Source organism: Coloeus monedula (assembly GCF_965178545.1).
Source record: "Coloeus monedula genome assembly, chromosome: 8".
Taxonomy (NCBI): Eukaryota; Metazoa; Chordata; class Aves; order Passeriformes; family Corvidae; genus Coloeus; species Coloeus monedula.
Genome location: NC_138788.1, coordinates 597,851 through 735,690, shown reverse-complemented (window position 1 = coordinate 735,690; position 137,840 = coordinate 597,851). Strand labels below are relative to the sequence as shown.

Here is a 137,840-nt window from a genome sequence, read left to right as displayed (position 1 = left end):
AATCCTCAGGGGAGTCCTGCAGGTTTGGAGGCCCTGCACTTAGCAGCAGGTTTCTGGCAGCAATGAGGGCCCGTCAGGATGTGGAGAGGGGAGTGGGTTTATTGGTGAGGCTCAAGGCTGGGTAGGGAGGGGCAAATTCCCCCAGGAAGCCCCAGGGGTAGCTCCCACCCCTCATGTCACGGCCTGGGCACATCTCCCTTCAGCTGTGGTAGATGTGGTCACGGTCCTCCTCTGGCCCGTTCTGCACCTCCAGGGACAGCATCCGAGGTGGCCTGTAGGTGTCAGCCTCCCTGGCATCATCCTGGGGGTGGTAGAGGTGGTCACGATCCTCCTCGGGGCCATTCTGCACCTCCAGGGACAGCATCCAGAATGGCACACGGGCATTTGCCTCCCTGGCATCATCTTGGGGGTGGTGGAGGTGGTCACGATCCTCTTCTGGTCCTGCCTGGACTTGGGGTGGGCCCCTCTGAGCCCAGGCACTGCTGGAGAAGACCTTTATACCTGGGTCGCCCTCCTCCAGTGTCCCAATGGCTCCTACACCCAGGATGCTGGAAGAGGGGAGCAAAATCAGCAAGGAAAGGTTGCCAAATACCACCCAGGATTCCCCAGGGGAATCCCACCCCACCGGAGTGCAGGGACCCTGGGGAGATTCCCCACACCGCAGGAAGCAGCAGTTGGGATTTCAGGGAGCAAAGGAGCTAATTTAACTATTTGTTCCACAGAAGGGATAGAGAAATCAGCTGGAGTTTGATGCCCAAGGATTTTGGATAATTTGAGGGAAGGGGAGAGGAGATGGAGCTGGGAGCCCCTTAATTTTGGGGGGCACAAAGCAACAAGGGGAATTCATTCCCCCCTGAAACACTTCCCATTTTGGGGTGCTGCTTTATTGGTTTTTACGAGCCAGATGCGAGTGCCTCTTACATTTCCTCAGCCAAATCCTGCTCCGTGGCCAGGTCCTTCCACCTGGAGCTGCTTAGAGCCTGTGGGGAGACAAGGGGTGCTGCTGGTCACACTTGGGTCCCCTCATCAGAGGGGGCAGCAGGAGGGCAGGTTGAGGAGGGGGGCTCACCTGGCTGCTGCCGGGGGCCAGCAGGAGGAGGGCAGTGCCCAGCAGGATGGTGGTGCTGCAGAGCCCCATGGCCCTCGGGCTGGAGAAGACATGGCAGAGACATGGTGGCACAATGAGCCATTCCTGTGCCCACAGCTCGTCCCTGACCCCCAGCACGCACCCTGCCCACCGCTCGCACCCACCAGAGCTGGCAGGGACCTACCTGTCCATGGCTGCCTCTTGCCACACCTGCCCCGCACTTTGCCCGGCCCCGTGGCAGCCCGGCCCACGCGTCCCTGGTGGCACTGGGTGGATCCAGGTCCCGGTATGACCCATCCCATGTGTCCCTCGGGCCCGGGGTGGATGCAGGTCCTGCTGCTCAGGGTGATGGCACATTGCCGTGCACCCATGGGTTCCCCAGGGCAGGCAGGTCGGTGTCCTGCTGACCCACAGCCTCGGGAAAGGGGATGCGCTCCTGACACCGCTCCCCAAAAGCTCCAGCAGCTTCTGCGAGGGTGGGGAGTCCCAGATGTCGCAGAAAAGGTGGAGCTGCTCCCTCTTGCCTGGGCAGGGGCTGCACTCTGCCTTCTCTGCTGTCTCATTCCTGCTGTGGGGTCAAGGCGCTCCTGGCTCAACTGTGACCCTTCCCTTTGTTCTCCTCCACGCCTGGCATCGTGGGATCCACATGGATGCCTTCACCTCTCCTGCAACAGGAGTGACACGGGTGATCTGGGGACTTTCAGTGCCCCCACTACTTCCCAATACACTGTTTTTCCCCTGGAGATCTGGAGGCCTGTGTGAACCCAAAGCCTCTCCCTGTCGTATGTCATAGGTTACCCTCTTTCTGTGTGTGGATCATGGCAGAGTGTGTTAAGAAAAAGGGCAAATTCAAGTTTTGACTTGAAATAAGGATTTTTGACAGCCACTGGCCATCTGGGAGATACTTTGTTGCCCATGGAGTCTGGGAAAAGCTGGTGGCCCAGAAGAGAGCCAGTCAGGGGCCCTGAGGCTGTAACTGTAACTTCAATTTGTTTCCCAGTTGCAAGGGCAGGCACTCAGGGACCCTGGACTCTGGGGAAAGGGAATTCCCAGGTCACAACTCGTGGACCTGAACACATAAGGGAGAGGAGACTGACTGCTGCCTGACCTTTGTACCATCACATGCCAAAGCCTGCAGGCATCTCCAGCACCATGGAGCCGCTTCCTATTCCCAGGTATGCCAGTGCAGGGAAAAAGCCTCATCAGGGGCTTTAGTGTTGGGAAGTGATTTTTAGACCCCACTGAGAGATGACTCTGGGCAGATGTGGGATCCTGGCTGCGGGGGTTGCCTGCTGGAGACAGCACTCTCCAGAGCCCACGGAGCAGGGATTAGGGCTGGACAAGCTGGCTGAGTTTTAAACAGAGCGAAGCTTTTTAAAACTCACCGGGAAATCTCCTACATCTCCGTAAACATCATTCCCTGCTCCCATTTGCAAGGATTTTTCAAAGTCCCTTTGATCCTCTATTCCTCACAGAGAGGGGGAAGGGAAAATCTGCAATTATAGGTCCTAAGCTTCTTGGATGAACATTGTTCCAGAAACCTCTTTTTTTCTTCTTGTGCACAATTTTTGAGTGTCAGGGTTCACCAGGACCCCAAGGCCAGTGGCTCAGTGCTTCCAGTTTTTCCCAGGAGGATGAGATTACAAAGGAAGGGAAAGGCAACAGGGAGAACAACCTCCATCCCCACCTGATTCGGGCAGCATTTGCAGCAAAGGGAGGGAGGTTCATTCTGCACATCTGACTCTGCCTGGGCTTCAAAACAGCACTTAAATTCTCTGCAGAGCAATTCCGTAAAAATTCCTTTTATTTTTTCACCTGGTTGGAAGTCACTTTATTTTACCCCCTGTGGGAATGCTCCTGGCCCAGACAAACCTTTCAGAGCAGGTGCCAGGGTGCAGAGGGGACTTCAGCGAGATGGAGAAAGCCAGAACTAAGGACCAATGGGTTTTTTTCCCCCCATTTTCTTTTCTCAAGTGACTCCAGCTTCCATACAGTCATGTTGTCATCTCATAACTTCTTGAATCTATTTTTTTCCCCAAGAGGCAAAAAATAAAACACCCAATCCTGTGCAGTCTCAGCTGCAGGACAGTCTCCTTAACACTTCACCACCCATTCTGGGTTCCCCTTCCTAAAATCTTGAGGATTCTTAACTCAGCTGGTACCGGTTCTGTTTGACATCAGGAACCCAAATGCTGGCATGCCCAAATGCTGGCAGAGCTTTAAGTGGTTTGGGTGGTTTATTCCATGGAGTGGGAAGTATCCCTGGTGGCACTGGCTCCACGCCTGCTCATCTTGCACAAATCTGCTGCACTGACCTTCAGACTTTCTTCCTTGGTCCTTTAAATCCTCGGGTGGCACCTTGTCCAAAGCAAATTGTGGATGGGATCCTGGAAAGGGAGACAGGCTTTAATCCATGTTAACAGCCCACCCCTCACAGGCTCACTGGGATGCTTTATGCTCTGTGTGGCAGTTTAATCTCCCAGAGTTTAAGCTTCCAGAGGAAAGAGCAAGGTATGGGAGGAGCAGGACCTGTAAATCACCAAATAATTTCAGAAATAGGTGAAATACTGGTTGGATTTCCTGTGTATTCTGCACATTCCCATTCTGGAGGCCTCTCCCCTCTTTACAACCAGGTGTTAAGTGTTACCAAATGCACCACTTGGGCAGTTGCAGTGGTTGATTATGAGGAGCAGGAGAGCAGAAGCAGCATCCTGCAACGCTCTGGGAAGAGATCATGTGGGCAGACAAACACAGCTTCCACGGCATACCCATGTTCTGCCCTTCCTTACACTTTGCTCTTTCAAAAATGGCTTTGGAAGCACACACGGGATTCCTGGCTGCTTTGTCTTCAGCACAGGAACGCCCCAAGTGATGCTGCACTGGGCACTGCACAGGGCTGATCAGATGGAGCGGTCCCAGCCCCTTGTGCCCGTGGAGGCCAAGGTACAGACCTGGATTTGTAGAGCCGTTTCTCTGGCAGCGAGGGGCCAGGGCTGGCTGCAGGCTGAGAGATCCCCATGTTCTCCTCAGGCCCTGTTTCCATGGGATTCACTTGGAATTGCTCTGCCATCTCCACGCTCACATCCATGGGCACGCTGGTGCCCTGCTCTGCAGGAGAGCTCGTGTGCTTGGAGCCACTGCAGAGACAAAATTTTACATCCTGGCTCAGCAGCTGCCAGGTGAGCCCAGAGCCAAGGAAATCAAAGGTACTTCATGAGGAAACAAGTCCAACTGGGATGGATTCCTTCCCAATATCCCATCTATCCCTGCTCTCTGGCACTGGGAAGCCATTCCCCCTTGTCCTGGCACTCCGTCCCTTGTAAAGAGTCTCTTCCATCCTTCTTGTCGGCCCCTTCAGGCACTGGAAGGCCACAGCTGGGTGACCCCAGAGCTTCTCTTCTCCAGGCTGAACAATCCAAATTCCCTCATGCTTTCCTTGCAGGATAGGAGGAAAGTTCTGCAGTTACCTTTTCACCTTCTTGGGCCTGTCGAAGCGAAAGTCAGCAGGATAAAGGTGCACGGTCACCAAGTGATCCTTCCTGTCCTTGCTGCTCTTGAACTTCTCCGTGCAGCCTTCCACCAGACACTGGTACTGAAAGGCAGGGAGGAGAAAGAAAAAAAGACATCACTGGAAAACACAAGTGCACACCAACCACGAGGCAAGGGCTGGGCATGGCAGCTCACCATATTTTGCTTCTCGGCCATTATCTGGAAGAGGGAGTCGTGCCACTCCAAGATGTGGATATCCAAGAGATTCCCTGAGGGAAAGGAGCGCTTGCAGAAGGAGCAGACATTCCTGTGCAGGGTGTTGTAGTGGTGCTCGTAGCTCTCCAGCGTGTCAAACACCTGGCTGCACCCGGAGATGTGGCAGCTGAACTCAGACACCCTGTGGGGAAATCAGAACATCCACGCCTTAAGCTAAATTAGAGCCTTAATTTCAGCTGCAAATGTCCCCTCCAGATGACTTTATCACAGAATCCCAGGATGGTTTGGGTTGGATGGGACCACAAAGCTCATCTGATTCCAACCCCTTGCCATGGGCAGGGACACCTTTCACTAGACCCACACCTGCAGCCACAGTACTTGTGGCATTTTTTTTGTGACTAATACTTAAAATTAAATGCCAGGTGCAATGGAATGAAGATCATTATGGTGCTGGCAATTGGAAACTTACTTGCCATCAGAAACTTATTGGCCATTATGGCTTCAGGATCATCTAGATCATCCTGTTAAATGGTGCTTTGAAGAAGAATAAACAAGCGGCAAGGTAATAAATCAGCTGTTTGACCTAAAAGTTGCAGTTGTGGATGACAACACTGTGCCAATGCTTTTTTAAGTGGCATCCATAGGTGAACCTCACACAACACTCAAAAGTACTTCCTGGATTTTAAACACAAGAGCAAGACCAAGATCCTCCCCCAGGCAGAGCCCTCCCGGTTGGAGCTGTGGCAGCTGCAGCAGCCCAGAGACGCTGAGGCTGCCCCATCCCTGGCAGTGTCCAAGGCCAGGTCGGACGGGGCTTGGAGCAACCTGGGATAGCAGAAGATGTCCCTGCCCATGGCAGGGGGGTGGAATGACATGATCTTTAAGGACCCTTCCAACCCAAACCATTCCTCGATTCCATGACAGACGGACTCAGAGCTCGCCCGCAGCTATGGCGACGAGACTGCCTCACTTACTTGGGTCTCTCGGCCACCTCCTCGAGGCTGGTGAGGACGCCCTGCAGGTAGAGGTGCCTGTGCACGTCCCCATCCTAGAGAGGAGCAGAGAGCGGCTGTGGGCGGGCGGGCAGGGCTGCATAACACAGCGCAAACCCTTCTGCTCCGGGGGAAGCCGCGCTGGGAGCGGCCCCCACACAGCCCCGCGGGGCTCGCCGGGCGCGGGGCCGCCTCACCTCGAAGAGCGGGTGTTGGGGGCCGAGGCGGAGGCGGCGGGGGGCGAAGGTGAAGGGCGGCGTGGGCTGAGGGCGCTGGGGGCGGTGCTGGGACGGGGGATCCTGAGGGGGATCCTGAGGGAGCCCCTCACGGAGCAGGAGCTGAAGCCGCGGCGGCAGCGGCAGCATCGCGCGGGAGCGGGGGCAGTGCGCATGCGCGGGGGCGCGCGGCCGGGTTAGCGCTCCGGGCGGTGCGCATGCGCAGCGCGCGCTTCCCGCCGGCAGCGGCAGCGGCAGCGGCACTTCCGGGCGGGCAGGTAGGGATGGGATGGGATGGGATGGGATGGGATGGGATGGGATGGGATGGGATGGGATGGGAAATGGAGCGGGACGTGGTGAAGCGAGAAGGGACGGAATTAAGCGGGACAGGACGGGACAGTGCGGAGAGGGACGGGATAGGGCGGGACGGGGCGGAGCAGGGCGCGGCTGAGGAGCTGCCCGGCCCCGCGGGTCGCTCCGAGGGAGCCGTCGCCGGTGCCCGGGGGCCGTCCCGGGGATGGGGATCCCCCCGCGCCCACGGGACGGGCTGTCCAGCTGAGCCAGCCCAGCTCCCGCAGCTTTTCCTCAGTCCCTACACCCCTGACCCCCAGGCACTTCAGCAGCCCACGGGAAATCCCAGTAGGATCAGGGTCCCAAGTGGTTGGGGAACCTGGGCCTTTAAAGATATTTAAGCTTGGACTGGACTAAGCCATGCAGAGCCTGTTCTAATATCAGTAAGTTTTGAGTGGAGAGCTGGACCAAGGCTTGCAGGGATCCATGCTCTAGGCAAAACAAAAGTGTGTTCGTGTGCTTGATACGTGGATCTGGATTGTGTCTGCTTGATACGATCTGTGCAGGGTGTCACATTAAACTCCTTTCTTGCTTCCACGATTCCTGACTCGGGGTCTTACTTCTGATTTACAGAATCACACACTATTCTGAGTTGGAAGGGACCCACGGGGAGCATCGAGTCCAACTCCTAAGTGAATGGCCCGTTCCGGGACTGACCCCACAACCTGGCTGTTTTTAGCACCAGGCTCTGACCAGCTGAGCTCATCCCCGGGTTTTGTGTCAGTATTAAAGTTATTTAAACACTCTGCAGGATTGGAGTGAAGTTAGCAAAGTGGGCAGTGGAATAGGAAAACTCCTAAACTTGGGGAAAACTGCTTTCCAGTGACTTCAGAAGCAGCAGCAGGGTCAGCCTGTCAGGACACAAACCAGGGCTTCCTGCGTTCTTTCCAAGGTGGAGAAATCTCCCTGGCGGGGATGTCCTCCCTCGGAGCAGCAGGATAACCCCTCGTTGCCGTGTCCCCAGGGCTGGTGGCCCGAGCTGGGAGCATGAGCGAGTTCCGCATCCACCACGACGTGAACGAGCTGCTGAGCCTGCTGCGGGTGCACGGCGGGGAGGGCGCCGAGGTCTACATCGAGCTGCTGCAGAAGAACCGCACGCCCTACGTCACCACCACCGTGTCTGCACACAGCGCCAAGGTTTGTTCCCGGCTGTTCTGGGAATAACATCCCGTCCTGTTGGTGCCGGTGGAGTAAAACAAAAGGGAAGAGGAAGGGGTGATCGGATCTGGAGTCGCCGTGCTGGCTGTGGGGTGGGCGGCCTGGGAGGGAAAAGGTGGGATCCTTGAGTGTTGGTGGGAGAAGAGGACTGTTAGGACTGGGGTGGGGGCAAGTTCAAAGCAGGAGGTTATTTTGTGGGATATTGGGAAGGAATTGTTCCCTGGCAGGGTGGGCAGGCCTTGGCACAGGGTGCCCAGAGCAGCTGGGGCTGCCCCTGGATCCCTGGCAGTGTCCAAGGCCAGGCTGCACATTGGGGCTTGGAGCCACCTGGGATGGTGGAAGGTGTCCCTGCCCATGGCAGGGGGTGGAACAAGATCACCTTGAAGGTTCCTTCCCACCCAAACCATTCTGTGATTCCATGATGAAATGAAAATTGTATAAAATGCAATTCCATGAGTAGCACCTGATTTTTTCTTCTGAATACCACCCAAATATTAGGGATTAAAGCCTGGCACTCATGACCAGACATACTGTTTTGGCCATAAAAGTGCTTTTTATTTTCATTTTTAAAAGCAATCCACTTAAGAGTCAAGCTCTAAGTGCTAGGAAGTTTCTAACTCTGTCTGAACTTCACATCTTTGTAGCCTGAGCTGCACGCTTGCTCTAATTCCATTTAATTTTAATTGTAACTCCATGTAATATTAATGTGGTGTTTTACAGGTGAAAATAGCAGAGTTTTCTCGAACTCCTGAAGATTTTTTAAAGAAGTACGATGAGCTGAAGTCTAAAAACACCAGACATCTGGATTCTTTAGTTTATCTGCTGTCCAAACTCACCGAAGACAAAGAGGTTGGTTCCTCCTTTAGAACTGCATGTTGAAGAGTAGCAACAGTGCAATGGTTTCAAGCACAGCTGATGGTAAAGTTCAGTGAAATCTGTAGAATAATCAACAGATAACCAGTTGTAGCTTTTCCTGAGTTATTAAAGCCCCACTGAGAGTTATGCTCCTCTTGATGTGATTCACTAAGACACGGAAAACTGGGACAGAGAGATCTGTGGTTAGATTCAGCACAACCAGGGCACGTTTATGTGTTTTTTGCTTTAGATTGTGCTGCCCAGCATTCACAAAATCTCTTCTTCTTTTTGTCTATGTACAGACACTCCACTACCTGCAACAAAATGCTAAAGAAAGGGCAGAACTCGCAGCAAATGCAGCCACCAGCAGCAGCACGAATTTTTCCATCCCCACATCCACTTCCAAGATGTCTCTGCAGGAGCTGGAGGAGCTGCGCAAGCAGCTGGGCAGTGTCACAGCCAACTCCAGTGCACAGCAGGTACAAAGCCCTTCCCAAGCTCTGGGCACTAAATCTTCCCTTTTTGTTAGTCAGATTATATTAAATCTGGGTGCTGTTCTTAGAAAAAGTGCCCTTTTTCTATTCCAGTCAGTTAAGGTTAAATTCTTTGAGGTTATTCTAAGGTTAAATTCTTCCCTGTGAGGTCCTGGCACAGGGTGCCCAGAGCAGCTGGGGCTGCCCCTGGATCCCTGGAAATGTCCAAGGCCAGGTTGGACACTGGGGCTTGGAGCAGCCTGGGACAGTGGGAGGTGTCCCTGCCTGTGGCAGGGGTGGAATGAGATGAGCTCAAAATCCCTTCCAAACCAAACCATTCTGTGATTCTGAGGTTGAGTCAAGTTTAGGCCTTGACAGCTCTAACTGCTGGGGGCTAATGGAATTTCATTTCCCCTTTCAGCTTTAAGCTGTGCTGACATTCCTTGTCTGCCTGTGGCAGTGCTTGCCCAGGAGCTCAGCAGCCTTGTGATGTGTTCCCATCCTTCCTGGGAGCTCTGCTCCTGGATAATGGGCTGCAGCCCCTCACCTCATCCTTCGTCAAGTGAACACAGCCATTCCCCCTACTCAGCTATTTCAGCTCCTGAAATACATCCTGCAAAGCAATCCCAAAGACAGAAAGGAAAAGGAAAACCAGCTGGAGACACAGGCTTAGAAAACAGTTCAGCATTTTGTTAGCAGCAGTAGGTTGTGAGGTCAGAGTGCAAAAGGGCAATTTACTACTTAAACCCCAAATTCTGTTGCCTGTAATTGTTTGTGTAAAAACACTGTACTGTGGTGGCTTGGCCTGGCAAACAGGACAGGGAGGGGAAAAATTTGGTGGAAAACTCATGGGTCAAGATAAGGACATTTTGGCTGCAGAAGGCAAGGGGCAGCAGTGTGTGGAGAGTTCTTTGGACAGAGGGGAATGAGGAGAAGATGCTCAGGGGTCCACAGTGCCTTCTGATGTCTGGTCAGCAAAATTTAATAGGGGACAAACCTCAGTTCACTTGAGGCCCTTGATGGCAAGAGGGGTGGACCTCCCATGTCGCGTGCTTTGGGACACCTCACGGGTCTCTGGGCTTGAAGGGCCCTACGTGAATGTGGTGATGGAGAACTCAAATCCTAAACAAAGGGTCCAACCCCCTCACCCTGTCAGCAGTGCTGAGACCAGCCCTGTCCCACATATGCTGAAATACTGCACAGACACTGGGCCTGACTCATCCAGATCCTTCACAGATGATCTGAGTCAAGTGGGTGATTTAGATCATGATGGGAAGATGAATTTCCAGTGAGATAACTGATCTTCTTACCAGGATTTATGTGTGAACTTGCTAAAAGAGGAAAGACCTGGAAGTGCCGCTCTCTGGGATGTGCAATTCACAACCAGAGGGTTTGAAATGGCATCACAAGCCAAGATTTGTGCTTTCCTGCTGCTCCATTTGTACTTTCTTCAGACTTCAAGAGGTGAAACTGTGTTTAAGAGGGCTTCATGGGCTGGGGCTCGGGGCTGTTCAGTCAGTAAGGGCTGGGACAGGAGGGCATTCCTGGGAAGTGTTAGCTCTGCTCAGCCTCTGACACAGATCTTCTGTCTGTGAGGATCACAAGTGGAGTTGGAGGTGTTCATGGGCCTCAGAGACCAGCCTTTCCTCTCCCTCGAGGGATGTTGGCGCTGCCACTGCTCAAGATGTCAGATGGAGGTTCATCAGCATGACAGTGGCAAAGTGCCACCCTGTGCCAGGGCTGTTCAGGTGCCACCTGAGGGCCGTGCTTTCAGCCCTGGGAGTTTTCTCCAGGCTGTTGCTGAAGCCTGTAATGACAGTGACCCAAATTTCGAGTTGCAGAGAGGTGATTCGTGCCCCTGAGACACGTGCTTTGTCACCCGTGCCCCAAGTGCTGTGCCATCTGCCCTGGGATTGCTTGGCACTGTCAGAGAGATCATTCAGTGATTGGAGTTACTGCTTGGACCAGCTTTGGTCCAGGATTCATCGAGGGGGGGAAAGTTCCGTGTTCCCTTTCAGGTCAAATGTTGACTTTTTTGATCTCTGCCAGTTAACAAAGTCACACTAGAGCTGGTTGAACTACAACAGAAGTGCCCTGCCTCTTGTCGTAGAATAAAATCAGAGAGTCATCAAGTCCAGCCTTGGATTGAGTATCACCATGCCCACTAAACCATGTCCCCAGCTGCCATTTCTGCTCATGTTTTGAGCACTTCCAGAGGTGGTAACACCACCATTTCCCTGGGAAGCTTCTTCCAGTGCTTAACCATTCTCTCAGTGAAGAAATTTTTCCTCCCTGCCATTTGGGAAGACCTACTGGTGGGTGCCCTTCTCCTGGCTGCCCTTCTCCCAAGCAGAACATGTTCATACAGCCAGCTGAGGTTTGCAGTTTCGTGTGGGGTTTGGCCATCCTTTGAATTGCTGGCAGCTTGCTTGATGCTTCCTATTTCTCCATCTGAGAGTCCCAGTTCTGGTGGGGGAGCAGAGGAAATCGAGGTCCTTTTAGCAGATCGCCCACACATGATGTAAATAAGAAAGTAAAATGAGCCTGTGCATATCCCTTTTCACACACACACATCTGTGGAGTTTCAGAAATGGCCTTCACCAGCGCTGTGTTTGTGCACAGGGGCTCCAAATGTTCATGTAGGTTGTGCATCTCACAAGCCTCCCCAGCTGATGACTGATCTTGCACTCCATTTATTTTAGTGTCAGAGCTGGGGGTGGAAAGTCTTTCAGTCTTCAAGAGCTCGCTTCCTTCGCCAACTCCCACTCAGAGCAAAAAACTCCATCATTCTCCAGCTCTCTGTGGGTGGATTTGTCTGGGTTGCATTTGGCATTGAGTTCAGAGGCGTTCAGTGCCCCTGGAATAGGATGTTTGTGCTTCTGGAAGGAGTTTGCTGCTTTCATGTGGTGCTCTCTCCAAACCAGCAACCACTGCCTGGTGGTTGTGCATGTCCCCATTCTGCTCCCCTTCGTGTGCCCCAGCACCCAGACCAGTGTGGAGGGATGCAGAAAGGCATTATTTGATGTACCCCCACGTAAAAAGGCCAAACGTATTAAAAAAAGATGCATTTTTTGCAGCAGTGGGGCAAACAGACTAGGTGGTACAGGGAAATTAAACCCCACACCATGCTGCTGAAATACCAGCTATTCCACTTTCTGTTCTCAAGTCCATCGATGGGTTTGCAGTCGATTTCTCCTTGAAATTAAACATTTCTTGGACTTCTGAAAGTCTCCTGTTTTTTTCCTTTCTTTCCCTCTCTCGCTTTTTCCAACAGCCTCTTGAGCTTACACGAAAAATCCTCCGGGATAGGCAGAACAAGAAGAATTCTGGCCAGCCCATTCCAGTATTCCCATCCTGGGTGTATGAGAGACCTGCACTTATTGGGGATTTCTTAATTGGCACCAGTCTAAGCACTGACACAACAGTACCCATAGGTATGTGAAACACAGGGAAAATTGCATTAATTTGTAGTGTTTTGTTCTCATTCAGAAATGCTGTTCAGGTGTTCCCACTCAGCAAAACTTGGCTCTTGGCACTTTTTTTCTTTGTGACTGTATTTGAGCTGTTTTCTGGGTATTTGAATATGTTGGTGGTGAGGAGGTTGGGGAAATTGTTGGAACTAGCTGGGCCCTTTTGGGTGGAAGGATCAGCAGCAGGGGCTGTGGCCGATGTTCTCTTGGCCGCAGGTGTTGGGTGTCTGCTCCTGTGTGCTGGATTGGGGTGTAAATGAGCAAAGGGTTCTGTTCTCCAGGACAGCGAGGTGGGACACTGAAACAGGTGGATGATGGCACGCTGTGGCCTTTTTCTGTCTCCTCTCTGGAAACAGGCACTTTGCCGTTGGCCTCGCAGGAGTCCGTGATTGTGGAGGACTTGCTGTACGTTCTCATCGGTGTGGATGGAAGGTACATCACAGCACAGGCCCTCGTGGGCAGGCAGAACCGAGCCTTTTCACTCGATCCAAACCTGGACTTGTCCATCAAGGAGCTGGTGACCAGGATTCTTCCTGTGGCAGCAAGTTACTCTGCTGTCACCAGGTACCGAGCTGGCTTTGGTCAGGGGAGGAGGCTCTGCTGTGAGAAGAGAGAACCTGCCAATGTGCAGGTGTTAACTTCTGTGCTTAATTCAAACTGTGAGGCTATAAAAGGAGTGACAATTTATTTGGGTCAGTTTTAGCTACGTTTCCTTTGCTGAGTTTTTCCTCTGTGCTGCCAGTTCACTTTTACATTCACACACCTTTGTTTTTTCCAGTCTTGGCCTTGGTAACTTCAGGTAAAACGCAGTTAGGATATATCTGCCTGTTCTGCCCTCTCTTCCCACTCTGCTGTGAATTTCTCCATGCTTCCTGCTTTTTGCTCCCCTCTGGGCATCCAGGACTGAGAGAACCTTCGTGTGCTGTCTCTCACTTTCTACATGGTGGTTTTGCTAATGATTTTAGTTCCTTTGCAGTTGGGGAGGAAACATCGTCCCACAGCTTTCCCTAGTAGGAAATGTGGGATGGGAAACAGGGAGAGGGACCGGTGTGCTTTCCAGGGACCTACTGGTGTGCCTGCACAGTGTCCTGAAGGCAAAAATTCCTGTAAATTAGACAAGTTGCCTTGCCTGAAAGAGTTTCCATTTTGCTTTTTACAGGTTTATAGAGGAGAAGTCTTCCTTCGAGTATGGACAGGTAAATCATGCTCTGGCTGCTGCCATGCGGACTCTAATCAAGGAATACATGATATTAATTACCCAGCTGGAGCATCTTCAGAGGCAGGGGCTCCTGTCCCTGCAGAAACTGTGGTTTTACATCCAGCCCACAATGAGGACCCTGGAGATTCTGGCTTCCCTGGGTAAATTTCCAAAACACAGTCGTTACATTTTGACAGCTTGTGAGAACTGTGCAGGGTAGCCAGCCAGGCAGGGCGTGTCTCATTTTGATTTTCTGTTTTATTGAAGAAGAAAGCCCGGGGGAATTGTGAGGGCACTGCACTTCTTCTGGAGAACAGCATTCAGTCTCTAGGGCTGGATGTGCCTCTGGAGCTGTCAGGAGGCACCTCTGTGCCCTTTGCCCTCACAGCCCTTGCCCTTCCCATCAGTTGTATCCACCAGTGCTGCCTCTCCTCAGCTCCTTCCCAAACTCCTCTCCAGCTCTGTGTGGATGTATAACCAGAAGGAATCCTGGGAAGCTCCTAGTCCAGCCCCTTGCTTACAGCTACAGCAGGTTGCCCAGGGGGCCACATCCAGTCTGGGGACCCTTTGAGGTTTTGTTTCAGGACTTTTGAGGATGTGAATGTCTTATATCGGTATTTTTAAATTCCAGCTACTTCTGTGGATAAGGGTGAGTGCATGGGAGGATCAACCCTGAGCTTGCTCCATGACAAGACTTTCAATTACACGGGGGACAGCCAGGCCCAGGAGCTGTGCCTGTATTTAACCAAGGCAGCCAGCGTGCCTTACTTTGAAATCCTGGAAAAGTGGATCTATAGAGGCATCATTAATGATCCATACAGGTAAAGAACAGTTAAGCAATGAAAATGAATTGCAAAACTTCAGAAATACTGATCTGCTCTGTCAAGTCTGCATTGCCTGGGGGCCTGAAACAGCCCTCCCAGAAGTGTTTTGGCTTTTGTAGAGTCATTTGAAGCATTCTGCTGTATTTGATAGTTTATGCAGCATTTCTATTTCCCACATTTTCAGCATCCTAAGGCAGGGACAAAGCTGAAGATAAAATATCTGAAATCAATGCCTTTGTGCTGGTGGGAAGGTGGACAAAGGCCAGTTTCCTCACCCCTGCACTGACAAACAGATAATGTTTAGCCTTGGTTTATGAACCCTGCAAAACTGCGTTCCTCATTGCAGATCACCAGAGACACTGCGTAGTGCTTCTCCTCTTGCTTCACATACAGACTAATTTCAGTTCTTGCTTGGATGTGTCCTCATGAGACCTTCTGTCTGATAGATCGCATTACCAGTTTGCAGGTCAAAAAAAGTAATGCTCATTGTACCACTCCCTGCCCCTAAACATCTGCTTTAACTGTTCAGTGAGTTCATGGTGGAGGAGCACGAGCTGCAGAAGGAGAAGATTCAGGAGGACTATAATGACAAGTACTGGGACCAGAGATACACTGTTGTTCAGCAACAGATTCCCTCCTTCCTGCAGAAAATGGCTGACAAAATCCTAAGCACAGGTGGGTGCTTCTGGTGTGAGGGGAACTTTGAGACAAGCATTGCCATCCCTTGTGCAAAGAGAAAGGAGATGTCACTGTGCCTTGCCACTTTACGGGGTTGTCCTACTGAATCGGGAGCAACAGGAGAGTCAGATGTGAAAAAAACCCCAAATCCCATAAATCCAATAACACGTGGGAAGGAGCAGCAAGGGCAGCTGTCTGTCTCACTGCTGTTCTGTGGGTAGGTTTTCTAGCTGGATGGAGCTGGGCAGCTGAGGTTTGACCATCTGAGTGTTAATTTGGGGGGTTAAATGAATCGTTCAACCTCTCGTCCTTGTACAAAACCCTCCAAAAGTGATGTGTGGAGCAGATCTGCAGTGCTTCAGGCCACCCGCAGAGATGTTCTGTCACCACTGGGAAGCAAAACTATTCCTGAATCTCCTTAAATGTGATACCAGGTGCCTAATTTAAAATTCTGTATCATCTTTTGAAAGGTGCCTCAATCCTTTCCAGCTTTCAGCACAACGTAGTGTAAACATTTCTCATCATGCCTTCCACTTGAAGGGAGTGGTGTGGAAGTTTCCCTGTTGGCTGTACAGCAGGTATGAATATGGATCATTCTCTTTATTTTCAGGGAAATACTTAAATGTTGTGCGGGAATGTGGGCGAGATGTCACCTGCCCTGTGGCCAAAGAGGTCATCTACACTTTAAAAGAGAGAGCCTATGTGGAACAAATAGAAAAAGCATATAACTATGCCAGCAAAGTTCTTCTGGACTTCCTGATGGAGGAGAAAGAGCTGGTGGCTCACCTAAGGTTTGATTTATTTTACTTAATGCATGATAAATAGATTGGTTCTGCTAAGGAACATACATTTTTGAAGTTAGCTCTGTTCTCTTGGGATATTACCAAGGTGTTCTTTCTATTTCCATTTAGAAAGGTTGACCTAAAAAATAAGATTCGGGGTTTTTTCCCTGAAGGGGGAGAAAAGTCTAAAATGATAGAAATGTTGAGTGGGAAAGATGTCTGGGGGTCTCTGGTCCAACTTCCTTGGAAGGCTGTTGCTAAAACTAGGTCAGGGCTTTGTCTAGCCCAGTCAGATCAGGAGTCTGCAGCCACACTGTGTTAGGGCTGTGCTGCTCCTCTTTTTGCTCCAAAGGCTGCAGTTACCACGTGTGATCTCTGGGCAGGCACTTGGGGAATCCTCAGGCTCACCTCGGGCTCCTTCCAAGCTCTGTTCCCTCTGCAGGTAACTCCCTGGTGCCAGGTGAAGATAAAGGTTTATGTATCCTGTTGCAGCAGAAGTCTGCTGGACTTACAAAAATCAGCACAGATGTTTGTTCAGTGAGAGGAGTCCAGGATTCTGCTCAGAACTGGCTGCTACCCCGGGCTGGGAGTTGTTCAGGACAGCAGCAGGAGCCTGCACCCCACACACCTAAGGGGGTTTTTTTTTTTGCATTTTTCTAGGCAAAAAAAAGGACAGCAGCAGCCCTGATCTGACTGCACAGAAGCGTCCTGACTGAAGGGGTAGGGAGGAGGAGACATCCATAAAAGACTAGTCCAAACCGGTTATTTATGGCTGTCTGCTCTCCAGGAGGAGAAACATTTTGTGATCAAACCCCACAGGCTCATTGAGTTGATTGCCTTTGTTCCTTCAGGTTTTGATATGGATTAACCTGGGCTTTAAGGAAAGTAATCAATTGTCCCTTCGTTTTCTTGGGCAGGTCTATAAAACACTATTTCCTGATGGATCAAGGGGACTTCTTTGTTCACTTCATGGATCTGACGGAGGAGGAACTTAAGAAGCCTGTAGATGACATCGTAACGACGAGGCTGGAGGCTCTGCTGGAATTAGCCCTGAGAATGAGCACAGCCAACACTGATCCTTTCAAGGATGATTTAAAGGTGAGAATGGGTGGAAGCAGAAGATAATTGACTTTGAGCAGAAGGCCTGCCATGGTTTGGGGAGATCTGTGTGCTGGAGAGAATGTGCTGCTTCCTAGGTTGCTCTGATGACTGGAGGCTGACTCTGACCATGGGCACCTTGCCTGTTGTTCCACAGTAGCTGTGGGTATCCTGTGGGTTCATTTCTTTCTTGCTCTTCCTTCACAGATCGACTTGATGCCCCATGACCTCATCACGCAGCTCCTGAGAGTATTGGCCATAGAAACAAAGCAGGAGAAGGCCATCATCAGTGCAGACCCCACAGAGCTTACCCTCAGCGGCCTGGAGGCCTTTTCCTTCGACTACATTGTGAAGTGGCCTCTGTCCCTCATCATCAACAGGTGAGGCGTCAGTCCACTGAAGGAAAAACAGGCAGGTACTCTCACAAGAGGTTTTCCATGCAAAAATCAAACATTCCTCAGACCTGGAGAGCAGAAAAAAATGCACTTGCTGAGGTTGCAGACTCAGAGGACACGGGCTGTTGCTACTCTAACAGGCTATTTTGCATTTAACTGCCTTGTGAGGGACTGAATGGTTCATTTTTCTGCAGGCATTTGCCTCTTGTTTCCCTGGAGAAACACTGCTGTGAGCCGCAAGCAAATGGGACAAGCAGCACTGCATGAACAGAGGGGCAGATTTCAAATTGCTAAATGCCAGCAATTAATTCCTCCCTTAATTTCCCTCTAAAAACTCCGTTGAATCGGTGAGACTTTCCTAACGACGCGATGCTTTGGGAATTTTGTCTCTTCCTTCCCAACAGAGCGTGTTAGCTCTGCTGGTAGCTATGGAAGTGAAAATAGGATTTGGTAAGGTTTCCTGAACTGTATCGACTGGAGCTCTGCAGACACCTACGCCGAAGTGTCTGAGCACAGACCTGAATCCAGTCCCAGAGCTATAAATAAGCAGCCCCATCTGCTTGTGGCAGTGCATTGCTGGTGGGGTAATGCTGCCTGTAGCTTGGTGACAGCTTTTTCTCCCCTTTTTTGGAAAATCTTGGTAAATTCTTGGGCAAATTCTAAAATCCTGGTGAATTCTTGGGTGACCATCACAGCCTTAGTGCAGTGGGTACAAGACCACAGGCTTTGACCTCCAGCCCTTGTGTGAGTGACCCCTGCACAGAGCTCGAGGGAATTAAGGGGGCTGGTGATGCACCCACTGGCAGGAAGTACGGAGGAGGGTCTCCTTGGAGAGGAATTCTTTGGGATGGTTGCAAATGTGACTCTCCTGCCTCAGTTCAGCGCAGATCTGCGTGCGTCTGAAGGCGGGGGGAACATATTGTGTAAAGTCTCTTTACCTCTGAGCAGCCTCAGCCTTCACAGCTTAGTCTGTCAATCAGAACAGGCCTTCATCTGGATGGGCTTCTCCTTTCTTTCCAGGAAAGCACTGACAAGGTACCAGATGCTTTTCAGACACATGTTCTACTGCAAGCACGTGGAAAGGCAGCTGTGCAACGTTTGGATCAGCAATAAGACAGCCAAGCAGTTCTCCCTGCATTCAGCTAAGTGGTACAGCCTTTTTTTTTTTTTTTTCTTTCAGTTTTGGGTCTCCTCCTTGCTAGTCAGATACCTCATGACATGGCTCAGACAATACTGAGGTGGAAAAGATCCTTAAAAATGTCTTACAGGCTCAGGGAGGTCAATTTGTAACATTTTAGGTTTGCTTGTAAAGTTGCTTTAATGTTTAATATAAAAATTTTTGTTTTATATAAGCAAATATTTAAAGTCTATGACAGGTTCAAAACTCTGACTCTACGGATGGAGGGAAAGCAATGGAAAATAATCAGAGTTGGTTTGCAGTGACTTTCCAATCCCTCTCACACTGCAGCAAGGAATTTGCTAGGACAGAAATATTTAGCTCTGCTTGGCTGTGCAAGCCTGGTGATAGTTCTCCGTGGCATTTGCTAGCTCTGAGCTGTGTGGGTGTGATTTCTCCCCTAGGTTTGCTGGTGCTTTCACACTGCGGCAGCGGATGCTGAATTTTGTGCAGAATATCCAGTATTATATGATGTTTGAAGTGATGGAGCCAACATGGCACATTCTGGAGAAGAACCTGAAGCTGGTGAGTGAAGTTGGAATGAAAGTCTTAACAAATGTAATATAGCCGAAAAAACCACCCATTTCCAGTGGCTGCAGGTGTCTGTTGATTTTGTGGGAGGCATTTAAATATCTGGGAGCTGCTGTTCCTGCCACGTTGCAGAGTGCTGCTGTTCTGCATCACCTTTCTGCCTGATTAGCCCTACATCCCTTTCCTGTGCTGCATCCCCCTGTCTCTGCCCAGCTCACACCCTGTTATGTAAAGGCTGGTTCTGCTCAACGTTCCTGTACACAGGAGAAAGAGAGCTGTGGAAAAGGAAGGTGGATGCAGAGTGCAAAGGCCATAAACCAGTCCAGGCACCTCCAGCTGAATCCTTGGCTGATTTACACTGCTCTTAGAAGTGGAGTCTGTGCTCTTCCTTCCATGCAACTGCCAAGGACTGACATGCTGGGAATGTTTGGTGTAAAGCATGGCCTTCCTTATTATTATTATTATTATTACTGTTATTACTATTATTCCCTCTGGTAGTCACCCTGCAATCAGACAGTTCTGGGTCGCACATCTTTTCCTCTTACAGCCTGAAAAACATTCATCTGAGGTACCAAACAGCCCATCACCCCTGCAATCAGCTCTTGGCAGCTGTCTGATGACCTTTGTGGATCTTCAGTGTCAGCTGATCCTACCTTAGTTCTTACTGTGCCCTGAGGAGTTGTTTTGGGGTCAGCTAACCAACATTTTTTGATGCCCTGTCATCCTTTTTTCTGGAGAATTCACAGGAGGGAGCAGGTCTAGCATTGTGAGCATCTCTGCATGTTCTTGGCAAGAACTTCTGAATGAGAAGAGTTTATATGTCAAGCTCCTGGGTAATCTGGGAGTTGTACTTCCTTCTTAATTCTGTTGCAAGTTTAGGTTTGCAAAATATAATGCTCAGTTTACTTTACTTGCATGGAGGCAGTTGCTGAAGTTATCCTGTCCCTGTTTTTCCCTTTCATTTGTATTTTAGGAGGGAAAAGGATGATCCTCACTGGTTTCATGTAATGCCTTATGGTGCATTTGATTTGTCACACTTCTCTCTTGTGCATTTTCACTTGAAGATAAGGCGCTCTCTTCCTAAAATTATAACTGGGATCTTCATCTTCACAACATCATTGTCTTCATCAACACAACTTCATCATCATCCTCATGGCATTAGAAAGCTGCATTTATCCCTGTTCTGCAGTAGCTTGAAGGGATATGGGAGGGGTTTCCTGCACGGGTCCTGCTGGAGCAGTGTGGATGCCATGGCAGTTTTAGTCCTGTGGTTCTTTCCTAGGCTTGACTTGGGTTCCGAGCTTCAGCACGTCCTGTAAGTGTACAGAGTGAGAGGGAGTTCGAATCTGTCGTTTAAAACTCAAGACTGGAGCAGCCTCTTGAAGTAGCAGAGATGAACAAAAAATCCTTACAGAATCCTTGCAACACTGCATGTCCCAGTTCCTTAATGGCTCCTAATGTCCCAGTTCCTTATTGGCTCCTAAAGCATATTTCTGAACAACTGTATGTTTTGATGATAAGTTTATTGACATTTAAGATTCTTTGATTTGTTTTTTCTCTTTTCTTCTTGTTTTCGCTGACTTTACTGAGCTTGTGAAGGTGGGAGTGGCCATGGCAAGCAGATTTGAAAACAAAGGAAATGCAAATTCATGAAGCAGAGAACTCCATCCTTTCCAGGGGAGGGTTTGGGTGACTAAAGCAAGCACGATTTGTGAGGATGTGATGTCAGGTTTGAAGCCTGTGGGGGGCAGTTGAAGGCAGTAATGCAGATGCAGTCTCCATCTCAGGATGTTTCTGGGAGGTACATGAGGAGTTTCTTGCTCTGAGGGGTCCCTGTCAGAGGCAGGGGGCTGGGACAGAGCTTTGGGGCGGAGCAGCACAGCTGCCCTGGTTTGGTTTGTCATTGTCACAGGCATCCAACATCGATGATGTCCTGAGCCACCACACGAGCTTCCTGGACAACTGCCTCAAGGACTGCATGCTCACCAACCCGGAGCTGCTCAAGATCTTCTCCAAGCTGATGTCTGTGTGTGTCATGTTCACCAACTGCATGCAGGTGTGTGCAGCCTCCCCGTGCCACTGCCAGCCCCTTTGCCAGCCCCACATGGACGAGCCTCTGTCCCCTCTGTCAGCAGCTTTAGGGCTTGACTGCGCACATCCTCTCCCAAATGGTTTCTGTGGCTTCTTACTCTGCAAAATCCTCCTTTTTCCCTGTTGAGATCAGGTTCATGTGGACCAAATTCCCTCTCTTGAAGTTGTAGTGCTCTGTAGAGACACTCTCTTGAGGGTGAGGTGATGGGCACATTCCAGGCAGCATCAGGGAGCCCACAGCAGTGGGTTTAGGGAGATGTGTTTGTCAACAGGGTGAATTCAGTCTCAGAGTTAGCTGTCCTGGGAGTTGGGGTGGGCAGAACGGGGCCTCGTGCTTTGCCACAATGGCAAGAACGGGCTGTGACCGTGTCCCCAACGCTGTGCCCCTGCCAGAGGTTCACACAGAGCATGAAGCTGGACAGTGAGATGGAGAGGCTCACCCTGGAGCATGGCACCATGCTGGGCCCGCCCACGGACGAGGAGCGTGCTGAGGAGGCTGCCAAGAAGAAGCTGACCAACAAGGTGGGACACGGGGACAGCTGGGCCTGGCTGGCACTCTGGCCAGGGTGGCCACTTGTAGATAGCCCTTCCTGGTTTCTGGTGCCCCTCTGGCCCCAAAAGCACGGACTTTGTGGAATTGTGGGCTGCTGGAGTTCTCAAAGTCTGCTTTGAAGACCCTGTCTCCCACAGCAGCACCTGCACTGGGTTTTGGGTTTCCACTTGTGTGTTCAGCTGTGCAGAGCCACATCCAGGCTTTCTGCAACGCCAACACTTTCCCATTCCGAGAGCTCTGGCTCTGTGTAGCCCATGGCTTTCATACCTGGGGGATCTGTCTTGTCCGTGTTTCTCTGTCTAGATGCACGTGGGATTTGCTCCGTGGTTAGCAGATCCTCCTGTCCCTCTGGAAGCCCCTCTGGCACACAGCTGCATCACCACTGCAGTCACAGTGCTCCAGAGGTCACAGCCTGTCTTAGGCAACACACGTCCTCTGCCTTTTCCTCCTGCTTGAAAATGAGCAGTGGCAGCACGTATTTGTGGAGAACTCAGCTGGGATCTGCTCTGGGCGTCTCCCAGGCTGGGCACAGCAGGGCTTTTAACTACCAAGGACTTTGAAAGATGGATTTCAGAGGCTGGGCAACTGGGAAGTTTTGTGACAGAATTTCTGGGCAGCTTAGGGAATGGGGGGAATACTTGCAGCCCCTTGGCAAGTGCAGATCAGCAAACACATGGGGCCACTCTGCCTTTGTCTTGGCAGCTTTTAGCAGAGCATGCTGACAGCCTGCACCTCACATCTGGCTTTGAAGCCACCATCAACAAGTTTGACAGCAATTTCTCCACACATCTGCTGGACCTGCTGGACAAACTGAGCGTGTACAGCACCAATGACTGCGAGCACAGCATGCTCAACATCATCTACAGGTGAGCCAGGCCTTTTCTGGCTGTTACTGCCCCTCCCGTGGGTCCCAGATTCAGCTCAGGAACTGCTGATGATCACTGAGAAATGTGTGTTTTTAGGAGCTCTCAGCAGCCTGGGATAGTGGAAGGTGTCCCTGCCCATGGCACAGGGTTGGACTGAGATGGGCCTTGAGGTCCCCTCCAGCCCAGACCATTCTGTCATTAGACACTGCTTTGCATTTCAACCCATGGCTCTAGGAAAACCCCAAAACACTTTCCTTTGAATTATGTGACATTTGCCCATTAATATTGTCAATGTAGCGTGAGTTTTCCTGGGGATTGTCTCACTGTGGAGACAGTGAATAAACCCATTTCCAAATACAGCGTAGGTATTCCAAGATGAGAAAATCACGCAAAGGTTTGATCACGAAGTGTCTATTTTAAGTTCCCATATTGGATTTATTTAAATAAGCAGCTTCTTGGAAATCAAAATTCCTTCAGAAACGTGTAAAAGTCAGGTGCACAGGATAGGAGAGAGAGAGGAGATGGAAGTTTTGCTGCTGGGTTTATATCCTCTGTGTTGCTTTTTCAGTAAAAATAACCCCTGGAAGTTCTGTTCCCTGTCCATCTGCACTGGATATCTTTTATGGCTGGCTGATAACCCTCCCAGCTCTGTTGAGACGTGCTACACCTGAAAGCAGAGAGAGGGGAAATGTTTCACAAATGTTTCTTAAGGAGTTTGTTGTCCCCTCCTGGTGCCTTTTCTGACACCATCTGACGGGGCTGTCAGGACTCCTGGTGCTTTGCAAACTCTGTTAGGTGAGGTATTCCCATTGGAGACTGCACTTCCAGCTGTCCTTTTCTTCTGGGAACTTCTTGTGCAGCTACTGCCACATGTTTGCACAGCCCCTGAGTCCCTGAAATGGGAATGTCGGTGAGGAACCCTTCTCCACAGCCCTTAGAACTCCGGTTTGCTCCATCTCTGAAGTGACCAGAGTCAGAGGTCTCCTCCTCATCTTGAAAATTCTCTGAAAACCTGGTTTTATGGCTGTGAGTGCAGGCCCCAGCTGTACAACTGATTGCTGTTCCTTTCAGGACTAACCAGGACAGCCAAGTCTATACAGAACCTTTTAGGAAAGGCTGGTGTGACTTCTCAACATTTTATGCCACCCTTCATCTGCCTGGGCATCCCAGGCAGGATCCATCTGTAGGAAAAGGCTGGCAGGATTAAGCTCTCGCTCTTCCCTGGCTGCCACCACTCCTGGGTGTCACAGGAGCATCCAGACTCAGGATAGATTCAGGGAGTGGGGCCACAAGCAGTTGAGTCCCTCAGGCAGGAGCATTTACTGCTCCTCATTGCTCCAGCTCTGCCTTCTTTACCCAGCACTTATATTTTTACCACCTTCAGTACCAGTTCTGACAGAGGGGCTTGTTCATGGTGCTCCAGCCAGGAGACCTTGATGGCAGCTCACTCCATGATCCCAGGGCACACAGGGCATGGCCGACACAGTGCTGAAGACCAAACTTGGTCTTGTCATGGTGTGAAGGTCTCACACGTGCCAGGACAGCGGGACAAGCTGGTGCTGCAGCCACAGCCTGGCCGTGCGTCCTGCCCACGGTGCCACGGCCAGGAGCTGTCCATCAGTGTCACAGCCCACACTGGGGCGTCAGCTGGGGCCAGCAGGTGACTCCTGAGCTGTGAGACCTCTGCAGCTGGCTCTTCCAAATATAGAGAGGTTGGGTTTTGCAACCAGCACTTCCTGCCTCAGGGGAAAGGAGAAGTGTGATGATGCAGTGCTTCTGTCCATGGCTCATGCTGAGGACAGTGACCTCAGCTGCAGCCACAGGCTCAGAGGAGGGCCCGGGTCCTTTGTCCTCCCTTATTTCCATGCCCCAGTCCTTATGCCATCTGGACTGTCATCACTGTCAGGTCCCCCCCCTAGTTTGGACTCTGGTACCACTTGAGTCCTTCACCAAGACATTGCTGGACCTTTCCTGTCAACCCAGATGTTTCCATTTCCTTAGCAGAAACCCTGGATGTTAACAGCCCCTGGGACCTGCCTGTCCAATCCCATAAGTCTGCTCAGGGGTGATTTAAAGGGTGGGAGCCCCACGGTGAATGCCCAGAGGTGACATTTAGCTCCCATTCAGTTGGCTCAAGGCCTGGGCTCTATGGCAACAGGAACCCGAGAAGCAGAGTGGAGGCAGTTGCCATCTGAAATAACGTATTTGACAGAGAGAGTTTATAAGGAAGAGTTTATAAGACATATCACTCTTTTCTTCCAATTTATAACCTTTTTATAACAACAGGAATCATCAACACGTCAGATAAATAGCAAAATGGCCCTTTTATTCACATTGTGCTACTTGCTCATCATTTATTTGATCCTGGTTTATTCATTTTGTAGTACTGAGTAACTGAGGCACAAGCATTTTATTTGTGGCACCAAACAATAGGAGATGGAGATCCAGAGGGTTTCCTTCAGAGCTCACAGGTGACAGATCTCTGTTGTGCCCAAGTCCTGCTCAGGTATGTCGTAGAATAGAATCAGAGAATGTCCTGAGCTGGAAGGGTCCCACAGGGATCACCCAGTCCCAGCCTGGCCCTGCCCAGACCCCCCAACAATCCCAGCCTGGGCATCCCTGGCAGCGCTGTCCAAACGCTCCTGGAGCTCTGGCAGCCTCGGGGCCGTGCCCATTCCCTGGGGAGCCTGGGCAGTGCCCAGCACCCTCTGGGGGAAGCACCTTTCCCTGATCTCCAGCCTGAGCCTGCCCTGGCCCAGCTCCAGCCACTCTTGGGAGTGCTGACAGAGGGTTGGCAACTGCAGGAACTCTTCAGTCACTCCTTCACATCCCAGGAGTGAAAAGCAGAAGTACAGCAGGGCGAGGCTTTGTCAGAAGGGTTAGTTAAGTCCACATCGTTAGTAATCTATACATCAGTGTGGTTATCAGGCATCCTTCCTTTACCAGCCTGGAGGAAACTGAGCTCAGAGTAGGTCACCAGGACATGTGAAGTGATGCAACCCCCACTGAATCCAGCCACAAAGCAAGAAACTGCCATATAAGCACATGCTGAGGAAGCACCACACAAATTGTGAAGAAATGGTTATCACAGATCACTTAAACCTAAAAGCGGTTGAAAGGGAAGCCAAGCAAAATCTGCAACTCACTGAGCTGGGAAAGAAGCAGCTTTAGAAATGGAACAGGTCCTCAAAGCAACGAGTCCTGGCCTTGTGTTTGAATCAAAAGTTGGTCAACACTCTCAGCTCAGTGTCAGGTTTCCCTGGTACAACTCCTAGAGGACGAAAGCAATGTAAAGCTTTTCAACCAGGAGAGAGCAACAGATAAATTCCATCTGTCGAGGCTCTGTTTTCTGCAGGCACCAAAAAATGTCAAGGAACAATTTGTTGCCATTTGTGTGAGGTTGTTAAGCAACATGAAACTCAAATATTGTGCCCATTCAGTTGGTACTGGAGCAGCCTAATTTGAGAAAGGGAGAGAGTAACTTCGGTGTGATTCACGGGCTCGCGTTGGCTGCTCAGTGAGCCAGGGCACACGAGTGCACGAGTCAGGGCTGCTTTGGGATCTGCCACGGGAAGGTCACAGCCGGCTTGGGGCTGGGTGGCACCATTTTGGATTATCAGGGAGGTGGGATTGTGGTATCCCTGGTGCTGCCTGCTTCGGAGAGGCTTTTCCAGGTATCACTTGTGTTTGTGGCTGGGCATCTTCCCACCAGTTGCTCGTGTTGGTGAATTGTGGATCCGTGGGAAGCATCCCGGTGTTAGCCAGCAGGTGGTGGGGATGGATATGCCAGTGTTGTGTGGTTCTGTGAGGATTTCATGTGGCAGTCAGTACCAGAGTTCAGTGCTGGTGAACTCTGGGCAGAAGGAGTGCTGGGGACTGCGGACACTGAGGAGCCCTTGTGCACACAGGACGCCTCTGTGTGGGCTGGAGAAGAGCTGTGACCATTTGGTCCTTCCCAATGTATCTGGGACATGTTCCTGGCAGATTTCCCTGTGAAAGGTGGCATTGTGAAGGGCCTGTCGAGGCACGAGTAGGAAAAGGTGCCACCAACACCCGTGGCACAGCACAGACGTCCCATGCCGGGCCAGAGCTCGCTGGGGGTGTCCTGGGAGAGGCTCCTGCTCACGCCTGCCCCGCCTCGGGTGTGTTTTGTCCCTCAGGCTGGACTTCAACGGGTTCTACACGGAGCGCCTGGAGCACATGTCGGCCGAGCGCAGCCAGAAGGCCCCGCCGCCGCTGCCCCGCCTGGCCGTGCCTGCCCAGTGACCGCCAGCCCTGCCCAGCCAGCCCACAGCCCGCAGACAAGCCCTGAGGGCTGGCCAGAGACACAGGGGAACGTTCGCTCTCCCGAGGTGTTTGTAATCTTTTGGGGTTTTGTTGGCGCTTGTTTGTTTGTTTTTACTGTTGTACGATGACGTGTTTGTGTGCTGTAAAATAAATTAAATAACACCAACAACAAAAATCAGGGTTATTTTGTCTGTTAACAGAACTCGGGGTGCAAATTATTGTGCAAATTATTGCCCCATCCCTGGAAGTGCCCAAGGCCAGGTTGGATGGGGCTTGGAGCAACCTAGGATAGAGGAAGGTGTCCCTTGATCTTTAAGTTCCTTTCCAACCCCAAGCCCACAGCAGAGGAGTTCCTGGGAATCTTACAGAGTTCTAAACGTTGCCTGAGGCAGTTTGAGAGCAGGTGGGTAGAGGGAGGAGGAGAAATGTCTCCCGGGGACAAGGGGAAACCAAGACACATGCCAGGGACACAGAGGCCTTGGGTTGGGGGCAGGAGTTGGGATGTGTGAGTGAGGGCTGTGGGCACAGGGCTGAGTGCTCCTGTCCTTCCTCCCTCCTCCTTCACACGGAGCTCATGGGAGGGCGGAGCCAGGGTCTCTATGCTCCAGGGCTTAACGCTGGTCCTCCAGCTTGGCAGAGGGACGGAGACCCCAGGAGAGGGTGGGGACTGCCAGCAAGCATCCAGTCCCGCTAGAAGTCATGGAGAGTTCATTTTTTAAATCAACAGCAAACTTCTAAGCACCCGTGGATGACTAATCCCAAGTCCCTTTCACACCCGCATGTCCGTGTCCATTTCCTGGTTGGCCCTGGCCTGGAACACCCAGAAATATAAACCTGCCCTGCTTATCTCCCCTGATAGCCCAGCCCCAGTGCTTCCTGTGGCAGTCCAGCCACCCCAGTGTCCCGAGTGCCCCTGCAGAGCCCCTGGGCATGTCCCACGAGGCCATGGACCCACCTTCTGCCCCTTGGACTCCCCCCTAGGCCATACACACAGTCCCCAATGCCACTCGGGCCGGCCCCCCACCCCAGTGTCCTGTGGACAGCCTCCAATGCCCCACTGATCCAGTCCCCCAACGCCCCACGGACCCTCCCCAAAGCCTCAGACACCCATGATACCCCACAGACCCCTCCCAGATGCCCATGGACAGTCCCCAGTGCCCCACAGATCATCCCCTGATGCCACATGGATCCTCTCCAATACCCCATGGATCCCCGTGCTGTCCCACAGACCCTTCCCCCGGGCCCCACGGACCCCTGTGATGTCCCACGCCGCCCCCACAGATGCCCCGTGGCCTCTCCCCAGTACCCCAGTACCCATCCAGGTGCCCCGTGGGCAGTTTCCAATGCCCCCTGCCCCTCCCCACGGACCCTCCCCTGATGCCACGTGGCCCCTCCCTAATGCCCCACGGACCGTCCAGGTGCCCCGCACCACCCCTCCTCAAATGCCCCGCGGACAGTGCCCCGCGGACACGCTCCAATGCCCCGTGGATCCTCCCCACGCTCCACAGACCCTCCCGGTGCCCCTGTACCCTCCTCAGTTCCCCACGGACCCCCGTGGTGGCCCGGGGGCCGTCCCCATTTCCCTACGGATATTCCCCGATGGCAGCGGACCCTCCTCAGTGCGCCACTGGACCCCCCGGCGCCCCGTGGGCTCTCCCCAGTTCCCCACGGCCCCCACCCCGATCCCCGCGATGCCCCGTGTCCCCCCAGCGCCCAGAGCCCCCCGGCACCCCCGTTCCCCGCCGTGGGCGGCCCGTCCCGCCGCGCTCCGCCCCGTCCCGTCCGCGGGGTGGGTGAGTCACGGCGGGCGGGGGCTGCCGGCGGCGCGGCGAGCGGGGGCACGGCGGGACCTCCGAGCCATGGCCCCGCCGCTCCTGCTGCCGCTGCCGCTGCCGCTGCTGCTGCTGCTGCTGCTGCCGGCCCGCGGTGAGCCTGGGGTCCCGGGGGGGCGGCGGCAGCCACGGGACGGGGCGGGCGGGGAGTTTGGGGGGCGTGCGGCGGGACCCCGGCGCGGGGCAGGGATGGAGGCACCGGGATGCAGGCGCCGCGGGATGGGGATGCTTTGCTTTTCCCCCGCGGCTCTCGGGGGGAAGTCCCGGGGTCCCGGGGGCACCTCTGTCCTCGCTCCGAGGGGGGGGACGATGGAGAAGGGACGCCCGGGGCCAGGCTCGCTCCCACGGGGATGCTCCCGGTACCCCGCCGGGCCGTGCGGGCACCTCGGGAAGGCGAGAGGCGGGTCGCCACCGTCACTCGGGCCAGCCGGGGGTCGCCCGTCACTCGGGCGGCGAGGTCGCCCGTGACTCATCTGGCTCCCAGCCGCGGGCGAGGGCCGTGGGCACCCCCAGACCGAGCACCCAGCCCCGTCCGAACCCGGCTTTTGGGACTCCCGGGAAAAGCAGAGGGTTTATGGCAGAAATTCTCCGTTCCGACATCCATGGAAGGCTGGGAGGGGGCTGAGCCACCCAGGCACCAGCCGCTCTCCCAAACAGCCCCCACAGCCGCCAGACGCCGAGTCACACGCGGTGGCATCACCATGGGGAGCTGGAAAACCTCCCTCTGTACTGCTGCACCGGGGACTCGGCGGGGGTTTCCAGCCCCAGAGGGACTTGCTCGCTCACAGGTGACACTGAGAGCTCTGTGGAGCTGGGGGGCTGCAGCTCCCTGGAGCCCGTCAGGGAGCAGCGTTCCCAGCAGGGCTTCCAGGACTTGCCCTTGGGGCTCATCCCTGCACCTTCATGTTGGCTGCTCCCATTTCCCCGGCTTCAGACCCGAGGGAGCGGCGCGAAGCTGTGTGGGACGGGAAGGGAGGGTTTAGGGTGGGGATCAGGGAAAGGTTCTTCCCCCAGAGGCTGCTGGGCACTGCCCAGGCTCCCCAGGGAATGGGCACGGCCCCGAGGCTGCCAGAGCTCCAGGAGCGTTTGGACAGCGCTGCCAGGGATGCCCAGGCTGAAGTTGTTGGGGCGTCTGGGCAGGGCCAGGGGCTGGATCCATGATCCCTGTGGGACCCTTCCAGCTCAGGGTATTCCAAGACTCGATTGTTCCTGGGCATCTGTCTCAAAGCCCTTTGGCTTTCCCCAGGCTCCGCTGCTGGGCGGCAGGAGCAGCTCCCCCACGTCGAGAGGTACGAGACGGTGCTGCCGCGGGAGCTGCCGGTGCCCCGGGGGAAGAGGGACCTCTCTGCGCCTCCGGTGAGTCACAGCTGGGCACAGCCGCCCTCGCTGCCTTCCAGGGAATCTGCCCGGGGGGTTGCAATCAGCAGGGATCTTGTCCCACCACCACCATCAGAGCTGCACCCCTTGACCAACAATTTGGCCAGACCCGCTCAGCCGTGCACCGAAAGAATGGCGTGCTGCCCATTTCCTTGCCTTGCTTTCATCCCAGAGGATGGAGATGTTGAAGCAGTTGATCAGATCAGCTTTTCTGGGCTGTTTGGGGTCTAATTAGGACCTGCAAACAGTGGGGTACACTCTTGGAGGGAGGGGCTGCTTTCTCCAGTGCTTTCTTTGGAGACACGACCCAGCGGTGCCACCTCTTACAGACTGGAGTGATCTTGTGACATCTGGTCTTTCCTCAAGGAGGGGTTTGTGAAGCCTCGTGGAGCTGTAAGCACTTTTCTTGCTGTGTTTGCTGAAGTTGGGGTATTTTTGTCCTTTGGGACAGAGAAATAAGAATCAGAAAGTTGCAGAAATCCACATGAAAGGAAGCCAGTGCTGTTTTTCTTGGGAAACCTGGCAATTTGGGGGAAGGAGTGGGGTTTGAGTCAGGAGTTTGGAGTGCTTGATGTTGACATCCGTAGGTTGCCTTGACCTCAAAGATACTTTCCTCATTGCCTTACAGTGAAACTCAGCCAGGTTTTTTTTGATTCCTTTTCTAGACCCAAAAAGCGCCGATTTTAGCGCCTGGAGGGATGGAAGGACAGGGGACACGTATTCCCTAGTGCCATGCAGCACGTTCCTCTGTGATTCAAACCCTTCCTGATAAGCTAGCTTCAAAAACACTCCCCGAAAGCATCTGTTTTCCCTGCTCTAGAAACCTAAACTTGTCCACGAGATAAACATTCCCCAGGCTATTTAGAGACGCCATCTGTGCCGGGTGTGCGCCAGGCGGCTCCGCACCGATCCCCCCGGAAAGGGGAGCTCACCCACCTCGGGATCCCTCTGGAGACAACATCTGCCATGAGCTGTGCGCCCTGGGGCTGTCTGATGGGTGGCACCTGGATTTGGTCTTGGCTTGGGTGGTCCTTGGACATCTCAAACCTGCCTTGCTGAGGGTAGGAAGTCTCCTGCCTTCCAAGCCCTTTTATTTTTTCCTCTTGGAGAGAGGTTAGATTTGCTCTCTTGGTCTTCTGGGTGGGGAAGAAGTTCTCGGCAAGGCCCTCTGAGACAGAGATGGGTGTTCTCCATGCTGGCTCCTCCTGTAGCTGGGATGGGCTTGGGCCACCAGGAGCTGGTTCTGGGGTCGGAGTGACTGGGACACCTGGGGTTGGTCGAGCAGAGCCGCCAGCCAGGTGAGGGTTGAAGCAGACCAGCTACACCCTGGCTTTGCTCAAACCCAAAAGTTCATCCCTGCAGACAGGGTGGAGCCCCGGGTCCTGCAGTGCAGGATCTCCTGGGTGCCAGCCTTCCCACCAGCACAGCAGGGAGCGTGGCAAACCTGGCTTCTGCATGGAAAGGGATTGGGAAAAGTGAGGCCCAGCCCTACTGCGAGGCCTGTTGCCTCTTCCCGCCCAGGGAAGAAACACCCTGTGCTGGGGTGGGACGGGACATCCCGTCCCCATCCTCTGCAGGCTCTCTGGGTCTCTTACTGGGACCAGCTGGAAGAAACCCCTCCTCTCCCTGTGCTCTGGCTGTGGCTCTGCTGTGCTGGCTCAGCACGGTCACGGGGCTCGCAGGGCTGCTCCCAAAGCCTTCCCATCTGGAGCCCTTGCACAGCCCATGCTAATGCAGAAGGGGGTGATTCACAGAAGATCTGTCAGGACTTTTTTATTTTAAACTTGCCCTGCGGTCATCTCCAAGAGAGGCTCCCTGACCCAGCACCCCCTTCCAAGTGCTTTCCTGCCATTCCTTGAGACCTCTTCTGGCCTCGGCCTTGCCAACAATAACAAAGGATGGCTTTGTTGGCGGACACGGGTCGGGACGGGCGGGAGACGCTGTTCATAAGAGAAGAATTTTCCAGGGACCCGTGAGCGCGCTGGCACGCCGGCCTGGAACTGCAAACCAGGGAGAATCGGGGGCAGCTGAGTGACAGGCAAACCCTCTCACCTGGCCCCGCTGGCGCTGAGTCAGCAGGGCTTTCTGCTCAGCCTGGCTCCTGCGGGGCGCAGATCATCTCCCCGGGAATGCTGAGCCATGGTATGACAGCCGGTGCTGTCATGCTCCCCAGGGAGAGGCAGCACACCTCATCCCTGAGGAATGCTGGCCCCATGGGAAAGGTTTGCTTTGCCTTTGGCTCAGCTCTCTCCACACCTGGGTTCTGCAAGGGCTGAGGATGTGCCCCCAGAAGAGGTGGATGTGCCCTCAGGAGAGGTGGATGTGCCCTCAGGAGATGTCTCAGGTCCCTTGTGCCAAGGGCACAGCCTGACACGGGACCATCAGTGTCTCCCAGTGACCCCAGTGGGATGGGGCCTCTGGAGGTGGAGATCACAAGATACCCCAGAGGGAAACACTTTTCCTGTAGGAACATCTCCATCCTCAGGGTTTGGGGCTCAGCTGGCTGAGCCACAGCCACCGTGACTCCCTCCCACCAGCAAAGGGGATCTGGGACACAGTGACACTAAAATCTGCTCTGAGAGGCTGCAGAGAGCCAAGGGAAGGTTGTTCCCTAAATGTGAGGTGGCGTTAGATCAGTCAGGGAGGGGGAAGTCTCTGCTGATAAGAGCCATAGGGATCTTTGTGGTTCGGCTGATGAGTAAGTGCTGAACTCAGGCCCCAGAAAAGGAGCTCTGTGACTGATGAGTAGGAAACCTCAGTCCCTGGCACGGCCATCTGCAGCCATGTGTCAGACACGGGAAACCAGACTTTGCTGACTCTGTCTCCTTGCGGGTGACCTGTTCTTCATCTCAGGATGTGCCGGGGATTTGCGTTATTGCCCACATGCTTTCTTCCTTCTCTTCTGATTTCCTGTGTCTGCTGGATGCCCCCAGGGCGAGCAGCCAGGCTCCCGGTCCCGCAGCGGGGCACAAGCAGACCTCGTCCCCTCTCTGGGCGGGACAGGGGCCTCTCTGGGGCAGCTCTCGCTCCTGCTGACGGTGGTTCTCTGATGGCACCTCTCTTCCATGCAGAGCACCTACCCGGGCCACGTCGTCTACAGCGTCCGTGCTGAAGGCAGGGAATACCTCCTGTGGCTGGAGAAGAACAGGTGAGTGCAGCTGGGCACCGTGGGGTGGCCAGGGTTGGGTTTGCATCCCACCTTTGCCGTGAGCAATCCTTCTCCAAGGCCTGGTGTCACTGCACTGGTGACCTAAGCCTCAGCCCAGAGCACTTTGTTCCCTCCTTGCCAAACCCGCCTTGGGGGGGTTACAGTCCCCACAGTCCCCAAAGTGGGGTCGCTGCTGACGCCCCGTCCCACCTGCAGGGCCCTGCTGGGGCAGCACTACACCGAGACTCACTACTCGGCCGATGGCTCAGAGATCACGAAGAAGCCGGACACCCAGGTACGGGCAGGCTCGGGGGGAGCAGCTTTCCCACCCCTGTGGGGGCCCTCCACGCCGGTGCAGCCCCCACACCTCTGCCCTCTCTCTCGGCAGGACCACTGCTTCTACCAGGGCCGTGTGCGGGGGCACCCCGGCTCTGCAGCGAGCATCAGCACCTGCGGCGGGCTCAGGTAGGACCCCGGCTCCCTGGAGCCCTGCTCCAGGCTGGGAACAGCATCCAGCCTCGGCACATGCCCCGGTGAGCCGGAGTGACCGAGCGCCGGTGACCGGGTGTGACCGAGCCCCAGTGACCGGGTGTGACCAAGCCCCGGCCGTGCTGATGGAGTGAGAGCTCAGCTTTCCCCTGCGGAAAGGAAGATGACATCCCTCTTCCTGCTGGAGGTGCTGACCCTGGCTGGGTGCCCGGCAGGAAAGGCACACGGCACTTTTGGGGGGCTGACTCACGGCAGTGGGGTGAGAGTGGAGCCCTGACACCACAGGAGCTCCGGGCAGGAGTGCCCTCGCTGGATCCATCCTGAACGGCTCAGCTGCTGAACGCCGGGATGTTCCTTCCTGCTGCCTGAAGCACCGGACACTCCCTGTGCCGTGGGTGCCGTGCCACAGCTGCCCCCTCCCAGCCCAGCAGCCGGCTGGGCAGCTGTATTTTTATAGAATCCCAGAATGGTTTGGACTGGAAGGGACCTTTAAGACCTTAAAGCCTTAAAGACACCTTCCGCTAGACCAGGGTGCTCCAACCTGGCCTTGGACACTTCCAGGGGTGGGGCACATATCGCTTTCGGGCGTGTGTGTAGGGTCTGTCCGCGTCCTGCCCGCCTCCCCAGAATGACGCCTGCCCCTCTCTCTCCGCAGCGGGTTTTTCCGGGTGAATGGGACCACCTTCCTGCTGGAGCCGCTGGAGGGGGCCGTGGCCGGCCGGCACGCCGTGTACCGAGCAGCTCACCTGCGGGGCAAGCGCGGCACCTGCCGGGAGCCCGGGGCCACCCTGGAGTACGACCGCGAGCCCAAAATCCCTGCGGCCATGAAGCTCTACCGCTGGGTAGGGATCGCACGCCCGCTCCTCCCTGAGCCGGGGCGTTCCGTGCCTCCTGGCCGTGCCCCTCTCCCGCCAGTTGTTGGCTGGGGTGGCCCCTGGTGGGAGCAGGCCCTCGGACCCTGTGCCATTGGCAGCAGTATCCTCGCAGGCCACGGGCTCTGTGGTGCCTGCAGAGCCTGGTGTGTTATCCCGGGGGCAGGTTTGGGTTTCCCAGCATGCAAGCTGGAAATGGAAACCCAGCAAAGCAACATCACAGAGCCGAGCTAGGAGACCTGCTAACCTTGGCAGATCCTCCAGGATCCAACACACCCCATGGGAGGGTCAGCTGCCTGGCTCAGTGAGCTGCAAGCTGAACCCCACTTTGCTCTTCCCTTCCAGAAATCCGGCCCGATACAGAAAGGTCCCCGGTACGTGGAGCTGGTCCTGGTCGCGGACAACCAGGAGGTAAAGTGGGCTGGACTGGTGCCTGTGGGTTTGCTGTCATGCCGTGCAGCGAGGAGCTCAAGGCCACCCTGGAAACCTCTCTGTGTCCTTCCATAGTTCAGGAAGCACAAGGACCTGCGCACCGTGCAGAACCGCATGAAGGAAATCGTGAACCATGTGGACAAGGTGAGCCCAGGGCTCTGGACCTGCCCTCCCAGCCCCAGTGTGGGCACAGAGGAGGTGGCAGACAGGTTGGCATGGGTGGGCTGGTGGAGCTGAAGCCAGTCTCAGGCCTGCAGGGGGCTGCTGCAGGGTGACCGCTCCCTTGGCCAGCCGCACGTGCAGCGTGGACACGGCAAGGGGCTCAGTTCTGTCCATAAGACAAGGGAAATTTCATCCTGTAACCCCTGGGAGCACATCCCGTGGCCACTGGAGCAGCTGCTAACAAAGGCAGGGATGCACTGGAGCATGGCAGGTTTCCTGGTGGCTCTGCTTCAGCCTCGCTTGTTGGTTAGCAGTGTGGGAGCAGCATCCCAGCCTTCACCAGCCAGGAGGGAGCCCAGAGGCCTGGGGGGAAGCCCTGCCCACACCATCACCCCACCCTGTATTATTTATTGAGGGTGACAGAGCTGATACTGCCCAGTGAGGAGCGTCCTGGGCTCGGCTGCAGGTCCCCAGGGCAGGTGGGACCTTCCCTCTGCTGCTGCAGCCCAAATCCAGGCTCTCTCTGGGCTGTGTCCCCCACTCCAGCTCTACCAGCCCCTTCGCCTGCGGGTGGCCTTGATCGGCCTGGAGGTGTGGAACCACAGGGACAAAATCACAGTCAGCCCCAACCCAGAGGTGACACTGGACAACTTCCTGCACTGGCGGGAGTCGGAGCTGCTGAGGAAGAAGCCCCACGACAACGCCCAGCTGATCACGTAAGGACAGGGGGCCACCACCTCGCCACCCTGCCAGCCCTGCTGCTGCCCAGGGCACGTGGCCACTGTGGCATCTCAACCCCACAGGGGCGTCGACTTCCACGGCAACACCGTGGGGCTGGCCAAGAAGCTGGTGATGTGCACCAGGGACTCAGGCGGCGTCAACCAGGTTGGTCCTGTGGTCTGCCCTCCCTGCACTGCAGCTTCCAGAGCCACTCCCTCCTCCACTGGTCCCCAGCTTTCCCCCTCTGCAGCCTTAGGGCTGGATTTGGTCCCTGGCATCTCTGCCCCCTGAGTGACTGACCCTCAGAGAAGTGCTGGGGCCGTGGGCATCCAGCTGGGCTCCCAGAGAAGCTCCATGGACACAGGAGCTGGGATTTCAGGAGGCTCTCAGGTGGCTGGGACTGGCTGTGCTCCTCATACCTCGTCAGGTCTGTGGGAACAGGAGCAGGAGTGATTGGCTGTAGTTCCTCTGGCTGTCCAGACCCACCACCAAGCATTGCTTTTTTGGAGCAGCCACTTTGTCTAAGCTCACTGACAGCCCTGAGAGACCAGTCTGGGGGTCTTCAGGGGCAACGGGACCACGTCCAGTTTGTGTCTTCCCTTACCTGAGCATGGCAGCGTGAGGGGACACCTTGCAGAGCCCTGGCAGCCCCATGGAGAAGCTGTGGAGAAACCACAAGGGCGCTTAATCCACGCTGCGCTCCTTGTCCCCAGGATCACAGCACAAACCCCATTGGCGCCGCGTCCACCATGGCTCACGAGATGGGGCACAACCTGGGCATGTCTCACGACGAGGACGTGCCCGGCTGCCGCTGCCCTGTGTCCAAAGCTGACGGGGGATGCGTCATGGCAGGGAGCGTTGGGTGAGTGAAGGAGATGGGGGGACATCCCTGAGCAGCAAACATGCTGAGGTGTCCTCTGGCAGTATCCTGATGGGGTGAAACCCGTGAGATGGCCAGGTCTGGGTGGACATTCCACCCCACCCCACCCCACGCCGCTGCAGTGCCTCTGGGCCTGCCGGTGGCCCACCAGCTCCCCCCGGGCTCTCTGCTCACGACCGCCTGGTTTTGTGTCCCTCCAGGCTGGTCTACCCCAAGCTCTTCAGCCGGTGCAGCGAGCAGGACATGTGGCAGTTCCTGGGGGACCCCCGGACCAGCTGCCTGCTGAACGCCCCGCGGGCGGACGAGCTGTACGGGGGCCCGGTGTGCGGGAACCAGTTTGTGGAGCGGGGAGAGCAGTGTGACTGCGGCACGCCCGAGGTAGGGGGGTCCCCGAAGGGCTGCACTGAGGGTGGGCGGCAGGCACCAGAGATCTGTCCAGTGGACTCTCCTCTTGTGCTGCTTCTGCCAAGAAATAACTCACAGAGGATATTCGTGTGTGCCCCCCTCATGTGGCTGGCTGTGATTTTAGCCTAGGAAAGATGGACACCCCCCATGTCCTCCAAAGAGGTGACCCAGGAGGGGACATCGGGGCACGTTGTTCTTTCAAGAGCTGTGCTCAGCTGTTCTTCATCCCTACCAGCCCATCGAGGGGGGGAATTGAGACAAACAGCCGGGCAATGCCTCTGGGATGAATCCCTGGTCACAGCCCTGTGCTGGGACCTGAAGGAATGCCCCCCTGATTCAAGGAGCACAGAAATGCTCATGTTTTCTCCTTCCTGGAGACGTGCAAAGGGGCCCAGCTCAGGCTCCATCTTCTGAAAAAATCCCTTCTGGTCCTTTGGTTTGGTGTTGGTAATGAGGGTGAAGAGGCAGCAGGAACGGTCCCCACCTGGGATGTTGTGGTGGCTTTGCTCCTTGGTTCAGCCATGGCAGCTACACTGCTGTGGGCACCTGGTGACACGGCCACCTGGTCCCCTCAGAAAAGAAGGAAAGGGTCCTTCCGGGGGCTTCCAGGAGGGTTTCAGTCCATCCCTGTCTTGCAGGAGTGCTCGGACCGCTGCTGCAATGCCACCACGTGCCAGCTGAGAGAGGGAGCCGAGTGTGCCCGAGGGGAATGCTGCCAGGACTGCAAGGTACTGCCGCCCACAGGGGACCAGCTCGGCAGGAACTTAAGTAGAGGAAGAGCCGGTCCGAGCCTTGGAGGTGTCTCTGTGCTGTGCAGTAGCCCAGTCAGCAGCAGAGTGTCAGTGTCTGGATCCACGGGGTGCTGGGAGGCGTTTCCCAGACCGGGGTGTTGCTGTGCCGCGGTGCCCGGAGATGTGAGAGCGCCCAGGCAGCGCTGGCATCCCTGTTTTCCGTGCAGGTGAAGGCTGCAGGTGTGCTCTGCCGGGCCAGCAAGAACGACTGCGACCTTGCCGAGCACTGCAGCGGCCTCAGCGCCGAGTGCCCCGAGGACGTGTTCCAGGAGAACGGCGTCTCCTGCCAGCACGGCAGTGGGTACTGCTACAACGGGGCCTGCCCTTCGCACGGCGAGCAGTGCCGGGCGCTCTGGGGCGCAGGTAGGGCCCCCTCCCTGCCCACCCTCCCGCCCCACCTGCTGCGGGATGTGCCCGAAGCCCCTCGGGCCAGCGCATCGCCCGGCCGTGGTCCGTTCCTGCATCCCGAGCTGTGGCGCTGCCGATCCTAAAGCGCGGCCGCTGGCGCCGGCACAGCTCCGTGTGACCCTTTCCGTGCGTCCCGCAGAGGCGCAGGTGGCTCCCGACGTCTGCTTCAAGCACAACAGCGAGCAGCACGTTCACCTGCACTGCCTCACCGAGTACGGGAAGCAGCCCTGCAGCCCCAAGTAAGGAGCGGGGCGGGGGGATGGCCCAGCCCGGCCGAGCTCTGCCCGCTGGCGCTCACGGCTGCGCGTCCCGCAGGGATGTCAAGTGCGGCACGCTGCTGTGCCTGAGCGACAACACCCAGCCCATCCTCGGCAGCGGCTACTACTCCTTCGGCTACTACTTCGGCCGCTTCAAGTGCAAGGCGGTGATCGCGGGCAGCGACGCCGGCGAGGCGGCCGAGCTGCGGCTGGTGCCCACCGGCGCCAAGTGCGGGGAGGAGATGGTGAGAGCCGTGCGGGGCCGGGCCGGGCCGGGCTGGGGGAGGGTGAGCGCCGGCCCCGGGGCAGCCTCAGAGCCCCCCTGCCTGCCCCCAGGTCTGCTACGCCGGGCGCTGCCAGAACCTGCTGGTCTACGGCGACAAGAACTGCTCGGCCAAGTGCAACAACCACGGGGTACGCGCTGAGATCCCTCCGCAGAGCTGCTGCGGGCCCCGGCCGCACGGCCACCGCCCTGACGCTTCCCCCCTCCTCCCAGGTGTGCAACCACAGGCGGGAATGTCACTGCGACCCCGGCTGGGCAGCGCCCTACTGCGAGCAGGAGATCTCGGGGATAGCCACAGGTACGGCCCGCTCATCCCGACGCGTGTCCCGAGGAGGGAGCCTGGGGAGGGGGCTGGCACCGGCTGCGAGGTGCTGCTCCATCCCCAAGCGCCCGGGTCGCTCCCCACAGGCAGCAGCAGCGTGGTGCTGGCGGCCGTGCTGGCCGTGCTGGCCCTGGCCGGAATCCTGCTGGGCAGCGGCGTGGTGCTCCTCAGAGCCAGGGCGGCGCGGCGCTCCCACAAAGGGTAATTCCCGTCTCCGCTTCCCTCTGAGCTCGAGGGGTGCCCGGAGCAGCTCCACATGGTCCCTGTGTCCCACAGGAGCTCCAGCGGGACTCCCTCGGGCCTCGCCAACCCGCTGTTCCAGGAGGGCGGCCGGACGCGGCCGTGCCGCCGCCAGCTGTCCAGCCGGGACATCGGCCAGCCCAGCCTGGTCAGCAGCACGGCGGCCCCGCGGCCGGCCCGGGCCCAGAGCCCTGTGCTGGCCCTGCAGCCATCGGCACCCGGCCCCCAGGTGCCACCTCGGTCCCCTCCGGGATGGCCCCCGCAGGTACCCGCCCCTCCCAAGCGGCCCCCCGGACCCGTGCGGGGCACATCCGCGGGGTGGCCCGGGCTGGAGCCTCGGGGGGCCCTTCCTCTGCTCCCTGCCCCGCTCCGGGTCCCTCCTGGTGCCCAGGTGAGGCAGGCGGGTCTCTCCTTCCGCCAGGCGAAGCCGAAGCCGCCCAGCAAACCTCTGCCAGCGCTGAAGAGCAAAGTGCCGAGCCAGGGCGAGGGGCCGCCGGCACCATCCCTCCCACCGGCACCCTTCCAGCGCTGTCCCCCGCCAAAGGTGGCCCTGAAGCCGCCCCCCGCCAGGAGGTGACCAAGGATGCTCCATCCGCCACCGCGGCCGGCCGAGGGGGGGCACAGCTGGGTGGGTGGCACAGCTGGGAGCCATCGGCTCGCTTCCCCCCTTACTTGAATTGCTGGCCGGCCCTCTCGGACCCTGCCCGCGGGGCACCAGTGTTTACAGATCCTCGAGTTGTGCCTTAATGGACTCGGCAGCCTCACGGCTGTCCCGCGGGGAGCCGTCAGCCGAGGCTTCCCAAGGAAACTAGGAGCCGGGACAATGCCAGCTCCGGTTTGGAGCACTGCCCCACACCGGCCCAGGCTCTTCTGCGCCCTGGGAGCTGCTGCTTTCTCTCCCGACGTCCTGAATGTGTCCTGCTCCTCCTGCCCTTCCCTGCTGGAGCTGCGGAGGGGAGGTCCTGGCATCCCGGGGCAGGAAGAGCGCTGCGCCGTGGGGACCGTGCCCCAGGAGCGCTGCCCCGGCTGGGGACGCCACATGGCGGGGTGGCACCAGGGGCTGTGGCAGGTCCAAGCTGGGCTTGGCCTCCCCACGGGGCTTTTATCTCTGAAGGTATTCCTTGAGTTACTGTTCAAAAGGGAATTCCCTGGGAGCCTTTTTACTGCAGCCATTTATTTATGACCCTTATGTGACCATTTTGAGCCACTTGCTGTAAAACCAGGCATCCCATTTTTTATATAATTCAGGTTTAAGGCTTTTATACCAATAAAGACTGAAGCTAGAAGTGTCATGGGCTATGTCTGGGCAGGAGGGGACAGCAGGGTGGCAGCAGGCAGGGAGCTGTGCGGGGAGCAGGGAAGGGGGAAGAGGGTTGGAGCTGAGCTCCCCAATCCAGTGCCAGAGCCACGGGAGCTAAACTGCAGTACATTTTGCCAGCCACGAAGAGCCAGGCTGCCCCAGGGGCTGCAAGACGCTGCAGGGAGGCCCCTCATGCCCAGCACCATCCTGGCTGGGGCCTGCTTTGAGCCCAGGGGGCTCCCAGGGTGGCAGTCGCTGCAGCTTAGAACATCCACACCACACAGTGCTGCTGCACGGTGAGAGGTCCCCCACTTCGTGTGCCACCAGCCCTAGGACACATAAAACCATCCAAAAAATGTTAACAAAATAATTTTATTCTGCTTTATCAAAAGAACTTAACACTGTGAATGTAAACCTGACCGTATGTATCGTGTTTCCTTAAGGAGATGCAGATCCAGGGGCAGACCCCCCTAGTCACGGCCCCACACAGGCCGTGGGAGTGGAGAGAAAAGCCAGTTCAATCCCAAAATCCTGGCTGCAGGCGTGTCCCTGCTCACAGCTGGGGCTCAGAGGGCAGCACAGCCCCCGCCAGGGTGCCACAGCCGTGGCCATCCCCTCCTGCACACTCTGGGGCTGCTGCGGCAGCGGCTGGGGAAGCAGGGAGGGTGGGGGAGGCTGCTGCAGAAGGCACTGAGCATCACACATGCTGCTGCAGGACCTGGGACCGTGGGAGCAGCCCCGGGGGGCCCTCAGACCACGCGGGGAGGTGGCTGATGCATACGGAGGGACACTGAGCCAGTGACAGCCACTTAAGGCAAAGCCATGCACCCGCCCGGATGGCGCAGGGAGGCACAGCAAGGCTCAGATCCAAAGGGAAGTGGCTCCTCCTGCACTGGCTTGGAAGGCTTTCCTGCTCCCTGCATGGACATCTTGCTCTGGTCACTGCAGGAGAGGTGTGACCTGCCTGGTCATTGCTCCCAGCAGTTCCCCTGGTGCCCTTGTCACTTCCAGGCTGGCAGTACCTACCCTGTCCATCCCAGCCATTCCTGATGCCCAGCGCATCTGTCCAACCCCAGTAACACATGAAGAAAATCACAGGGACTACATCCCTGCCAGCATTCCCTCCAGCAGTGCTTCTAGCCTATAAAGCCTGTCCTCATCCCAAAATCCAACCAAAGCAGGTGCTGCCGGGGTGAGGAGAGGCCGCGTGGCAGGGCAGAGATGAGACTCCACTGCTTCTTCAAAGCCCATCCCACAGGAAAAAGGGCACTCTACAAGCCAAGCAGCATTTCCAGGAGACATTTCAAACACTACAAAACACACTGCCACCCGCTCTCCGCCCTGGTGCCCTGGACCCGGCTCCTGCCAGGGCTGGGTTGGAAGAGGAGCTGGTATGGTGGAGCAGAGCATCAACTGAGCCTTGGGAATTTGCAGGCAGATGGAGGACAAGAAAGACCACCCAAAACTGCTGCAAAGTCCCACAGTTATGTCTTACACCCTGCAGGAGGGGCAGGGCCAACACAACCCTGCTCTGCCCCAGAGATGGAGGAGAGGCAGCCAGGGCAGGAGCAGAGACAGCAGCAGGCACCGTGTGTCACTGAACTTCCTTGTGGAGGGACAGTGCCCTCCCTGGAGCCCAGCCACACGGGGTGGGGACGCGGCACTGCAGTGCCCGAGCCCACACACCTCCTCTGGGGACATCACGAGCACAGGAGAAGCTGGTTTGGGTTGAACGTATCTGAGTGGCAGGAGCTGAACACATCCCTCCCCTTGCCGTGAGGCTGCAGATGGTGCCAGGCACAGAAGATCTCAGTGGGCCGAGTGCCTGGAATGCCACCACCCTCCAAGGGTGGCACGGCTGCTCCGAGGGGACAGGACAGCAGGAAGGATGCAAAGGTGACCTGGCTGGCAGAGCAGAGCAGGTCTCTGAACATGCAGCAGCTGGGGTGCTCCCAGCTGGAGAACGGCATTCCAACTCTTGCCAGCTGCTCCTCCAGCCGTCGCAGCCCAGATCCTCACAGAGCACAAGGAGGAGCAGGTCCTAGGAGCAAGCACATCCTCACAGGCAGAGGGGAGGAAGGAGGAAAAGTGGAAAGCAGGTTGTCCCAGCAGATTGGCCCTCCCCAAGCACATCTCCCCCTCACCGTGCCACGGCACACCAGGAGCAGGGTCGGATGTATCACAACGCAGATCGGGACAGAAGATCCGCCTGCCAGCCAGCCTGGCCAGGCACGAGAGGAGCAGGGACACGCTCCTTGCCACAGCTGCTCAAGGACATACAAAGCAGGTCCCGCTTGCTGGAGCAGCGGATTTTGCACGGAGGAGCAGCAATGCCTCGCCTACTTTGCAGCTGAAGTGTCAGACATCTGATCTGCTGCACAGTAGGGTCCTTTCACTCTTCTCTTCCCCTTCACTTTGCCAGCATGGCAGAGCAGTGGAAATTCAGCCCCCTTTCTCTGGTGAATGACTTACAGGGAGGCTGGAATCTGAGCAAAGACTTGCCAGGCTCTGTTCCCAACCAGCTGCTCCGAGGTGCTCCTGAAATCTGGTTTAGGAGGCAATGAGACTCAGCCACCCAGTGGGAACACCACAGTCAGTCCCAGGCAGCCTGTGAGAGGCTCTTGCTTGGAGAGGGGGGTTGCACAATCCCTTCAGAGATCGCTTCCTCCAAATCCTTATCTAGTGCTGCTGTCTACAGGAATATTATGGCTATGCAGATCCTACTCCAATAACCTATTCCACACCAAAGCACTCCTTGCTCTGAGCAGGAACACGCTGGCCAAGGAGAGCCCACTCCACCGGAGTCCTTGAGGAGAGCGAGACAGCGTCAGCAGAAACCTTCACCAAGCGAAGCTTCAGTGGCAGGACAAGGGGAACCTCTTCACTCAGCCTCAGCCAGGAGCACTGGGCAATGACCAGTGTGCAGCAACACAGCACTCAAAGCCACATCTCCTTCCTCCAGAGTAATGCCTGCTAAATAACTGCACCTACCCCGGGAGGCTTTCCTGCTGTCTGTCGTTTAATATTCCAGTATAGGTATGTTAGTACAGGATTATCCCTCCTTTGGAAGCACCAACTTAACAGGGGGAGAAACGGAAGAGGCAGAGCCCTTGCAATCTGTTGCTAGAAGAAAATCACCCCAAGTGGCACCTATACACAAGATGTCCAGGCATGTGCTGCATCCGCCCCTCCGGCACAGGGCCTCATCCCCGGGCACAGCCGGGCTCGCTGCTGAGCTACACCGGGTTCCCTTCTGCCTCCCTCAGCCAGCTCTCTCCTTGCCTCTGAGGGGGCTTTCTCCAGAGGTCTCCAGGGCCTCCTGTGCAGGAAGGCTGGTTTCATGGGCAGTCCTCAGGCTGGCCTGCTGGAAGGCACAGGAGTCCAGAAACATGCCAGGGATGCGGTCGCCAAAGTACAGCTTGCTGTTGGCAGCGATTGCCTGGTACTTCATCAGCTCCAGATACTCAGGGGTCAGCTTCAGCTACGAAAAACAGAAACCAGAGACTCTAAGAGACAGCTTTCTGGGCCCTGCAGTGTTAGGTTTCATGTCAGGCAGCTGCCTCCTGGGGTGTGGGCTGTTAAATCAGCTTTTCACAGAGGAAAAGAGTGAGCGACCAGCTTCCCAGTGCTCACCTTGTTGGAGTCAGCCAGCTTCCGAGCAGCGTAGTACTCTGCATCAGCTTTTGCCTTCTCCCTTGCCAGGAATGCAGCATCTGACACAGCAGCAGAGGAGTGACAGGAAAGAAAGCATTAGGAAATGACTGGTCCCATCACACTGAACACCCGAGCCCTCATCCCGTGGGGACCAGCTGACCCAGGAGTGCCCGTGACAGCCTGGCTGGCCCCGTGCCTGCCCTGAAGCTTCCTGGAGAGTTCCATGCACAGGGCAGGAACGCCCCCAAGTGCCCACCCTTGCACCTCTGCAGCTCCCCTGATGACTTGTGCAGGTCTGAGGTTCCCCTACCTGCCACCACCCCCAGCTGGCAGACAGCCCCAGCAGCATGGTTACCTTCAATCTCAGAAATCCGCTTCTCTGTTTCCTTCTCCATGATCTTCTGCTGGTAGTGAATCCTGGCCACCTGTGCAGCCTTCTCTGCCTCTGCAATCACAACGGCCCAGCTGGTAAAGTTGCTCCCCAGGGCTTGAGCACCAGCATCTGGCTGCAGGATCTGCCACACCAGGAGCTGGTTCCCTGCTCCCTCCCTTCCCACTCAGTGCCAGTCTGAACTCCAAGCAGCTCAGTAACAGGAAGAAACGCAGTGCTGATGTCTGCAGAGCTGACAGCCCATTTACAAACGTGATCCCTCTGGCACAGGGACATGGAGCTCCAAGCCCAAGCAGTTCTTCCAGCAGAGTGATTTCCTCTTCCACTGCAGGACAGAGGTGCTCCCTGCTCTGCTGCTGAGGGATTTTCACTCAGATGTTCAAAACAACTGCTTGCACAGCCTGGCTGTGCCTCCCTCAGGGAGCTGTCAGTGATAGAAGACAATGTCCTGCCCCAGCTCAGCAGGGAATGCAGGAATGGAGGCTCAGCCTGCGACATTAATTGGTGACGTTACCAATGAGCGCTTTCTTCCGGTCCGTCTCCGCCTCCTTCTCCACCACCTTCTGCCTCTGGGCTGCAATCAGCAGCTTGGTCTTCTCAGCCTCCCTGCAAGGGGAGAAGCATTATCCTGGGTAAAGGGAATGAGGAGCAGCTCTGCATGCCAGGAGAGGCCATGGGGACAAGAGGCCAGCCAGCTGCCAGCTCCCAGCCGCAGGGACTGGCTCTGTCTGCAGCTGTTTGAGTGCGTGCACAGGCCAGAGGAAGGGATCACCCCCTCTCCATCCGGCACTGCTGAGGCCACAGCTGGATGCAAGCCCAGTCTGAGGCCCTCAGGACAGGGAGCAGGGCAATGGGGGCTGGGAGCTGGGCTTGCTCAGCCAAAGGTGAAGGGAGATCCAACAGCATCTCCTTCTGCCCAAAGGCATCCCAGAGATCCTGGAGGGGAGCTTATGGGCAAGATACCAAGACCCTTGAGCCCTGATTTCAGTATGGAAATGGAAACCAGAAGGCACAAGTGCACCTGGCCAAGCACACACTGCCAGGAGCTCACCTCTCCAGGGCAGAGCTTTCCAACAGCACTGTGCCTGTGCAGGACCCTCAAAACTAATTAATGCAATTTTATGTCCAGCTACTCACATTAGCTCAAAGTTTCTTCGGATGGCCTCTGGAATTTTGGGTTTTGTAACACGCACAGCCTGGGAAGGAGAAAAAGGGAGCACATTTTGAATGAAACATTTTGATGCAAGCTGCATAACCAAGACATGTCTCTGCAAAACCAGCTGCAGTGCTGTGGACAGCAGTGCCTAATCCTCCTGTGGAACACTGCTGAGCACCAGCACTGCTGACCAGAGGTGTCCTACATTCCTATTTCCTGCCATCCATTCCAACCCACTCCCACCATGGGAGGTGGCTCCAAGCCCCGTCCAACCCAGCCTTTGGACACTGCCAGGGATCCAGGGGCAGCCACAGCTGCTCTGGGCACCCTGTGCCAGGGCCTGCCCACCCTCAGCATAAAACATTCCCCTTTCAGTTTAAAACTGTCATTCCTCGTCCTGTCACTGCAGGCTTTGTTTGGCAAAAAGTCCTTCTCCACCTTTTTAAATCTCTTTATTGAAAGGCCACAACCCACCTGGATAGTGAGACCTGGTGCCATTACATTGAGGTCTTTCTGCAGGGCCAACTTCAAGTTCTCATCTATCTGATCTGTGTTTGGAGGACAAAAGAGAGACCATTTAGCTTCTCATCCTTTCTCCCACAGCTTGTGTGGCAGAGAGCTGGCCCTGAAGGGCAGGTAACTCTACGGTGTAAGACAAAGATGCTTCCTGAGACCACTCAGTACATTGATTCCCTTCCTATGTCCCCTGAAAAACATTCCCAAAAGGAGAGTCACTTGTTAGTGACTAGGGAAGTTCAGCTATTGATCAATTTGTGTTCTCAGCTAAGTGCAAATGGCCTGCAGCACCTCAGCAGGACAGAATGCTCAGAGCCTGTGGTAGAAGTCTATCCCTTCTCAGCACTCAGACTTGGAGTACCTTAATATTAAAATTCTGACAACCTTTTATCTTCCATAAGCCACTTTTCCCCTGCTCAGCCACTCAAGAAGGAACACAACCTGTTCTGTCTTTGGGACACAGGTTCACCAAGGAGAATATGACCCGTGCTAATTCTTGAAGCACTCCACCTCCCTGCCAAAAACCTTCCAGCTCTCACTTGTTAAAAGACAGCCAGGAGGGAGCTGTGAAAGTACAGAAGTGAATTCAGGAACAGAACAGGGGCCTACAGGCAGAAGTAGAACAAGACAAATCCACTGTCATAGTGAAGGCCACGGGCATCACTGCACACACAAGAGCAGAGTGGCTGCTTTGTGCATCCAGAATCAGTGGGAAAAGACTGAAACCAAATTCTCACATGCAGATGGGGAAAGACAAAGGCACCTGAGTTACTATAGTTACAGGGGAAGTGGCACATGGATGGAAAAGGAACTGGATTCTAGACTGCAGCTCCAGCACAGGGGCAGTTTGCTCTCAGGGGCCAGCTGTAACATATTCCAGAGCAGCACAGGGAGGAGATTCCAGGGGGATCCCAGCTGGGATCACCCAGCTGCCATCCACTTACCAAAGAGCTCGATGTACACTTCCTGCAGGGTATGGGCACTGCAGAACTGGTTCAGCTCGTGGTGGATTTTGTTGAAGATCAAGGTCTTGTCGTAGTCTGCGGTGTAGTTCCGCACGATGTCGTACACTGGGGAGGGACAGAATCGCCACGGGTCACCACAGACACGTGCCACCACGCCAGGGAAGGAGTGCAGCACTGGGACAGGGCTCTTCAGGAGTTGGGTAGTCAAAGCCACACTGCCCTGCCCAGCTGGCAGGGAGAGGCCTGCTGCACACCCACTAGGGCTGCTGGGATTACACAGCTTCCAGGAGCAGCCATGGCAAGATGCACTGCCTGGTCCTGTTCTATCATCTGCATAAACAGATGAAACAGCAAAGCCTCACCAGGACTGCATGCACAGGAACAGGAACTGCTGTGAAGTGAAAACAAGGATCATTCCTACTATTTAAGCCAATCAGATCCTGCATCAAAAGGAGCACAGCCAGCCGGTCAGGGGAGGGGATTCTCCCTCTGCTCCTGCTGAGACCCCACCTGGAATTCTGTGCACAGTTCTGGTGCCTCCGACATAAGAAGGACATGGAACTGTTGGAGCAGGTCCAGAGGAGGCCACTGAGTTGCTGAGGGGACTGGAGCACCTCCCCTCTGGAGCCAGGCTGGGAGAGCTGGGGCTGCTCAGCCGGGAGAGGAGAAGGTTGTGTGGAGAGCTCACAGCTCCTTCCAGGGTCTGAAGGGATACAGGGAAACTGGAGAGGGACCCTGCAGCAGCAACTGGAGGGACAGGACACAGGGAATGGGTTCACAGTGCCAGAGGGGAAATTTAGGTGATATATATGGAAGAAATTGTTGGCTGTGAGGGTGGGGAGGCCCTGGCACAGGCTGCCCTGAGAAGCTGTGGCTGCCCCATCCCTGGCAGATGTCCATCTCCATCCCAAGGCCAGGCTGGACGACGGCTGGGATAGTGGAAGGTGTCCCTACCCATGGCACAGAGTGGAACGAGATGGTCCTGAAGGTCCCTTCTACACAAAACCTTTCCATGAGTCCATGAATTACAACAGGGATTCACCCTGCAGTGCCTCAGCAATGCTGGCACTTTGCATGAAGCTGTGCAGCTGCACAAAACAAGCTGTCTGTGTCTTTGGCTCGGTGAAATAAGAAAGTAAGAGGTTCCTACATGGCTTTTGTCTCTGTAGTTTTCTCAGGAGCCGAGCTGGAAGCCCCTGGGATCAATGCTACAGGACCGGGAGCCGTAAGGGTAACAAGGAATGGAAACAGACAGGGAAGCTTTCCAGACATGGAAAAGGGAAGTCCTGCAAACCAAGAGAGAGCTGCCACAGGAGGAGTGAAGACAGTCACAGCTCTGCTGGTTGAACCAGGACGGGAAATACCTGCATATGGGGCCAGCTTGTTCACAACTTCTATTCGGTCAATGTAGATCATAACGCCCCCACTGCAAGGGAAAAGAGAGTTCACCAGTCACCGCTGCAGCTGTTAACAGTTTACATATTGAAAGCAAAGGCATCTTTATCCCTCTTTTACCACATTCTGAGCATTTTGCAATGAGATGGCAGTGAACCCCAGTCCCTCTCTCTGCATAAATCACAAGCGTGCTCCAGCAAGCCTGCAAAGCACTTTCCTTTCCCTCTGTGATCTCCTGCTCGAGCAGCTAAAGGAAGATGTTTCTGAACAGGAATGTAGCTGCAAGCAGCAGGAAAGCAGAGAGGAAGGCAACAAGGGCAGCAGGTGACACCTGCCAGCAGCAGAGCAGACACCAAATGCAGACACACCTCAGCTCTCCTAGGCAGCAAACACGTGTTCCATAGAAAGAGCCCTTAGTTTAAGTCACACAGTCACTAGCTCCAGCAGGAGCTCGGCAAGGCCCACAGAAAGGAAGGAACAAAGCACTCGGCAGACTTCAATCCAGGTGCCCAGGGCTCTCCAGGAACACCAGAAGCACCCCAGCAGAGGGAGCCTGCAGGCAATCCTCTCCCCAGGGGATGGCGTGCTGCCAGACTGGCAGGGAAAAGGGGCACTCAGAGCTCAGGCTTGCCCCTGACCTCTGCTCTTACTGGTGTGGCTCTGAGAAAGTCATGCCCAGCCCTGGGTACCTGTAACACCAGAGAGGACAAACTCTACAGTGAAGGAAAAAACCCGTAACTTTCAACAGCTCTAAGTCTCTTGAGAGCGTGATTTCAAAGCAGAATACTCTTGTGATATTGTCCTTGGGACAAAGGCATATGACAGACCAGAAGCTTTAGCAGGAGCTGTTTAGAGACAGCTCATTCCTGGCAGTGAAACTCCCACATTCCCAAACTCAGTCTCTGGGATGTTTTAACTCAAACATATCCCCCACAACAAACTCCATTTCTTATTTTGCAGATCTTGGTTTCTGGCAGCTGAAAGCCAAGTCTGCAGAAAAACAACCTGAACTTGCCTGTGCCTGTGCTCTTTTGGAAAAGGCCTCCCAAGCCCAGCCTGTGCTTGCTCCAAACCTGCTTCACAACAACTGTGAGCTATAAACAGCGGTGATGGAAGGACCTCGTCTCCTGCAAATTTGGCATTTCGATTTTAAAGGGATGTCAGAAAGAAAAGGAGAGGGTCTGCAACACCCTGGATCCTATCAGGAGTCATCCACAGCCCCGTATCACCTCCCAGGCAGGAAAGGCTCTGGAATGGCACCTCAGGCCAGTGAGGACCATCTGACTGCAGCACCACCTTCCACAACAACGATGCCGAGGATCTCAGCCAGTGTGGGACACTAACTGGGATATTATCCACTGTTATTCCATTATTATGGCCCAGTGTGGTGGGGGATAAGTGAATTTTATCAGTCCTGCTGGTCATGCAATGGCTTTGAGGAAACAGGTGCCACTCAGACCCCAAAGCACTCAGGGAGAGAGGAACAAGGAGAAGTCCATAGGAAGTCTAAAAGGAGCATCAACACATTGGCCACGTGCACCTGGAAGAGGCTGAAGCACCATCAGGCAGCAGTGCTGCCTGACCTGACAGGACAAGGAGACAGCATCCAGGGAACGCCACAGGAGATGGACACGGACAGGAAGATCCTGGAGAGCCTCAGACAATTCAAGACCTAACTCAGGATTTAAAATCTCTATTTAATGTGTTCACTTAATGCTGCCAGGTACAAACAGGACAGGTAAGGCAAAAACTGGGGATGGGACAGCCACACAAACACTCAGAAGCTTCCTGATACAGATAAGGATACAGGGAACAGGAATAGAAAGATGGCGGAAGAGAAACCCCGCCTTTAAAATCCCATGGTTTAATATGTAAATACAAAACCTTAAACTGTTCAGGACCTGTTCTGGTAACAGACTTTGAACTGGGACAGTGCCACTCCAGGTGTGTTCCATTTGTTATTTATGAGCTAGTGTTTCACTATGGAAATGTGGATGCAAAGCTCTGGTATCGAGCAGCCGCAGACTTTGGATCCCAAATGCAGCAAATCAGGAGGCTCCTGCAGTAACACCCTAAAAATGGACAGGCCTACTGGGACCTTTGGTCAGCAGTGTATTCAATTATTAACTAAGAACTGCTTTCACCAGCTGTTTGGTGGTTTAAAGCCCATTTTTACTGCCTGTACCTTCCCAACCACCTGCATTGCACAACGGAACCCCACAAAGATGAAATTCAACGGGAATTTCATTTTTAGCTCCTAAATCAAAGAAGCACAGAATGGCTGAGGCTGGCAGGGACCTTTTGCTTGGCCTAAAGACTGTGTTTACCTCACTCCAAAGGGACTCTGGACAAGGCTCTGCAGTGACAGGACAAGGGGGAATGGGTTCAGACTGACAGAGGAGAAATTTAGGTGAAATATATGGAAGAAATTGTTGGCTGTGAGGGTGCCCAGAGCAGCTGGGGCTGCCCCTGGATCCCTGGCAGTGTCCAAGGCCAGGCTGGACACTGGGGCTTGGAGCAGCCTGGGACAGTGGAAGGTGTCCCTGCCCATGCCAGGGGTGGCACTGGATGGGCTTTGAGGTTCCTTCCTACCCAAACCATTCTGGGATTCCATGAAAGCTGCAAGACTGAACAACAACGTTATTTACAGATATTCCTGAAAAAGCTTTGAGATCTAAAACTAAAACCATGAGACCTTTATGTTAATATTTAACCCCATGTGATGTCTTAAGCTGAATAACTCCAAGAAAGTTAATATGGGTTAAACCTGATCAAAATTAACTCTGGTTTATTAATGTTGCCACCAACACTGAACTTTAAATTTCAACATGGTCACCACGTGTCATCACTTCAGTCACACTGATTTGTTTTTCTAAACAGAAATTCTGTAGAGGACCCTGAATGTAAAAGACAAGGAGAATCACCAGGGTTTTTTTATCCTGAAGAGTCATCACTTTAACTTGTGGATGAACCAACACAACAGGATCTGTAACCCAAGTCAACCAGCCCTCTCCTTCTGCTTGTTACAACTAAGCAGCTCTGAGCTGACAGAAGAATCAGCCTAATTATGCAGCAGGAATTTCATTTGGAAATGAACTTCCTCCCATCAGGAGGATTCCCACTCACTGTTTACTTCTGCCCACCACTGCGGCCAGCACTTGTATCAGCCACAGGACTCAGGGTGGAGAGAACCAGTGAGGGCAGAGCAAAGCACAAGCAATGGGCTGTCAGAGCAACCGAGGGGAGAAACCCAGAAAAACTCAAGGTAACACCACAATAAATGCAAATGCTCTCTGAACAGGAACTCCAGCAAGAGCCAGAGTGTTCCCTCCTGAGCCTCCTGCTGTTACAGTGGGATATACGTGTGACATTGGGGATTGGTTTCATGGTAGCTGCCTTCACCTCCCAGCCCTGTGTCCCAGCAAATGACCCCACAGCATGCATCTAGAAGGAACACAAATGGAAGCCCTACCTTGTCCCACAAGGCACATTCTTCACTTCATCAGTCTGCAGCGTGGTCTGCAACACAAACACAGCCAGCGCTCACACGCCGCTCCCTCCTCCGGGAAGGTCCTGCTGTGCCAGGCTCTCACAGCGGGAACACAGAGCCAAAAACGTGTCCTTTGCCTCCCTTGTGATGCCTGCAGGTGTGGGCAGAAGGCAAAGCTTCTCCTCACCTGCCTTTTGGGGGATGCACAGGCAGCTGTGCCTGTTTCCCTGCTCGGGGCACGCTCAGGCACGGGGCGCTCCTGGGGAGCAGGGACAGCCACAAACACGGACTGTCCTCCCCGAGCAGGACACTGCCAGTCCCAGCCACACACACACGTGCTGGGGAGGGCTTTCCAACAGGACAAACCCCGGCTGTCTACTGGCACCGAAGGCAGAAGGAACGTGGGGATTCCCAGGAGCTGTACATCCCAGAGCCCCTCTGCAAACAGCAGGGCCACCCTCCCCAGAGCTGCTCCCCCTCAGCCTCTCCCAGGGGAGAGAGAGGGCACTGACCTGCACGGATTTGAAGGTGGTGATGAAGGGGAGCATGATGTGGTAGCCAGGCCCGCTCGGGCTGGTCAGCAGCGCACCGCCCCTGTGGAGAGGGAGGAAAACAGGGAAAGGCTCAGGAGGGGGGAAACAGCAGGGGCTGGCCTTGAGGGCACACAGGGACAGTTCAAACTGCCGGGGGTCACAGCTGGGGGACTGAGGATTGCATCAGAGCCCCACACTTGCCAGCAATTCCCCAACAGAAGGGCTGAGTGCACCTGATCCTTGCCTGCTGCAACTTTGCTTGGGGCCTGTGAGCCATTAACTCTTGGAGAAGGCAGCTATTGCTAAACCCTCCCAGCATTGCAACATCACAGAGAGCTGCAAGAAGGCAGATTTCTCCTCCCTAAATAGTTCGCTGGTAACCATGGAAAAATCCAGCCGTGGATGCGATGCTGCCAGTTTGGATTTCGGCACAGCCCCTTGCCCAAAGCACAAAGAAAAATCCCCCAGGTTCTCATGCTCAACACGCTTGTAACTAAAGGGAAACAGCCCACGGTGGTGAGTGGGAAGGGCAGAGAAAACATTCCAAAGCACCGCCACAGCGGGAGCTCTGGCTGAGTAACAGTTTGGGACAAAGGTGATGGCTCTTGCTGGCACAGGGAGAGATCAACAGATGTGAGAAGGCACGATGGAGCAAGAGCTCTGGTCCTCTGAGCTCTGAAATCCAGTCTGTGAAAAGGGCAGGGAGGAAGGAGAGGGAGGAAAAGCAGCTGAGGGTTCAGAGATCCAAAGACACGAGAGTTCTGCACGGGGCCAGCGTGTCTGGGACTCACCAGCGCGGGCGGAAGGGACCAGAAATAACGGGGGCTGCACACCCAGGAGGAAAAAACCGGAGAGAAGTGCAGGATAGAGCAATCCCTGGGCCCGGGGATGAATCCCAGCTCCGGGAAGGCTCCCGGGGGCACCGTACCTGTAGTACACGGCCAGGTGTCCCTCCTCGACCCTGTGGATGGCGGAGTACAGCAGGAAGACGAGGAGCCCCGTGGCAGCCGCGGCCGCGGCCCCCGCCTGGGCCATGGCCATGCTCGCATCCCCTCCCGGCGCCGGGGGCTCCGCGGGCCCGGCCCTGCCACAGCAACACCGTCAGCGCCGGGCGGCACCGGCCCGGCACCGCCCCCGCGGCCAAGGAGACACCCGCGACAAACGCCACGGGCCAGGACAGGGCCGTAGGGTCAGGGCCCGGCCGCGGAGGGCGGCACCGCCCGCCCCGCCCCGCCCCGGGGCTGCGCCGGAGGGACCGCCCGGCACCGCCCCGCCCCGCGGGGACCCGCACCCGGCACCGCCCGGCCCCGGCCCCGTGCCTAGTCCTGCCCCGATCCGTCCCTAGGCCCTTGCCCTCCCTACCCCGTACCTATCCTAATCCCCAGCCCGTGCCTGTCCCTATGCCCACGCTGTCCTTTTCCCGCCCATATCCCTCTCCTGTCCTATCCCGATGCTGTCCCAGTCCCTGCCCTGTCCCTGTCCCGTACCTATCCCTCTCCCATCTCTCCCGTACCTCTCCCGTTCCCCACGTGCTGCCGAGGCCGCGCTCCCACCCCCGCCGCGCACGCGCGCCGGCGCGGGGCACCCTGGGCGCGCCGCGGCGGCGCGCGGCGATGACGTCATGGCCGCCCACCGCCCCTGGTTGCCTGGCAACGGCGTGAGGGCGATGGCGGCACGAGAGCGACCAGGCCTCACCGTGTGTGTGTGTCTCTCACCACAGAGTTTATTATATATACACGCGCTATACATTCATGGGGCACACGGCAGCGGCGGGGCCTGCCCGCGCCCCCTGCCCTGAGGAGGCTCCACGGGCTGGGCCCAGGCTGCTCCCTGGGGACACAGCCAGCGGGTGCCATGGTGATGTCAACAAAACACTGCTGGGTCCCACAGGGAAGGCGGCCGAGCCCGCGCTCAGCACACAGAAGGCACTTGGGTGATGCAGCTCCTGGGGCTACTTCAGCCAGCTCCAGTCGAAACTCTGCAAAGAGTAGCAAAAGAACAACTGAGTGCAGGGTCTGGCTACTGGACATGTGTCTCATTTGATGAAAAATCAGTAATTGCCCTTAGAAAGGATGCTCCCAGGAGTTAACACAATGCAGCACAGCACAGGAGCCAGACTCAGTGATCCCTGTGAGTCCATTCTAGTTTGGGAGATCAAGGGATTTTCCAAACTGGTGGCCAAAGGATGACTGTCTCCTCTTTCCTCTGAGGAAAGGCTGAGAGAACTGGGATTGCTCAGCCTGGGGAAGAGAAGCTTCAGGATGACCTCACTGTGGCCTTCCAGGGCCTGAAGGGGGCCGACAGGAAAAATGGAAAGAGGCTATTTCCGAGGGCCTGGAGTGCCAGGACAAGGGGGAATGGCTTCCCACTGCCAGAGGGCAGAGATAGATGAGATACTGGGAAGCCATGCACACTGGCACAGGCTGCCCAGAGAAGCTGTGGCTGCCCCATCCCTGGAAGTGTCCAAGGCCAGACTGGATGGGGCTTGGAGCAGCCTGGTACCTTTTCCTGTTCAAGGAGTTCTCCACATCCCCAGAGCACCCTTAGGTGGTTCTTGAAAGCCAGGTCCTGGCAGATGCACCACCACTTACCATCATGCTGTTCTGCTCCTGCCTCACCTCCTGCAGAATGCTGCTGAAGAGCTCGAGGTAATTCACATTCTCCCGTATCACGTCAGCAAAATTTTCCCTGCAGGAACAAAAAACCCCTAAGATGATGGATTCCAAGCACCAAAAGTACCACTGCCAGCAAAAAGCTCTGCACTGGGGGAAAACACAACAAAATCAAAACCCAAGCAACCCAAAAAAGTGATTTGTAGTGGTAGGTGACACAAAATCCCACCTGGACATGGCAGGACAAAGGAGAATGGCTTCACACTGACAGAACATACTGGAAGTAAAATTGCTAATTAAGCAGAGAGAAAAACCCCCTCAGCTCCTGATAGCCCAGCGTGGACTGAAGGAGAGGGGCCTTAATAACCAGACCCAAGGCCAAGGAAGAGCAACATGACATGCAATAAATGGAGGGCACATGCTTCAGCAGTGCATGCAGTACGTGGAACTGGCTCAGAAATAGAGAGCAGAGGTTCCTCAATCAAGAGTTCAACCAAATCCCGGATTTTCCAAAGCATTAGTAACACACAAACTCCTGCAACTTGTCTGGGGAGAATAAAGGCCCTCAGATACTGAAGCAGGCATGCTGAGCTCCCTGCAGTGGCTCCCTCCCCAGCAGCTCGTACCCATCTTCGGGAGCTGCCAGCGAGGACAGAGGGTGAGGAGCTGTGTTCCCTGAGGAGCTCTGCGGGAGCCACGTGGCTGCTGGAGTTGAGGCTGTCCCTTCCAGGCTGGAGCTGACCAGTGACCGAGAGGAGCTCTGAGTCTGGAAGAAGGAAATTCAGAAGCATTTAGGCTGAAACGTTATGTAGGCAAGATTTGGGATTACACAGGAGCACTGCTGGTAACACAGACAGACGTGGGAATCAGGAGATGGCCTCAGGCACTGTCATTAATGCAAAAGGAGCAGAGCACTCTCTAGAACACCTTAAGCTAACCAGGAAAGCACCTACTTAGCTTCTGCTTTCACCATCTCAGACTGCCCTTCTCTGCAGGGGAAAAAAAAAAAATCAGCCATGGTGTGGCAGTAACTCCTTTTTGCTGAGTTTACTTTGATGTCTCCCGGCTCCTGCACTGGAAGGAAGTGCAAACAAACAGCCCAACAGCTACTCACACAAGCAATTTTCAGCAGATGCCAGATCTCCCTTTGTCTCTTTCCCTGCATCTGCATCACTGAGTTGTCAGCTTCCTTGATGTTATTTAGAGCCACTTCAATCTCGGGGAGCAAGTCAATGATCTTCTGCTTGCAGCCCAAGAGCTTGCTAGGATAAAAACCAAACACAAAGTCACTTCCCAGCTTGTGTGGCAACACATTCTGGCAAAACCAAAAGCCCCACCTTGGGATTCAAGATACTTGAAAAATTAATGTACAAATCACTGGGGTATCTTCTCAGCTCTTACACTACTACTGTTTTTCCTGAAGATTTGAATCCCAACCTCCAACTGGCAGAATTTGCCTTGTTTTAAAGTGAACTCTTGGATGCTAACAGTCACGTTTTTAACAATTAAGTGGAAATTCGACACAGGGGAGCAGAATTAATGCTGTGAGAAACGTGGATGGAGCTTTTTGGGCTCTGACCCCCTTGGTTTTCCCTCTCCTTTCCTACTACCAAGCTACAAATGCTGCAAGTTGGATTTGTTTGGGTTTTTTGTCTGCATACAGTACCTGAGGTGGCCAAAGAGCTCTTTGAGGACTCGGTCCTGGCTCTGTACTGTCTGCACAATGATCTTCACCATGTCTGTGCTGTCACTGTAGGCGTGATCTGCAAGGGCCAGCAACCACCACGTTAGTAAATCCTAACAGTAACTTCTGGGTTTCAGTTCAGAAAAATCAATCACGGGGTACAAGTGTGAAACAGTCTTTAAATCATCTCCTTCCATACCTGGAGGTCTTGTTTTTAATTGCTTGTACAAGTCTATGGCTCTCTGTTCCCTTTAAAAAGAAGAATATGATTCAGACAGGTGTGAGCAGGCAGGTTACTCAGGAAAAGAAGCATTGCAATGGAGGGATGCCTTTCTGAACCCAAAGACACTGGATCTTCTCCTACAGCTGGTACACAAGCACAACCTTTTGCACACAGGGATGTTCTTCCTGTGATGGAATCCAACACTTTCCTAAAAGCTGTCTCTCTTTTTCTCCAATTATGCATTTTCTTCTTAGAAAACCACAAGTGGAGCTTATTTTCAGTTTCAAATCTTCAAATGGCTCAGCTGTGTTTTCTTTCCCCTGTATCCTTAATTATCCAGTTTCATTTTTGAAACTGCGACTGCCCAACTGCCTGAGAAGTTCTAGTTCCTGTTCTGCATTTTTTGCCTGAATTTTAGTGATGTTCCGTAAATGGAAAGAGACAGCTGCATCCCAAGCAAGACGACTGTGCTTCTCTTCTTCCCTTTAAATAAACGTTACTTCTTTCAAATATTTCAGAAGCAGCCAAACTGAAAACTTCCAGCCTTGAACAAAATCCTCCCTGTTCTAAATCCCACTCTGTCAGAAACAAGGAGCAGTTTCCCAGCTCTGACCCTGGTCTGCAGTGGTGGAATTGCTTAAAAATAATGTTTAAGGAGGCAGGTTCGTGATTAGTTTGAGCTGCTGCTGCAGGAGGTGGCTTCTCCTTTTCACCACTTCATCCTCTGTGCACCAGTTCTGCTGCAATTACACAGGATGAAAAGCAACTTAGCAAAGAGGGAGAGGGGAGAACAAGCCAGGAACAGGCACATTTCCTCCCTGAAGAGGCAGAGGTGTTCTGAAGAGCTCTTATTAACGTATTTAATGGCTGTTCAATCCCTCTCTGTTAGAATCACCACTTGTGCTCTCAGCAGCAGCCCAGTAACTGCTTCCTATGTCTCCTCAAGATCAGAAATACCATTTGGCTCTTTCATATTTTAATACTTCCCCAAAAAAATCAACTTTCCAAATATTCAAGTACCCAGGAGTTATTTACCCTTGATTTGAAAATACTGAAGGTATCTAACAGGGTTTTACAATGATCACGTGGTTTTCTCACTCAACACTAAGAAAGTCACTCCTCTCCAACACAAAAGGAAATCCCCAGTTGACATTAAGATAAATCTTAGTCCTGTGCTCTGGAGAGATGAAGTTTCATAGTTCGGTGACAGAGAAGTGTCCCACAAGTGGTGGGATCTTCCCTTCCATGAGCAAAATGATCTCAAATCAACTGTCCACTACTCTGTACTTGTGGTTTGCATTTCAAAATCGCCAAGGGAACCAGCAACAGAGGAGAAAAAACCCCCTCAGACACTGAAATACACAGAATCCAATTACATGCAGAAAAAAGGAGAAGCACAGGACTCACAAGCTCTCCATGACCTCTCCCTGGCGCCTCGCATACGGACTCTTCTGCAGCTCCACGATTTCGGTGTGCAGAGCCATGATCTGCTCATCCAGGTAGCCAATATCTTCAGCCTGAGGTGGAATGTGGGCACAGATCAGACCGAAGGAGAGCAATCAAGGAGATAAAGACCCCCAGAACACTTGTTTGGATAATGGGCTGACTGCATGTCAGTGTAGGAGACAAAAAAGCTCTTTGACACGACGGCTGCTACAATAATTGAGGTTTTTGTTCTCAGTGCATCACCTACACCCAAACCTCTGGCCACCACACTGGCTGAGGCAAATCAGTTTCTTCATAAATCATCTCTCCATGTCTCTGGACTGCCTGCTAGACAGACTGAGATATCCCTGTGTATAGAGTGAAACATTTTCCATTCCTGACAAAGGGACAGGGCAGGTGGAATAACAGAACATAATTCTGCTGGGTCTGCCAAGTAAATACTGGTTGAGGTTCCTGGTTGACTGGAAACAGCCTGGGACAGCCTTGAATTATTCTGCTAGAATCAGCCACCTTTTTATCTATTCCTTAGATAGTAAAAAAGAGATGACTCTTGCTTAAAACTAATTTGTGTATTTGCTTGCAGAATGCCAGTGATTTATGTCTGTACTCTGCAACGAAGGCCTGCAATTTTGAAGTCACTGCATAGCAAGGGATTGGTTTTCAGCTTCAGCAATGGGAATTTCTGCATGCAGCAAATCCAGCCAGGAAGACTCCTGCTCCATAGCAACACCATTTCTTTTGGGCAACAAGTAACATGTCTATTAATTCTGCTTTCCTTTTCAGAGAACTGAGTCCGGTGACTTTTGTGTTGTTTTTGCCCAAATCCAGTCACAACCCCTGGTGACAGGAGACTCTTTGTTTTTTAATGCACCTGCAGTGATATTCCTGGTCCCACAGCAGGCAGGATTTGAAACATTGAAGAGACAAAGCAGTGGCACAGACGACACATTAAGGTCCTGCCACAATCTCCTTCACACAGAGATAATGAAGCTTCTTTAATGTCCCCTACCTGTGCACACTGAGAGGCTTTCTCTTCCATTTCCTTCCAGGCTTTGAGCATCTTTTCTGAAGCTTAAGAGGAGAGAGTTGTTAATTTAAAAAAAGACATTAAGACACAAAAATAAAGCAAGACCTGGACTTTACCTATATTGGTGTAATTTGAACACAAAGAACATGATGCTCAATCTCCCGGCAGGAGTCATGACCAAGAGATCACAGAGAAAGTAAAGCTGCAACTGTGATTAACCTTAACTCACACACAAACCCTTCAGTAGGATTTCACTGCTTGCAATCACCGGCCTAAAATGAGTCTGAGTCTTCAAACTCCTCCACTAAGCTCAACAACTGCCACTTTTGACTGAACACAGACTGTCCAAACCTAGTTCCCAGTGTCTTTCCATTTTCCATCATCATCCTTCAGCCCAGTCATCATTTTTGACTCAAGCTGCATTTTTCAGCCATATAAATTCAAACTATGTGTAAATCTTGCTATTCTTTCCCAAACACTATTTGTTTCTGTGACATGAAGCTGTAGCTGGTGCTTTTCCAGCCTATCTCTCATCCTGACAAATGGTACCTCCTGATAACAAGCACAATGGCTTTTTAGCTCAGTCAGTAAATGCAGCAGCTCTGCCCTCCACTTGGTGTCCAGTCACAACTCCAAATGAATCAGACTCTGAATGAATAAATAGCAAATATTTACATCATCAGTACTATTAATGCTCCTGTTTTCTGTTCTCAGTGGAGGATAGCTGACCACCTGTCTCACTGTCACTGAAGGTCTCCAAAAATATCCTGTATTTTATCCTACTTTGCTCCTGACAAACCCTCCTCCTGCATCTCCCCTAGCTAAAATACCCCCAATAAAGATGCTGAGCTCCTTTACAGGATCACAGGAGACACCCAGACAAGTGTTCCCAATACCTACATATGCCATAAGCCATCTGGTCACTGTATCTCTCCAGGTCGAGGCGAATGCTCTGGTGGAAGAATTCCAGCTTTGCTTTCAGCTGCTGGGATGCTGACACCATGTTGTTCTTCATTTTGATCAGGTTGGCATTATACCGAAGGAGGCTGAGCCTAACAGATGGAACAAGGACAGCACACATTAGCTGAAAAGCCTACTTGACCTTCAAAAAGAGGAAATTCTGTTACTCTAAGTGTGACTGAGCACTGGCACAAGCTGCCCGGAGAGGTTGTGGAGTCTCCACCCTTGGAGGTATTTGAAAGCTGTCTGGATGTGGTCCTTTTGGAGCATGGATTGGGCTGAAGGACCTCCACAGGTCCCCACTGACCTCAGCCATGCTGTGAGACTCTGAGTATGTTCAAGTTTTTTCAATTATTACCAATGTCAGGCATTACCCAGCACAATTTTTTGGGGAGTAAGCTCCCAGCCCAAATATGTTTTATAACGTAAAGGCACAGAACAGCAGAGGGCTGTAAAGCTTTGGGGAACCAGAACTCCCAAGGTGCACAGTTCCAGGCAAACAGACCCTGTGCTGGCACAGCACTGATCCCTCTGAAGGAGTGCCAACTCACATGGCAGCTCTCTGTCCCTGGAAAAGCCTGCTGTAGTCCTCCTTCAGCCCAATGACGTAGTGAACCGCTTCTGCCCACACCTTGCGCAGCTGAGGGATCGGCAGCTGGATTTTGCTGTCCTGGACTGGACACAAGAGAAAGAGAGTGAAGCGACAGCTCTGGAAAAGGACAACATTCCTAATTCCTGCTTCAGGTGCCTAGGAAGCCAGGTAAGTTCTGCTCACTTTCTAGGTGATGCTGCTGAAGCTTGTATGAGCTTTTCATGTCACACCTCCCCAGGTATGTGACAACCTGTGACTGAGCAGCTAAAACCCTGTGGGGGGTTTTGGCCCAAAAACTCTAAAGCCCAAGGTAGCAAAGCAAATTCAACTGCTCTGTTTAATCCATTGATACTGGTCACTGTCCTGATGTGTTTCATCTGAAAATGTCTTCAAACCTTTTGTAGGTTTCCTCTCAGATTTCCTGGTGTAGATGTCTAAGGGGAAAAGATGCAGGACTCCTGTGTGTTCCCCTACAGAGATGGGAACTGTCAGTACACTGGGGTAGCAATAAACACATCGTAAAAAAACCTTTGCTCCAAGAGATTCAGCACAATGGTGCCACACAATGAGATTCACCAGAATAAAACAGCCCAGAACACAGAAAAACCTGAGTGACACTAAAAGATGAGGAAAACCAGTGGAGACAGGCCAAAGAAAATTAAGTTACTGAACAGTAACTGCACATCACAAGGGATCTTCCTTACATGCAGTATCCCAGCAGACATCTCCTGTCCCCTGACACTAGTTTTCTTTCATAGAGGTACACAGGGTGACTCATACAGATACAGATTTACGATAAATAAACCTTCAGAGAGGTCTGCTAGGTCCTGCAATGACTCATGTCATCTCAGGAGACAAGCAGGGGAAGCAGCAAGCAGAGAAGCAGCTTCCATAGAGAGCCTAAAAGCACAAACTGGTGATGCCAGGGCTCTGTCATCAGGACAAGGTGTTAGGCTGCTTCAGGTTCTTAAATAGTTCTCTCTGAATCAGACAGTGCTCTTCAAGACAACACACATGGTTTTATAAAGCAGATTTCTTTTCATTTTGCACGAGGAACAGCACTTCTCCAGCACACTCACCAATGTAGTTGACACAGTCAGACAGACTCCGAGAAGCAAAGGGGCCATCGTAGACAGTTTTGCTTTTATCAAATAAATAGACCATGTAGCTGTCCCAGCCTCTCTGGGGAGAAAGGAGAAGAGAATATAAACAAGAGAAATCCCAAACAGCTCCTACTAACCCAGCACATCAGGAACTATTATTGTGGGCACTCTCTTACCAAGTGCCTTAAAAACCTTATTTTGACAGATCCCACAGAAAGGCAAGACCCTTTGCTAGCAATTATTTAAATATTTAGGCAGAGTACAACTACAGAAATCTGCTTATATTACCCAATAAAAAGCCTCAAGAGTTACACTCACAGAACAAACTGCCTCCTGTGGGAGAAGATTCAGGCAATTTTTCTTCCATAAGCTTTTAAAGTCTCTGAGAAGGTGAAAGACACGAACAGAATCGTTCTTACCACACCATCAATAACACACTGGGAAGCAGGTTTCCGAGGGTCCAGGCAAATCCCTGTTTCCAACAGCAGCTCCTGATTTCCAGTGCTTATTCCAGTCTCAAACTCAATGCGATTCTGAAGGGAATGAAGGCTTTCCTCAGGATGCAAAAGGAAGGACACGATCTTGGCAGAGGTCATGTTTAGGATGTGTACTATCTGTAAAAGGAGGACAAGTAGATTACAAATCCTTGGATAACAAAGACAAAGGCACACAAGCCTGGGAGGGAGCACAGAGCAGAATGAGAGCATCATTTGGTTTTAATAACCACAATAATCAATTTAGGAGTAAAGCCCCACATAAAAAACGCTCATACCTGGGCCTGTAACTTTTAATGTCACAGAAAATGACAATCCGACACATTAAGAGCCTTCACAAGCCCTGCTGCAGCTTAATTACATCAAAAGAATGGAGACAAAATTGTCCTCCTGTTTCTACACAGACTTGCCTTGGCTAGTCTGACTCCCACAAAGCTCCAGTAATTATTTGAAGAGGAAAAATCAGGTGAATGTCACCTCTGTTCTACTACAGGCACTACTACTGTAGTACATGAATACACCTGGAGGCCACAGCATCACCAGTGAAGTTCAGGAAAATGGTTATCAGCAAATATTAAACCCTTCTTCGATCCTGGTGAGCCTTTCCAACATAACAAACAGTACTACAGGCTCATCCTTCAACTCCAAACGTAAAGCTAGAGATTAATGTTGCAGGAGAAGTTTTATCTTCCAATACATACTGGACAGGCTGTATATGCACTCACTTCCTGATACCAAGAGAAAAAATTGCTCAAGGTCCTGGAAGCTGTATGATGCCAGGATTACAGCTTTGCTCCACTGAACACACTCTCTGTCTCTTCTGGGATGCTTTCAGAAGGCCTTTAAACCCAGAAACAGCCCCACTCACCTTCAGATTCAGTATGTGATCCATTATTAGGAAACACCTTGGACGACTGGTCTCAGGATCTGAACCTCCACCCCTCTGCTGTGGATCCCAGTTCAGCATCAGCTGCAACCAGTTTTCCATGGGTTCTACAATCAAACTAAAGCAGAAGGGTGTAAGAAAGGGGAGGCAGATACTCCCTTCACCAGACTGAAGCAGCCCAGTTCCCTGGGCCTCTCCTTGTGTGCTCTGTTGAACAGGCTCTGTCTTTGTGGCCAACGGGCACCGGAGAGCCCAAAGTATCCAAAAAAGAGCCAGTGGCTACAGGCTATCCCTGAACAGCAAACAGCAGCATGCCAGGAGCTTGAAATACTCCTGAGGAGAAAGAAGGAGGAGCTCTCAATGCTTGGCATAAGGGAGGAAGAGTCCTCAGTTTAGAAGACCAAAACTGTCCCCTGTGATGAGGGCAGACGTACCCACAGAGGCTGTGAGGCTGCGGCAGGTGGGTGCTGAAGCTAACCTCCCCACTCATCTCTTCAGAGGCAAAGATGTGCTTTGGATCCTTCTTCTTGATTTTTTCATGCCTGGAAAATAAAAGCTTTCATGTATATACTGAGGAGTGTTACTTTTGTAAGGGAGCAACTGAAGACAGCAAAGAAGTGCCCCTGTCCAGCAGCTTTAGAAAACAAACTGGTCTTTCAGGACAAAGATGCCATTTTCAATCCGCCCAGAACATCTCCACATAGAGGAGGGGAGCCCTTCCAATTAAGTCTGCCTCTGGAAAGACTTACCTCTTCTCTTGTTCTAACAGAAACCCAAGTTTCCTATTTTTTCTGTTCCAGAACCACCCTTTTAAAAACCAAGCAGAAACCTCCATATGCAGGTTAGTCTTTCAGCATAATTTTTAAGTACTTCCAAGCACCTCTTCCAGCATAAGTGTCTTACCAGGCAAATGGCTGTAGATTATGTAAGAAAGGTCTAAATCCTGCAATGCATTCAAACACCATCGTGCCAAAGCTCCAGTAATCAACAGTAACCGAGTAGGATTTATTCTCAAAGAGTTCTGGAGCCTAAAAAGGATCATAAAAAGACACCTTGACAGTGGTATTCCCTTGCATTTCTGCAGAGACAAAGCCACATCCAGGTGTGGCTCTCTGAGAGGGGACACCCTTGGGACAGGTCCCTAGGATCTCCTTTTTTGGAGGTTTCAGCCCTTGGCCATGCCAAGCCACAGCTGCCCTGCCCCAGTGCTGGTGACACTAAAAAAAGTCTTACCAAATATTGCAAAGTTCCAACAAATGAAGTGCATAAACTTCCTTGATCCAGATCCTTTGCATATCCCAGGTCTATTATTTTGTGAACAATCTGCAGACAATTTAAACAGTTCATCAGAAGAGCAAATGCTGAGGCAAAAACCACCAAACAACCCAAAATCTGCTCAGTGACAGCCCCAGAATCCTCTCAAGAGGACAGCCAGAATGGAAATTCTGGACAAAGTCCATGGCAAAGCTTCACCAACAGTGTTAAAACTTTTAGTAAATTCTCAGTTGAGTTTTCAGTCCAGTTCAATGTGACAGCTTCCAGAAATGACAGTGGAAACACACTGACCACCTGACTTACCTTCCCACCTTCATCCTGAAGAACAACATTTTCAGGCTTTAAATCTCTGTGTATAATTCTGTTCTTGTGCAAATACTGGATACCAGACCCTGAAAGACACGTGTTTAACAGAAAATAAAGTTCACATCGATTAAAATACATCTGATAAAAACCTAATACTGGGGAGCAAGTTCCCAGCCTTCCATGATTTACCACCACTCACTTCTACATTTAACACCTTCCAAACTTCTGTTTCTTCTCCACTACACTTTCACATCTTTGCAAAGACATGCCAAAGACACTTAATTTATTAGGAAAAAAAAAAAAAACATTCTGGAAGGGGAACAAGGATAAAGCAAGCAGAGTTGCTCTTTATTTCAGGAATTCAGCTGGAAGCCCTCTGAGCACTGAAAGGACAGAAGTCAAGGCCAGTACTCTACAATACTTTCTCATGCCAAAACTAGCTCTTCCTACAAGCAATGATGGGTTACCTGTAAGATAATTAAGAAAACAAGGAGCTCTCCTCGAAAACCTTTTTCCTAGAGAAACCCAGGCATTGCCCTGTATCAGACAGCTCTTCCTTCCCATGGTGTCCAAAAATCCAGGTACTTCCCAACAGGCCTGATTTTTTTAACAGCCTGTTCTTTTCAGTTCCCTTTCCATGGTTAGCTGAGAAAGGGAAAATGCCACTACACATTAAAAAACCCAACCCCAACCCCCCCCCCAAAAAGAACCCAAATAGAAAGCAAGCATTAACTACATACCAATGTCACTAAGCAGAGAAAGGATTTGACTTTCCTTCAGCCCACAGCAGTTTTCTGGTTTGTTTAGCAGCTACAAAAAACGCAAAAGATGTTCAGACCCACACTGCAACAGGTAACAGCAAACCCCAACATTTTCCATGCCCTGCTGACACAGCCCAGCAAACAGCGCAGCTCGAGGATCACTCCAGCTGAATGGGGCAGTTAACTTTGTGCAATAAAATCACAGCCAAGAAGAAAACAACTCAAAACAAAATGAAAATTCAGAAAACAAAGGGGTAGGAGACACAGGCAGGGCCACAGGGCTAAAGGCTCTCCCTCATCACTGTCTTAATGACCTGGCAATGAAAGCAGCTTCAGCCATTTCTGACTTTTACTGCACTCAAGGCTTTTAGAGATGACTGAGGTGCCTCAGCCCTCATGGTGGATCCACGAGGAGAAATTAATAATGAAGCAAAACAAAAATGATGCCAAACGAGAGAAAGATTTAAAGAATACAATCAGAAATAAAAAAGAATATGCTTTTTTTTCCCCTTAGGGAACAAAGCAGTGCAGGGCATGAAATGGAATGAAGCATGTTACTTCCTAAGTTGTTTCAACATCTATGCAACACCTAAGTGTTCATCAGAAATGATCAAACACTGCATTGCAAGTAGAGCTAATTTCTCAGCCATTTCACTCCAATTTACCTTCAGGGAGTCTCCAAACTTTTACTGCAATAATACAAGAGCCAGATGTCTCTGATGCCTGTGTCTGCAACCCCCAAGTGCTCTTTCACATATGCCTCCTTTTACTGCCACTTAAGCCTTAAAACTGTCTCTTGAACTGTTTTAAACAACTTGAAACCATACAATGAGACAGGGTTACTGCATTCACCAACTGCTCACATTCCCTGGGGCTGTTCAAACACCAGTAACAAAAACTACACAAAAATGAATTTCCTGATCACGTAGATGAGGTGATTTCTACACAAATCCTGACAGGGATGTGCTGCTTCGCCCCTACACAGGTTGCTGCTTCCTGACTCCAGCTGTAATGGAAAGGGAGCATATCAGGTCACCAAGCTGCTGCCTGGGGAACTACTGAAAGGCTCCTTTATTTTTGGGTGTTGCCAGTGTGCAGAATGGCAGCTCCCAGTTCAGCAGGAACACGCAATCCCTGGAATCCCCAGCCCAGCACTGGTAGGCTCATTCCCTGTGCTGAGAGCAATATAACACTGCATACATGTGAATCCAAGCCAGTCAGACTCTGCACAGATGGAGACACAGCAGTAAAGCCAAACATGCTGGGTGTCAGCAGCTGCACTAACGCTAAGGCAGCTCCACGAAAGGACACACTCTGCCTGGATAAAACAGTATCTGCCCTTGGATTGCGCTCTGGTTTCACAAACACAAGCCTCATTTCCCACACGTGTTTTTTTCCCACTCTACATTTACTTCCTCACTCACACATGTACCCAGAAAGAGAAGCACCATGGAGCAGCACTAGCATGCCTTGGTTGGGTTATTGGTATTTGGTTTTTATTGAAAGCAAAGCAGGCGTTACCTTCCGGAGGTCACCCCCCGAGCAGTACTCCATGGCCAGGAGGGGAACGTTGTTAACAAGGAAGTTCATCTCCTTGGGAACTTCGCAGGCTCTCACAACGTTGGGATGGTTCAGCCTAAGCACATGGAGAGCTGGATGAAAACTCTGACTCCTCTCTTGGGAGAATGAGACAACAGATTGCAATGCAATCATGGTTTATGTTCCAGGCACAGCTTGTTCCCCAACTGTATCCTTACTCACTCTTCAGCCAGATACCTACCAGTATCCAAATGCATCAAATCCATACCTTGGGAATACACAAACCAGTGATGAGATGAAATGATGTCTCAAAGCCAAGGTACAGGACTTTGATGATGGGGACACAGGCTCAAGTTCTTGCACAGTCCTGGCAAAGTCGTCATGTGTGGGTGGGTGCTGCTGTGTGTGGGAACAGATTCCCCCTGGCCCAAGGGTTTCACAGGAATCCCTCAGCTCCTGTGTAACTGCACCAGGCAGCTGAAAGCCACATGCAGAGGGAAAAATTAACTTCTGCAGCTGAATTCAAACAGCTGCTTCCTGACTGTCGCTAATATATGCTACTCACGGGAATAAATGACACATCCAGAAGGAAAAGAAGGCAAATTATTTCTGTCTACACCTTCCAAAGCCTCTGGAAGCCAATGCAAGAGCAGCTTGTGACTCAGTGCTTGTTTTCAGCAACCAAATCAGAGATCACCAAGCCTTGACTTACAAATTCAGGTTCCCTACAAGTGGTTTCCCTCCGTGCCATGGCAGACAGTGAGCAGGAGAGGGTAACAAAGCGACAGCAGGAGCTCATAAAAGCCCTGAACAGCAGGGTCACTGCAGGCCTTGGGGAGGACAACTCAGAGCATCCCTGCTCCCACCAGCGGGACAGAGGATTTCCTGCTCCAGGATCTCTCTCTCTCTCGGGAGCAGTTCTGTGAGACCTCAACACCCAGAGGCACCCCCCACATCCATGAGACCAAAGCTGTCCAGTCCTGGTTCACCTGCTGGAGAGGGAGGGTGGGCAGCACAGAGTATCGACTTTGTCACAAGGAAGCAGAAGGAGAATTTATTCTTTACATTTGGCAGCGTGACAGTAAAAAAGCAATTCCAGGAGCCCCTGGTTGCTAAATCAAAAACAAACATACCGCAGGGTATGGGAACACACAACACCAAAACTCAGCCCACGGGGTGGTGTGAGTTTGGAGGAGTTTCAGATGTGAACAGGCCAGGCAGCACAGGAGGGCAGGGGGCTGGGGGGTCGCCAGCTTCCAAGCCAAGGTATGGGACATGTTGGGATGTGACATAACTCAGCACAGGCTTGCCAGGTGACAAGAGGTCCAGGGGCTGACCCCCGGCTGTCCCCACTCCCAAGCTGGTCAAGCAGCCGAGGCACCAGCTGTCCCCACAACACGGCCCCGTCTCCCCAGCCGGTCCAGGGGCTGACCCCCGGCTGCCCCCTCTCCCTGTCTGTCCGGTGCCGCCGTGCCGTGCCGGGCCGAGCCGAGCCGGCCCGCCCGCACTCACTTCTTCATGATGTCGATCTCATGACACCAGCGGTCCTTGTTCTTGACGCTGAGCTCCACCCGGCACGACTTGATAGCCACGCGGTCGCCCGAGTCCTACGGGACACAGCGCCGTCAGCCGCCCCGGCCCGGCCGTGCCCTCCCCGCCGCCCGGCCCGGCCCCACCTGGTGCTGGTACAGGCACACGTTGCCGAAGCCGCCGGTGCCCAGGCGGTCGCGCATCTCCCAGGGCCCGCAGGCGCCGGCCGGGTGCCCGCGCAGCGCCGCCCCGGCGGGGGCCCGCTCGCCGGCGGCGGGCGCGGGGGGGCCGCCCCGCTCCATGGCTCAGCCGCTCGCTCCGGCACTCCGCCTTTATTGCCGCGTCACCGCCCGGCGCCGCCCGCGCCCGCCCGGGGCCGCCGCCCGCAGCGCCGCCTCAGTCCCGGAGGGAGAAGTCGAAGGGCTCGAACTCGCGGCGGAAGGCGCGGGCCTGCGCCGCCTCCTCGGGCCGCTGGGCGGCGCACTGCCGCCAGTCCGCGCGCTGCGGCTGCGCCAGCAGCGCCTCGCTCGCCAGCACCTCCCTGCAACACAGCGCCATGACGTCACCGCGGCGGCGCGCGCACGGCACCGCGCGCACGGCACCGCGGCGGGGAAGGGGGGCACGCACCTGCCGAACTGCAGCGGGAAGCGGCCGCGGATGCGGTGGAACAGCTTCTCCCCCGTGTCCAGCTCCACGTAGAAGTACGGCGTCCCCGGCTGAGCCACCTGCGGGTCGGGAATCACGGAACCACAGAATCAGTTCGGTTGGAAAACACCTCCGAGCCCATCCAGTCCAACCTGTGACCGATCACCGCCTCGCTAAGTAGACCATGGCACTGAGGGCCGCGTCCGATGTTTCCCCTAAACACCTCCAGGGCTGGTGACTCCACCACCGCCCTGGCAGTCTATAACCACCATTCCTGTGAAGAAAGGTGGGAAGAGACACTGGTCTGGGAAGAGCTACCAGGTGACAGGCAGACCCTCTTCCCAGCCAGCTCAGGAGCCCTGGGGACCCAGCTGTCCCCATGCCATGGTCCCCTCTCCTGTGAGGAAACTTGGAAAAATAACCCTACAAACTGCCGGAGATCAGTGCCTGACCCCAACACTGCCTGCTGGCATCACCAGTGGTGATGCAGCCTGGGCACTACTGTATTTTGTGCTCTAATTCTGCAGTGAGTGACTAAACAAGAGAACCAGGCAGATCTGGTCATTCTTAACCTCAGCTAGGTCACCCCGGCCTAGTCCTGAACATTTTTGGAGGAAGAGGCCACGCTCACATATTTCTCAGCTGAGAAATCGTCTATTGCTCAGGGGAACTTCTCCCAGAGCAGAACATCTCTGGCACATCCCCAGATCAAGTCCATGAGGCTCTGCCTCCACCAGCTTAACCCTGCCCCACAGAGTGACCTCAGGGGCAAACAGCAGCTTAGGCAGGACAGAGGGGAAGTAACAGGTGAAATCTGGCCCCATACTTGCGCGATATCCGAGTGCTCTGGGATTTCTAACAATTCAATCTGCTGTTCCTGTGCTTGTGCAATGAAGGCCTCTTTAATGTCTTCAGAAGTACAGAGGTCCAGTGGGACAGGAACCACCTGGAGAGGGGGGACATTTCCATAAAGAGACGACAATCCATTTGCAGAAAGCCATCAGTCCATCACTGGAGCTGGTGTGCTCCTCAGTACAGCTCAGACTCATCACACAAGACAGGTGAGCACCCATCTCTACAGGCTTAAACTTATGACTTTTTTTCCTGTAGGAGCTGGACAGAGAGCTGAAAACTCAAAGCTTGAAGTTCTCAGCACAGCCCTCTCCTGTCTGATCTCTGTGGTAGTTCTGATACAGCTCTGATGTACTTACAGATCTGCCACACACAGCAACCACCACAATAAACCCCTAAATGACTCTTTCAATTCATTTGGAGTCTACATTCAGTGCAAGTTTATGTTTTCCCAGGGTGACACCCAAACCATACCTGTAGCTGCAGATGCTGACTCCTATAGTTTCTTTCAAATAGGACGTATCTCTTTCCCTTGCTTCTGAAAAATTCCTTTAGGGCAGCCTTGTACTTGGTCACTTCTTCCAGCACCTCTGAAGACAAGTCCACCACTGACTGATAGTGCCCAATTGGCAAAATCAGGACGTGGTCAGGTGACAAACCCCCTTTGGCCAGGGCAAGGTAGCACTAGGGTAAAACAACACACACCAGTTATTTGCTGTGCTCTGGGGATTTACCCAGAGGTAATCTCCTCAGGAACAGGAGAGTCTTCTATGTTGCTTATTAGGATTGTGTATTAGCAATTTTATTTGAATTTATTTTTATACTGAATTTATTAATCACTAGAGGAATGAGAAAGAGACAGAGGGACTGCCAAAGGACAAAAAAAAAAAGTATCTTTTGATGCCTTGTCTGAGGGGAAGCAGCTGAGTTAACTTCACCACTGTGCCAGGAATTTCTTACTCTGACACAAAAATCCACTTAAAAATCTAAACTAGGCCTGAGGACAAACCTGCCCCTGTAAGCGGATTATGCTGTAGAGGAGCAGTAACTTCAAGCAAAGTGCATAAAAAATGAGACTAAGCTTCAAAGGCAGCATCCTGAAGTACATCTTGGAGATATCTTCTCTTTCATCTCTGTAGAATAAAACTGGAACCAGCCATCCCAGGGAGATCTGGCACCGGTGCATCCTGCTGCCAAAGCAGGTCCCAGCTGACTTCCAGCTGGAAAAGTTTTGCCAGATGATAAGAGAGGGCTGGCACAGCGAAAAGTGTTCTGACACTGGAATCCAGCTCTGCTGCTGGAACAAAACTGGGCCACGCTTCACTTTTTTTAAGAGTTTATGTGTTTGCAGATGAATGTGTTTGTAAAGGAGATACAAAGAAACTGAAAGCAAGCCCGAGAGATGCAAATATAAGTTTGTTTTACATTTAAAATTGGAATTTCGTATTTTGTTTTGCCATGGCTTAGCATGGTTCTGACCCAGCAAAGCCCATGCTACAGGTACTTACATGTGTGCCAATACTGACCACCAAGTGCTTCTCCACCTCGGGGCTGGCCAGGCAGAACCAGCAGGGCCCCGTGGGCTGAGCTTTGTTGGGAAAGGAAACCAGGATTAACACAAGGGATATTTGTCAGAACACAGAAAACCTGCCATTTGCCAGCCACCCTTCCCAGTCTATAAAGTGCTGAAGGTGTCAGAAGGACACAGCTCTGGCCAGGGAAATTCCAGCAAGAAAGGAGGTGGTGGCAGTCACACCCTGTTGACTGCCATTCTCCTGGAATGCTATAACCTATTGAAGGAGGAGTTTAGTAGTTCCAGGAGTTAGTAGCTGCAGCTCACTAAGAAGAAAACACCAGCAAATTTAAGCAAACAAATCAAAATGAGGTAAAATACTGCACAGGTACAGACAAGGGCAGACACTGTCAAACACACTTGTCAGTTCTGGCCTATTCATCGCACGCAAAACACCTGGATTCACGCCCAAATTGTGATACCTGAGCTGAGCTTTGTGAAAGGGCCATGTTCAGAGGCTACTCTGGTTCAGAGGGTAAATGCCATCAGCCCAACCACAACCACCACAGACCCAAAGAGCTTTCGGCCCTTCTTTCACCTGTTGAAGCCTCCCTTCCCGTGGAAACAAGGGACCCTTCCTCCTTCTGCATTCCCCCAGCAGCTGGCACCATGACAGAGCTCACTGGCCAGCTGACACATACAGCTCGACAGCTTGAGGAGCAACACGGAATGACGTGCTCCATCCAGTGCCTCGAGGGAAGAGCTCAGGAAAAAAGCAGCCTCACACTTACGGGGTTTCTTGGCTTGCTTGGGTTGGGAGTCCCCTCTCTCTTTCCCATCTGAGGGACGTTTCTTTCCCTGATGCTTGTTCAAGTCAAAGAAAAACTGACAAGCTGGTTCTTCCTGTTTAGGAAATGAAAAGTGAAGCCTGTTAGAACTGCATGACAGAAAGTGACAGGATATACAAAAATTTGATTTTTCCTGAAGAGCTGTGAACCAGTTTTGTTTTCAAATCAATATCCCAGGATCCCTGAGGCTGGAAAAGCCCTCCCAGCCCATGGAGTCCAAGCTGTGCCCAATGCCCACCTTGTCCCCAGCCCAGAGCACTGAGTGCCACCTCCAGGCCTTCCCTGGGCACCTCCAGGGATGGGGACTCCAAACTTCCTGGGCAGCCCCTGCCAAGGCCTGAGCACCCTTTGCAGGAAGAAATGCCTTCTGAATATCCTGGAACAAAATGATCTGTCCTCCTAGTAATGCAGCAGACTTTGCCTGCTTCAGTCAGGGAAAAACTTGTGGGAGAGCTGCCCCAAATCATTATGCTCTCCTATTCAGCCTTATGCTGAACATTCAGAATTGCCTGATTTTATGGATTATTCAAACCTTTTCCTTTGTCAGCCAGTGCCAAAAGAATGGCTTTATTTCTTAGAGATGTTAACCTGTCACAGACTCATCAGAGGGTGAAAACACATGACTGAGTTATCCCATACAGCAAAATGCCATTAGAAGGCTTTGATGCTGCAGAGGAAAAAAAACTGTCCCCATCTTTCTTACAGTCCTCCTTTAAGAAGTGAAAGACCCCAATAAGGTCTCCCTGGAGCTTTCTCTTCTGCAGGCTGAACACCCCCAGCTCTCCCAGCCTGTCTCCATGGCAGAGTTTTGGACAGGGATATCCCAAAGGGAAAGGCAAGCAGTGTTGTGAGCACACAGCGTGGACCCAGAGGGCACAGGTGGAGGAGCACAGGGCGGTACCTCTGCACAGAGCGGGGCTTTGCTCTTGGGAGCCTCCTTCCTCAATTTCCGGTAGGGATTTTCAGTGACATCCTGAGGCTGCTTCACCAGCTCGGCGGGGTCCATGGAGCTCAAGGGCACGATGCTGAAGGCGTAGAGGTACTGCAACAAACACAGGTGCTCAGGGGCAAGCAGCTCCTGCCACGGCTGCACCTCTGAGGAGATCACCTAAGACCCTGAGTCCCACACCACTCAGCTCATCGGTGTTTGTGCCAAGGCAGGGCATGGGAAAACAGCCCCCGTGCCAGTGTCCCACCCAGGAGTTTATGGAGTGCCTCCTTGATCCCTGCCCATTTTCAGGCCTTCTTTGTTATCAGGCCTGGAACCTGTGCATTCTTAACTACCAACCAATATTCTGTAAATTTCTTAAGGAAAGAAGAGAAATAGGTTAAAAACCTCATCCCAGAAGTTCGTTATTTTCAGTGGTTTGTGCCTCAGAACAGCCCTTACCCTTCTGACATAACAGGCAAGTGGTACCTATTACTCAAGTGAGCCAGACACCTCCACTTCAGCCAAGCTTTTAAGTGCCTGTTGCTTTCCTCTAACTGGCCTCACTGCCCTATTGTTGTACTTGAGAAAAGAAGAAATGTTCAAGGGTGTCAGTACCTTTTTCTTGCTTGCATTGCCAACATCAGCAAGTGCAATAAACCTCGTCACGTGCTGTGGGGTCTCCTGTAGCACCATGTGATTCCTGTAAGGAAGCAAAACTTGGCTGTACCAGCACATAAAGTATTTAAAGGACCGTGGGAGAACCCCTGTCTGCCATGAAGATACTCAGGCAGCACATCGATCCTCCTGTGTTCCTTAAAAACGGAACCCTTACTAGAAAATAAATGAGATTTCACGTGACTTCACAAACCTGTAAGGAAGTCTTTCATAATAGGCCTTCTCCAGGGCAGCAAAATGGTACCTTGGTTTGAGACTTGCAGCTAGATCTGATACTAACTTGGAGCCACACTTCTTGGTATCTATATCTCCCTACAAAACACAAACCAAGCTTTATGTAAACCTGTCAAAGAGCAAGGAAAAGAAAGGCTTAATATACTCTGTACACCCGAGTGCATACAGTCCCAGAAAATCCATGCCAAGGGAAGTCAAACGTGGAACGACATATTGAACAACTACAGAGAATCCCCATGGGAACTTCTGAGGTCTGAGTTTCCTTTTTAAGTCAGAACATCCCTACAAATTGTTTCTCTCTAACCCCAAGGGCAGCAGGGTTGGTTATTACACTGTGAGGGAAGGTTCTTCACGCATTTAAACTGAGGACTGTATCTCTTTTTGGATGTTGGAAGAAACTGAGAGGAAGCAAAAAATGTTCTTTTGCCACATGTGTGGCCTTGCTGTCCAGGCAGGTTTCAAACCATCTGAAAATCACTTCTGCTGAGGAACATTAACAACACAAAATTGGACACAAATGAAACAACACTCCCAAAATCCAGACTGAGGAAGAACCAGACCACCTGACTGATACTTAAGGAAATAAACACCAACACACTTAAAAAGTGGTGGGGACAGATAAATCGCCCTGATGTCTCACAAATCCCCCTCCCCCTCAGTCCTGTTGCTCTGAAGAACCAGAACACCTGCTCTCCCTGGTTTTACTCCCAGCTTTCTCGAGCTCTCAGAGAGGGCCCAACAACCCAAACTGCCAGAGCAAGCAGAAAGGCAGCCCTTTGTGAAATCCCCCGGGAACAGAGCACTCACCGCGCTGTTGCCGAAAGTCCCCACGTCTCGGGGCCAGGGGGACGTCAGCAATATATCCACACCCCTGAAGTTTGGGGTTGACAACAGGGACGTTTTCAGCTCGGCCACATCCTTGGCGCTGAAGCTGTGGGCGGGCGCCGGCTGCTCCTGCGCCTCGGTGCCGCTCAGGTACGCGATCTGCAGCCCTGAGCAGCCGCTGTACACGCCCCTGCGGCCTGCAGCAACACACACACACATCCCTGAGCTGCAGGCAGGGCACGGCATCCCTGGGCCGGGGCAGCAGCAGCCCTGACTCGCTGCCACTGCAGCTGTCCTCACAGGCAGCTCATTTCCTGTGCTCAGAGCAATGGCATCGTTTGGCACAACAGCTCAAACCCAACCCTGCCCACAATGAAGCTCTTCAGACAAGCCCCAGTCTTCCCCCTCCTCCCTGCCACCTTGCTTCCCAAAAATTCATCCACAGCAATATGGAGTCTCAGTGGAAAAAGCCAAGTGCCTCTGCTTTGTTATATTTTGGGCCAGGTGGCAATTCTGGAAAGAAACTGATTTTTCTTTTTAGCTTTGCTACGTTTCGCTTGTTACCTCTGCTGCTCCAGTACAAAACAAAACCATATTCAAACCTTCTCCTACAGAGACAGGCACGCTCTGGGAATACGATTCCCTCAAAGAGCAGGCTCTTGCAACCACTATTCCTTCTGGTTAGCAAGTTCAGTGTCAGAGACATTAAAAAAAAAAACAAATCAAGAAAGCAGGGTTTTCTTTCACATTTTACACAGATTGTACCGGCATTGAGTTCAACTCCCGTTTGAGCCAAAGGATAAAAAATGCCACTTAAAATTCCCAGAAAAAGGAAGGTGTTAAAGTGGGAAGATGAGAGAACGTTCACTAAAGCCCCAGCAGGCAAAGGCAGCTCCCTGACCCCAAATCCCCTGCAGCCTTACCCAAGTAAGTGATGTTCTCAGCTAACTCACAGCCGCTGACATCCGGGAAATAGCTCAGGGTGTCCTGGTTGTTAGCACCGAGCACGTAGGTTGGGATTGGAGCTGAGGGAGAAACCTCATGCACTCAGTGAGCTTTAATTCCAGTGCACCAGCACCAGTCCACAGTCCCCAGGAATCACAGCAGGAAGCCCCACCCAGCCAGACCCTCCAGCATGCCTTGGGAGCAACGGGCACAGGACAAGAAACCTTCCTGCAAAGTCCCCAGCCCGGTGTTCCCACAGCTGCAGGGGGTGAACAACCTGTGCTCCACCCACAACTCCCTCCCCTGCTTGTGCAAGATTAGCTCCAGAATGATCCCCAGCCCTAAACCCAGGGGTGCTCCACACAAAGCCATCTTTCCCTCCTGTGTGGGGTTTCCCTGCTGGACTATAACTGCTTTAACACCACAGTGCCCAGCTGTGGCTCCTGGATTCCAAGGTGGGCCGTGAAGCAGCGCAGCCCCCCGGGTGACACCACCCTCCTTCCTTACCTTTCTTGGCCCCCGTGCGGTAATCGGCCCATTCTGCCTCGGAAGTAGAGCCAAAGAAATTCCCGACACACAAAAGCATCTAAAAACACCGGATAAAGCGGGAGTTGCCATTTCACCACAGACAGAACACACACAAAGGCTCTGCCTGCACCACTTCAGCAGCATTTGGTTTGCTGCAGTGAAGAGATTCCTCTGTGTTTATTTGTGTTAAACGCAACATCAACGGGTTTAAAAGGACAGCCAGCTGCTCTCCCGCCTTCTCTGCACAGATCACGGCTCCTCCCAGTCCTTTGGTGCTGGACAGGGAGGGCTGAGGGGCTGCAAACCCCTTCTCACACCGAGCAGAAAGAGGAGGGTGGCTGCCACGGAGGGACGGGACATCAACACCCACGCGAGCGCCGCCGGCACATCTCCCGCACGATAACCCCACCCCGGACGGGCTCCCGGCCTCGGCCGTCTCGGGACGGGAAAGGGAACCCCGCGTGAACGGCACCGCATTCACCTCCCCCCCACAAGCCCCACAAGCCTTACGTCGAAGCGGCCGCTCTTGGCCTGGATGGCGCGGACGCGCCCGAAGATCGCCTCCAGCCGCCCCTCCACATCGCCACACGCCAGCCTGCGGGACACCGCGCGTTAAGAGCGGCCGACACGTCACGGTTCAGCCCGGCCCCTCCGCAAAGTCAGCAGACCCTGTCGCCGTCCCGTGTCCCGCCCCGTTCCCGTCCCGTCCCACTCACACGCGCAGCGGTGCCGCCGCCATCACGAGGATGCTCGAGCCCAACCTCCCGCCACATCCGGGTGCGCCGCTCAAAGCGCTCCGCCACTTCCGGGTGCGCCGCCCAAAGCGCTCCGCCGGTTCCCAGGTGGGCGGTGCCCGAAGCCTGACAAAACGAGCTGGAATCGCCGGGAAGCTTTAAATCCCTGCAGCCGCAGGGAACCGCGGGCGTTCCCTGTGGGTGGTGTCTTTATCCTGGTGTGTTAGCGCTCCAGTCAGTGTTGGCACTAAATTTAGAAAACCCGTGAAAAAGTAGGAGAGGTGATTGGGTAAGAGAGGGGACATTGTTTCAGAAGTGACCGAAATAATCACTGCAGGTGACTTTTTATACCGATAAATTATTACAATATTTATTATGTACGTTAATAGATGTAAACGCGATATTTTAATATATACTTATTATTATTACCCTGAGCTGTACCAAAACAAACACTTAATCAGGCTGTAAACACCAGCCAAGCTCTCCAGTATTTATCGGCTTTTATAGTATATTATTATAATAACTTTTAAATAAATATTGCATTACTAGTAGCTTTTATAGGGGATTTTAAAATATAATGTTTATATATATATATATTTTTTTTTTTTTTTAAGGTTTTACAATATTACCATCTGAATTCTGCAACCAAGAGTTGAAATCTGAGTTGGTGTTGTTGGGGTTTGCTCCCTCTGTGGTATTGGGACTGAGACGTTCCACATTTCAACAGGCATGAGAAATACAAAGTAATAATTTTTATTTTCCGCATCTCACCTGGCCTGAATGAACCACAAAAGAATCATGGAATGGTTTGGGTTGGAAGGAACCTTAAAAATCATCCAGTGCCACCCCCTGCCATGGGCAGGGACACCTTCCATTGTCCCAGGCTGCTCCAAGCCCCAGTGTCCAGCCTGGCCTTGGCCACTGCCAGGGATCCAGGGGCAGCCCCAGCTGCTGTGGGCACCCTGTGCCAGGGCCTGCCCACTCCCAAATGCCAGGGAAGCTGGTTGTTTACCGGCGGAAGGTGGGAAGCCGAGGAGGAGTCCCTTTCATTTATTTTACTGACGGTAACTGTACCGAAGCGCACGCGGCGGTCGCGGGCAGGAGGCCGCGCTCACCGGCGGCTCCAGCGCGTCACAGAGGCACCGAGGACACCCCAAGGCGCCCTGACGGGCCGGGGTACGCCCCGCTCCTGCCTCGCTCCCGGCCCGATCCCATCAACTCCATCAAGTTATGAACGCTACTCCACGAAGAGCCCCCCGCCGTCCGGAGCCCTTCAAGGGGCGGAGAGGGGGCCGCCCCTCAGCCGCCGCCGCCGCCCCTCAGCGGGGCCGCCCCTCAGCCTCCCCCCAACATGGCGGCTCCCCCGCCTCCCCTCAGCGGCGCCGCCACCGCATCGCCACCACCTCCCCTCTTCACTGTGGCTTTTCCACCTCCCCTCGGCGCCGCCGCCGCCGCACAGTCAGCGCGTCCCCTCATGACAGCGGCTCCTCCGCCTCCCCTCAGCGGGACCGCCCCTCAGCCTCCCCGCAACATGGCGGCCCCTCCCCTCAGCAACGGCCCTGCCCCTCAGCTTTCCCCGCGGGTTCTTCCCGCCCGGCGCAGCCGCGGAGCCGCACTCCGGGCGCGGAGCGGGCGGGAAGGGCGGTGTGGCGTCGGCCGCGGCGGGGCAGGATGGCGCTGCCGCAGCAGTGCGAGGCTGCGTTCGGCACCGCGGACCTGTACGGCGTGCTGGGCGTGCGGCGCGGCGCGTCCGCGCAGGAGATCCGCCGCGGCTACCACCGCGCCTCGCTGCGCCTGCACCCCGACCGCGTCCCGCCCGAGCAGAAGGAGGAGGCCACGCGCCGCTTCCAGGTGAGGAGAGACGGAGGGAGGCGGTGGTGGCGACGAGTGAGACCCACCCACTGCCCCCCGGGTGACCAACCCGCCGAGTGAGCCACCCCCTGATGCCATGAAGATTTTTTGCCTTTTCTTTTATAGCCCTGTTATACCTTTTTACGACTTCTGTATCCCTAGTGCTTTTTCCCTACATTCTTGGACTTGTTTGTCAAGCTAAGAGACTAAACATTTGAGAAGCTTCCTAGCTAGGGATCAGTGTGCCTCAGCCCCCAAGGTCCTCTCCAGAACACATTCTGTAAACTAAGATAGAACCATCCAGGGGAAGGCTCCTTGGGGAGGGGGGCTCACTCGAGCCTCTCCTTGGGGAATTTTGATAGATATGCTAATTAGTAAAACCTATAATGTTATACCTGATCTTTTGGGGCAGACTCGGGGGGGTGCATCTCGATGCACAGGACCTGGACGTGTGCACCTAAGGATCCTTAAAATAAACACCAAAGTAAAATCCCTTTTCCCCTTCTAACCGTGTATGACTCTTGATTTTAAGACCAGGAAAAGGCACCACCACCGGTTCCCCGAGTGACTGGCCCTCTGCCCCCGAGTGACTGAACCCTGAGCAACCGACCCTAAGTGACTGACCCATCACCCCCTGAGTGACCACCCCACTGACCATCCCCGAGGTGGCCAACCCCGACCCTGAGGGACTAACCCTGTGCCCCCTGAGTGACTGACTGAGTGACTGACTCCCAAGTGACCGCTCCCTGAGTGACCTCCTGGCCACCCCTGGCCCCGCAGATCCTGGGCAAGGTGTACGCCGTGCTGAGTGACGAGAAGCAGCGCGCGGTGTACGATGAGACGGGCACGGTGGATGACGACGCCGAGGTGCTGCAGGACGGGCGGGACTGGCTGGAGTACTGGCAGCTGCTCTTCAAGGTGAGAGCGGGACGGGGCTGGGAGACAGAAGAACCCGGCACTGTGGTTTTATGAGTTTTCTCTTAAATCCTCCTGGTGAGTCAGTCCTGTAACTCACAGAGCATCACCTCTTTGCTCCAGGTCACCGTGAAGGACATCGAAGACTTCCATAAGAGCTACAAAAACTCGGCAGAAGAGCTGGCTGATGTGAAGGCAGCGTACATGAATTTCAAGGGTGACATGGATCGCATCATGGAGTCCGTGATGTGTGCGGATTACACGGATGAGCCCAGGATACGGGAAATGATAGAGCAAGCCATCGACTCCGGGGAGCTCCCGTCCTTCAAGGCTTTTGTAAAGGAGTCGAAGCGGAAGATGATGTCCAGAAGAAGGCGGGTAGGTTGCATCAGCTGTTTACCTTTGAATCTCCCTTGGCAGAAATACGTGACGCTGTTCCTGAGATGTTTGTCACAGGATTGCTGGGTTACACACCTTGCTGTTCACATCTGGTCACCTGTGGTCATCACCCCCCACCCCAAATCATTGTGGAAGGCTTTTCTACTTCTTTATTTCGTTATTATACACAGCGTCTTATTACAGTTTAGCATGTCCCTGCATTTATCTACAAAGCTGTGAGTTGCTGGAATTAACAACAACAAGTAAGTGGTGAAAATACATTTTGGTTGACTTCTGGCAGGTGTGAAACTGCTGTGGTCTAAATGGATTCTTGTGTACTTTTGGATGCTTTGTAGAATGTTATATGCCCATCACAGTAACCTTTAAGTTAATGTAGTATCTACCAAGACAAAAAAAAGTGGGTGTGGGAACAGGGATGGGGACAAACATCACATTCAACACTGTGAAAGAGCAGAAAAACCTCCTGCTCTGCTAAATGGTGGAACCAGAATGGATTTCCTTTGCCTGATTCCTCATCTGTGGCCAAACTTGGAAACCCTTTGTGTTTCCCTGCAGCTCTTTGTACACAGACGCCCAAAAAAGCATTTGGTAACTCCTGTGAGACTTGGTCAGATAACATGCAAAATACGTTGTTAAAAAACCGTTTGCTCTTTTAGGCAGAAAAAGAAGCTGAAGAGGCAAAAAAGACTAAAGATGAACTGGGCCTTGGTGGAGAAAATGACTTGAAAGCACTGATTAAAGTAAGTTTAAAGTTTTCTGTTTGTTGCAGATAACTTTGTTACTGGCTTATAATTGTGTTTTCCCTGAGCGTCTTTGATTTTGGATCCTTGCAACTCTTCTGAGTTCCTGAGGTTAAAACCTGGCCTTAATGTTATATATGTACTTTAATTTAATTAGAATCAGAGTACAGTATGGATTTTATTACCTGTGTCTTTTTAAAAATTTATAGAGTTATTGCATATGCACTCAAAATATTTAATTTCTAGTTTTAGGCAGTTACACTGGGAGTTTTAATGATGGTACTAAATTTTCTGCAGCTTGTATTCCCTGTTTAATATATTCCAAGATTTTGTGTAGCTATCAAACTTCAGTAGGATAATCTGTATTGGGAAGTTACAAAAGGTTTGAGTTTGGTTGGTGTTCTTTTCCCCCTCCCCAGAGCCGAAGCAGAGATCGAGAAAAGGAAATGGATAACTTCTTGGCCCAACTGGAAGCAAAATATGGGAGCAGTGCTAAGAAAGGAGGAAAGAAGACCTCAGCCAAGAAAAGAAAGGCAGAAGGAACGGCATAGACTGAAAAACCAGGTTTAATTTTGTATGGAAACGTGGATTTGGGAGAATTTGGGGTGTTTTCTAGGCTCCTGTTTTGGACTGTGTGCATTAACTGGCTGTAATTGGGAGGCGTGACACAGAATGCATCCTGAACAAGGAAGACAAGGCACTGCTGTGCTCATGTTTCCGACCCTTGGGGTGCTCTACAGTTTAGATCCATGTGTGCTGTTCACACATTTCTTCTGTAACAAACCTCCTGCTATTTTTAAAGGTCTTTGCACATCAGCTCAACAGGTGTTTTTCAGATATTCCAGTAGTTTTATAGTTTGGAAAATTGCAGATTTAATAAATGAGAAGGTTGGTTTGGTTTTTTTTCCAGAGTTTTACTTCCCCAGTTCTCTGTATGTTTTCTAAAAAAGCTGTTCAAAACAAGCCAATTGTGTTGATTCTTCTGATTTCAGTCAAGTAAATCCTGCACACTTCCACGGAGGATCATTTTTCAAAGGCATAGGAGCCACGAGGTGAACACTTTGGGAGTTGAAGGCCCTCACAGCTTCAACAAGAGCTCCTGGGGGGAAGCCAGAGGTAGATGGTCTCTCTGTTCCCTTTCACTTGTCTGCTCTCAAAAATTACCCTGATTCTGAGAAAGTAGAGTATATCATTGTGTTTTTTAACACAGGGCTTGGAGGTTAATTTTATTACACAAAATAAGTAACAGTCCAGGAGCAGTCCCTGGTGTCAACCATCTGTACAGGAAAAAAAATGGCCTTAGGAGGGGACTGCAGTTTTTAAACCCAGTGACTCCTCTAGGCTGTAAAACACTACCTTATATTAACAGAAATCTATTCAAGTTTGTCTGTTTTTGTGACTCTCGTGCTACAGAAAACTCACTTGGTCCCTGAGGAATGGCACGGATACAAATGGGATGCTTATCTGTACTTTGCCTGACATAACTGACACACTGCACAGTGTTCCAGGAGAGAAATTGTATTTTGAAATAGTTTAGTGAGTAGAGGCCTCTGGTGAGCATCAATTTCTCTCTCTGCAAACTTAAGAGGTTTAGATTGAGCTCAGCTTTTGTTTTTTTAACTTCTGGAAATGCAAAGGCAGGTTAACCCAGTTAGGTTTGCACAGTTCCCTGTTTCTGATTAAAGCATGCTTGGATCAACTGGACCGTGAGCTTCAGTATTGATGAAAAATCATTAGCTGGTCTGGAGTGGGGAAGCTTTTTTTCTATTTTGAACTGTAGTTTGGAGAATAATAAGAAAATATAGGAAAACTGCTCTTTAATTGGACTAGAAAGGAACAACTGTTTTTGGGGAGCATCCTAACTTTGTTTAAATACAGCCAGTGGTTACCTCAGCTTGTTTTTACACTTTAGTCTGGCACTTATTGTTTGGGACTAAGACCTTCAACTAATCACTTATTTTGAGAAGCCTGTATTTCATGTATTTTTTTGTCTTATCTGGAGCCACAAGGCCAACTCCAGCAAATGCCTCTGTTAGGTCTGTCACACAGGGCAGACACAGCTCCTAAAAGCTCCATTGCATATGTGGCTTCTGGAACTCTACGTTAGATTGCATAAGTCTTGTGTAATTACAGGTATTTTTAGAAAGGGACACTATTCTGTGTCCCTTTAGAAAGGGAGCTATTCTGTGCAATTACCATAAAATGTCTCACCAGGAAGACTTTTTTTGAGTACTGTCTGAAGCTACTCATAGTCAGAAATTTCTTTTTGCCTGCTCAACCTTCTTCAGTCACTGAGGAAGAGGTAAAAGGTTTTACTATAACTCAGGAAGAGGCAGTGGTGTGCTACCCTTGGAGCTGCCAGGTCACCTGTACCGCTGCCTTGGTTCTACACACCTGTGTTCATACCTGCTGCAGCCACCACAGCATCCATCACTTGCCTAAGCTGAGTGCTTGCTTTTGCTAGTACAATATTGCTTTAAACATATAAATACAGTTTAAAAAAAATGAAAATCACTACTGCTGTGGAAGGCCGGGTTAACCTTCCTAAGGGAAGAATGAGCAGGTCCTGCAGTGCCTGCCTGTTAAGGACATGAACCTGTCACCAGCCTCATGGAGAACAGCACAGACTGAGAGTGTTTGCTAGGTTTCCTAGGAGTTGGCCTTCACTGGAGTGTATTCACCCTTCCACTGGAGCATCACTTTCTCTGCTGGTAGAAAATGGAATGTTTAAGTGCACCCCTTTTCATCTTTGGCAGCTGCTGCTTAGATTTATATAAAAATAACTATCTGTAAGGAAGGGTGTTGGAAAGCTCTGTGTAAACAACGTTGACCTTGCTGGGAAGGAGGGGTGGTTCTTGACTCTCTGGAGAGGGACAGATGGGTGGACACTTCTCCATGGCACGTTAGAGCCCCTGTTTGCTTTTTGTGCCTGATCCACTTCGGCCGTGGGCTTTCACAGAACCACGTGGTGGAAGACCTGACAAACAAAGAGATCATGGACAGCCTCGAGACTTCGAAAAGGTATCACAGCTAAGTACCAAATACATCTCCTCTAGCTGAAAACTTAAAATGTCTTTTTACTCCAACACATGCCTATCAACTGCATTTATTTATACCTTCCAAAAGGGGCAAAGTTTGTGCTTGCCAAGTTGCTGCATTGCAGGGAGCGACTGCATTCCCTGATACTTCACCAAGTATTCATGTCTACCAAGTTTTTCTGATAATTTAAGATTTTTTTTGGTCAATACAGCAATCAGAAAACTCATCTTGCATTTTTTTTGACGGGGGGAGCAGATATATAATTTCAGTAGGAACCACTCCTTGCCTGCTTAAAAACAAGTTACTTCAGTTTTAGTGCCTTTCTTAACCTCAAGTTACTATTTCTGTTTAAGCTGACAACTCCTGCTTTGAAAACTTGGACATTGAGAGGCACTGGGGCTGGTCACATTAAGCTTCCTTGATTTAAATATTTGGTGGTAATAAAAACACAAAAACCCCAACAAAATGCACCCAACTATACTCTGGAATAGAGTAGGATATAGCAAGGATAACACACCTATAACGGCAAATTAAAAACATGGATGGAACTTTGAAAAACCTCCCCAGTGGAAATCACCTGTAGGAATGTACCCCTGTAGAAAATGCATCCCTGTCCCAAAAGCCTCCTTTGTTTGATCTTAGTAAGCCCTGTGGCTGATGAGCATACCTGAAGGTGTCGATCCTCTCCTTGTCCAGGATTGATTACTATAATCAATAACAGTGCAAGAACGGCGGCGCTGGGAGTCTGGCTGAAAATACAGTTCAAGTTATTTCTGTTTGCATGAAAAAAAATCATCAAGGTTATAATGCAACTACAAACTACTTAAACATGTGTATTTGGTAATGGGTTAGATGTTGTAAAGGTCTAAGGGAAGCTTTAAAGAAGGGTCAAATCAACTTTAGAAGTAGAAAATACACTTTCCTAACACCTATTTAGAATGATCACTGGGCCACTTAGAGGCAAGTCTTGCCATTTCTGGAAATTGTACTGTTCCAAAGCAGATTTTGTAACTGCTGAGTCCAGGATGTTGAAAGTATACACAGAAACTAATCAAGCGGCTATTTAAAAGCTGTTGCTGAAATTACAGCTTTCAAAGCTTAGATAAAAGTACTTTGTGAGATACAAGAAGGTATCAGTAGAGTAGGTGTTTCAGTAAATTAAACCGAGAGTATTTGTTACTCAAACAGACTGGACATTGATTCACGTTAATTGTCAAAGCACTCTAATCTGTGATTAAGGATGATCTGGTGTAATCAGCCGTGCTTTACCAAGGATGTGTTGGTTGTGTTAGGCTTGGAGAAGGGATCAGGTAAGAACAGCTGCTCTTGGAGCTGCTGGTGAGCGTCTTCTTGTGTTGTGACAGTGTGAGCACGGCTCGAGTTCCCTCGAGGTTTCTGCAAGGAGAAATAACAGTTATGGCTTTTTTTTAGTGCAGCAGTCCATTGAAAATAATTAACCCAGGACTTAAAGCTAATTTTCCAAGTGAATCATTTTATACCTAGTTATGAGGAGGGAAACATTCAATTGGCATTAATGAGAATTAAGCATGCAACGCTGGGTGATGCTGTTACTCAGAGATGATACAACATTTTTCGTGCATCTATTTGACTTGCTGTCACAAAACAACAAATAAATTGGAACTCTGTGGCAGCTGTGATAACAACTTTAGATTATTGAGTAATAAAATGAGATTCTTGTGCCTGTTACCGTTTGCCTGTGGGGTCCTGTGGTGCTCCCACGCTCTGCCACGGTGGTGGTGGCAATGGGTGGCAGGGGGTGATTTCTGTTTAGCAGCAGTGGGGAGGGTGAAGTCAGCTGCTCCTGTGTAGTCAGGCTGGAATGCACCAGTAAGAACAGAAAAAACACACAGTTTATATGTTTGGCACGTGGAAAGGTGTAATATTGTCAGTTTCTTTGGCCTTCTGGAGTTGACTTCTGTAAGAATACCTTGGAAAAGCTTCAAGCCATAATCTACGCTTTAAAAAACACTTCCCTAGTGCTCTCTACTTACATTAAAAAATACATTTTAATAAAGCAGAGATGTCAGTACTTCTTAGATTGATTGAAGCCTGAGGAAAGGGAACAGAAGCATAAAACACTGGAAGGAGAAGTACCAGTTATGAAGGGACAAGGAATAAGTCTCTCAACAGTATGTGACAAGAAAGCAACAGACTGGATGAGTTTAGAGGTAAACTGCAAAACTAAAATCAATTTACAACGTGTGGAATAGACAGGTCTATCAAAGCCTGCATTGTTTCCTGAGACCCTGTGGTCACTGTAAATGGTCCCATTCAGTCAGGTCATTGTGCAAAATAAAAGTGAGATATTCTAGATGTGACTGAGGGCTCACTAAGTGCCCTTTGGTCAGCCAGATAACCTCTTTTAACATTTTTATAGTCCAGTCTGGGCTAGGACAACAACATGCAGTGTGACCTCCAAAAACCACAGATTTTTAAATTTACCTTGAAAATAGGCTGCAGAAAAAGACATCCATGTCAAGAAAGAGATGGTGGTGTTCACTTCACTTGTAGAGGACAGTCTGAGGTCTATTGCTCTGTGCAAAACTACCTGAATCTGGGAATGTATGTGACTCACTGACTCGCAGCTGGCAGCAGTGACCATCAGCTTTAACAACTCGGCTTTCTCAGGGGAGCTGTGCTTTAAGGGGCAGTCCCTCTCCTTACTCCAATAATCCCTGTCCTCCCTACCCAGGGATGCTTTCCGTGCTCTCTGCCCCGGTACCCTGCAGGGAGAGGCCGGTTTGGGACGTACAGGCGCCTGCAGACGTCGTCTCCGGAGCGCGGGGTCCCGATGGGATGCAGGGTCCGTGGGGGGGGGTTCCTTCTCCTCGTGCAGCGGGACAGGGATGAGGTGCTGAGCTCCAGGGGACGATTTGGCCACGTCCTGGTGGAGAGGAGGGAACTTGATCCTGGCCGTTTGTCATCCAAGTCCCTAACAAAACAAAAAATTGCAAGACCAAAAGAGACATGGTCAACATGACAACTACTCTGTTACCCAAGTGCTCACCTACAGGTGACTTCAGTCATAAAATACGTGGGCAGAAATTATGAGAGTCCATTCTTAACATAATTATATCAAGTAATACTCTTTCACAGAAGACAAACAAGCAAGCAGGAAAATAACTGAGAGTTACTTTCTCTGGTGGAGGAATTTTATCTCACAAGGTTTTGGGTTGAATCCCTCTCACTGTGAGAGTGCTCTACTTTATTTACAACCGGTGATCTGTAGTTCTTACAGTGTTTTCTCCACTACAGGCAGGTTCCTTTGGTGTAACTGGATCCCATGGATCACCATCAAGCCATTTAGGTTACGCTGAGAACCACTACTTGACCCTTGAGAGAGACTTACCTGAAATTTAAAAAAATAATTAAGTAAATTACTGTTTGGCAGAGAAACACACACACACACACACATATTTACAGACTTCTCTTTTTGGAGAAGAGTCATTAATTTCTTCCATGACATCCAGATGTATACTCGGTTATATTATTTCCCCATCCAAGACAGGGATCTTAGCATTTCAGTTTTTAGTAGTGCTTAGAAAACCTCCTAATACCATGTCCTAATACTTAATTTTTTCCAGCTGAGCAGCTCATTCGCTGATCTTCCAACAATGACTAATCAGAAGCTTTACAAAAATCATTTTCTGGGTATATTGACATTTTATGTCAATAACAGATCTGCAAACTCCTTTTCTGAGATACAGACTGATCTGGAAAAAACATCAGATTCCACCCGCCATAACAAGAGCAAATAGAAATCAGCAGAGTTTTAATCCCATACATACTTGAGGTGTTTTTCTCCTCTTTTTGCTTTTGCGGCCACATCTGGGTTTTGGGCACTACACACACAGTAAGGGGACACAAGGGACAGGTGGGGGAAGAAATAAAGGAGAAAGAAATAAAAAGAAATAAGGAAAGAGTTGAATTAAAATGGAACAAATAGGTAACACTTCGGTGCTCACCACTCTAGGAGGAGATAACCTAAAGCAGATCATACAGTTAAATTCAGTGTGTGAGAAAAAAACTGGTTTAGAACTGCACTGAGATTTCTCCCTTCTTGCTGGCTGAATTAACTATAAATGTGAGAATGGGATCCCACACACACAGTCCTCAACCTCACCATTTAATCGAAACATTAAGTTGTGGAAAGAACTACATCCTTAATCAACAGCCACCACAAATGTAAAATACTACGTTTCAAGGAGAAATGTAGGAATTAAAACTTCCAACTGAGTAATAACAGAACTTAAGTGTCAGAAAGGACAGCCACCATTCACACAGAGTCCAAACTAGTTATTTACCTAAACACAACCAATCTGTTTGCTGAGGTAACACTGCGTTTATTCATCCCCACAAAAAACAACAGCTGGCTAAAAATCCTTACCAGATTTGATGTCACCGAGGGCATCTTTGTGTGTGGCACACGAGGTAACAAGGCTGGCAGAGGATCCAACTGCAAAGGGCTTCTGGCATCTGCTCGGAGGGTATCTACTGTTAGGATATTTTTCTCATCATCTGTGCAAAGCAACAGAGAATTCCTGTTAATATTGGCAGTGCTAGTCATGGACAGTGCTATGAATCCAGTTTTTTTAGAGACAGTCCTCTTGGATGATGAATTCTGCTGAGTTTTTTGAAGACATGTTTCACACTGTTAGCAAAATAACCTTTTTATTCCCACTGAAGAGATCATTCCCAAACACATCTCTCTCCCATGGCATCTTTGCAAAAGTAGCTGCAGTCCCCTTTTGAGCCCTCACTTTAACTGCAACCCTTACCAGAGGCTGACCCTTCCCAGTGCCTGCAGATCAGTTCTTCCATGCAGACCAGGACTTCACTCCACACATCATCAAACACAAACGTGAGCACAGAATCCTTCATGCAGGAATAGGGAGAGACAGGAGGAAACCCCAATTTCCGTCTTCCAGAGGACAGTCCCATTTTCCTCTCGTGCAACTCCTCCTCCCTGTAAAAATGTAAGCATTACCTGCACCAGAAACACATTTTCCTGTATTTACTTTCGGTTTTCCCACCGACCTCAGTGAGAGATGACTGACACATCCTGGTCTCCTGTACAGAATGACTATAAATGATACTTCATGAACAATAAATAATTTACTCAAGAGATCAAATTCACATTAAAAAAATCAATATTAATAGTTACAGTGCTATTTCTTCATCACATTGTTAGGCTCTGTATCTAATGAGAGCACAGAATCCTGAAGACAAGAGAGTGATATTATTTGTTGCAGCAATGTCTCTCTGGCCTGTTGCTGGTCAAAGCAAGAAACATAACAATTTGAATTTAATGGTCCATGCAGCTAAGTGGCTTTAATTATTAAAACCAATTAAGTAGTCAGGAACTGACAGCACCCTCTAGAGTCCTTACCCAGGCCATATGTTCATATTGTTGGTCTGAATAAAGGAAAGGGGCAGAAAGATAAAAATAGTGGTAATTGTTTCTTGACAAGCATAAAATCCACTCTAGTTCTTAAAACTACCACTGGAAAAATCCAGGAAGGTACAATTCTGTCCAAAATGCCAGTACAAAACAGAAGCAGCACACTGCTAGTGCATAACTAACAGCAGTGAATTTGACATGGTATAAAAAAATAAATGGTGTTTAAATACACAGGCTCTTAGTTATGATGGAATGAAATATTCAAACCAAGCACAAAAATGGACTGCATGAAAAATTACCAAAATATTCCTAAAAATAATTCAGCAAAATAAATTGTCCCAGGAAATGGGCTGGGAGAATTCCCAGTGCCTGGGCAACCTCAGGCCTTTGGAAGTTCTGTAAAGAAAAGAAAAATAAATCCATCAAGTATCTGTATCTTAACTGCAGGAACCCCAGGACACTGGTACTCCTTTGATATTCAATACCTACACATCTCTGTGGTCAAATGCCAAGTATTCCTCCACTATGCCTTCGGAGAGAATGACTTCCTCCTCCCCTTCATCGCTCTCTGAGGAACACAAGGTTGGAGACTTGGAAGGGTCGGCCTTTTTGTGAGCAGGAGCAACAAAAAGAGGCACCTTCTTGCCAAAAACACTAAATCTGAACAGGTGACAGTTTTCAGAAAGCAGAAATAAAGATAAGTTGTTATTCCACCTCAAATAACTGAGAGACAGCAAAGTAGTTAAGGGCAAGCAGTAGCGAGGCAAACAAATTATTCATTACTGTAACAACTTCTGGTTTGGATACCTTTTAATTCTTGCTAAGGAACCTGAAACTTCAGGGAAAAAATATACAAAGCTAATTAGAAAGCATTCTAAAACATTAAAAGCAGCACTAACATAGTGCTTTGTATTTTTTAAGTCCTAGGCAGGTTTAACAGATGATTAATAATAAAACCAGCTACAATACATACACATTCTTAAGAAGTCAGCAGCAGCAAAGATATTTCTATTTACTGGCCAGTTCACTATAGTCGGCAAAAGCACAGCTACGTATTCTTGCTATTCTGAGTGTAGATAGAGAAATGCTGCTAGCAAGGATTTTCTTGCTATTTTCTAAGTCTGTGAGAGACTTTTCTCTCTCACAGAAGAGGTAGCAGGGAATGTAAACAACCAAGCCACCTGCAACCTTGGAAAGTCTTGTTTATGGTACAGTAGAAAAATACTTTGACAATGGATGTTTTAGGATTTTAGGCAATCACCCCAAGGGGTGGCTGATCCTTTGTCCAATTAGACTACAAAGAAAAAAGTCTATAAAAGAGTTTGTAAAATAATTAAATAAATCCATCTTGCTGCACAGTTCCTGCCTGCTGGATCTTCTGTCCTCCTCCTCCTCCCTACAGCTGCCGGACACAGTGATATACCCTAGGGCCTTGGCCTGCGGTAATATCTGAGTGTACTAAATTCAGTTTAAAAGGAAAAAAAAGACTGTGCCATGTTCAAAACTCAGCCTAACAGGAAGGCTGCACACTTTAAGAAGCAGAGAACAAACCTGCCTTCGCACCTTGGTATGATCCAGGCTCACTGCTGGTACTTACTCATCAGAATCCTTTTCCTGTGGTGAACTTACATCTGAGGGAGCCAAACTGCCCGAGGGGCAACTCGAGTACCATCCATACCCTTCGTCTGTGGGGATCACCACCTGCTTCCCCACCACCCTGCCACGGCAAAAGCAAAGGATAAATACAGCAGAAAACCTTGGCAGTACGTTTATTGAAGGGTGTAAGAAAGAACAGCAGCAAATCCTAAAAGCTCTGCTGGGAAGCTGTGCATTTTCCTGGTGACAGTTTCAGTTTTCTGAGAGAATTCTGCTCTGTTAAGGCCAAGTCAGTTGCAAATAGCAACAAACCTCTGTCAAGGAACCACACGTGAGGTAACAGGATGCTTATTAATGACAGGCAGGCACATCACCAAAGTCATCTTTTTATCTGTGTCTACCACATACTTGCATAAACCCACCCTGCCACTTGTTTTAAGAGCAACTGTGTGCATCCCTACCCTTGTTGTGAAGGTACTAGCATCAGTCCATTAATAAAATACCTGAGATGAGGAAAGCTGGAGGACCACTGATGGCATTCTTCCCGCAGTCCCTCAACATGAACGTTTTCCTTCTGCTCATACAGAAGCTCATCAATTTGTCTGAACATCTGCTGAACTTGTTGCGTGGCAGCTTTATCAAATTCCTAGAGAGGAAAGAAAATACCTAGTGAATAGCCTTTGCAGTGTTTTTTAAAATGATTTTTAAAGTACAATTGAAAAAGACAACTATTTGTTTAAAGCTTAGCAGGACTGCATTAGAAAGATTTTGACTTTAAATAATTTTCTCCCAGAGACGATGCAGCCTGCCGTTAAGACTGATGGCAGCCACATGAAAGGCTTACACTGACACAGCAGAAAAGCTACTAAACATTTTGAAATACCTGTATTATTACATTAAGTTACAAGACTTAAAGAAATCAGAACAGGAAGGATAAAATTCAGTGGTATTTTAATGCAATGGAGGATTTGTTGATTCCACTGTCCACAAACAACAGCAACACAAGAAGCAATGCAGACTGCTGGGAAACCCTGACCCTGAGGGATGGTCAGGTCCTCTGTTACATGCAGACACAGTGGGGTCAGCTCCGGGGTCATTCAAATTCAAACAGCTCCATCTCACCTCCCCGAAGGCAACAGCACACTTGGCTTCGGTGGATGGAGAATAAAACAAACATTTCTAAAGGAAAATAATGTTTTAGGAACTCCCTGTATTTTGAGAAACATGCAAGTATGCAGAAGTTTGATAAACTCACGCCAAGTGTCTGAAAGTCATCCAGCCATAGCTGGGGTTCCACAGAAACAGCATTTATAGATAGACTCGTGCACTAAATGGTTTGCATTTCCAAAATTTTCGGTGGAAATGCAGGATATTAACGGAATAGTATGAGTTTTGAACTGAAAGATGGAAAGAGGTAAAAAAGATGTTCTTTCTATAATCGCTACCATGATTTTTTTGACAGATCCAAGTATTTTTATTCTGACATGTCTTTGCAGTGGTATTTCAAGTGTCTTTCTGTGCTAGATTTGGCTTGGCTGATTATGTTCTACTCACGTCATAGCCCCAGGAGAAGACTGAGCTGTCTTCTGTGGAGGTGTCAACACAACTCTGGCTAGCAGTCTGTGGATCCCCATGATCATCCGATTCCTTATGGATTCCCGACTCCCTGAAACGCACGCGTTGAGCCGGGAAAAAAGCAAGCAAAAGAGCCCACAATAAACAATGACAAATCGAGTGTGCCAGTAAACAAAGCCTAGCTGTATCAGAACAGGTGTATCAGATATGTCGTGACACGTACCTGGAGGTCTGGCCGAGGTTTTCAGTGGTGGGTGTGGCTGAGCACACCTGAGCCCGTAGCTCTGGCAGTGGGTGATGCCTCAAGGCATGTTTTGGGAGTCCTTGTCTAAAAAAGCAGAAGTGGAACTTGCCATTACTTACAAGAAAAAACATTTACAGAGTTCCCAGTAAGTTTTATAGGTTTTTCTTTTCTGCTTCTCAAGGACTGTGCACACATTGATTGCTATTAGAAGGCTAATTCTTGTCGCCCAAGCTTTAGGTTTAAGGTGTCAAAACTAACTCTAGGGTAAAGACGAAGTTAAAGGTCTTGGCTTCAAAATCAGTTAAACTTGAACTTAAGATGTTGTGAATTGGCCCACAGCTCCCTAAAAGTGGAGACAATGCCATTATCCCTGTAGATTAATTAAATAAAAATGAACAAGAGTAAACGAGCCGAGTAAGTCAGAACTGACCCAACTCCTGGGTCAGGAGAAAAAAGCCAATTACAGGGACGTAATCGCGTTCTGCCACACCGGTGTTTGGCCGGGACCGGTGCTTAGGAATCCCGGGAATCCTGGGAACCATCTCCCGTCGGGGACGCGGTGTCACCGGGCCGTCACGGGGCCCTGTTTGGTGCTGGGGGGAGCGCGGGCGGCAGGCCCGGGATGGGGCCAGGGGGATCGCGACCGAGATCGGGACCGGGACTGGGATGGGCATCGGGACCGCGCCGGGGACCGCAGTAGCGGCAGCCACTCACGCCTGCACCGGTTTCCGCGCGTATCGCGATATCATCCTCAGCGCCGCCGCGCCGCCGCCGCCATCGCGCCGCTCCTCCCGCGGGGGCGGGGCGCGGCCGCGCCGCGATGGAGGCGCTGCGGCGGCCCGCGCTGCCCGAGGACGCGGTGCGCTACCGCCTGTTCGCGGCGGCGGCCGCGGGCCCGGGCGGCGAGGCGCTGCTGCGGCGCTGCGCTGAGGTGCTCCTGGTGCGCTTCGCTCCGCTCCTGGCCGCCTACGTGTGGCAGCGGCAGCCGTTCCGCCTGCGCTACGTGCCGCGCCGGGGTGAGCCGGGAGCGGGCCGGGCCGGGAGGCGCGGCGGGAGGACGGCCCGGAGGGGGCGTGTGAGGGGGAGCCGGGGGTGTGTGAGGGGGGAGCCGGGGGCTTCACAGACTCACAGTGTCACAGCATGGGTCAGGTTAGAAGGGCCCACCGCCTTGCTGCAGCAGGGTCATCCCAGAGCACACGACACAAGATTTTGTCAGCTGGGTCTGGAACATCCCCAGTGAGGGAGGCTCCGCACCCTGTCTGGACAATCTGTTTCTGCTCACGGGGTTGCTGAGGCGCCTCTCTTCTCTCTGCCCCGTCCAGGCGAGACGCCGGCGCACATCGGCGGCACCACGCTGTTCGGGGATAACGTGGAGGATGAGTGGTTCATTGTGTACCTGGTCCGGGAGATCACCAGGGAGTTCCCGGGGCTGGCAGCCAGGTATAGCGGGTCCTGCTGAGCTGCTTTTTTGGGAGGGGTGCCAAGGGGCAGTGCCTATGCTCTGAAGGTCCTGGCTAAATATTCCCCATCCTTGGAGGTGTTTCCCCATCACGTACACATTTGAGGTGTCCAAGGCCAGGTTGGATGGGGCTTGGAGCAGCCTGGGCTAGTGGAAGGTGCGCCTGCCTGTGTCAGGGGGGTTGGAACCAGATGATATTTAAGGTCCCTTCTAATCTAAGTGTTTCTGTGGTTCTGTGAATGTTAAAAAAACCCCAGCAGACATGGATTCAGAAGTGTGTTGTTGTGCTTTGCAAGGCTTTTCCTGCTAAGAAACCAATTTCTCCTTGGCCAGGATTGATGACAATGATGGAGAGTTTCTCTTGATAGAAGCAGCTGATTTTCTCCCAAAGTGGCTGAATCCTGAGAATAGTGAAAACAGGGTGAGTAAAACTTCTGTACAGTGGGCAAGGGGGCCACAGTGGCCTTTTATGGAGCAGCTGGAGTTTTGTGCCTCCAGCCAAGTGGTCTGACTGCCTCTGAAAATCCAGAGTGCTGGCTCTGTCCCTTACTGTTGCTCTCCTCAGGAGCACTCCTGTATCCACCTGAACTTCCTAGCTCTGCTAGAGCTACTTGGAATTTTTTTTTTTTACCATATTCTGTAGTGTTTGGGCAAGAGGATTTGCTGCCCACAGAGTAGGAAATGCTCAAGGCTGGAGTGTTGGTGTCTCTACAAGGATTCAGACTGAGTCTGGTATAGGTGAAAGAATGAGCAGACACCTTCACCTGGATATGGATGGTTGCTAGTAGTCATGTCATTGGCAATGGATTAAAATGGAAATAATTAACCTGGTCATTAGCAAAAAATTGTTTAATTATTTTTCCCCTACTCCAAGATTCTTAAAAGGGATGGAACACAGCACAAAAATTGATTGCAAATGTGAACTATTTGACTCATATTTTCCTTCTGTTGGAGGGAATGGACTGCGTGAGGGAGTTGAGAATGTTGCATTTAGGGCTTTTCTTAGGATCAGGAACCAGCAGAGGTCACATGTAGCACCTGAAATAATGCTTTTTAGTCCCTGTGATGTTCTTAAGCAGCTAGGTTATGCTGATTCTCCTGAAGCAATTCTCTAGTTGAAGAGAAACTTGGTATTATTGTTAATAAGGAAACAAAATATATTTGACCAAACTTGTTGCAGTTAAAATAGGGGTTTTTGCTGGTTGGATCATGGTCTCTGGCATCTCAAATAACTTTTTTAAAAAAGCTATGCTGCTTCCTGTGTTGGTTCTCTGTTTGTACTTTATATTCTCTGTGTTTAAACACATGCATTTGTGTATGAAATGAAATTTTCCGGCGTGTGACTGTTCTTACCCCGTCTGATGAGACCATTGCTGCCTGCCAGGTGTTCTTTTACAAAGGAGAGCTGCACATCATCCCGCTGTCGGAGACTCTGGAGCAGGACTGTGACCTCTCTGCTCCCTGCCCCACAATCCCACAGGCACTGGCACTGTTGTCCAGCCGCTCCGAGGAGTTCCTGGCTGCAGAGCCCATCAGGGCTGCAGTGAATAAACGCATCGATGGGTATGTGGGTGCTTTATTTTGGCCCTCTGCACCTGTGGGGTTTGATTCTGTGCTGTCTGGGGTTTAAACATTTCCCCCATAGATGTGATAAAGTTGGTTGCTTTTCAGAAACCAGCAGCTGGAGGTTTTTCTGTGGCCCTCCTGGAAGGAGGGGGATCCGTGTCCTGTAGGCTGTGATCTGAGGGCTCTGGAACTGCTTCATTGCTATGATTCCACACCTGGCAATGACAAGAGTTACTCTTCCTTCACATTCTTCTTATACTAAAAAACCTGAAAGTTCCCTGATCTTTTAGGAGCCCTGTGCAGGAGGAAAAAGAGGATTTGAGCTAAAATGTAGAACCAGGAGGATTTTCAGAGCTTCAGCTTGTCACAGCTGTGTTCAGCCCTGTACTTCATTTTTTGCAAGGATTTGACAGCATATCTTTTACAGAGTATGGTGAAGAATACTGCATAGCTGGATATGTTGGTTGAGTTCACAGTGACTCATCTTACCCACGTGGGCATTCAGTTTTATTAGCCGGGTACATTTATATAAATCTATTACAGAAACAGACATTCTAGGCATTAGATTGGCCAAGTTTTAACTTCAGGATAATCTTCTGACCCATAATACGGGTAAATATTAAAGTGAAAATAGGCCTCATAATAAAAAAGGAGTGGTTTAACTTGCACTTCGTGCACTCTGTTGCTGTTCAGGTATCCCGAGAAGATCCAGGCCTCGCTGCACCGAGCCCGCTGCTTCCTCCCGGCCGGCATCGTGGCCGTGCTGAGGCAGCGCCCGTCCCTGGTGGCTGCGGCAGTCCAGGCCTTCTACCTGCGGGATCCGGGCGATCTGCGGGCGTGTCGGCGCCCCTTCAGAACCTTCCCTGCAGAGCAGCGTGTGATGGCCCTGGTAAGTGCTCTGCTAAAGCCTGTGATGGCCCGGTAAGTGCTCTTCAAAAGCAACTTGTCACTTAATTCGGTTCTGTGTCTGACAAGGCTTCTGTGGCCAATGGTATAAACGCATAGATTGAACTTCAACCTGCGTGTTTTCTGGTGGTTTGTCTTTTTTTTCCTGCTGGGTGGAGGGATGAATTTCCATTGCATTACATTAATAGCGTCTCTGCCTTCAGCTTGACGTGGCTGGGCTTTCAAAGGGCTGATCATGAGGGAATTGTGTCTGAAACCAGAGGTTATGATAATAGTTCCTCTGCTGAAATGCCTGCTGCGTAAATTGATCTCCTTGTGTGATCAGAGCAGTTTGACAGCACTGCCAGCCAACATGAGGAGTTGCTCCTAACCAGTGCTTCACTCCAAGGCTTTTCTCCTTCTCAGCTGTGCTCACACAGCTCTGTGAAAGCTTTTATGAAGTGTTTTATCTGATGTGTTTTGTTAAGAGTTGTACCTCTAGACTCCTGAAAAGAAGCTTTAGAGTCAAATTTTGGACTTCTAGACTGTTTCCAAAATCCCAGCTTTTAATCAAATTTTATTTTAAAAAATACAAAATACACCTTGTTGATGTGAATGCAGAATCCTGAGGATTTTTCCTAGTGTATTTAGACTGACAAAAGTTCATATTTGCTTGGGGATTTCAATTTGGAGCATACTTTGTAAGGCCTGAAAAGCAATGTATCAGAAAAATCTATCTAAAGGTATATTTTGAATGCAGTCTCAGGTATTGCCTGTAATATGGGTGCCTTAAAACACAATTCAGTGAGCCTGGTGGGAATCTGATGCCTGTCCACAACACAGTCACACTGCAGGGAGTGTTTTTTTCTGCTCTGGCTGTTCCAGGTGACTTTCACTCGGTGTTTATATGCACAGCTGGTGCAGCAGAAGTTTGTTCCAGACAGACGCAGTGGATACACCCTGCCTGCCCCATCTCATCCTCAGTACAGAGCCTATGAACTGGGCATGAAACTGGTAATGATTTTTTAATGCATTTTATACTTAGTTTGCCTTTTTATGTATGTCCAGGAAATGGGTCTTTGTCTGGAAGTTGCCTGCTTGTCCAGAAAAATGTGAGCAAAGTCCGTACACCTTGAGAACCTCTTCTTGTTGCATCTTTTATGTACAGGCTCATGGCTTTGAAATTCTGTGCTCCAAGAGCAGTAAAGTAGCTCCTGATACCAAGAGAAATGTGTTAAGTGGTCCTCTGTGGGAGAGATTCCTCAGGAGCTTGAAGGAAAAAGATTATTTCAAGGTGAGGCAGTGTGTCTGTGGCTTTTAAACATTCCAGAAAAAAATGCATTTTAGCTCTTGAACTTGTGTAAGTAGTTGCAGCAGGGCAAGAACTTGAATTCTTACCTCTGTGTAAAATGAATTAATGTCTTTAAAGGAGACGTGCAGTTTGTTCCCCTTTGAAAGTAATTTATTTTGGAAATTAAAAAGGAAAAATCAAGATTTGGAGATTCATTCATTCATCTAAAGGAAGGGGAGAAATACACTTGAATGAAGAAAACCACCATAGGGTGTGTGAGGTGTAACTGATTTCACTGGTTTGCATTTCATTTGCATGCCTCTAGAATTAAATATTCTTCAAGATCTGTACGTAACACCACAGACCTGTTTGGGCCCATGCAGGTGTAATTTTTATGTGTGTGTGGGTTTTGTGAGTTCTGGGGGTTTTGGTGGGGTTTTGTGGGGTTTTTTTTAAAGATGCCTTTGACTACTTATTTTAAGTTTAAAAATTGGACATGAATTGAATACTTACTTGAAGGTTATAAAATTGGACAGCTCTATTGAAATTCTTAGGTTAATATACTTTAATATACTTTAAATATAGGAATTTTCCTGTATTCAGTTCCAAGTGTACATGGCAAAGAGGTTTTACTTGTTTTGGTTTTCTCAGCATTTCTGTGTGACAAAGAGTCATCCTTATGAAGCCTGACTGTGGAGAGGAGGGGGAGGGAGAATTGTTTGGATTCATGTCTGTGACTTTCATTAAATAGGGAGAAATGGAAGGATCTGCAAAGTACCTGGAACTGTTGCATATGGCAGAAGATCACTTCCAGCAATCTGTTGCCCCAGAAAGGTAAGAGCTACTTGAAATTCACGAGTGTCATGCTCCATGCCTACAAATCCTTTAACTTACCTTTAAAATCCTTGTTACAAAAAACCTGAACCCTTTTCTCCATTGTACATTTAACATTGGTGCTGTGGCCAGGACATACAAGTACTAATTCCTCTAGAATACTCCACTAGTAGAAGTTCTTGCTTGAGTAACTATTTATCCTGGTTTTGTGAAATGCTAAGCTCTTCCAAGTGGGTTAAGAGGTGACTGAAAAGTATTATTTGCTTGGTTGACTGTAGAAAGTGTATAAAAGTTTCATTGAAAAGCAGTCCCAGCGAATAATAAATACAGAGTAATCTGTCTCCTTTACTCAAGACAGGCAGCTGGCTGTAGATTTCTCCAAAAGATCAAATCCAAAAAGTAAATCACTACAAAATTATCTGATCCCTTGCCAGCTCATAATATCTTGACTGTTAGTTTTTTGAGTTTCCAGTCTGTGTTGTTTGGGATCTGGCAGTCTTCATATTTACCAAGGCAAAATAAACATAAGGAGCCACGAGGAATGGGCTTTGGAGCCATCAGCTAGGAATTGCAGGGACTGACTGTGTCCTGTTTTGGCCAATACCCTGTGCAGTACTCTACGACTTCCCCCAGATTAATTTCCCTTTTTGATGTGTTTGCACAGAAGGAAGAATGAAGAATTCGAGTGAAAACCTGAATGTAAAGCATGTGATCCTGTTGAATCCATTCCAGTAAATTGAAATTTTTTTCTTCTAGCTCTGTTGAAGTGAGCCCAGGTGATGAAATCTTGACACTGCTACAGACAACATCCATTGATTTGAAGGAATTTGAGAGAGAAGCAGCTTCTCTTCCTCCAGAGGATGGTGAGCTGGATGCAGGGGAATTACTCCTATTACAAATGATTATTTGTGGGGGAGAAGGGGAATGTTGACAGCTGTGAAGGGAGAGCCAGTCCAACCTTCATTAAGACCAAATAGTGGATTGGCTCTCCCTTTTTAGAGTAAGCCTTTCTTCCTCCATTTAGTGGCCAAAGGCTTCTCAGTGACTAGGATGGTATCTCTTAGTTTGAAGCTGCATGCAAAGCAGTTTTCAAGTAGTGAAACGAAATCTCCACTCTCTTCTTCTCAGCTTCTTGCTGCCTTATGCTGTCTGTGACCCAGGACCAGCACAAAACCTTCACAGTGCAGAAATGAGCTGCAGAATGGTTGCAGTCCTCTCAGTCCCTTGCTTTGAGCCCTGCAGGCCAGCAGGCATGTGCAGAATAACAGATCTGTCCTGTGTGCTTTCAGATGACAGCTGGCTGGATATTACACCAGATGCTCTGGATCAGATGCTGAAGGAGGCAAGAAATGAGTCCCTTCCTTCCACAAATGAGGAAGAGCAAAAGTATGACTTGGAAACAGTTGCTGAGAGCATGAAGGCTTTTGTGTCCAAAGTCTCCTCACACGAAGGAGCAGAAATGCCATGGTAGTAGCACTTTGATTTTGGGGTCTGGTGTGGAATGCTGCACTTTGCTGCAGCCCTTGGGTTGATTCTGTGATGCAGAGAATGAGAGTTTGAAGGTGTTGTGCTGTGCAGAGGCCTGAAACAACCCATAGCAGTGAACATGTACTTGCTTTTAGATCAGCTTGGTGACCGCCCTGACACTGGTGCAGGTTAAAGTGCTGGAAGCTGAGCTGCTCTCTGTCACTCCGTTTGATTTTGTGATCTTCAAAATTTTTCTCTTGTCATTCAGGAATTCCTGCACTCACTGTTTCATGTCTAATCCCTACAGGCTTCAAACTTCTGGGTGCTTCTAAGTTCAATTGTCCCAACTTCAGTCCTGGCTTGAGAGAAATCCACGTGGCTTGTGCCTGTGTCAGGCTTCTGCAAGCATAAAAGCTTTATTTATTTATTTTAAAATATTTTTATATTTCAGGTCATCTGATGAATCCCATGTTACCTTTGATGTGGATTCTTTTACAAAAGCACTGGACAGAATTTTAGGTGAGATTGCTTCTTTATTTGAAACAAATCCCTGCACTAATTTCTTTGCTGGTGTACTGACACAAAATCATACCCAGGGGCAGACTCGGAGGAGCTGGATTCTGATGATCTGGATGAAGAGGAGGAGTTTGATTTCTCAGATGGGGATGATGAAGACTTGGATGCTGGAAATCAAAGGCAGGACCAGAAGGTGTCTCCTGAGGAGCTTGTAGGCAGTCTCAAGTCGTACATGAATGAGATGGACCGTGAACTGGCACAGACCAACGTTGGTAAAAGTTTCACCACCAAGAAGAGAGGGGTGAGTATGCCTTGAGCTCTGATTTGTAGCATAGTAATTTTGAAACAGGAGATATGCTGGAAGCGCCCATTCTGAGTAGTGTGATCAGAACCTTCCCACGTGCAAGCAAAGTGTGCTGTAGTTGCACCATAATACATTTTTTTCAAACAAAAGCTTACCTAAGCTTTGAATTTGCATATCTTTTCCAACACTTTTATTTCCCTGTTTTTAATAGTAGGGCAAGCAGCTGCAGCTTGACTTGTGAGTTCCTGTAGTAGTTTGCTCCCATAGGAAGCTGAGCCAGGACTCAGCAACACTTTCTGTCCTTACCTTGGAACTTAATCTGTGTGATGGGCAGTGATGATTTTTAGCTGGCGTGAGCATTTCATGGGTCTGTCAGGACTCTGGAATGTACTGGACTTTGTTGGCTGCAGAATTGTTTTTTTGTTTCTTTTCTCTTGTGGTTTGCCTTTTTTTTTTTTTTTTCCTTAAATCTGCTCATGCAATTTGATAAAACTTTCTCTTTGTTCTCGCTGCAGGCAAGTTCTGTTGAAGCAGCCACATCTGAGAGTGCTGGCCCTGATTCTGGAGCTGAGGATGCTGAGCTTGCACCGGTGGATGTGGACATGAACCTGGTAGCAAACCTGCTTGAGTCCTACAGTGCCCAGGCTGGCCTGGCAGGACCCACCTCAAACATTTTACAGAGCATGGGGGTGTATTTACCTGAAAACACAGATCACACTGGCTCGAGCAGTTGAGCAATGCAGTGAGACTTCTGACAAGACATGGGGATGGGGAAATGAAGCACAGACAGATGAGCAGGATGTGGAAGAAGAGGCCAAAGGTTTTAATTTCGAGCATTCTGTTCATTATGTGTAATTTTAGAAATGCAAAGTGCATTTACCTGCAAAAGCCTTTTGTTCGGACTCTGTCTTGAATGGAAATGAGATTTTCCCAGTGCTAACACATTTTCAGAAAACTGAAAAATGATGTCATGACTCAAATGAAACTTTTATTGCAAAACCTCTCTTTGATTTTTCCAATCATTGATCCAATTTGCCACATTTCTAAAATGTCCTTTCACCCGTTGCTAAGTGGTTTCAATATCTGGAAAGCAGTTCTTGTTCTGAAAATGCTGCTGCCTTCAGGGGGAGGTGGGGAAATGCCATGTTACAGGAAGAGTCTCATGGATTTGGGAGCACTGGTTAGATGTTCAGGAGACATTTAATCCCTCCCAAAAGTACGATGCTGCATTGTAAGAACTTCTGATAATTACTGTAAGAGCCTGTTCCTTATTAAGCAGAAGGATTTAAAGAGTAACTGGAGCAAATATGTACATATTGGCCAGAAGTATTTTTTAAATTTATTTTGATAAAAACAGAAATACAACTTGATTACTGAATTTTCTTTTTGAGGTATGCATAGCTTCCTCAGTGCAGTATCAAAATTTCTTGGAGTGAAAACATTTTCATAATTGGTCATTTTCTGAATTCCATTATTGCTGAATGTTGGTATCATGCCAGCAGTAGCTGTATGTGAGCCCAGGCTGAACAGTTTTGGGGTTTTTTTCAGTGAAAATGTGGCTAGAAGGCGTGCAGCATGTTGCTTTCACATGGAATGAAAAATCTGTCCTTTGATATGACAACTTTAGTTTCAGCAACATAATTTGAAGTGAAATAGGTAGAAATGCCTGATTTACAGACAGCAAGAACAGTCCTGCTGGGTCCAAATCAGCTTCTTTCTTTTTTTCTTTTTTTTTTTTTTTTGTTCAACAATTAATCAAATGTCCTCCGTTTATATTGTGTAATTTAGTTTGTCAACAGTTCAGGGAGAGTACTGGCAGGTTGGATGTGGATTAGAGATGGACAAAAAGAGTTGGGAAGTGTGAAGGTTCTGCTAAAGTTCAAGGAATTTGGACTGCTGAGAGGTGAGGTGGACTGCAGACTCAGACAAATCTGTGCTGGAAAAATGGGATTAACAGAAGCTTTTGAATCTAGACAAGGATAACGAGCAGTTAGTGGTGGAAAACAGAGGTCCTCGAACCTTGGAAAGGGTTTATGTTTGAACAGGGAACATAATTAACACTGAAACTACATAAAGTTCTCTGCTTTTATATGAAAGAATTGCATTTCAAGAACGTGATCACATTTAACTGTCGTGTGGCCTGTGCTATGCAAAAGATCAGAATAGATTGAAGGACTCTTGTAGCATGTGAGGAAAACTCCTAAGCTAAGGTTCAGAACAAAGCTGCTCTTCGGGAAACACTTGAGCTGATCTTGCTGCTTGGGTAATCTCGCTTTTCCAGCAGTGGGACTGTGATTTCTCTGGGGCTGTGCTCATTCCAGCTATTTCCAATTGTTCAGCAGCTTCACAGTGGTGACCCTCAGGACTCTGGAACTGCTCACAGGAGAGTTTGCCATCGAAGAATAAGCGTTTCCATGCTGCCTCTTCCCCTGCTTTGAAGTAACACATGAGGCATCTCTGCTTTTAATTTTGAGAGTATTTTTAGTGAAGGAAGCCCGATGGAATTAATTAGGGAAGACAAGTGCAGTGGGGTTCCCTTTCAACGGATTGCTGTCGGAGTATATTCCGAAGTTGTTTAACTGGCACTGCATTCCAACACAATTTATTCACTTTGCTCACTTCAGCATCTGCCTTTTGTATAGCCTCGTTCATCCCAGAGCTCCTGACCCTTCCCAGACGTGGTTTTCTTGTTTGTGCCTTGACCCCTGCAGCCCCCGTTGTGAACAGTGTAGTTGTTGACTGGTACATTTCAAGCAGGAAAACAAATAATGGTTCTTTCATCTTCCATCTATGAGGTCAAAATTAACCCCAGGGGACACAGAGACCCCTTAACCTCTTAAAACTCTCCTGAACACCTGGCTGTTGCCACTCTTCCCACTGGTAAGTTTCATGGAATAGCTTCAGGAGTCCGCAGCCCTCAAATCCTTCTCCTGCAGACTAACTGGTTTTGGGATCCTTGTGGAGTAAGTGGATGTCAGCCTCCCCATTGCCGTGGAAAATCACCTCCCTGAAGGACACTTGCCTCCTGACCCTCCTTTCCAATGCTCCAGCACAGGAATAATAATCTCCAGGCACATGGTAGTTGCAGTGGTGGAAAAGCATTTTTAAGGAATGTTTACACAGCTCGTGCTGCAGCTGCTTCTCTAACTCTCATGAGAAGCTGGATTTTGTTTTCCATAGCCGTGGGAGTCAGGGCAGGCCCTTTGTACCACCTCAGGATCCCCTGGGATGCTGCGAAGGCTGCAGGAGCAGCTGCCCTCCCTGTGGCCATTTATGTCCTTGGACTGGAACACAAGAGCGTCTGTTCTGGCAGAGATGAGGTGGGGATTTCTTTTGCCAGCTTTCTTTATTCCCCCAGGAGAATTCCTTGCCAGGGAGGGATGTGAGGTCTTTGGGGGCTGTCAGGGCTATATGAGCTGTTAGCATTGTGGGGGCTGTCAGGCATTTGAGGCTTTTGTGGGTATGGGAGCTGTGAGGGCATTGACAGGCAGGACTGAGTGATTGACAGGTGGGATCAGCCTGTCAGATTGATTGACAGGTGGGACTAAGAATGATTGAGAGGCAGGATCAGCCCCTCAGGGAGATTGACTGGTTGACAAGAGTGATGATGAGGGGCGGGACAGCCCCAGGTGTGGCCAGTGAGGGTGACGGGGGCGGGCCCTGTTCAGAGCTGCTTTTGAGGCTACATGGGCGCGCTCTCTGGAGGTGATTTTGGGGATATCTCTAGGACTAATGGTGAGAGCATCTTGTAGGGGCTGGGGAAGCACCTGAGTGTGGAGCACGGCTCAAGGAAGGTGCTGAGGCACGACCCCTGGGCCAAGCAGCAGCAGGTGGGGCAGCACATGGGGTACAGGGAGATCTTTTCCTTCTCTCCTTTCATCTTCCTCGTCCTTCCCCAGTGCCTTCAATCCCTCCTCAGTCACCCCAGAAAAGAAATTTTTTTCCCTGAAGGAAGAAGGGTTTTAAATTGAGGGGAAACCCTCCTTTTCCCTTATTGTCTGTGTTTAAGCTGGGGGAGTCCTTGTTCACCTGCAATATTAGGGGTATCAGTTGAAAGAAACCCTGCCTATTCCATTATTTTATTATCAATTGGTGGGGAAACCCCATTTTCTTGTTTAAATAGAAGGGAAAACCTTTATGATTTAATTTTTATCAGTTTGAATTGAGAGCAAGCTATCCATTTTCATCATCTTTACATTTAAATTGACAGGGAATCTCTGTTGTCCCTTATTTTTTAAGGTTTAAACTGAATGGAAAACCCCATTGCTTCTATCATTTGAGGTATTTATATTGAGGGAAAAAAAATAGCAGGGCAGGAAAAAAGGTGGCAGAAAAAGGGCAGGGAAGGGGGGGAAAAAATAGAGCCTCTCCTTAAGTGGGTCAGTGCTCCCAGATGGATACTCATAAGGGTACGAGGCTGGGAAGTTAAGGTAAAGCTCAGTTCATTCCGAGAAATTATATGGGTTACCTGACCCCTGTTACAGATAGGAAACAGAAAACGAGTGATTTCCAGTAAAGTCTTTGTCATTTGGTGGGAAAAAGGAGTAATGATACCCAGTGGCTGCAGGGATGGTAATCTAAATTAGTTCAGACCAGATCTCCTTTGTTTTTTTAATTGGTGAGGGTTATTAACCTTACCTGCTACAGTTTTGGAATATATTCTAGTTTAATCTCGCTGTCCTCCATGCTGCATACTCCCAGCAGCCATACTTAACTATCATATGATGTGTGATTTTGCTTCTGTCCCTATCCCAAACCTCATCTTTCCTGGTTTTCTGCTTCTTTTTAATATGCTAGTAGCACTTCTGTGTCCTGTCCCTTTGCAGTATTTCCATGGATAGAAGCAGTGGGACTCTACATAAAGGACGCTGCCTACAGCTGAGCACAGGGACCAGTGGATGCTGTATCAGCTTTCCATCTGTTGCTAGGTTGAAAAGTGAGCAAGATTTAGGTGGGAGCTGAAGGCTGGGGTAGCTCAGTTTGTTCGAGCAGTGCCTCAGGCTAACACAGGAATTGTACCTGTGTAATTACAGGTTGTTCTGACAACCTGTCTGCTGCAGCTGCCACAGATGAGCTGCTCCTTGAAAAATGTTTGCTGACAAGTTCCTTTTACAAGCTCAGGCTGTCAGGGTGTTCCACCAAGTGCTTGTGTCCTTTCAGGCCAAGTGTCAGGCTCCATGTGTGTCCACAGTGTCTCGGAGCATGTTCTAAGGTGAAATAATTTCTTGATGTAAGAGCTGGAATACTGAAGTCAGACTTCCTGCCACCCACATTGAATACCCCTCTGGACAGGGAAATGTGGCCTTTCTGCAGAGCAGCCCTGGTGATGGGAGAGCACGTGGTGAGTGAATTCTCTACCCACACTGTTTCCAGATAAGATTTTTCTGAGCAGTCAGAGGTCAAACAAGTTGTGTCATGGGGTTTGGTTACTTTAATCCTCTGCTGGCACCAGTTAGAGATCAACCTGACTTTTATGCCCTACTGCTTATGGGAGATGGGTGTAATGCTGCTCTGAACCTGCCTGCATTGCTAACCAAAAAGTTCTTTCTGATTGATCAGATAAATGCTGTCATTCTATATCCTGCTGACTGGTAATACCTAGAAGCTGTGATGCCCCAGGCTGGCAGCTTTTCAGTGCTGGGTCTTGCTGTACGTCCCTAAAAGCAGTGGGGTCTCAGTGATTCATACAAGCCAAGTGTTCCCCAAGAGGGGTGCATTCTTGAGAGAAATATGTTGCTCTGTCCCTTTTATCTGCCTGGTACCTCTTCCCTGGGAAAGCCCTGCTGTGTTTTGGTGAGGAAGCATCTGTCAGGAATTGTCTGTTCCTTTTTCCAGGTCGCTTGCCTGTATGGAGCATGTCCTGTCTTGACTGCAGTGAGTGTTCTTCAGGCAGATTTCTGAGGCAAATCCAAGTGAGGACAATGTCTCCCACCTTGTTTTTCTGTCCTGCTCACAGCTGGGTGCTGCCTGTCATCATTCCTGCTTGCTTAACATCAGGAATGGAGGCCACCAATGTTGTTTCATAACTAAGTCAAAAAGGCCTAGATTAAGGATTTTATAAAGCCGTTTAAAATGTAATGCCTTTCCAAAGATGTGATGTGATTATTATCTTGTAGTTGTTCTAGCTCTACCAAAAAGAAAAAAACAAAACCTATTTGAGTAGATTGAAAAGACTTTTTCTCTTATTGGTAACTAAAAGGAACATGCAGATGTTTAAAACTTATTAAGAGGTGAGTCACAGAAGTAAGCAAATGAGAAAGTAACTTTGTTTTTCCTTTGTTTCATGTGTGGGTATTTAGAAGTACTAAATACATCAAGCTGGATGCAGCCTTGGGCACATTAGTGAGCTACCCAAGGGTGAGCTGGCAGGGCTTAGGGACAAGTGGGAAGGAGGATGAGAAGTGGACATATTTTGCTGGCAGATACTGAACTCTTCAATATCTTGTATTGCAGAGAAGGGGAAGGAAGGCATGAGGCTGAAAATAAAAATGGCAGATTCCAGAGACAAGAGGGCAAGAGAGAAATCCTGGGGGGCTAAAATGGTGTGATGGGAGAGAAAAGCAGAAGGAACTGTTACAAAGAGAGGCAGTGAGCCATGTTTCAAAGCAAACTGGATGCAGGGGTGCTACAGTTGAGGGGTGTGGGGGCTCCTGGACCAGATAAGAATAGCAATGGCATTGTTTTGGCTGCTGCTGGATGTGGTTTTCTCTTTTCAAGATGTTCCTCTGATTGATGTTTTCACAGTAGCTTGCTAGGCCTCATTTGAGGATAATTCCAAGAATTTGGAAGTCGTTGGAAAAGAATGAGGAAAAAAGGTGAACCTGATCCATTTCTAGTAATTCTGAACTTCTCTTGCAGTACCATTCTGGGGGAAAGCTGGTGAAAGGATAAAGATGCAGAGGAACAAGTGTTGTAAACCCCCCTGCCTCCCTGGCAAAGCAAACCTTTCTGCAATCCCAGTAAATCTCTTGGAGAAACTGTGGGATCATAAGGTTTCCCAGGAAAGGAAAACTAAGGACAGAGATGAGGAAATAGGCTTCCAATTAATAATGATTTCATGGAGGTAGGAATGATTCTTGTATGTTTGATGCACCCCTTTTTATTCCTGGGATAATTTTAAATGATTTCTTTAAAAAATCATTTTGATTTGGGAATTCAGATTAGAGAGGAAATGATGCAAAATAAATGCAGGGAGAGATCACAGAATCATCCTGGAATGGCGGAATAATTTGGGTGGGAAGGGACCTTAAGGATCACCTCATTCCATCCCCAGGGTGCTCCAAGCTGCGGCCAGCCTGGCCTTGAACACTTCCAGGGATGGGGCAGCCACGATTTCCCTGGGTTTACGGGCACAAGAGGAAATTTCCAGCAGGAACTGAGGGGTGTCCTTTGCTCTGCCTGGCCCTAGCAGGGCTTTGGGAGGCAGAGGCTGTGGGAACAGGAGCTTTGTCCACTGCCTTGGAGGAGTCTCTGATGTCCCAAAACCCAGCAGAGCAAGTGGTTGTGGTTTAACATCCCGTTCAAAGGAGATGCCAGGCCAGGAACGGGAATGGACTGCAGAGCAGGGATGGTGGCCAGCAGAGGGGTGAGTGTCCAGGGGGTCCCAGCAGTCCATCCCTGCTGCCCAGGTTTGGGATGAGCAGGCTGGTGAGTGTCCCTGTGCTTGCTCTGCAGGATGAGGAAGCCAGGCCTGCTGAGGAGGAAGATGAGGAGGTGTGGGAGGATGGAGACAGCGGCCACCAAAGGCTGGGGAAGGCACAGATCCAGGTAGGAGACGTTGCCTTGCGAGGAGAGGGACTTGTCTGTCCCGTTGGAATTTGGGGCGTGAGGCCAGTGGAACAAAGGCTTTGATTCCATTTTCTTGCTCGGGTTTTCACGTGCCTTAAGAGAGCTTTGTGAAAATGTCATTATCCCTGCTTGAGTCTCTGAAAAACAGGGATTGAAGCTTTCAGAAGGGGCCCAACCCTGCCTGCATGTATCCAAGTGCAGCCCCCACTCCCTGTTTTTGTGTACAGCTGGGATGAGACCTCAGCTGCTGTTACTTGCCAGCTCACAAGTTGTGTAGCTCAGAGCCTCAGCCATGAAGGGCCAGGCTGTGTTTAAAACAGCCCAAGGTGCCAGAGAGCTGGAGTCATTTCCTAGCAGGTAACTTGACTTGGAAGCTGCATTCTAAAATCTGTCCACATTTATTTTATGTCCCACATGGAGATACCTAAAGAAGCAGAGGTGGGGTGTTCCTAAGAAAAGAGCATCTAAATTCTTTGGTGGTAGAGGGCTTAAAGTCTGAGTGGAGGTGCCTTTAGGACACTTCCATTCCAGTATCTGAATGGAATTTAAATGAAGTAGCCAAATCCTGACAAGCTTGTATGAACTCCAAAGCCTCTGCAAGTGGTTTACAGCCAGGGAAGGAGATAAGAGTCTGGAGTCTCTTCCCCAAAACCTGGCTCCTGGTTTCTTTGGCCAGGCATAGGAATAATTGTGTATTCCCTGGGGCTCTCCTTATGGGGAGAGGTTTACTTATGTGCCCTGGGTTTATTCAGTGCATCTTCAAAGTGATGGAAACTGATTGCATTGAAATGCCAGGGGTGCCAAATGTTTTCCCCAGGCAGAGCTCGGAGCCAGCCCAGTGGGAAGGGGTTTAGTGGCCATTTTCCCGCTCCCTCGGGGCAGCAGCACTGGAGCACTCGCAGCCACCCGTGCCCGAGGTGCCGAGTACTGGCAGGAGGCAAAGCCAGGGACTGGGCAGGAGGAGCTTGCAGTGCTCCTGGAATCGCAGAGCTGGAGCTGTGGGTTAGAACTGCCAGGAGCTGCTGCCTCACTCAAACCTTGTTTAAAGCTCAGCATCCCTCCTGCTCCCTTGGAATGATTGTTGCTTCTGTTGTTGCTCTTTCCCGATCCATTATGATTATTATTGTAAATTCCCACTCCATTTCTTCCATAGCCCTTTGCTTCCCAGAGGTGGTGCTTTAGGCAAGCCCCTCCAGCCTGGGAAGGGGCTTTTGGCTCCAGACTCAGTCCCAGTCCCCATGAGCAGCTGGAGCTGTGCTGTCCCCAGCAGGTGCCTTTCCTTCCTTCCCTGCTGCACTTTGGCTTTTCGAGGGCTCTCTGGGGGGCTGAGGGAGAAGTTCTTTGTCATTCCAGGGCAGCATAAGCCCTGATCCTGATATGTGGAAAAGACTCCACTACTAAATAAGTAGTAAAGTAGGTATGTTTATTCCAGTGCTGGGACACATGGGGGATAGCTCCTCCAAAGCCATGCGTGCAGACAGCTGCATTCAGCTTGGTATGTATCAGGTTACAAGTTCCATATTCATTAAGTTTCCCAATATGCCTATACATATTCATTACCTAGCCCCGCCTGATATTACAATGAGCCCAAAAGTAATTTACATCCGTGTTGCGCTTGCGCAGTGTCGTCTGGCGGTCATGGGCAGGGGTCTCTGACATGAAATAAGAGTCTTCTTCAGATGAAGTAAAGGGTCTTCCTCATCTTGAGCTCTTCACCTTGCTTCCCTGCGCATGCTCTTTATGTCTCTGGCTCAAGTCCAAACTTCAAGACTGGTTTGAGTTAGTTTTAGGTTAAAAATAGAATCTTTGGTCAAGATTCCTTCTCTTTATCAATAGTGTGAAAAACGAGGTCCACTCTCCTGTGAGAATTTAAAGAGTTTAATATAAAGACAATAAGAGACACATAAAATAAAGCAAAGGGATAACGGCCGGGTGCCTTGGTGCTCTGCCAAGAGCACACCTGATGCCCGAGGTGAGTCCTTTTTATACCATTTTTACTGTCTGTTCTCTATTCATATTAAAACTTTTCCAGGAATTGATCTGCATGGCCACTCCTTGGGTCCGCCTTTTTAGAGCATGCGTAGTCTTCTGCCTTGTGGTTTTATTTCTTTTGATTCTTGGGGTTGGGCCCGCTAGGTAAGAGTCGATGGTGGGGTGGATCTCTGAATTCTCCAGACAGTCAGGGCTGATTGCAGCTTTGGGCCTCTTTGTCCCCCGGGCAGAGCGGTGATAGCGGCTCTCGGACCCTCCTGGCCGCCCGTTCTCTGGGCGGAGCAGCCTTTGGGCCCTTTTGTTCTCTGGACAAAGTGTTGATCAGCAGCTCCTTGGGCCTCATCCTCTGCTCCCTTGGAGGTTATCTTACTTGCTCACACTTGCTAACATTCTTGCTAAAACGAGAGAAAACTACATCCACACAGCAAAAAGCATTTCTAACATTATATAATATCTACTTTAATACTTTGCGAGAAGCCAATACTATAATATATGTTTATAACAATAGTCTCATATCTTCTTATCCTGCTTTGGTATGCACAATAAGTGTTGGGCAAGCTGTATGCATTGCTTCTAACAAACTCCTTAGTAAATCATTTAACTTCTGCTTCCCCATCCCCCTGATTCAATCCCACTAAAAGCAGGAGGAATCATTCCATCCTTGTTTTTGGATACACCTTTGGTGTTTTCTCTCTTTTGCTGACACTGTGTGGTGAAGCAGCAGCTCCCTGGAATAATTTTTATTTGTAAAACAATGAATTCCCTGCTGGAATCCCAGTCCCAGCCCCCCAGATCAAGGTGCAGTTTAAGGCCTTACACCCTGACCAGGACAAGTTCCTGTCCTTAGACATGGAAAACAGGGGAAAACTCAGACTGGATTGGAGCCAGCATCCAGAATGGGGAGAGTGAGGCAGCGTGCTTGGCCCAGGCTGGGGCTGGTACAGGGGGTGTTCCCCATAGGATGACACCCGTTTGGAGCAGATGCTTCTCTTCCTTTGTCCAAAGTCCCATGGCAAAGGAGTGAAGAACCCACAAGTGGGGCCTGGAAGGAAAACAGTTCTGTTAAAATTAGGCAAAGAATGCACTAAGAAAAAATGGACATCCTTTTTATGTATGAAAGTAAGTAGGGGAAAAATGTTGAAAAAGAGCTCTTTTATTTGGTGCCACCTCTCATTGTTTTATGGATAAAACCCTCTAGTGAGCAATCAGAACAGGAGTGGGAAAGCCAGGAGCCTTTGACTTCCACAGTGGACTTAATTTCCATGCTTAATTTCAACAATTTCTTCTGTCTTTCAGGACAGGGAAAACCCACTTAACTTGTCCCATCTTTGCCAAAAGCTTTGGTGTTTGAGCAGCCAAACCCAAGGGGCTCTGGCCCCACCAGCCTGTACTGGAGAGCCCCTGGTCCTGCCCATGGTGTGGGATGAATCCCCAGTTGTCCCCAGAGGGGGCTGCCCTGGTCCCTGCAGTGCCCAGCACCTGAGACACAGAGAGAGCCCTGTCCAAAGGGGCTCCTTGTCAGGAATGTGGCAGCAGCCCCAGGAGCAGGCTGGAGGTGAGAACTGGGGCTGTGTTTGAGACTGACCAGCTCAGCTCAGTGTTTACCTGTGGGGGGAGTTTGGCCCCCCACACTGAGTTGAAGCTGGATCAGGGTGACAGATGCTGCATTTTGGGCACCCTGAGAGTTTCTCTCCCCCTTGGAGATTTCCTGCGGGGATGGGGCAGGGCAGGGAGCAGAATTAACCCTGCACCTCCCGTGGGCACTGCTGGCCTTTGTCTCTCTGCTGTGCCATCAGCCTGTGGGAATTTGCTGCTGCCGCTGCCACCCCACCTGGGGGCTGCGTGCTCCTGGCAGCCCTTCCCAGCCCCACACCCGAGCTCCAGCGCTGCCTCCAGGCTGTGTTGGGAGAGTTTGCTGGGAATGTGCCTCATCCCTGGGAGTATCCTTTCCTTCCAGAGTGGCTGGATGGAGCTTCTGGGCTTGTCAGCTTCAGAGTTTGCTTGCAAAAGTCACTGCAGGGAAGAATGACAAGGAGGTTTGTCAGAGTGCTGCTGTCAGACCCCACCTGCCAGTCTGTGCTTTGGCTTGGAGGTTGTTGTGTATTGGCCCTGCAGGGAATGAATGTCCCCTTCCCACCTCAGCCCAGCAGATCCCAAGGGCTCTTCCTGGAGTACTTACTCTTTGCTTCCCTTTGGGATAACTTAATCTGCACCCTTCCAGGAGCAATTCCTTGGCTTCTCCTGGAGAAAACCCCATGGCAGAGGCAGTCTGCAAAGGAGCCCAGAGCTGTGCTTGGAGCAGAGAGTGCTGAGAGCTGCGTGTGCCTCTGCTGCCCCAGGCTGGCAATATCCCCATGGAACAGACTGGGCAAATGGCATTAGAGGGAGCACAATCCCTTCCTGGAAGAGGTTTTCTCCTGTGCAGATCAGGCATGGGGCAGGAAGGGAACTTTGGAGATCAGCTGCTTTCCCCCAGAAAGCATCACTCACACCAGCATGGATGACATGACCTGTGCCCACTGCTCACCATGCACCTGGCCAGAATCAAGAGCAAAGGTGGGTTTGGGTGTGAGCACTTGAAATAACTTTGAAAGAGAAGCAATCACCTTTTGCTGCTTCTTTCTTTCTTGCAGATGCTGCGATTGCCTCTGGGCACATGGGCTGAGCTCTCCCTGCAGGGAACTGTCAGGCCTTAACAGCTGTGAGGTTGTGTTCTTCTCAGTGGGGAACTGGAAATAATTATTAATTAATTGCAGAAATGTTTTCTGAACCTTTCCCCTTTCCTGGTAGATCTTCTCTCTCTGCCTCTGAATTTACAGCTGTTCCCTGGATGAATTCCTTGCAGCTCCTAGCTGGGAAAACCTGGGATGACTTTGAGGGGACAGAGGAGACATTTTTAGCTGAAAACCTGGGGTGACTGAGAGGGGACACAAGAATTGTTTGTGTAGGAAAATGGGAGGGGATGTCAAGCAGAGCAAGGTGGCATTTTTGAGGGAAAAGCTGAGGTGATGTTTAGGGGAGAGAATGCACATTTTTGGGGCAGAAAAGAGTTAATATTGTACAGGAAGGAAAAACTGGGGGGTAAAACTTGATGTAATCTGTAGGGGACAGAATGAATATTTTGGCATAAAAATGAGGTACTCAGTAGTAGACAAATAAGGAAAATCTTGGAGGCAAAGCTTGACAAAATCTCAAGAGTAGAAAATGAACACTTGGAGGGAAAAATGAGGTGATGAGTACTGAGCATGTGGGGAAAATTTGGGGGCTAAATCTGAGCTAATCTCCAGGGGAGAGCATGAACACACTGAGGTAACATGAGGGAATCAGTTGTGGGCAGGTAGGGAAACTTGTGTAAAAATAACCTTAAATAAGCTGTAGAAAGAACATTTTGAGGTGAAAATGAGGTAAGCAGTAGTAGACAGATGGAAAACTCTGGGGGTAAATCTTGATAGAAGCTACATGGTAGAAAGTAAATATTGAAGGAAAATGAGGGAATCAGTAGTGGACAGGTAGGGGAATTTTGGGGGGTCAAACTTGAAATAATCTAAAGGTTGAGAATGAATCTTTTTTGGTAAAAATGAGGTAATAAGTTGTGGACAGTTAAGGAAAATTTTGGGGGTTAAGCTTGAGGTAATCTCTAGGGAGAATGTGACTACTGACATAAACTGAGGCAGTCACTGGGGCTAGGCAAGGAAATTTGGGGTGTAAAACTTGGGAAGATCTGTAGGGCAAAGAATGAACATACTGAACAATCTGGAATCTAGAGACTTTGCTTAATGTGGCATGGAGAGTTTATAGCAATTCGGAAGAGGGATACAAACGGGATGCAAAAATTAATAAGGGTGGTAAAAGAAGAAAAAGAAAAAGGAAGATGTGGGCAAGGTCCACCAAGACAAGGACCACCCCGACTAGGAAGGGACCAGTGTGCCTTATGCAAAACCTGGGCATTGGAAAAACCAGTGCCCAGAAAAGAGAAAGGGTGATGAAAAAGAAATATGACCAGAGAGGTGCGGGGTGGTTGCTCATATGAAAGACTGGGCGCTACCCTAGGGGACCCTCTGGTTATAGTTAAACTAGGGAACGAAGAAAAGAAAGTGGAATTTTTAGTAGATACAGGAGCAACCTATTCAGTGTTGAATAAAGCTTTGATACCTATATCAAGGGGTTATTTTGTAGTGACAGGGTCAACTGGCCAATCTGAAAAGGCATACTTTTGTAAACCACTGAAATGTAAATTGAGAAAACAGTGGGGAATTCCCCAATTTTTATATATGCCTAATGCTCCACCTGCACTTTTGGGCAGAGATCTGCTAGAGCAGCTGGAGGCAAAAATAATATTTAAAAATGGGGAAATCAGTTTGGAAGTAAAAGACCAACAACATATAGAGTTGCTGAGGAAATTATTAAGAAGATAATGAATCAAGTATTCCCTGGAGTGTGGGCCTCTGGTACCCCAGAGAGGGCAAAGAATGCCCTGCCAATTCAAATCAAGCTTAAAGAAGGGAAACGGCCCGTAAGGGCCAAGCAATATCCCTTGAAAAGGGCAGACAAAGAAGGGATCAGGCCAATTATTGAGAACTTTTTGCAAACTGGATTGTTAAGGGAGTGTCAATCTGATTTTAATACTCCTATTTTACCTGTGAAGAAACCTGATGGGCCATATAGGTTAGTACAAGATTTGAGGGCAGTCAGTAAAGTAACTGAGGATTTATACCCAGTGGTTGCTAACCTTACACCTCATTAACTCGTTTAACACCTGAACTAACCTGGTTTACCGTTTTAGATTTGAAGGATGCTTTCTTTTGCCTCCCTCTCCATGAAGCCAGCCAGAAAATTTTTGCATTTGAGTGGGAGAAGCCCAAGAGTGCATGCAAAACTCAACTCACGTGGTGTGTATTACCCCAAGGGTACAAGAACTTTCCTACTATATTTGGAGAACAGCTTGCAAAGGATCTAGAATCCTGGGAACCCCCACCAGGAGAAGGACAGCTGCTTCAGTATGTGGACAACCTTTTGGTAGCCACCCAGACCCAAGAGGCATGTATGAACTGGACGGTAAGCCTCTTCAGCTTTTTGGGCTTGCAAAGGTATGGGGTGTCCCAAAAGAAGGCCCAGATGGTAAAGCAAACAGTTATTTACCTGGGCTGTGAAATAAGTGCTGGACAAAGAACCTTTGGATGAGAGTGCAAAGAAGCGATATGCCAGATCCCGAAACCCCAGACAGCAAAAGAGCTGAGAAGTTTTCTAGGTATGACAGTGTTGCAATTATTAAAGGATCAGGGGCATGGATCATTGATAGAATTATGGGATCTATAGAAAAACTGTACAAGCAATAGGCCTAGAAGCAAAAGGCCTGTGTGTGAGAAACTGCCTGCATGAGAAAGCACCGGTGTGAGAAACAAGCCTGGGAATAAAGGGGGAGTTTGATACGATGCAGCTGTCCTGATAAGGTGCTAACCAGGGAACAGGAGGGGTGAACACCGAATTCTTTTAATCATAACATGACTATGGAAGCTTGCCAATGTAAGTCCAATTATGTAGAAATAGAAATGTGCTGTGATAAGCTTTAAGCCACTTAGGAGTTAACAAGCTGGTACACTATAGAAGTGCTTTTGGATTGCTAATAAACCAGAGTTTGCACTTATCAACCACATTGGTTTTGGACTGCATTCCTCCCCCCGCCGGGATCCCCGGGCTCTCGTCCTTTTACAATTCCAACATGACAGGGTGGTGCAGACTGTGCATTAATGATTATGGGTCGCTTGCTAAACCTTTATATGCATTGATTACGGAAGGAAACAAGAGCCTGCCGTGGACAAAGGAAGCAACACAGGCTTTCGACCAACTGAAGAAGGCCTTCATGTCAGCTCCAGCCCTGGGACTTCCAGACGTGAGTAAACCATTCTTTTTGTTTTCTCATGAAAAGCAAGGGATTGCCTTGGGAATACTGGCACAAGACTTGGGCCCGTATCGGCAGGCAGTAGCCTACCTTTCCAAACAGCTGGATGCAGCTGCCGAGGGATGGCCAGGGTGCCTCAGAGCCATTGCAGCAGTGGCAATAAACATCCAAGAGGCACGCAAATTCACCCTGGGCCAGAAAATGGCTGTGCTAGTGTCTCATACAGTATCTGCAGTCCTGGAGGCCAAAGGGGGACATTGGCTCTCCCCTCAGAGATTCCTGAAGTACCAGGCCATACTGGTAGAACAAGATGTTGAAATTGTGGTGACTAACATTGTGAACCCAGCTTCATTCCTCAGTGGGAATCTGGGAGAACCGGTGATCCATGACTGCCTGGAGACAATGGAGGCCACTTACTCCAATTGCCCAGATCTGAAGGACATCCCTCTCAAGGGCGCTGAGACCTGTTTCACTGATGGAAGCAGTTATGTTATCAGTGGAAAAAGACCTGCTGGGTATGCCGTTACCACCAGCTGAGAGGTAATGGAGTCTGGACCATTGCCAACAAACACCTCTGCACAAAAGGCTGAAATAATTGCTCTAACCCGAGCCTTAGAATTGGCAAAAAAAAAGAAGATTAATATTATACAGATTCAAGGTATGCATTTGGGGTGGTTCATGCACATGGAGACATTTGGAAGGAGAGAGGACTGTTAAACTCACAAGGGAAGAGTATCAAGCATGCACCAGAACTACTGAAGTTATTGGACACGGTTCAGTTACCTGAGAAGGAAGCTATCATGCATATCAAAGCACACCAAAAAGTGAGTTCTGAATTGGAAGAGGGAAATACGCTGGTGGACAGAGAGGCAAAAGACGCAGCCAAAGGTGAAGTACCCAATGAAAAGGTAGAGGCAACACTAATACCAGATGGAAAGATTTGCCTTGAAGGTAGACCAGAATACAACAGGAAAGATAAGAAACTTATTAAAAAAAAGGAAAATGCACGTTATAATCAGGAGGGATGGGCTGTAACTAAGGACAACAAGCTCATAGTACCTTCTTATTTGTTGTGGTCACTGGTGCAGAAAGAACATGAGAAAACACATTGGGGAATGGATGCTTTGCACAATTGTTTGAAAGATAGGATTATGGCTAGGAGATTGCAAGGTGCAGTGATGCAAGTAACTCGCCAGTGTGGTCTTTGCCTCCGAACTAATCCTAAGAATATTCCAAAACCTAAAGTTGGACAAATTGGGAAAGGCTGCGGACCTGGGCAACAGTGGCAAATTGATTTAGAGAATTACCCAGAAAAGGGGGGTATTGATACCTATTGGTATTAACAGAGACCTTTTCAGGATGGCCAGAGGCTTTTCCCACTAGGATGGCTGAAGCACGAGAGGTGACCAAAGCGTTGTTGCAAGAAATAATACCCTGCTTTGGAGTTCCAGCCACTATGTCTTCAGATAGAGGGCCGCATTTTATTTCAAAAATTGTGCAACAAATCAGTCACCACCTGGGAATAGATTGGGAGTTACATACCCCATATAACCCTCGGTCTAGTGGCCAGGTAGAAAAGATGAACCATTTGATTAAGCAACAAATTATAAGATTACGACAAGAAGCAAATTTGCCGGGGCCCCAGGCTCTCCCATTGGCATTAGTGCGAATTCAAACAAAACCCAGAACAAAGGAAAAGTTAAGTCCATTTGAAATTTTATATGGGAGGCCATATGCGGTTCAGGAGGGAACTTCGCCCATTCAGGTGGAAGAAGAAACCCTGCACAGACATATGGTGGCCTCAAATAAACAACTCAGAGAAATTGAAAAATATGTGGCTGGGACCCAAAGCAGAGAATTAGATGGGCCAGTACATGATGTACAACCTGGAGATTATGTGTATGTTAAGTCTTTTGCAGAGAAGACTTTGGAACTGCAGTAGGAAGGACCGTTCCAGGTACTCCTCGCCACCTTCACTGCAATCAAGATCAAAGAGCAGAAGGCCTGGATTCATCACTCCCGGCTGTGCAAAGCCCCTGAGGGAGTTTGGGAGGTAACGCCAGGCGACAACCAACTGAAGCTGAAGCTGACCCGAAAAGGCGATGGATGAATTCAGTTATGATGGACATTATGTGGAAAGTTGGGACTTTACTGATTATTCTTACAATCGTAACAAGAGTTAAAGTAGTACTACTGCAGTCTAACGTGACTGCAATATCCCGATGCCAGGGGAAGGCATATGAGCCTCACTTTCGGAAGGCTTTGAACAAAATGCTCAAAGTCACAAACGCAAGCCTGTGGGAAGGAAGGGATGTTTGAAGATGTAAATATGCATTTGTGCAGGATGGGTTTCATGAGGCTTACCATCTGCCCATGAAGCTTATCCGATTTGGCCCTGAATGCTGTGACAAATGCTTGAGCAATTAAGTTTAGACTGAAAATAGAGGGGTGTGCAACAAAAGCATATGATGAACAAATTGACCGCAGTAAGGAGTGACTTAATTAAATTGCAGCAACCGTTGCAATCCTCCTTGCTGGCCCTGGGTGATAACCATTGGAAACTGTCCAAAATATTACCAGATTGGGAAGATACAGAAGAACAAGACCATGAATTGAACTGTATTATACCCCTCTGAACACAGAATATGGGCACGAGAAATTAAAAGCCAGTGGCAAACCATTAACCTAGAGTCCTGCTCTATGAAGGAACAGTTAGGCTACATATGTGAAAGGATTTTAGGTAAAGGCATTTGTTTGGACTCTCTCCATAGACCAGCATTTTAAATACTGGTAGTTTGCATGAAAACTCCACAAAAATCGAGTTTATGCATACATCCTGTTCAAATTACGGAAGAGGAACTGATTTACTTATCTGCCCCAAAGTGTGGGTATTACACATTCACTGGAATAAACATACAGCAGAACACTCAATGTGACAAAGCCAGGGGCAGGTCTCAGACTCCTTCCTCTTGCAAAAAGCAAGAGCAGCACACCTTTCATACACATACAGGATAACAGTTTTGGGCATGTTTTATGTGACTTCTATCTCTTCCTTCTCCTTCTAGAATGATTCACCTACAGAAAAAATCCATTTTGTTGGAGAGGAACTGTCTACACTAAATGGGAAGGTATGAATTAGCATCTCCAGCTTTTAGAGGGCAACTGTTCTTGTTTATGTTCCAGGAAATCCATCTTTATTAAGATTTTGATACTGCATACTTACTTAACCACTTAACACTGTTTTAAGATACTGGGCTTTGAAGCAGTGAGTAATTTCCACTGATCTCAGTGGAAACTTAAAGCCATCAGTAACGAGTGCTTCTAAAGATCCTATTCCCCATTTTATCCCAGAACCCCCAGAAAGGAACCATACTAAACGGACTCATTCAGTATGGTTCTAGAATACCAATGCCATACAGAGAGTAATATACAGACCTGACATAGGTGCCTTTATCACCATATTTTAAGATTTCATAAATACTTCAAGAAAGATTCTTTAGAAAGCACCAAGGTAAAGTCAGTAGTTCAAGTGACAAGCTCCTTCGAAGATCAATGCAACTTCCTTGGATCTGAAGCTTTTAGTGTGCTTTTCCTGGCTGTATAATTTGCTGAAAATTGCCATGTAAATATTTTCTTTTCTTTCTTTTCTTTCCCTATGCAATCTCTTCCAGAATGTGTTAGTAGTAGAGGTAAGTAACAATTGAAGGAGAAGGGGAACGACATGGACTTTTTTCTCCCTGCTTTTCAAGTTAATACATATTACACATAAAACAATAATTAATTCTGTTACTGGGCTGCCAAGTTTGCATGCTCTAATTTAATCCAGTGATAGTCTGGTTTTCCTTTCAGACTTGAAGGATAATTTGGTTTTTTATCACTTTCGGGACATTATTGAGACTGGTAGAACAATGAATGCACTGCTTTCAAAAATAAAAGACAAGAAAACCAAGGTTGGTAAAAGTTGTAAGGTACAGGGATATAGCCACTAACTAATGTATTCAAATCATTTGGCTGACTAGTCAGTGTATGCTGATGGGTGCTTGTTTGGCTTGAGGTTTGGGAGGGAGGAAACAAATGCAGGAAGCAATCCTTATCCAGCTGCTGAAAAATTGTTTATTAAACTGGGAAATTTACCCACACACTACCACCTTCATTGTTCAAATTAATAAAAAAAGGTTTTGTGGCTCTTTCTGTGTAGTCCATAAAATCGGATAGATTCCCCGTTTCTTACTTGCTTATGTTTGAAGGAAATTAATCTCTTTCCATAGGTTTTCTAACACCACCTCAGTTGCCTCAATACTAGAATGACAACACTCAGCATATTTCTTAATATCCTCAACCGCAGAAGTTTCCAGAATCTAAGAGTCTGTCAGTACTTGGAAGATGACTTCAAGTAGCATTCTAGATCTGCTTTTAGCAGATCTCTAAAAGGAAATTTTGTGGCATATCCCTGTGTCTGTCAAGTAATCACAATGCTTTATAAAACAGTTGCTTTATGCACCAGTTATTCAGACAGTCCTTCCAGTGAGTGTCCAGGTTCTCAGTTTCTTCTGAAATACACAGGAAAACTAAGAATAGACATGATTTTGTAGAAGAAATTGTCCTTTTCTCCATCCCTCCCCACTAAAATCATAATCGGCCACTTGAATGTGGTTCCCCTTCTGTGCTACTCTCGTGCCCTGAGGCACTGCTACGTGGAAGGGCAATGATCTGAGACACAGGACTGAAGGGAACTGAATAGAAAACAGAGCCACTTGGACATTCAGAATGAACCTAGATCAGAGCCTTTGCTTCTCCCTCCCTTACAAGGCTGAACACTACTTCTTTCTGTGCAATAATCTCACTGTTTTAATTTAAGTGCATGATTTTAGAAGCTTATGGGAAGGCATGGCAGAAGGGAAGTCTACAGCTTAGAGCAAGACATATTTTAAAAACCAACCTTCTCTGCTCTGCCTTACAGCCTGCTCGTTAAAAGGACGTGTCAGAGTCCAGGTTACAGATCAGACTGTGAGTATTGTGTTTTCCTAGTATTGTTTTTTTCTGTATTTTCCAAAATACAGTCTTATAATTTCACTTCACGCAGCACATCTGACAACCGGCACATACATTTCATGAAGGCCAAGAGAAATGGGGAGAAAATACATAAAAACTTGTGAACTAATGACCAGCTAGGCATGCCATCCTGAGATCTCATGACCACCTTCTTTTTTCCCCTGCTTGGCCTGAGTGCAGGCTTAGCTTTGATATACAAATTAAACTATTTAGATAGCAGAAACAGAGCCAAACCTTAACTGTGTATTATTTTGCTTTGACCTGAGAGGGCATTTGTTTTAGCTCTGCATTATTAAACTTGCTTTGTTTCCAAACTGAAAAGTCCTACATGATTCACCCTGCATCTCCTTTTACTCAAGTAAAATCTCACTCCTTGTCTCGTCTCCCAGGACTACCTCATAACTAGGTTTTAAACAATTATTTTGTTCATAAAAATCATTCTCTTAACACCTTAACTGTATTACTGACTGATGGGAATGGTTTAGATTCTTACCTCTGTCATCAATTTACAGCTCAGATTCTTAAGGAAGCACCCTGAAAGAGAGATGATGCCTATTACTCTTAGCTCAAGCATGTGTTGAATACAAAGTGTGCACTTAAAAGCTACTTACGCCACTGAAGTATAAAAAGAACAGTATTTTCTTACAGATACAGGCTTTGAAATTTCAGATAAATTTGTGATTGGATATGCTCTTGACTATAATGAATACTTCAGAGACCTAAATGTAAGTACATGCGCACTCCTCCACTACCCAGGTATCAGGTACCTACCTACTGCAGGTACCCAGCAAGAACATTTGCTTCTACTCAGAGCTTCTCAGCAATTAAAAACCCTTCCATTCCAACTAGAAACTTCCATTAAAAGAACAAAACCATTTTTAAGGTGCCAAGCTGGTAAGGCAATGTAGGTGTGTAAGAAATGTTTGTGCCTTAGTTTTTATAGATCTACTCCACAAGCCTCAGAGCTCAGCCATGCTGCAGGACATCCTGAACCCCCAGGATGGTGAGCAGCATACAATCTGCGGCCCCATCTGAAAATAAAATATTTTGTAGTTTGACTTAAATTGAATGTTTGTCTGTCTTAGTTCAATCCTATGTTGCTCTTTTATCACCAAGTCGCTAGAGCAGTCATGCATGAACTCTGTGTGAAGGTTTTCCATATACCGGATAACACGGTCCATAAGATCTCTCTTCCCTTATTCCATTACAGCTTCCTTAGGCTACATAGAGTAGTAGACTTGGAAACATCATAAACTAATATGGCTGATCTCTTTTTCCCTCCTTTGTTTTCAAAAGTACTTTCTTAATTCTGGTTAACTCAGAAAGTTTTTCACTTGAAAGTCTTTTTATTGAGACAAACCAGTTCTGTTGAAGATACAAACAATCTGTGCTATTGCTCAGAAGCATCAAAGAGTATGCAGTAATTTAACAAACCTGAGTTCTTTAGAATATATAAACCTATATATTACAGATAAACTTGGAAAGGATATTAAAATCTCAATTTTACTGCAAGTATGGAACTTGCAACAATTATGGTTCTGGTGCGTTTTTCTTACAATGCTGGGAATACGACTGAATATCAGTTTTGCATTTCAGTTGAAGATAGAGGTTGATAAATACTATGCCTTGTGGTTTTTGTCACATCTGTGCTCTGAAAGAGAATGCCAAAGAAAAATACAGGATGCGATAATGTCAGTCTTCGGGAGCACTAACTCCTGGCTGCTGACCAGGTGATAAACCATTACCTCAGGAAATTACTTCTGCTACTCGTGTGTCCCTAAGAAGAACGAGAAGCTGAATGTTACTGCCCAGGACCTGCACCTCGCTGTCCCACTTGTACTGTGCGCTGAGCACAAACTGTAGCGACCTTGGGTTTTTCCCGTTGTGAAGGAGCAGCACAGAGCTGGGTGCGAGGGTCCGGCGATGTCGAGCGCTGCCGCCGTGCCCGTCACGCTCCGGGCCCCGGAGCAGATTCCTCCCGCTCCGCCCGGGGACCGAGGGCGTACCAAGGCTGGAACAGGCGGGGACCGAGCGGGAACCGAGGCGGGACCGCAGCGAGACCGAGGGGGTGACCGAGGCCCGCCCAGCGCCACCGCCCGGGCAGCGGCCCCCGCCCGGCTCCCGGCCCGGCCCAGCCCGGCCCCCCCGACAATCGAACGCCGTGAGTTGCCTGGAGACGGCGAATACGGCCTTAGCCATTGTTGCGCTGGTGTCGCCTCAGTCGCCCGGCGAACGCGGCCTTAGCCATTGTTGCGCTGGTGTCGCCTCAGTCGCCCGGCGAACGCGGCCTTAGCCATTGTTGCGCTGGTGTCGCCTCAGTCGCCCGGCGAACGCGGCCTTAGCCATTGTTGCGCTGGTGTCGCCTCAGTCGCCCGGCGAACGCGGCCTTAGCCATTGTTGCGCTGGTGTCGCCTGAGCCGCCCGGCGAACGCGCTCCTGCCAGGCTGCTCGCAGCCTGAGCTAGCGCATGCCGGCGGCTACACTGGGCGATTCGCCAAGTGAATGTTCGCAGAGAATTGGTCTCTGAGAGCGAGTCTTGAATTTCGTTTGAAGGTAAAGATTGACTAAGGTTGTACTTTTTGGTTTTGTCACATCTGTGCTCTGAAAGAGAACGCCAGAGAGAAATACAGGATGTGATCATGTCAGTCTTCTGGGGCAGCACTTCAGTGGCATGTACAGCTGAGTGGATGAGCTACTACTGTGGTCTACTGATTGTGCTTTTTTTTCACTGAAGCAATACAACATTTCCTAGAGATACCAGTTGATGCATTTTTTCCCTATAGTGATTACATAAAAATGCTTAAAGGTGAATGAGTTCTGTTCAAGTTTCAGTGGGTTGTTATGATCTAGTTATTAAAATTATTAGGGAGATACCTCTGAATTAAGGTGCAAACGAGACCATATGCCAAAGTCAATATGGATTTTATGTAATAGTAAATGTGAGGAAGAGAGACAGAGAAGGAAGTAGAGAAGGGGGGGAGGGGGTGATAGAGACAGATTAAGTAGAAAATATCACCATCCCATGGATCCCAGTGGTGTCCCGTTAATACTCTTCTGGTCTTCACTGTGGTGAGGTCCTGCAAAACATAGAGTCCAATGGATTAATGCAGGTTTGGGCCAGGTGGGAATGGCCAGGTACCTCCTCGGGGCAGGGCAAGTTTGACACTGTCTCTTGCAACACTCTGGGATCTGTTGTGTTACTTTGCATTCCATGCAGTTGTCTGGTGCAAGGCTTCAGGAATGAGTGTGGGAGCACTTTGGAGTCTTTGGTGGGTTATGACACCCCCTCTGCTGCCCCTCATGGGAATGTCCCATGGATGTGGCCTTCCGGGGCTGGGGGGTTTTACAGCTGAGCCACTTTGTGTGAGGGAGGAGGGGTGTCCACTGCCTCTTACCAGAGGTCACGCCACACACCCAAAATTTCCTCCTTCCCCCTCTGTTGATGGGAGGTTTGTGTGCAAACCTGGCCTCAACAGATGAGTCTGTGGCTATGGCTTCCCCACCCTGAACGCAGACAGAGCTTATTTTCAGGACAGCTGCTGGGTTTGGCTTTCTTGTGGAGACACTTTTCTCCCTCAGCCTTGTTTACTTCTCCCCAGACCTGAGCTAATAGGACAATAGTATCACCTTTATCTTGTCTCAAGTCCTCTTAGGCAGCTTAACTCACAGTCCAAAGTTCCAGTCAGGAGGCATTTTCAGGGAGGAGTGGGCTTCGGTGGTCGCAGCTTCTTTACACGGTTTTGCCACAGAGGGCAACAAGTCCTTCTAGCAGTATTTAAGCCATTAACTGTTGCAGTGCAGGTGGCAGTCACCACTGCAGCAGAGCATCCACAGGAATAGTGAACAGGCCTCCAGAACACAAGAGGTCTGATTCTCACCCCGTGGTTACGGCGAGTTCCCATCTTCCTAGTGGTTCTTAGTTTACATGTTTTAAGTTTATTGGTTCAGGAGTTCTCCACCCAATTTTATGTATAAGTTCACGTTTATTTATTTCCACTAGTTGCTTATGTATTAGTTCTGGAAAGTTCTCCCTTCTTCGATGCCGCATTGGTCTACTCATGTAATTTCCCCCCTAAGTTATCCCCATTGGTTATTCCCCTGTTAGCCAGTCCTCCTCCTCAGCTGATCCCCATTGGTTGTTTCCTTTTGTTCCACTCCCATATAAAATGCTGTGCTTTCCCCTTTTTCCTGGTCTGTGTCCCTGGATTTTCCACCGGCAATAAACCTGCTGGAACCTGCACAGAGACCCCTCTCTCATCCTTCGCCTCTGCCTATGCTTTTACACCACCTTTGTTTGGGGCTAGCTCCTTGCGAAGGAGCCAGCTTTCCCTGCTTGCTGCAGCTGACAGCTTTCCCTGTTTACTGCAGCTGACAGCTTTCCCTGTAGGCAGCAGCCAACCCCTGCTGGCAGTACAAGAAGCCAAGGGCATCTGCAGCTGGACGCTGTGCTGCCTTGGGCAGCCCCAACGGTGTCAATTGACCATAACTTTCCAGTCCCTCACACGTCCTGTGAGGAGCAGCTGAGGGAGCTGGGGTTGTTTAGCCTAAAGAAAAGGAGGTTGTTACAGTTCATATACCACAATCTATGGGCTGTCCACTCTAGCTATTTTTACATAATATTTAAGCTACAGCTTTGTCTATTCTAACTATTATTAATGTTCAGATTTTTAGCTCCAGGTTTCAGTATGATCCATCCTTGAATTGCACAACATAGCCATAGAGTTCAAACAAAGTCCAACTAGAGGCCTAACAATACTAGCTACTTATGCCAAACAAGCACTTAGCTACTTTAAAATAATACAAAATTTTTAGTAGCCCTTGAGTCTGCCATGAATTGGGTTCTAGATTTTCAGTCTTCCATTGTTGCTCCTTCCAGCTTTTTTGAGGCACAGTCGCTGATATTCACGACATCGTCCAAAATGGCTTCTGAATTCCTGAAAAAGACATCAGCACCCAGACGTCTTTTGTCCAGGGTAAAAATGAAGACTCAAAGTGTAAGTACCCACTGGGGCTGTGTTAAGGCTGGAAACCGCCCTCGTGTCCCTCCTCTCCCTGCCCCTCGTGTTGTGCAGCAGTGCTGTGAAGCTGCAGGCCCCCTCCCCGCCTCTTTGTGCCGTGCTCCTGTTGGTAGGGGCCGTTGTGGTGCAGGAGGGAACACCGTGTGTTGCTTCAGGGACAGTCCAGCATCCTGCCTGGCTGTGCCACCGGAGCCGAGTTAAACCAATGGAAAGGCAAAGCTGTGAGGGTGTGCTTCTTTGCCTCCCCTTTGCCACAGTAATTCCTTCTGTCAGGTTGGACACTCACCTGTGCTGCTCTCACCAACCTGCCCTTGGGCACCTGGCATGAGGCGGGGGGGGAGCTCCAACTCTGCCTGGAGCTTTGAGAGACACAGCTGGTCCCGGCTAGAACAGGTCCCAAACCAGCTGTTCTCTCTCGTGTCCTGTGTGGGGCACAGATCCAGCCCAGCAGTGGAGTCAGGGCAATTCCTCCTTCCCGTCCACAAAGGCCCCTTTGCTGTCTGGAGCTCACTTGACTGGAGATGCCCTGGTGCTGGGGCTCTGTCAAGGACATGGCTGTGTTTTCTTCTGTGGAGGGCTCTGCGAGGCCAGACAGAGAAAGTGAGTGCTAATTAAAAAGGGAGCACTGCAACTTGGACCCGTTGCTGTGCTTCAGGCTTGGCACAGTGCTGCTTTCCTGCCTCCCTCGGACTCAGCCAGCAGTGACATCTCCACGCTGTGGCTTGGGAGTGTTGCGCAGCGATGGAGTTCGGGGAGTTCTGATAACTCCTCCCCACTCTCTGCAAAGGTCACCAGCCCAATGCAGTGACACTAAAGAGGAAACAAATGCCCAAAGAGCAGAAATCCCCAAGCATGTCACATCCAATCACAGAGAAGCTAATGGGACGGAGCTATGTGGTTGGAGTATATGCATTCCACTCTGTATTATTAATTTACTGATGTTAAGTATTTCAGCAGGTAATTTCCAGGGCTTCCAGAACTGTCCTGGAGGCTGTGATCACAAATTACTCACCAGTGCCACTTGTGCAAGAGGAGCCTTTCTGAACAAGGCCATCTCTGAGGGGTTTTGTTTTTTGTTTTTTGTTTTTTTTTTGTCTTTCAGCTGCTTCCCCCTCTGTTCCAGAGGGAGAAGTCTCTCAACAAGAAGGAGGCCAGCACTGGGGAGTGTAGTCTGCCCAGAATTGGCCCATTTCTAGACAAGAGTGAGACTAGACCAAAGGTAGCCTTTTCCTGCTCTTTTCCTTGCTGTTTGATGCGAGGTTTGTAGAGGGTGTGTGCTTGTGACAGACTTGCTTCCAGCAAAATACCTCAGTGTCCAGGTCCTGTTGTCATTGCAAACTGCTGGTAATGGTGGAGTTGAAGTCCTGATCTGCACTAAGCCAACACAAATAACCTCTGCTGAAGCTGCTGGGGTCTGCTGAAGTGTAGCTGCCATTGCTTAATCAGTGGGGGGAAGGCTGGGGACACAAAGGCACAAAATTGTCGTTTTCCATTCTCCTGCTGAAATAGCCACCTCTTGCTTTGGTGTGGTCACCATCAAATGCTTGGGATCATAGGATTCCCTACACAGTGGCAGCATGGGCCTTTGAAGGCCGAGGGCCTGCAGTAATTACTTCTGATTTAACGAAACTAATTGCATTAATGCTTTGGGTTGGAACAATGTGTTGGGACCCTGACAGAGTGTTGGATTTCTCAGGCTGCCACATGTACAGGGGACTCACCCTGGGCAGAGGGGAATGGGTGTGCTTTATCTGGATCTGTGCCTACTTAGAGGTGTGTTTAAAGCTGCTTTTCTTGCAGGACTGGTTCAGTATAAAGCACAGTCCAAACTGGTAGGTGACCGAGGTGGGCTGTTGAGCAGGAAATGGGCATCAAGAGACATGTAACAGACTGGTTAAGGATTGCCCTGGAGAGAGGGGTTGGGAGCACCTGAGAGAAGGCCACAACTAAGGGGCAGTGTGCTGCAGCCACTCCCTTCAGCAGACTGTGTCTCCTGTGAAGACACGGGAGACCTGCTTGTGTCTCTGGAGTGGCAGCAGTGTGGCTGGAGAAGGCACACAAAGCAGGGAAGAGTTTTCTCAAAGCAGTGTCTCTGCTCCAGAAGCATTTGCTGTTGTTGTGTCATTCCAGACGTGCCTCTGCAATGGTATTAAATAAGATAGCAATAATAGATTACTAGAAAGCACCCATTTAAAGCTCATGGAAAAAGGAGATACCAACTCTAGTCTTACCCAAATTGCTGAGAAAATAACTGAACCTTATCCTCATTCAGCATTCACGTAATTTGCCTTTTTCCTAACTGCTGTGTTACTTTATATTTCCCTTTACCTCTGTTAGAAGCGCTATACTGAAGGGGACAAAGCTGTTGAAGCAAAAGAAAACTGTTTATTAGTAACGATTCAGCTGAGCTGGGTGTGTCTCCCTCCCCCAAGAGATGAACACACACACCCTCCAACAAAATGGCAATCTTTTTATACCCTTTCCCAGATGAGGACTGTCCCTGTCCCCTTTCCCATTGGATGGTTACTCGGGAACTTACATTCTCTCCCGACCACCTACTTTTCTGTCCCTCCCCTCTCATCATACTTCCTTTCGGTCAGGTCTTCAACCCTGCCCCTCTTCCAGCTCACAGCAACACCCAGCAAATTAACTAGAACAAACCCAAACCATGAACAGCAACACATAAAGAACAAAACCAACAACCCTCATTCTTTCACTTAATAACCTTTTGGCTTCAGCAAAATATTACCTCATCCCTCACACCTCCTCTGGTACTGTTCCCTTCTTACTGATGTCTAAGTTCTAGATCAAAAACGGTACTTGCAGTTGTGTGGGCCTCAGTTTCCCTGTCTCAGAGTAAAGGAATCCCAACATTGTTTCCCATGGAGTCTGATGTAAATTCGTGGGTTTCACTTACTCCGTGAGTGCTCAGTCATTGCCCCAGAGCTCTGTGACCACATGAGCACAGGGCTGTGCTTAAGGTAAATGCTGCCTGGCATTTTGGAGAAGGAAACCTAAGAAACGTGCCAAAAAACCAGCTTGGCTTGAGCCTGCTCAGTGTGGCCCAGCAGCTCTCAATCAGCTCAGAGCAGAGGTGGAAGAGCCACTGTTTCCCCGGTGGGGCCTGGGCAGATGTACTCACCCAGAGTCTGTACTTCACTGGGGATTAGTGTAAGATTCTTCTTTATGAACCTTCCTCCCAGCAGCTCAACCTCTCCCTCTCTCTCTAGCCTCTCCTGTTAAAGCCAGTTACCTCGAAACAGAACTTGTTTCAGGTTTCCCCACAAGAGATTGTATTTCAGAACTTCCTCGTTCATCAGGTCTCTGAAATGATACTGTATCTCGTGAATATGGACAAGGTAAGTGCTGGGACGTGGAGATTTAACACTGTGCTGGAAGAGGAGAGTGGTGTAATTCCCCTAGTGTACAGCAGAGCAAGTTACCTGCTGCAGCACATCCAGAGGAAAATGTCTCAGCACCTGTGTACTGCAAGATGGTGGAAATCTTCCTGTGCTGGGAATTCTCCCCTGATTTTGGCCATGCATTGATAGTATCTGTCCCAAGGGAGCTCCCTTCTCTTGAAAGCCCTGGATTGATGGGAACGTTGGGGGCTGTGCAGTTCTTACCTGCTCTCGTGCTTTGCCTCGAGCCTACACCACATCCTGTGTCTCCTTGGTTCATCTTGGTTCCTGGTATGAATCTCTGCCTCTCTCAGCCTGCTTAGCTGCCTTTGTGCAACTCGCAGTCAAAGCTCAGGGGCTGAGTCTTCTCCATTTTATGCTGGAATCACTTATTATTAATGGCACTGGCACTGCAGGAAATGCGTTCTGAAACAGCCCTGGAATCAGACTGATGTAGCAGAAGCAGTGGGAGGCCTTTAGGTGCCACTTCAGGCTCCTGCTAAGCCTAATTCAGCTCTGCTCAGGTTTTCCAAAAGCAACACGATGCTCTGCTTTCCCTTTGGAGAATCACAGCACATCCAAAGCCATGTGCTCCTGGAGGTTTTCACTTCTTCACTTGAAGACATTGTGATTGTTTTGCAGTTTCCCAAGAGAGTTGAGAGGGAAAAAGTTGAAAACTGTCAGCAGTTGTGTTCCAGTGTAAAGAGGAAAAATGAGACCATTTGGATTTCAGTCAGGGAAATATTTTCTCAAATGAGGCTTGTGCCAAGAGTGGGCTGGTGGGAAGAGACAGGAGGGAGTCAAAATCACCTGGTTTAGACTTTCTGAGATGCATTTTGGTGCTGGGGGGTTGATATCTGTGTGCTAGAAAATGCCTATTTGCTGTGTCTGCGTACCCCAGAGGGCAGAACCTGGCTGCAGGGTGCCCGCAGGGACTGCTGGCTGCAGGCAGGAATGCCCAGCAGCCCAGCTTGCCTGCACAGGCAGCAAGAGCCCCTGGAGAGCCAAGAGGGGCTTTTAATACTGGAACCATGCTGTCAGTCAGTGCTGGTCATGTTTCTCCAGGCAGAAAATGCCTTTGAAGCCCATAGTCCATAAGCACTGGCTGTGTTTCTGTCACTTTTGGCAAGTTGATTGCTCTCATAGTTTTATGATTTTTCCTTGCTGCTTTACAGCCCATTGAAATTCTCTTTGGCATCTCTTTGTTTCAGGGATTGTCTTGCTGTGTTCCTTCTTTTGCTTTTCAGGTTTGGTTTTATTCTCAGTAAGGCCAGTGGTTGGTCTCCTCTCTTGCTGGTCTGCCTGTATGTCCCCGCAACTGCCCCACCCAAACCCGATCTGCTAGGAGGGAATTTCTTCCTTCCCCCAGGGAAATATGCTGTTTTGCCTTCAAGTAGCACATTCCTCCTCTGGAACACTACTGCATGGCTGTGTGCAGGCAGAAGCCAGCAGGTTTTTTGGCCTTGTTGAATATGCAGGTGACTTGGTTCATCTCCAGCCTGCTGGTGCTGACCTGCTCAGCCCTTCCTTCCCACCAGCCATTGCCCTACTGCCCCTGGCTGAAATGCTGGACCCAGACAGAAGGAATTCACTTCAGCCTTGTGAATTACCTGTACCTCCACAGCTGAAAGTGCTTTGGAAAAGGGGTCAGGGAAGGATGTCACCAGGTCACAGACAGGTCTCCTCTTGTCCCTTTCCACAAGTGGCAAAATCATCATTTCATGTCTTTCCTGCAGTCTCCTCGGTCGGTGAGGGTCACCATGGAGAACTCACCTCATTTCCGGCTGGTGGGCTCCAATGATGCTTACCACAGAGTGCCAGCAGGCGCGCGTCACACCGTGCGCATCCACTTCACCCCTGACAAGGACAAGGTGAGACTGGAGGAGCGTTATCTCCAAAGCCATTGCTTCCATTGCCCTCTGGGTACAGCCTGTTCCACGCTGTGAGCTTGGCTCCAGGCCCTGGGCGGGCAGCCTGCACAGTCACACCTTGGCACGTGCTGTCAGGCACTGCACGCAGGCCTGGCAGGCTCTGCTTCCCCTCCCTGCACACTGCTGAGCGTTCCCAAGGGCAGATGCACAGGGAACAGTATGAGAATGACAGAGGAGTGTTGATAGGTGTTCAGGCATCTCTAGGCACATCTCTAGGAAGGGGTTTAATTATTGTGGAGAACACCAGAGGAACAAAGAGGTCAGAGAGCTTTCCTCGTTCCCAACTGGCAACAGCTTCCCTGCCTCCCCCTGGACTGGAGCACAGACAGTGCTTTTTCACACCCTCTGTTCTCCAGCCTTGCAGCTGGGCTGTCCCAGATGCATGATACTGACCATGATACAGCCACAAGGCCAGGGCAGAGGATGTGCCGTGCCTGTGGCAGGGAGCCAGCCTGGCACAGGCACACTGATCTCTAGGTGCCCTTAGTCAGCAGGAGGTCGGTGAGCTGCAGGTGACTTAGACACCTGCCTGAAAGAGCTCGTGTAGGGCAGGTGCAACCTGCAGGCAGACAGACCTGTGACCCCAGAGCCTGTGGCAGTGACACTGCTGTGGCTCTGTCTTCATGCCTGTCACTGTGGTTGCTCTGTCAGCTAGCACCCGTTCTGTGCCACACGTGCTTTTCCTTGGAGGTCTGAACAGCAGTGCTGAGGCCCTGGCAAGTCTGATCTCAGTGCTGTGATGTGAAGGGTTGATGCTGTGATCTGGGGCTCGTTCATACAGAAGGGTTTAGGACATGGCATGAAAGGGAGGAAGCCTTGCAGGGAAACAAAGAGAGGCTCTTTCCAACAGCATCCTGCTACCTCTTAGCACTGTTCTTCTCCTGACTTGGCTGGACAGGCAAAGTTAGAGGGAAGCTCTGAGCCAACTGGTGTTTCTACACCCGGCCAGACGTGCAGGATCTCTTTGGGTGCAGCTGTTTTCTCATCTTCCTTTTGCTGCTTAGAGTCACTTTAACACTTTGCCCCATTCTCAAACAGCAGGAATATAGAAACCTAAAGAGGAATGTCCTGTGTTCCCTAGCTCCATGTTGCTTAGAAGAGACTTAGGATTATTTAACATCGTTAAAATTTAGAGTAAAAATTATGGTGGCCTAGGGCAGTTCTCTGTATGATCCAAGTGACACAAGAGCTTAATGCCACTGAGATAGGTTTTGCAAAGTGCACTGGTGCCTTTAAAATGGGACATATTAATAGGACTTAGTGTTGATTTTGGGGGTGGAAGAGGTAAATTGATGCCCTTGAAGGGTTATAGGAAATGGTTTTGCTTCTGCCATGGAGATGGCACTAAATGCCCTGTGCTGAGCCAGTTTCTTTTCCTGCAGGATTATTCCCATGAGCTCTCCTGCACCAGTGGAAAGGAAAGGATAGTTGTGCCAATTCGGGCCATTGGTGGCCGACCTATCCTGGACTTCCCTGACCAGCTGGACTTCCCAGTCTGTATAGTCAAACGCAGCAGTGAGAAGACTCTGCTGGTTCAAAACACTGGAAACCTGGAAGCTCATTACGAGATGAGCACCAAGAGGTGAGGCAGCTCATCTATTCTTATGCAAAACACCTTTGGGTGAAAACAGAGTTGGGAAAGAGTAACAAAAGGAAGCAGAGCATTGGAGCTGCTGCCCTGCAGCCCTGGCTGGAAGTGATGGGTAGCATCTGCTCTTGCTTCCAGTGTTCTTAGCAGGATGCAGCCTTTGAGCTTTCTCTGTCCCAGGTTTCCTGGAGGGTGCTGGAACATGTTAGTAGCTGGCTTGCACCCTCCTGAGCACAAGCAGCTTCTGAAATGGTTACTCAGCATTGTCAGCCAAATAGACAGGAGCAGGTAACCAAATTCTCTGGGAGGACACAGGCACGTGGCATTCCAGTGGTCCCCACGTTGGATGCCCAACATGAGCTATGTTGTGGGCAGCCCATGCAGTTCCTGTTCTTTAAAGCTGATCTGATTTCCCTTGTCAGCTAAGGGCATCAGTCACCTCTTCTGTTCCATGATGAACCTTTAAAAGCCAGTTGAAAATTTCAAACAGATGATTTAAATCTATTAATAAGGTTGGGCCCCCTTTCACTGAGATTTCCTTGTAAATACTCTGAAGTTCCTGTGTTTCTGCTCTGCTTTTTAATTTTGTTTTGTGTTAAATGTTTGCCAAAATATCATGAATTCTTCATTGGGAACTTTCATAAAGGTCGAGCTCCTCTAGTGCCCGTCAGTATAGCACATGCCCATAGGTGTATGCACAGGTGTGTAGGAAAGTCAACACATTTAGAGAATATGTGAAAAGCAATTGGGCTGATTTAGAAGATAAAAATATAGAATAACTTTTGCTGGAAGGGACCTCTGGAAATCGTCTGAGCAAACACGCTGCTCAAAGCAAGACCAGTGTCTGGGGCTTGCAAGGTGCCCTTGGGAAATCTGGACCTGTCTTTGGATGCTGTACAAGAAAACAAACATCCAAATGGACCTAGTTAAAAAGTGGAAGAAAACAAGCTATTAGAACCCCCTTCATACCTTACCTTTTCTGCCTGTCAGGTGCAGTAGTGATTCATGGAAAGGGTAGATCTAACAGGATGAGAACTATCTTAAGGAACAGCTCACAATGAACAGATAAAAGGCCAAAATGTAGCCTGCCAGCCCCATCTCTTGGCAGTGGTTTTCATTTGGTTATTACAGTGACAGGGATGTCTCCTTCCCAGCTCTTCGTATGTGTGGGCTCAGGGAAGAGCTTAGTGATGTTGGCTGAAATCCAGAGGAGTTAAGTTTAACTGCAGAGCTTGTGTCCTTGGGTCTTGGGGAGCCAAGTCTATGTGTGAGAGACGACTGCTACAGCAGTAACAGAGGAGTCTGGTGGGTACAGCCCGGGTTGGGATGTAGGAGATGCAGGGGCTGATTTGCACTCCGTGTTTCAGTCCTGACAGCTGAGTTCTGAGCTTGGCTGGATCCTCTTCTCCTGATAATTTGGAAATAAGAAGATACGTTCTTTCTCAGGCAACGCCTGAAGTCACCCCCAGGAGTGTTATTCCCATCCTGCTGTCTGAGGGCAGGACTATGTAGACATGGGACAGGAGTGGGAAAGGGATGGGATGGAAGGCAGTGCTGAAGTGTGGCCAGAGATTCCCTTAACTTGCAGCTTCTCTGTTCTGGTGCAATTTCTGACAAAAGAATAAGAAAAAAAGCCTGTGCCTTGCCCACACCAGGCACTGATCCCCCCTAGCCCCAGCAGAGACCTGCAGCAGTCCTGGCAGCACCCCTGGGGCAGATGCAGAAACACGTACAGTAATCCAGCTCTGGGGCTGGTGGGGCCTTGTCTTTCCTCCCCTCTCTCCAAAGTCTCAGGTCCAGCACATAAACATTTCTGGCCCAAGGCTTCTCCATCAGCCAGTAGTGATGCTCTCACTACTGGTAATGGGAACAGGCCAGCCCCATAATTGCAGCAGTAGGTCCTTAATGAGCAGAACCTGAAGCGCCTTCATCAGCTGTCACTACTGACATGAGGAAAGTTCAGCAGCTTGCCAGATGTTCTCTTTATTTTTGTGTGGGATGCGTTCATCACCAAACTCCCCAGAACACACTTTTAAGGTGACAGATTGACCACTAGCAAAGCACCAAGGCCAGGAACTTTTGTTTCCTCAGTGAGGCTCTGCAAGAGCACAAAGCCCAGCAGCTGCTGGGCAGAAGCACATTTCACCTGAGCTGTCCCATCAAAGCATGGAGTCTTGTGTCTATCAGGCAAGAGCTGTCCACCTGGTGACCAATCCTAATTGCTCCTGTTAAATCAAAGTGCACCAACACATTTGCATAATTATTTCCAACACATTGCACAGAGTTTGTCTGGGGGGCCAAGCAAACAGTTACCAGCCTGGATGACAACCCGGAGTCCCAGACTCTGGTAAATACACAGAAACCTTCTGTTGTGTTTCCTTGATGTGCTCCTGGTAATGGTGCTTCATTTAGCTGGGACTGGATCCTTCAGACTGTAAATGGCATCCTCCTTTTAGGTCTTGTTTCCATGCCACTGTAGTGTTCTAATGTGCATTTGTACTCTTTTCAGAGTTTTGATTGCTCCTTTTCTTAAAACAGCTTTCATTGAAATGCTGATAAAATGTGCCCTTTTTAGGCTAAATCAGGATGTTTTCAAGGTAGAAGAAACCAAAGAACCACACTGCAAATTCAACAGTAATTATTCCTTGGTCTTCAAGGAAGAGCTCCTTCTCCCTGTCTGATTCCTAGGCTGTAATCTCACAAGGCAGGTAGTGCCCTAACATTTGCATCTCTTGAGATGAGGTTTATAGGCAGCAGGAAGAGAGAAATTCCTGAGGCAGTCAGTGTCAAGTTGTGCATGCAGATAGTTCTTAACCCTCTCTGTGCTTTTCACAAACCATTCTCTGGTGGGATTGCTGGCGGTCAGACCCTTGAGTCTCATTGCGGATAGCTGGATGCAGAGCATGGGGGAGATGAGGTCATTTTATCCCACAGGATCTTGTGAGGGCTGGATCTCCTCCCACGAGAGTCAGCAGCTGTTTGTGATCCTGTGTGTTCTGTCTGTCTTCTGTTGACTGTGGTTTGTTTGCTCCCTGTTTGCCCAAGTGAGCAGAAGTGACCTGGACTGCAGAGGGAATAGAGTCCCCAGATGTCCCC

General features: G+C 50.2%; 9 protein-coding genes across 11 annotated transcripts; 4 read left to right on the top strand and 5 right to left on the bottom strand.

The window, feature by feature from the left end:
* Positions 1-1,913: 1,913 nt before the first annotated feature.
* Positions 1,914-26,961, top strand: TUBGCP2 (tubulin gamma complex component 2). 3 transcript variants are annotated; one of them, XM_082286607.1, is made up of 18 exons: positions 1,914-2,262; positions 7,243-7,487; positions 8,229-8,357; positions 8,666-8,842; positions 12,111-12,270; positions 12,663-12,870; positions 13,466-13,665; positions 14,136-14,325; positions 14,858-15,003; positions 15,617-15,797; positions 16,706-16,886; positions 17,094-17,266; positions 18,302-18,430; positions 18,863-18,983; positions 20,902-21,045; positions 21,474-21,602; positions 22,336-22,499; positions 26,660-26,961. In XM_082286607.1, the coding sequence occupies exons 2-18, from the start codon at positions 7,338-7,340 to the stop codon at positions 26,763-26,765; spliced, it is 2,688 nt and encodes an 895-aa protein (XP_082142733.1). In that variant the 5' UTR covers positions 1,914-2,262; positions 7,243-7,337; the 3' UTR covers positions 26,766-26,961. The 3 variants fall into 3 exon arrangements, with proteins under 3 accessions (XP_082142733.1, XP_082142734.1, XP_082142735.1); XM_082286608.1 differs by lacking the exon at positions 1,914-2,262 and adding an exon at positions 6,237-6,277; XM_082286609.1 differs by lacking the exon at positions 1,914-2,262 and adding an exon at positions 6,251-6,277 and having other exon boundaries at positions 7,315-7,487.
* On the bottom strand, positions 2,783-6,149 carry ZNF511 (zinc finger protein 511; the record flags this gene model as incomplete). The annotated part of the gene is made up of 6 exons (XM_082286610.1): positions 2,783-3,474; positions 4,039-4,224; positions 4,555-4,679; positions 4,772-4,973; positions 5,767-5,840; positions 5,982-6,149. 6 exons carry the CDS (start codon positions 6,147-6,149, stop codon positions 3,405-3,407), a joined length of 825 nt encoding a protein of 274 aa, XP_082142736.1. The 3' UTR covers positions 2,783-3,404.
* Positions 26,962-28,645: 1,684 nt separating the features above from the next.
* Positions 28,646-39,981, top strand: ADAM8 (ADAM metallopeptidase domain 8; the record flags this gene model as incomplete). Its single annotated transcript, XM_082285806.1, has 21 exons — positions 28,646-28,712; positions 29,865-29,974; positions 33,067-33,143; positions 33,360-33,438; positions 33,532-33,608; positions 34,288-34,474; positions 34,850-34,915; positions 35,012-35,080; positions 35,645-35,814; positions 35,902-35,983; positions 36,532-36,680; positions 36,899-37,076; positions 37,742-37,831; positions 38,062-38,257; positions 38,442-38,541; positions 38,618-38,804; positions 38,896-38,973; positions 39,056-39,140; positions 39,251-39,365; positions 39,441-39,633; positions 39,826-39,981. The coding sequence occupies 21 exons, from the start codon at positions 28,646-28,648 to the stop codon at positions 39,979-39,981; spliced, it is 2,511 nt and encodes an 836-aa protein (XP_082141932.1).
* Positions 39,982-41,058: 1,077 nt separating this feature from the next.
* Positions 41,059-54,378, bottom strand: ERLIN1 (ER lipid raft associated 1). The gene is made up of 12 exons (XM_082286563.1): positions 54,318-54,378; positions 53,733-53,888; positions 52,784-52,865; positions 52,254-52,300; positions 48,751-48,812; positions 47,366-47,491; positions 46,380-46,453; positions 45,887-45,945; positions 45,264-45,355; positions 44,714-44,803; positions 44,338-44,417; positions 41,059-44,185 (listed from the first exon to the last, which is right to left on the bottom strand). The coding sequence occupies exons 2-12, from the start codon at positions 53,843-53,845 to the stop codon at positions 43,967-43,969; spliced, it is 1,044 nt and encodes a 347-aa protein (XP_082142689.1). The 5' UTR covers positions 53,846-53,888; positions 54,318-54,378; the 3' UTR covers positions 41,059-43,966.
* A 127-nt stretch (positions 54,379-54,505) lies between these two features.
* CHUK (component of inhibitor of nuclear factor kappa B kinase complex) lies at positions 54,506-69,544 on the bottom strand (the record flags this gene model as incomplete). The annotated part of the gene is made up of 21 exons (XM_082285698.1): positions 54,506-54,782; positions 55,396-55,492; positions 56,043-56,182; positions 56,531-56,678; positions 57,083-57,179; positions 57,300-57,349; positions 58,731-58,840; positions 59,779-59,840; positions 60,697-60,848; positions 61,308-61,431; positions 62,428-62,530; positions 62,871-63,065; positions 63,814-63,949; positions 64,266-64,373; positions 64,735-64,859; positions 65,065-65,154; positions 65,410-65,498; positions 66,153-66,222; positions 67,695-67,809; positions 69,225-69,319; positions 69,389-69,544. The coding sequence occupies 21 exons, from the start codon at positions 69,542-69,544 to the stop codon at positions 54,756-54,758; spliced, it is 2,289 nt and encodes a 762-aa protein (XP_082141824.1). The 3' UTR covers positions 54,506-54,755.
* A 94-nt stretch (positions 69,545-69,638) lies between these two features.
* Positions 69,639-77,998, bottom strand: CWF19L1 (CWF19 like cell cycle control factor 1; the record flags this gene model as incomplete). The annotated part of the gene is made up of 14 exons (XM_082285699.1): positions 77,955-77,998; positions 77,749-77,833; positions 77,218-77,296; positions 76,689-76,790; positions 75,748-75,962; positions 74,900-75,018; positions 74,647-74,731; positions 74,002-74,142; positions 73,044-73,155; positions 72,248-72,327; positions 71,214-71,423; positions 70,714-70,833; positions 69,870-69,967; positions 69,639-69,783 (listed from the first exon to the last, which is right to left on the bottom strand). The coding sequence occupies exons 1-14, from the start codon at positions 77,975-77,977 to the stop codon at positions 69,639-69,641; spliced, it is 1,614 nt and encodes a 537-aa protein (XP_082141825.1). The 5' UTR covers positions 77,978-77,998.
* A 1,602-nt stretch (positions 77,999-79,600) lies between these two features.
* Positions 79,601-82,788, top strand: DNAJC9 (DnaJ heat shock protein family (Hsp40) member C9). The gene is made up of 5 exons (XM_082286548.1): positions 79,601-79,823; positions 80,604-80,741; positions 80,862-81,116; positions 81,794-81,877; positions 82,297-82,788. The coding sequence occupies exons 1-5, from the start codon at positions 79,644-79,646 to the stop codon at positions 82,426-82,428; spliced, it is 789 nt and encodes a 262-aa protein (XP_082142674.1). The 5' UTR covers positions 79,601-79,643; the 3' UTR covers positions 82,429-82,788.
* A 134-nt stretch (positions 82,789-82,922) lies between these two features.
* Positions 82,923-94,539, bottom strand: FAM149B1 (family with sequence similarity 149 member B1). The gene is made up of 15 exons (XM_082286547.1): positions 94,468-94,539; positions 93,733-93,837; positions 93,489-93,600; positions 92,438-92,580; positions 91,936-92,055; positions 90,828-90,998; positions 89,716-89,903; positions 89,325-89,455; positions 88,726-88,779; positions 88,174-88,286; positions 87,690-87,869; positions 86,625-86,751; positions 86,186-86,311; positions 85,584-85,665; positions 82,923-84,854 (listed from the first exon to the last, which is right to left on the bottom strand). Exons 1-15 carry the CDS (start codon positions 94,500-94,502, stop codon positions 84,781-84,783), a joined length of 1,761 nt encoding a protein of 586 aa, XP_082142673.1. The 5' UTR covers positions 94,503-94,539; the 3' UTR covers positions 82,923-84,780.
* A 28-nt stretch (positions 94,540-94,567) lies between these two features.
* Positions 94,568-103,188, top strand: ECD (ecdysoneless cell cycle regulator). The gene is made up of 13 exons (XM_082286546.1): positions 94,568-94,769; positions 95,076-95,193; positions 95,546-95,633; positions 96,597-96,775; positions 97,472-97,667; positions 98,549-98,677; positions 98,832-98,957; positions 99,706-99,788; positions 100,545-100,651; positions 101,078-101,255; positions 101,707-101,774; positions 101,852-102,072; positions 102,591-103,188. The coding sequence occupies exons 1-13, from the start codon at positions 94,574-94,576 to the stop codon at positions 102,807-102,809; spliced, it is 1,908 nt and encodes a 635-aa protein (XP_082142672.1). The 5' UTR covers positions 94,568-94,573; the 3' UTR covers positions 102,810-103,188.
* Positions 103,189-137,840: the final 34,652 nt, after the last annotated feature.

Excerpts from the sequence above, each read along its gene's own strand:
- TUBGCP2 (XM_082286607.1), top strand. The coding sequence starts at position 7,338 with ATGAGCGAGTTCCGCATCCACCACGACGTGAACGAGCTGCTGAGCCTG. Across the intron at positions 17,267-18,301 it reads CTGTCCCTCATCATCAACAG|GAAAGCACTGACAAGGTACC; the intron begins GTGAGGCGTCAG and ends CTTTCTTTCCAG. Across the intron at positions 22,500-26,659 it reads ATGCTCAACATCATCTACAG|GCTGGACTTCAACGGGTTCT; the intron begins GTGAGCCAGGCC and ends TTTGTCCCTCAG.
- ERLIN1 (XM_082286563.1), bottom strand. The coding sequence starts at position 53,845 with ATGGCCATGGCCCAGGCGGGGGCCGCGGCCGCGGCTGCCACGGGGCTC. Across the intron at positions 46,454-47,365 it reads AGTGTACATCGAGCTCTTTG|ATCAGATAGATGAGAACTTG; the intron begins GTAAGTGGATGG and ends CTCCAAACACAG. Across the intron at positions 44,418-44,713 it reads GCGGATTTCTGAGATTGAAG|ATGCTGCATTCCTGGCAAGG; the intron begins GTAACCATGCTG and ends CTGCTGTGTCAG.
- DNAJC9 (XM_082286548.1), top strand. The coding sequence starts at position 79,644 with ATGGCGCTGCCGCAGCAGTGCGAGGCTGCGTTCGGCACCGCGGACCTG. Across the intron at positions 80,742-80,861 it reads ACTGGCAGCTGCTCTTCAAG|GTCACCGTGAAGGACATCGA; the intron begins GTGAGAGCGGGA and ends TCTTTGCTCCAG. Across the intron at positions 81,878-82,296 it reads ACTTGAAAGCACTGATTAAA|AGCCGAAGCAGAGATCGAGA; the intron begins GTAAGTTTAAAG and ends CCCCCTCCCCAG.
- FAM149B1 (XM_082286547.1), bottom strand. The coding sequence starts at position 94,502 with ATGATATCGCGATACGCGCGGAAACCGGTGCAGGC. Across the intron at positions 93,601-93,732 it reads AACCTCGGCCAGACCTCCAG|GGAGTCGGGAATCCATAAGG; the intron begins GTACGTGTCACG and ends CGTGCGTTTCAG. Across the intron at positions 86,752-87,689 it reads GACGACGTCTGCAGGCGCCT|CCTGACTACACAGGAGCAGC; the intron begins GTACGTCCCAAA and ends GGTGCATTCCAG.
- ECD (XM_082286546.1), top strand. The coding sequence starts at position 94,574 with ATGGAGGCGCTGCGGCGGCCCGCGCTGCCCGAGGACGCGGTGCGCTAC. Across the intron at positions 97,668-98,548 it reads AGCAGCGTGTGATGGCCCTG|GTGACTTTCACTCGGTGTTT; the intron begins GTAAGTGCTCTG and ends TGGCTGTTCCAG. Across the intron at positions 101,256-101,706 it reads GAAGGAGCAGAAATGCCATG|GTCATCTGATGAATCCCATG; the intron begins GTAGTAGCACTT and ends TTTATATTTCAG.